Source organism: Panicum virgatum, chromosome 4K, assembly GCF_016808335.1.
Source record: "Panicum virgatum strain AP13 chromosome 4K, P.virgatum_v5, whole genome shotgun sequence".
Classification (NCBI taxonomy): Eukaryota; Viridiplantae; Streptophyta; class Magnoliopsida; order Poales; family Poaceae; genus Panicum; species Panicum virgatum.
This window is the reverse complement of record NC_053139.1, coordinates 14,769,778-14,910,999: the sequence shown is the minus strand read 5'-3', so window position 1 is coordinate 14,910,999 and position 141,222 is coordinate 14,769,778. Positions and strand designations below refer to the sequence as shown.

At 45.0% G+C, this 141,222-nt stretch overlaps 9 protein-coding genes and 5 pseudogenes across 13 annotated transcripts in view; 10 read left to right on the top strand and 4 right to left on the bottom strand.

The window, feature by feature from the left end:
* Window positions 1-655, bottom strand: part of LOC120703282 (glycine-rich RNA-binding protein 10-like) — a 969-nt gene extending 314 nt beyond the window's left edge. The window contains exons 1-2 of the mRNA XM_039987308.1: window positions 455-655; window positions 1-187 (exon numbers count right to left, since the gene is read on the bottom strand). The exon at window positions 1-187 is cut by the window's left edge and continues 314 nt beyond it. Of these exons, the coding sequence (XP_039843242.1) occupies window positions 1-187; window positions 455-563 (296 nt within the window). The 5' untranslated portion in view covers window positions 564-655. The remainder of the gene's footprint in view (window positions 188-454) is intronic.
* A 26,653-nt stretch (window positions 656-27,308) lies between these two features.
* LOC120703280 (BTB/POZ domain-containing protein At2g04740-like) lies at window positions 27,309-30,419 on the top strand. The gene is made up of 5 exons (XM_039987306.1): window positions 27,309-27,921; window positions 28,703-29,450; window positions 29,539-29,575; window positions 29,677-29,810; window positions 29,899-30,419. The coding sequence occupies exons 1-5, from the start codon at window positions 27,426-27,428 to the stop codon at window positions 30,239-30,241; spliced, it is 1,758 nt and encodes a 585-aa protein (XP_039843240.1). The 5' UTR covers window positions 27,309-27,425; the 3' UTR covers window positions 30,242-30,419.
* A 208-nt stretch (window positions 30,420-30,627) lies between these two features.
* Window positions 30,628-33,376, bottom strand: LOC120703281 (rho GDP-dissociation inhibitor 1-like). The gene is made up of 5 exons (XM_039987307.1): window positions 32,658-33,376; window positions 32,307-32,373; window positions 31,380-31,598; window positions 31,142-31,266; window positions 30,628-31,055 (listed from the first exon to the last, which is right to left on the bottom strand). Exons 1-5 carry the CDS (start codon window positions 32,931-32,933, stop codon window positions 30,978-30,980), a joined length of 765 nt encoding a protein of 254 aa, XP_039843241.1. The 5' UTR covers window positions 32,934-33,376; the 3' UTR covers window positions 30,628-30,977.
* A 5,093-nt stretch (window positions 33,377-38,469) lies between these two features.
* On the top strand, window positions 38,470-41,791 carry LOC120703279 (sodium/hydrogen exchanger 4-like). Of its 3 annotated transcripts, none has more exons than XR_005686858.1 (14): window positions 38,470-38,674; window positions 38,788-38,906; window positions 39,009-39,106; window positions 39,220-39,279; window positions 39,361-39,407; window positions 39,500-39,694; window positions 39,820-39,866; window positions 39,947-40,013; window positions 40,100-40,200; window positions 40,324-40,425; window positions 40,557-40,698; window positions 40,829-40,891; window positions 40,983-41,053; window positions 41,147-41,489. XR_005686858.1 is itself a non-coding variant. In XM_039987303.1 (14 exons), the coding sequence occupies exons 1-14, from the start codon at window positions 38,501-38,503 to the stop codon at window positions 41,429-41,431; spliced, it is 1,584 nt and encodes a 527-aa protein (XP_039843237.1). In that variant the 5' UTR covers window positions 38,470-38,500; the 3' UTR covers window positions 41,432-41,791. The 3 variants fall into 3 exon arrangements, 2 of the variants coding, with proteins under 2 accessions (XP_039843237.1, XP_039843238.1); XM_039987303.1 differs by having other exon boundaries at window positions 40,970-41,053; window positions 41,147-41,791; XM_039987304.1 differs by lacking the exon at window positions 40,983-41,053 and having other exon boundaries at window positions 41,147-41,791.
* Window positions 41,792-48,872: 7,081 nt separating this feature from the next.
* Window positions 48,873-50,078, top strand: LOC120701938 (annotated as a pseudogene).
* A 3,006-nt stretch (window positions 50,079-53,084) lies between these two features.
* Window positions 53,085-59,926, top strand: LOC120703278 (annotated as a pseudogene).
* Window positions 59,927-61,775: 1,849 nt separating this feature from the next.
* On the top strand, window positions 61,776-88,835 carry LOC120703275 (annotated as a pseudogene).
* LOC120703276 lies at window positions 73,692-75,242 on the bottom strand (annotated as a pseudogene).
* Window positions 88,836-89,332: 497 nt separating the features above from the next.
* Window positions 89,333-95,369, top strand: LOC120703274. The gene is made up of 18 exons (XM_039987302.1): window positions 89,333-89,705; window positions 89,799-89,968; window positions 90,280-90,387; window positions 90,473-90,544; window positions 90,659-90,806; window positions 91,493-91,575; window positions 92,136-92,191; window positions 92,404-92,531; window positions 92,619-92,709; window positions 92,806-92,871; window positions 92,968-93,190; window positions 93,389-93,490; window positions 93,624-93,709; window positions 93,810-93,932; window positions 94,317-94,386; window positions 94,480-94,571; window positions 94,703-94,807; window positions 94,899-95,369. The coding sequence occupies exons 1-18, from the start codon at window positions 89,380-89,382 to the stop codon at window positions 95,010-95,012; spliced, it is 2,163 nt and encodes a 720-aa protein (XP_039843236.1). The 5' UTR covers window positions 89,333-89,379; the 3' UTR covers window positions 95,013-95,369.
* A 1,580-nt stretch (window positions 95,370-96,949) lies between these two features.
* On the top strand, window positions 96,950-100,173 carry LOC120703273 (zinc finger protein ZOP1-like). The gene is made up of 5 exons (XM_039987301.1): window positions 96,950-97,138; window positions 97,814-98,014; window positions 98,264-98,345; window positions 99,196-99,291; window positions 99,400-100,173. Exons 1-5 carry the CDS (start codon window positions 97,130-97,132, stop codon window positions 99,750-99,752), a joined length of 741 nt encoding a protein of 246 aa, XP_039843235.1. The 5' UTR covers window positions 96,950-97,129; the 3' UTR covers window positions 99,753-100,173.
* Window positions 100,174-104,212: 4,039 nt separating this feature from the next.
* LOC120703272 lies at window positions 104,213-105,650 on the top strand. Its single transcript, XM_039987300.1, has 2 exons — window positions 104,213-104,459; window positions 104,639-105,650. Exons 1-2 carry the CDS (start codon window positions 104,233-104,235, stop codon window positions 105,402-105,404), a joined length of 993 nt encoding a protein of 330 aa, XP_039843234.1. The 5' UTR covers window positions 104,213-104,232; the 3' UTR covers window positions 105,405-105,650.
* LOC120703271 lies at window positions 104,459-115,203 on the top strand (annotated as a pseudogene). The gene is made up of 13 exons (XR_005686857.1): window positions 104,459-105,486; window positions 107,465-108,162; window positions 108,274-108,355; window positions 108,580-108,710; window positions 108,815-108,901; window positions 108,988-109,066; window positions 109,708-109,796; window positions 110,074-110,115; window positions 113,360-113,479; window positions 113,643-113,729; window positions 113,811-113,960; window positions 114,501-114,608; window positions 114,700-115,203. The product of XR_005686857.1 is annotated as a carboxyl-terminal-processing peptidase 3, chloroplastic-like (transcript).
* A 2,213-nt stretch (window positions 115,204-117,416) lies between these two features.
* On the top strand, window positions 117,417-123,861 carry LOC120703270 (E3 ubiquitin-protein ligase makorin-like). Of its 2 annotated transcripts, XR_005686856.1 has the most exons (8): window positions 117,417-117,552; window positions 119,492-119,579; window positions 119,677-120,494; window positions 120,754-120,823; window positions 122,614-122,702; window positions 122,771-122,834; window positions 123,100-123,228; window positions 123,361-123,858. XR_005686856.1 is itself a non-coding variant. In XM_039987299.1 (7 exons), the coding sequence occupies exons 1-6, from the start codon at window positions 117,536-117,538 to the stop codon at window positions 122,802-122,804; spliced, it is 1,116 nt and encodes a 371-aa protein (XP_039843233.1). In that variant the 5' UTR covers window positions 117,421-117,535; the 3' UTR covers window positions 122,805-122,834; window positions 123,361-123,861. The 2 variants fall into 2 exon arrangements, 1 of the variants encoding a protein (XP_039843233.1); XM_039987299.1 differs by lacking the exon at window positions 123,100-123,228 and having other exon boundaries at window positions 117,421-117,552; window positions 123,361-123,861.
* A 4,272-nt stretch (window positions 123,862-128,133) lies between these two features.
* On the bottom strand, window positions 128,134-133,673 carry LOC120703269 (4-hydroxybenzoate polyprenyltransferase, mitochondrial-like). The gene is made up of 9 exons (XM_039987297.1): window positions 133,028-133,673; window positions 130,676-130,811; window positions 130,400-130,521; window positions 129,547-129,616; window positions 129,307-129,456; window positions 129,086-129,221; window positions 128,887-128,983; window positions 128,672-128,752; window positions 128,134-128,469 (listed from the first exon to the last, which is right to left on the bottom strand). The coding sequence occupies exons 1-8, from the start codon at window positions 133,480-133,482 to the stop codon at window positions 128,686-128,688; spliced, it is 1,233 nt and encodes a 410-aa protein (XP_039843231.1). The 5' UTR covers window positions 133,483-133,673; the 3' UTR covers window positions 128,134-128,469; window positions 128,672-128,685.
* Window positions 133,674-141,222: the final 7,549 nt, after the last annotated feature.

Sequence of the window (141,222 nt, the reverse complement as noted above, 5' to 3'; positions counted from 1 at the left end):
CCACCGCCAAAGCCAGGGTAACCATACCCGCCACCATACCAACCACGCCCAGGAACATAGCCGCCATAGCCACCGCCGTACACTCCACCATATCCACCACCATACCCGCCGCCGTAATATCCGCGAGCCCCCTTCTCATCATTGAGTTCAGCCTCACCATTAATCTTCATGTTCTTTGCCTCAGATTCTGCAAGGAATATACTATGTTTTAGCTACCACTATTCATAATATACATTACTAGAACATCAAAGATGAATCCAACAAAAAATGTTAAAAATTCGATATGTTTATATAAGGATATCTTTTACAAACTTATCACTATTGTCCGTAAACAGTAAATCTTAATTTTCTATTCTAACATATCTCCTTCCTTCTAGATTTTAAATTTTGGGTGAAATTTATGTTGTGACCAGTTTTACTAGAATGTATCATAGATCTCACAGTCGATACAAACCCTTGTCCTCGATGAAGTGATTTCTAGCAGCAGCCACATCCTTGGTGACGAGGAGGAGGGAAGCCAGGACGACGCCAATCAGAAGCAGAGACTTGGAATCGGAAGCCATCCCTGGCCTTCAAGATGAGCACTTGATCTGTGTGGGATTATGATGAGAGTGCAGCACCGCTGCGATGCCCTACATATAGCAGCGGCGCCACTGCATGTACGCACGCACACGGCTGTGCCTTCCAATGGACTAGTAAATGCATGGGCGCGCGGCCACGCGTGGTTGGACGTCGATCGGGGTGGTTGGGGCAGATCGATCGAGCCTGGTAGCTAGCGTTCCTTGTCCGTGTTGTTCATCGTGCAGCTGGGGTTCAGGCTCAACTAAGAAAGTGGTTAGCAGAAGATATTGTTCTGTGTTCCTCTCAGGGGTCTACGGCTTTCACATTGAACATGAATGCTTCCATTCGTGCAGGAATTGATACGATCATGGAATGCACAATTTAGCACAGTACTGGAATGCTAAAAAAAACTAGACTTGGTCAATTGCTGAATTGTGCATTCCAGAGAGGCAGAGACTAACAAATTTCAGAAATGATAGAACTAACCACTCGATTTTATTGCTGAATTTTGTTAGTCTCTGGAGTTTGTGAGAGCAACTCCAAGAGCTTATGTAAACGGATTTGGTTAGGTAAAAAAAAGAAAAACCTACAAAAATTGGATCCAACAGCTTATGCAAACATCCCCATTAGATATCTGTTGACGCAAATCTCGGTCAACACACGAACGCACTAGATCGTGCGGCGCGAGAAAGAGTTTGATGCAGCTCTCTCTGCGTGGAGCGGTCAGACCGGTCTAAAGGACCGGTCAGACCGGTCGCCGGTGAGAATCGGCGACGGCCGACGAACGCGAACCCGGGAGGGACCCCGTCAGGGTAGGCGCACGTAGGGTTGTTCTAGGATCGGCAGGCCACCTAGAACGCCTTCAAACGTCGCGGAGACGAAGGAAGAACAGCAGAGGGGGTTGGAAAAGCTAGGGTTTGGAGAGAAGGATAAAAAGTAGAGTTTGTATTGATTTTGTTCGATTGTTCCTTTAATCGGCCGTGACCCTTTATATTTATAGGGTGGGGTAGACTTATCCTGCAAAAAATCCTGTTTACAGATCTAAATCTATAAAAATCTCTAGTTGTACTCGGACTCTACCTGGACCGGTCAGACCGGTCGGACCTACCGGTCAGACCGGTCGGCCCCTGCCGGTCAGACCGGTCGGCCCCTGCCGGACAGGCCACAGTGCCTTGACCGGTCAGACCGCTAGGTCATACCGGTCAGACCGGTTGGTGCCAATTTTGGCTGTCAACATATGCCCCCCTGTTTTTTAGTAAAGCTTGCTTACCAAAAAACATTCTTCTGAGCCAAAATTGTCTAAGGGCGATGATTAACACTACATCGGCCATGTTTTGCTCAAATCAATGTTGAAACAACTTGTTTGGGCCGCCACACCTTCTTCATTGTCGCTGACGTCTTCGGCACGGTCTCCACTTGTTGTCCCATTGCCTCCTTCTTGCGCATACGTTGCAGCCTTCGCTTCTGAGTATGAGACAAACCTGAGGGACACCACCTCGGCTGTAAATACTTTGAATCTTGCTCTTTGCTCTTCCCATTCTCTTTGCTGCAATCAACATCTTGCTTGACCGGATTATTGCTAGCAACAATCGGTCTTTGTAATAATGCATGATTTGGATACACAGGAGGATATTGAATATAATATGATTGCATATGCATCCTACTATAATCCATAGGTGTATAAAAGTAAGGATACCAACAATACCATGGAGCAATCGGTCCACTAGATGAAGTATAATTACTTTGACTCGATTGCTCTTGATGTCTTGACGATGATCCCTTATCCTTGACTTCGCTTTGTGGCCCCTTTTGTCTCTGAGCACTCCCTTCCTTCTCATATTTGGCCAAGAGTTCTTTAAAACTCGGCCTTGTCTTAATTGTGGAGGAGTTCCCAGATTTACTGGGCGCACCGGTCAGACCGGTCCCGTTACCGGTTAGACCGGTCAGACCGCCGCTGTGGCCGGTCAGACCGGTCGACTTGTTGTCGGCCTTCTTCTTGTCTTGCCCCCCGAGTGTTTTTGCACCTTGAGGGATCTTCTGTGTCAGCTTCTTTTCAGGTCTTTCATCACCAATAACTACATTCTTCCCCTTGGTTGATTCGGCTTGACTCGGCCGAACTAGCACTTTAGTATTATTCAATTCTAACATATGGACCGGGAAAGGAGTCTGATCAATTTGCATATTAGAAAGAACCAATCGTCCTTCATTAATGGCCAATTGAATTTGTCTACGTAACACATTGCAATCATTAGTAGCATGTGAAAAAGTATTATGAAACTTGCAATATGCTCGCCGCTTCAACTCTTCAGGCGGCGGTAAAGTATGTGACATCTTGACGTATCCAATCCTATATAACTCATCAAATATCCTTTCGCACTTGGATACATCAAAAGTAAATTTTTCATCTTGTCGATTTCTCTGAATCGGCTTAAGAGCAGAATAAGTAAATGGTTTAGCTTGAAATGACCAAGCAAACTCAGCAGCATACACATCATTAGATTCATCGTCCGAACAATTTGAATTGCATTCTAAAGTATGCACACTAGAACGATGATGTCTTTGAGACTCTTGAGGCTCTTTTCTTCGGCTTTCTATAGCTAAAGCTCTTTGATGCACCTGAGTAACGGTAAAGAAATCATAGCCCTCTAATCTTTCTTTAATATGAGAGCGCAAGCCATTAAAAGCCAAATCAGCTAAATCCTTTTCTGCAATATTCACACTAAAGCATCGGTTTTTTGTATCGCGGAATCGTCTTATATAATCATTGACAGATTCATCACGCGATTGTCTAACCGATGTTAAGTGAGACAATTTAAGCTCATCATGCCCACAGAAAAAGTGCTCATGGAACTTCTGCTCTAATTGTTCCCATGAGCCAATAGAATTAGGTGCCAAAGATGAAAACCATGAGAAAGCGGTTCCAGTTAGAGATAAAGAAAATAAACGCACTTTCAACTTGTTTATTGAACCAGCTTCTCCTAATTGGGCAAGATACTGACTAATATGCTCAAATGTACTCCTAGTATCTTCCCTACTGAATTTAACAAATTCAGGCAACCTAAAACCAGCAGGGTATGCAACCGAATCAAACGAAGTAGGATACGGCTTTTGGTATGTGCGGGTTTTGCTTCTAACATCCACTCCAAAACTTTCTCTAAGCAGATTAGCCAAATCATTCTTATAATCAGTAAGCATTTTATCAAAATTACTTGAAGAATTTGGCTGTGTGGATATAGATACTTCTCACTGGTTTGAAACAAACTGACCGGATGGACCGGTTGGTACGACCGGTCGAACCGGTTGGGGGAACCGGTCTGACCGGGCTGATATACCGGTCTGACCGGTCTCTGCCGGTTTTGCCAACGCTGCACATATCGGTCAAACATCTCGTCGGAGATAGGACCGGGGTGTGGCACTGAATTCCTGGAGATTTCTGGTGGTGTGTAGTGAACAATCTCGTTCGTTCGGCTAATATTGGCCGAACCAGGAATACTCATAATAGGATCAGTGTATGTGGGTGTAACAGTTTGACCACTGAAATAATTTATCGGCATCCCATATTGAGGTTGACTCGTAGGAGATGCTGACGATGGTTGAGGAACATAAAATTCAGAAGTAGAAACAGATGGAGGTTCATCGGCTGATTCTGGTTTCTTACCAGCCGATTCCCTTTCCTTAGAGCTAAGCCAATTAACCCAATAAACATCACGCTCAGCTAACAATTTCTGAATTTGTTCCATAGTAACACCAGAAGGTGGAGCAGTTGCAGCAGGTGTTACCTCAGTAGATGCATCCGAGGAGGTAGAAGTGAAGTCGACCTCTTTGATCTTGGTGACCTTGCCACCTCGACCGACCTTGATGCTCGCAAGCGCCGCTTGTAGATCTTCTTCATCACGCTTCTTCTTGCGCTCCTCCAGCAGCAAACGAACGTCCTCCGGAAGACGCTCATATGAAGGGATGATGTTCTCCTTGTCGATTTCTGTGTTAGAGCCCATCTTCTTGGAGTAGATTAGATCGGTTTTATTAACCAAGATCTTTCTTCCCCAGCGGAGTCGCCAAAAAGTATGTTGACGCAAATCTCGGTCAACACACGAACGCACTAGATCGTGCGGCGCGAGAAAGAGTTCGATGCAGCTCTCTCTGCGTGGAGCGGTCAGACCGGTCTAAAGGACCGGTCAGACCGGTCGCCGGTGAGAATCGGCAACGGCCGACGAACGCGAACCCGGGAGGGACCCCGTCAGGGTAGGCGCACGTAGGGTTGTTCTAGGATCGGCAGGCCACCTAGAACGCCTTCAAACGTCGCGGAGACGAAGGAAGAACAGCAGAGGGGGTTGGAAAAGCTAGGGTTTGGAGAGAAGGATAAAAAGTAGAGTTTGTATTGATTTTGTTCGATTGCTCCTTTAATCGGCCGTGACCCTTTATATTTATAGGGTGGGGTAGACTTATCCCGCAAGAAATCCTGTTTACAGATCTAAATCTATAAAAATCTCTAGTTGTACTCGGACTCTACCTGGACCGGTCAGACCGGTCGGCCCCTGCCGGATAGGCCACAGTGCCTTGACCGGTCAGACCGCTAGGTCATATCGGTCAGACCGGTTGGTGCCAATTTTGGCTGTCAACACTATCCCACCAGCCATTCCCAATCTCCCAAAAGGCAAAAATACATCACCTGTGCCGTTCAGTATCCGCCTCGCGCCTCGCCCCTCGGCCCTCGGCCCGAGCTCCTCTCCGACGTCTCCACGAGCTTCGACATTGGCGGCGGCGGCCGAATCGGCGGTAAAGGCAGCTGAATCAGCGGCGTCGATGACCGATTCGGCCGCGGCAGCGGCCGATTCGAGGCTGCGCAGCTCCTCCCGGCGTGGACCTCTGGCACGAGCTCCCCCTTGGCGCCGAGATCCATAGCTCCACGCGCCTAGCTCAGAAGCCGAGCTCCTCGGCGAGACTTGTGCTCAACAACCTGCCCCCCGCACTTCCGGATGGCACTAGCCCCACCTCCATCTGCCGGCCCCGCCACCTGCCTCGCCCCACCCGGCGGCGGAGCTCGCACCCACGGCGGCGCGGCGCGCGCGCGGCGGAGGGCTCGCGGCGGCGGCGGAGGGAGATGGGGCGGCCGGCGGTGGAGGCAGATGAGGTGGCTAGCAGCGGCGGAGGCAGATGGGGCTGTCGGTGGTGGGACCATGGGAGGAGGCGGATGGAGCGGGAGGAGGGAGAAGAGTGGAAGCAGCAGATGACATTGTGGGTCTACTTGTCAGTGAGTTGGAGAGAGATGAGGAGAGAGGAGAGTTAGATATGAAGAGAAAAAATTTCACCAGTATGTTGGTTCCCCACCCCTTGCAAACATAAATGGTTTGCTAAATGACTAGCTAAATTGAAGTTTAGCTATTGTGATTTGGAGAAGCTCTTGGAGATGCTCCAAGATTTCTGCAACAAGTGATGAATATATACAACTAAAAGGAATCATTCACACGGACTATACTTGAAGAATCCTGTTGTCAGACTGTGAACAGGGTACTAGAGGCACGGTTGCAGGCTTTGAATCTTGCGTCTGACGCGGCTGTAAAGATTCATCCAGAGTTTAGTTAGGTATGCAATACTGACACTACAACGGTCCATCTTTTTTATAATTGAATTGCTTGTACTCCTAACTAGAGATAGCTTACTGAATTAATCTGACAAGCATGCACACAATATGATATCCACCACTTCATTAGCTGACCTCTTAATTAGCTCATGCCACTCTCTCAACTTCCCAGCTGCCTCCACATAAATCCACTCTTCTCTATAAATATGGTCCAACTTAAGATTGTTTGGCTTAGGACAAAACCAACCTTATTTTGGGATAGAGGGGAGGGAAAAAACATACTAAAACTTATAGAGAAAGGATTATCCTTAGCTCCCGTTCGCTACCTATTCAAGATTCAAAAATACCCCGCAATGATAAGGTAGGTATTACTAAACCAGCAGTTAAACCCCATTCACAATGATCCAGCAGCAATAATAAGGTATCGCTGCTAGTTTTTTATTTGAAAAGCAATTTGTGTCATAAACCGGTGAAGATAATAGCTGTTGTATCACCACCAGTTTGTGTCCTGAACAAGCAGTGTTAATAGTAACATTGTCGGTACGCTTGACACATGTGTTCTACAATGATACATCTTAAAATACAAGTTATTATAGGAATTATATAAGGAGAAAATTCCTTAATTGAGACTGGTAAAATTACTTATCCTTCTCTGGCCTTCAAAAATTAAATCTTGCCTATTTGACACTAGGTTCAAATTTGATTCTCAATTTGACACTACCGTCCTGCCTTAGGGCATAGCCGGCTATCCTGCATGGCCAGCGGCCCATCTCTCCAGCCAAGAATGGATTGGGAGCACTGGAGCACATTGGTTGTAATACCCAAATTTAAATTTGTGATTTTGAATTCAAAATAAATTTATTCAAGTGATGTTTGTGTAAAAAGAAAAAAACTTTCTCCTTTCAGCCCAGCCCACTTCCTTCTCCCTCCCTCTCTTCTTCCCTGCGTGGCTCAGACAGCCCAAATCACCGGCCAACTCCACCCTCCTTCCCTTTCCCTCACCTAAGGGTGGACCCCACCTGTCATCACATACCTCCTGCCCTCTCGCATCTCCCCATGCCGAGCGCCGCCGGCCGCTCAACTCCTGCTCAACCCGTCTCTCTCATTCACTCCACGCCATCAAAGCTCAGTGGAGAGCCACCACACCCCCTCACCCCCCCCCCCTTCCTTTCTCCTCCCCTTTCCGGTAATGGCCGCGTGCCATCAGTGGCCATCATGGCCGGACACCTCTCGCCGCACTGCCCCTTCCCCTGCTAACGGCCGCTCCGCTACTCTTACTTGGCCAGCCGCACTCGAGCCCCGCCGCACCTCCTTTCCTCGCCCTAGCTCTTGCTCTGTCCGCCGCCTCTGCTCAGGGCCGCCAAGCTCGGCCGCGCCGTCGATCCGCCACTTCGCCGCCTCCCCTTCGACTCCGACCGCCGCCGAAGCTTCACCGCACGGTGGGAATCCTCGCCGAACATTTTCCCCTCTTTTTGTCACCCCCTCACGTCCGGAATTGCTTGCCGGAGCAAGCACCGGCATAACAAGCCGCTCGCCTCCATGGCGCATACCTCTCCGGCCACTGCACCGCCTCGTCGACATTTCCTTCGCGTTCACCGATGACTCCTCTCCATCCTCAGCTTCCCCGCGCGCGAGGCCGAGCTCTGGATGCCATCCGCCCCTCGCTGATGTGGAGCTCCTCCGCCACTCCAAACCGCTGCCCCAAGGCCCTCACCTAGTTCACCGATGCCTCCTCTACCTCCCCGGCCCTTCTGCGCCGCAAACCGAGCCCGAACGGCCTTTTTCATCCAACTTCGGCGGTCTCGCCGCCGTCCGCCACCGCTCGTCGTCGTCTGCGCCGCCACCGAGCCACCAGCGATTCGCAGCCCAGCTGCCACATCCCCTGAGCCGCGCCGCAGCTGAGCCGAGCCGAGCGGAGCCCACCCCGAGCCGCGTCTGTTCGCGAGCCGCCGAGCCAACCAGAGCCACTCAGAGCAGTTGGATCAAGATCCAATGGATTCAATCCATCCTAACCTGAGTCAAAACCCCAACATACCAGTCAACCCTTGGCCATTTTGCAAAAGAGCCCCTGAGTTTTCAAGAAATCAACCCTTTGTTCATAAGTAATTAGTTTTAGGTCCTGTTTTTTTTGTATAGGCCCTTGTCTGTTTTGGTTTTTATACCCGCTGTCCTTGGACCCTATTTTTACACTCTGGACCCTATGTTTTTATGTTTAATTAGGTTTTAGCCCCTAATTTCTTTAGAGTTAATCTCTGAAACCTTGTTCTAGCCATATCTTTCACGTTCTAACTCCGATTTTATCTATTCTCACGCTCACGCGATCCTTGCAACATGCTCTACATGTTTTCAGCTTACTTAATTCTGTTTACTATTTTTATATTGTTTCTTATTTGTTTTGTGTCGTTCGAGGGAGAGCAAGAACAAGTATACGAGGAAGAGAACCAGCAATTTGATGAGGAAGGCAAGTGGACTTCCGCCTCTACATGTTCCATTTTGATCCCTACAATAGCATGATGAAACAATTTACTTTATTGTTATATGCATAAAATTGATGGGAATCCTATTAAGGACTTTACCTAGTCTTGGAACACCGGGTTTAATATCTTGTTGGGTGGAAATGCTTAGTTCTTTACCTTTGGATGGTTACGTTATAATCTTTGGAAAATGTTAAACATGATTTTTTTTTCATATCATGGTTAATTTGCAAGATCACTTTGTTTAAATGGAACATGGAGAACCACCCAAGAAAACCGTACAACCACAATGTCACATGTGTAACATCCTGTAATTTTTACGAAATGTTATATACAAAATTGTGAATTTTCAAAAACTTTTTGTGTGCTTGTGATAATATCTAGAAATAATGTAAGGTTGATCTCTCCTTCCATATAAAATTCCTAGTAAATAAAAAACAAATCAAATACAAGGTTGATAGTTATGTTAAAGTGATTGATTTGGAGTTAATTGAATCTTTTTAAATCTGCCTTGTTTAAATTTTGGTTTGAATGGCCGGAGCGGCCCGTACCGCACGGCCCGCTGGCCCACGTCGCGGCCTAGCACCCCGTGCCAGCCCAGTGCACCGCTCCCCTCCACCCTAAGCCGTTGCCAATCCGGGCCCGTGCGTCAGCCGCACACTGTGCGCCTTTCTCCACACCCTTGCCTCGCCCTTCTCTGCTTTTTTTGCCGCCGTCGCGCCAAAGCTGCCCTGCCTGCGCTTCCACCTGCCCCCGCGTGCATGCCGCCCTGCTCCACGACAAGGGAGTAAAACCACCCTGCGCACGCCCCAAGAACCCTAGACCCCGCGTGGGAGAACACCGGATGCTTGCCATGTCACCCTGCACCCCACTGTCCCATCCATGCCGTCGAACCTCTGCGTTCGTGCCCCAATTGACCCGGCCGCCACGAACCCTAGCCACCCTCAATGCTTTTACCTTCCGCCGCCGTCGCTGAGGAACAGAGGAGAGGAGGGGCGCTCGGAGTTGGGAGAGAAGAAAAGGAGGGGAGCAGGATCTCGATGCTGTCGTCGCATCTGGAAGCAAGGAGGACCGAGGAGTTCACCGCCGCCGCGCCAAGGGAGCCGTGGAGGATGAGGACGCCACCACGTGATCGAGCCACCCTGAGCTGACGTTGTACGCCTACACCAAGGCCCCCGCGTGGCATGGCATGGCGTCGGGCCTTCTCTACACCGCCTCGCCACCGCTCCGCGCCCTTCTCCCTCAAGCATGCTGGTACGCCCAAATGCTGCCGCACCCTCTATTTTTCCCCTTCTGATGACTGAATGCCTTGCGCCGACCCTCGCCATTGGTGTGTCGTGGCCTCGCCACCACCACGCTAAGCGCGTCCTGGCCCAAACCAGAGCCAAAGGCCCTACCCTTGGGCACCCTTGACCGAGTCGGCTGCAAGGCTAAGCCGCAGCCGCGCACCTGACCCTGCCACCGCCGCGTTCACCCAAACCTACAACACTGCGGTCTTGGCAAGCCAAGCGCACCCGTGCGTGTGCCGCTGTCGCTGCCGTGGCCTTGTCCATGCTGTGCCTCGCTAGCCGGCCAAGCCGTGGCCGTGCCTCGCACAGCGGCTGTGCGAGCACGCCGTGTCGCCATGAGCCCAAGCTAGCCTCGTCCATGCCCGGCCCCTCCTTGTCACTATCCCAAACCACCGCGGGCGCATGCGCACGAGCCACCGCAAAGCCACGCCTTGGACCTCGCCGCGCCCCCACCGAGCTCCGTTGTCACCGCCGTCCTCGCCGTCATGTACACCGCTACCCTTTTGCCACACAGACCCGCCTTGACTGTGCCACATAGCCTTCACCGCCGTGATCCTGAGCCCGATCTCGCCTTGCCGCCGTCCAAGCCATTCCGACCAGCCCCGCCGTCGTCATCGCCGCCGCACCATCCCTGGGATGCCAGTGGCCATGTGCCTAGTCTCGCCCTCGCCTTGCCTTGACCTAGCTGCGCATAAACACAAAACGCCGCCACAGCAATGTCGCGTGCACAGCTCACCCAGGTCCCCTGGACCTTTCGTTGAACAGCCTGGGGCGTTGAACACACCCACCTGGCACCCACGCACACACACGGTCGCACACGTGAGCTCCACATTAGGTCGGAGCCTTGCCGCACCGGATCCGCCCTCTCAGTGACAGGCGGCCCCCGCTCGTCAGTAAGGAGGGGGGAAAACCTACTCGCAGGCCCCACCTCTAAGAGAGAGTGAGAGGGGGGAAGGAGCCAATGGACCGTGGACCTTGCTTCCGGCCCGACAAGCTAGAGCTGACCCGAGCCGTCCTGCAAAGAGGAGCCGACCTGTGGAGCTGAGCCCAAGCCGATCTGCTGAGCCGACCTGAGCCGGCCGGAACAAACGGGCCGAGTCGGCCGGAACAAATGAGCCGGAACAAACGGGCCGAGTCGAGCCGAGCTGGGAACTTTCGGCCCGGTAACCTGAGCCACCCGTACCCTTTTTCTTTTTCCTTTTAACCCAGCTGACACATGGGTCCCACGCGTCAGCCTATGGGTGAGGCTGACATGTGGGGCCACTAACCCGTGGACCCCGCTAACAAGGCGTTGACCGTTGACTGGTCAATGTTGACCTGTCAATGCTGACATCAGTGTTGACCATGCTGATGTCAGCAAAGGCTGCCACATGTCAGCCTGTTTGTTTTTTTAAAATGATTTATTAATTTTAGAAATAGATTTAAGCTTCAAAAATTCATAATAAATTAACCAGAGCTCCGAAAATTATGAAACCAGTTTCATAATTTTTCTAAAATCATGATCTACCCAATAGAATAGTTTTTGTTGTGATTTAGATCTTATTTGGATATATTTGTGCACCTTTGCACTTTGGCCCCTATAATAATATGTAATTATGATGAGGCCCCTAGCAAGGAGGAGCTGATCGACGCCCTGGACGCCCAGAGAACCCAGGAGGATGTCTTGGACTATGAGAAGACCCCGGAGATCTAGGACGACTATGACAATTCGCCAGGTTCAGGCCCATCTATGAATTGAATACCTATTAGGAATTGCTTGCTAGATCTGCTATTGCTTTATTATTTGAATGAGATGAACCTGCATAGCCATTTGTGTGCCTTAATTCCTTGATCTCCTATTATAAACCATGTTGAATGGTTGATATGCTTGAATGTGTATGTGTGGGATATCTGTGATTGATAGTCTTGGCGTGAGTGAAGATCCACCATATATCAGGAGTTGGTGATTAGGGCTTTTAGTAGGGGACGAGTGACTGACTGGGGATGAGCGTTTGGGCACATCCTAAGGAGCACCTATGGTGGGTGCAGGGTTTAGGAGAGGCATTCCCGTTGTGGGTGCCTATGGAGAGGCGATACCTGTTATGGGTGCTTTTGGCGGACATCTGCGGAGAACTGTGCAAGTAGATGCTTGCCCCGGCATATAAGAGATCGGTTGGGGTAACTATGATTAGTGGAACTTTGTCAATGTGCACACCACTTATCCACTATGCGGGTGGATTCGATCCGAGGCTAGTAAGTGTGGTACCAAAGCCTGTAGGCGGATGTAGTATCAGTGTAGGGGAAGCAAGTGTTGACCTGGCGTTCCCCGACTAGAGGGATTCGTTTGGATCCTATTCTAGGTGGCTTCACAGTCCCAGGGCGACCTCTTGCGAGAGGACGTGCCCAAACCCGGGAAAGCAGGATGGTACCATGGCTGCTAGTTCTTGTTCTCAGTAGACCGGTGCCTTAGAGTCAGACGGAGTTGCTGCCGGTTGGCTTTGTAGTGAGTGGGTTCAGGTGTAAAACCCCTGCAGGGTGAAATCTATACGTATAGCCATGTACTCGTTCATGTACATCCCTACTCTTCTGTTACTTCCATTCGTTAGTGTTACTTGATATTTCTACCTCCCTCTAGTCTACTTTCCTGCTCGGATAACAGTTGAGGTGCGAGGAGAGGGAGTTCTCGCAATGACTTGGATGGGTATCAGGGACTTGGGTGAGTCTCGGAGGTGTGAGTTGACCGGGAGTTCGGGATGCCGGAATGGCCTGCGTTAGGAAATCTGGCTGATGCTATACTTTGTTGATGCTACGCATAGAAAACCCTAGCTTTATCCGTTGGCTATTTCTTATACTATAATGCGTCCACTTAAAGCTTGCATACGGATGGTGACGTAAAACTATCTCATCCTTGGGGATAGTTGGTAGATGCAGGATTTGACTCGAAGATCGACGATGAAAATGATGGAAGGACTAAGGACGACTCATGCTTCGCTCAAGTTTGCCTATGGAAGAAGGACATCAAGATGGAGGATGCCCCAGAAGTCTGGCTACCGCATCCGTGTTCTGTTTGTTTCCTTTTAGCCCAATAGGCTTATACCAGATTTTCGTACTACAATCCGCTGGATTATGTAATAATTAAACCTTTGTTGTGCTTTATTCCAAAGTATGACCTGTGATATGTAATTGAAATGAGTTTTGTATGTGATAGCTACTGATCCGGGACTATCACTAGAATACAGGGAGTCGGGTCAACATGGCTCTAACCTTAACCGATTAATTAGGCGTGTAGTTAACTAGTAGTCTTACTGAATAGGCAAGGAGGGGGTCGGTGTTGGGGTATAGCCCGGTCCTCTTGGGGTAGTAGCCTTTACTAAGGTACCGAAACTCTAGTGGGCTATCTAGTTGTCCTCATGTCTTTGTAAAGGCTTCGTACTGGACCCCTCACCACTTACCAAACGAAGTGTTTAAGGGCCCTGCAAACCCGGGCGATGCAGGGGAACACGATTTGTGGTGAAAGTGTATAACCTCTGCAAAGTGTAAAACTGCTATAATAGCCGTGCTCACGGTCAAGAGCTGCTTGGACCCTCCCATGATAATTGAACTTGAAGAATAATTAACTTGTGGTTCTTGGTTTTAAAAGGTTGGATCCTTTATGCTTATGCTTAAGTGGGTTGGTATATACCCAGATAATAGGCACTTGCTAATAAAATTTGGCCAACTAAAATGCTAACTGCAATAAACCATAGTCTTTCCTTGATGGCCTTGCATTTTCTCCCACTTGCTGAGTACCAACCATAAGAGTACTCACCCTTGCCTAATTGTTGTTTAGAAGAGAACAATGAAGTGGAATACTACAGTATCTTTGAGGAGTTCTAGGCGCGTTGACCAGTCAAGTTCTTATGGGGGTTTTTGAAGCTTTGTTGAAGATCACGTTTAGGCTATTCGGTGAAACGTTTAAGACCTTCGTGTCTATTTATCAGAGTGTGTAACAAAGTACTTATTTCTCTTTTGTTTACGTTGTTGAACATTATCTTTGATATATTTACTAATGATGTCCTTCATATGTGTGTAAACTTGATCCTGGTGCACATATGAGAAATATCTGGTTACTTTTGAAATCAGGTGTGACATTGGTGAGACAAAACGAACAGGTGAAAATCAGTCTTGCGCTGCGAGTTTTAAAAGGGGTAAAATGGTCTCTTTTACACTCGACCTAACACAAAGATGACTAAAAATAGATGATAGTGTCAAATTGGAAACAAAATTCGAACCTGGCGTCAAATAGGGGAGTTTTAAGTTTTGAGAGCCAAGAGAGGAATAAGTAATCTTAAGAAATTTTCTGTTTTATGAGTGGCGGACGCTCGGTATGGCTAAGTATGGCACTCGTCGTACCTTGATTTTTCCTTGAGTCGTCCCCTAATATTCATCTTCGTGATTCTCCATGTCAGCCGCCATGGATTGCTCCATTTGAAGCTACGAGAGCTGCTGAGGAAGAGATCATAGAAAAAGAAATGTCACAACTATTGGTATTTTGAACGTCATGAACAAAATCCGCAAGCACACGGATATCACTGTAGCTTTCACTCAGAAAAATTCCGGGGTATCGTATCCACAGAGGAATGTGAGTACACTATCTACGGTTTAGGTTCATCCAAGGATACACACGAGTAGGATCAAAAGGATAGTGAAGTTTTCCTAAGGTTCAGAACCTAAGATAAGAAAATTTCTAGCTTCGCCGTTTACCTCAGGCTATCAGTTTCCCCTAGATAAAACCAAAGTGCTTTGAAAATAAGACTACTATTATACCCGAACATGGAGGGTACTAGGGTTCTAACAGGGTTGTCACCACATGTACGCTACCTCTACAAACCGTGGGGTGATACAACAATTAAGTGGTAAAGTCTAGCCTAGACATCATGTCTACGCTATACCGTACTAACAATAGTCTTGGCCAAGAATATCGGTCTCTATCAGGAGTCTTAAGCTAGGGTCATTCACTACTCTACTGAACACTCAATTCCATAAACAGTAGAAACTAGAACTAGAACTTAAACTCTATTTTTGAAAAACATAAGAAATAAAGCACGAACACTTACTATGACTGATAAGCATCCGTTGAGGTACAAGAAGAGAAGAGTGCCGACAAATCCGGCACTTCCCTGACTCCTCCTCACTCCCTCCCTATTTTCCTACACTCATAGGCTGCCTAGAGCACCTAGAACAACTAATAAAATGTTAAACATCACGGACATTTGATTCTATAGGATAAATAATAGAAATGAATATCGCAAACAAATGAATCAATATCACCGAACAATTCAATCTACAAAAGCCAACAAATGATTAGATAATGCGAACAAATTAGTTAAATGTAAAAGTAATCAATAAAACCTATATAGTTAGTCCACACTAGATATTTCTCTCAACATGCAAGTTGTCCACCTCAGCAATGCATTACTACATGCAATTAAAACCCACTAGCATTTTGTTATCCACATCAATATGTCATGCAATCAACTAATATTTAATTATAATAGTTTATTCGTTTATGAAGTAATTAGAATATATATATATATAATTACTTCATTGAGCCATGTCAATATGTGCATCACTATTGAGATCCATAAGGATTAATTACTATTTCTCTATTCTCTCAATCAGCCACATCACCTTCGTTACTGTAACCATCCAATCAACTTCCTGCACGTCCTATATCCATGAAATGCATGTTGTATTTGTTTCTTTCTTCCCTATCCAAAGAATAACTCAAAAATCTATTATTTTTCATCCAAGAGATTTCTCATATGGCTTTCAACATAATATCTACAAATGCACCATTTATACGAGTTTTCTTTTATTAAAAAATCTATCATTTTTTTTGTTTTCTTAGAAAACTCAATCTAAGTTCTTATTTGTCTTACTACATGCTCTCCGTAGTTTTTTATTTAAAGAATTATTGTATCTTTTATCATAGTTTATCGAAAAGCTCTCTCAAATCCCGCAACAACGCGCGGGGAATCATCTAGTTTTACATAAAATCAAATGCATCTTCATCGTAAGAAATAATTCTTATAAGGATATACACATGTGTTAAACATAGGAAAAATAATAATATTAAAATTAATAATAATAATAATAAATATAGTATTATATAAGAAATATAAAAAATATAAAAAATCAAGAGCTGTAGCTATTCTAGAAAAAATAAAAAAATAAAATCAACTACGTCTAATTCAACTGACACCCAAAAATGTTGAACAAAAAATAAGCAAAACAGTCTATAACAGCCCACCACGGCCTGAATCGTCTTCAATCTGGGCCGAAATCTCGTACAAATTTGGGCTGAAACAACTACATGGACCGAAGTGGGCTGATGTGGCGTCTTCCACCATGTGTGGGCGACAAATGGCTATCTATCGTGCGCGTGACATATAGCCTTTGGCGGGATGGTTCAGGTCTGGGTTTGTTAGGGGGTAGGGTTCAAATTTAAATTCCACACATCTTCAAGTGATCAAAATAAATCCTAATCGAGTTCAAATAAAAAAGGTAGAGCCAAATAAATCGAAATAACTCCAAATGTATTCACACTAACATCTAATTTCCTTAATTCAAATCACACTTTTGAATTATGAAAGACCGGACAGGCGACCAGAGGGGGTGAATGGGAGTCTATAAAAATTCTCCAAGAGAATAAGGCCTATATCCCGAATTCAACCGACGCATCTCTCTTTTAATCGCCAAGGTGACACAAGTCAACACGTAACAAGTTCACCCTAGGAACGGTTAGCAAAAGCTCGATGCAAAACGGAAGCAAGTGAAAGGGAATTCACTCGAGCAAGATACAACACAAAGCGGAAGAAATGATTTACCAATGTCAAAAAAAACTTTTCCAAATAGACTTGCAAAAGAGCTTTCTTCACTAAGCATGTAATGATTCAATAATAATTAGCACAACTCAACACAACCTAAAGCAAAACTTATTCAAAAGGCTGATCATGAGTCTAACTAAAAAGATTAGAACTGATCACCACAAAAGAGTCCTCTTAGCTAAACATGCAAAGACTAATAAAAAGAGCTAATTAACAAAGGAAAAAGTCCATTTTTGACCATCCAACTCTGACCTCGGTTTGGTTTTGGCCATCGAACTCCAAAATCGGGTATTTTTAGCCATCCAACTATCAAAACCGTTCAAATTTGACCATCGGGCTGTTCTGGTGGGTGGTTTTAATTATTTTATTTATAATTAAGTCCTTAGATCTTAAAATGATTATTATTTTTTGCCCGTACCTCCGATTTAGGTCATTCCTGCGGTCACGCGTTTGTAATGGTGAGCTTTATCTTTTAAAATATTATTTATACTATTTTATTACTATTTGTTATGTTATTCTTATATTATTGTGTAAAAACAACAATATAAGAAAAGTAAAACAAACAATTACAAAATAATATAAATAATATTTTAAAAGATAAAGCTCATCGTTACGAACACATGACCATAAGAATCACTTAAATTGGAGATATGAGAAAAAATAGTAATTATTTTAAGATCCAAGGACTATTTTAGTAATCATTTTAAGATCCAATGACTAAACTGTAAATAAAATAGTCCTTGGATCTTAAAATGATTACTATTTTTTCTCGTATCTCCGATTTAAGTGATTCTTGTGGTCATGCCTTCGTAATGATTAGCTTTATCTTTTAAAATATTATTTATATTATTTTGTAACTGTTATTGTACTTTTTTTATACTGTTGTTTTTGCACAACAATATAAGATTAATATAAAAAATAGTGATAAAATAGTATGAAGAACATTTTAAAAATATAGCTCACTATTACAAAAGCTAACTAAACTTGCAAAAGACTAACAAGAATTAGCAAGAGCATATGTACTGATTAACACAAGCTAATTAATTAGTCTAATCATGTGAGCATGAATTAAATAGCTTGAGCAAAAAAAATGCAAACCGAGACTTGAAAGAACATGCTGCTGTGCCTGGTCGGCTTGGTGCTGCTGCTCCTCTTGGGCCACCAGCACAGCAGCTGCCTGGTTGCCGGCCACTGGGTGGCTGCACCGAGCTGCCCTGGGACGCGTGGTTGCTGCCTCCTGGGCTGCTCGCCCCCGCCTTGGGCTGGTGCGCCCCGAGTGCGCCAATTTTATCCATTTTTCACAAGATTATTTCTTCTTCATCTTTCAGTATTTGAGATTCGTGCAAATAAATACAACCCTTGATCGATATCTCCTCAAGTTTTTCTCTCCCCGCCGCCATGGCCGCCCTCGCCGTGCCCCGCGCCACCTGCCGCGCGCTGCGGCCCCCTGCCGCCGCCTGCCTCTGCGTGCCGCGCGGGGCCCGCCGCTTCCTGATGCGTGCCGCGCATGGCCGCTGCCTACTGCATGCTGCTTGCCGCTACCCACATCAAAGCATGCTGCCAGCTGCTGCGCAGCCGCGCCGTCGCCTGCATCGCGCGCCGCCGCTCGCCGGAGAAAGTTTGCCCAGTCACCATTCAACATTTTATTTATACAATTTCAACATTTTTATTGTCAAATGTTGAACTGATTTAATAAAATATTGAATTAATCATATCAAAATGTTGAATATGGTTGCAAAATTTTACACAAAGTAATTGGGCCAAATGGGCTTTAAAGATATATGATTTATCTATCTTCCACAAGATAAATAGAAGCCCCCCAAGTGTGCCTGGACCGGGCCTCCTGCCCGACGTCCCTACCTGGGCCGTGTCGTGCCTCGCTAGGCCTCGGCCCGGCCTGGTCCCGCTTCAGAGCACGAGCGCTAGCAGCTGATGCTGCTGCTGCCCTCCGCCGCCGGCGTTGCAGGTGCTGCGCCCGCAGCACGCCGTCGCACGGGCTCGCCGCCGCGCAGGCGCTGCAGTGCGCTGCCGCAATCCACGCCGCACACTAGCACTCACCACGCGCGCTCGAGCGCGCTGTCCCCCGAAAATTCCTGCATAGGAACAAAGGGAGAACAGGGAAAAAAAGAGGAAGAACACGCCCGAAAAATCAAATCCAAATTACTCGATCAAAACTCTATGGATTCAAACCAAACTTGAACCGTAGATGCACGAGGTCTAACAGATCCAACAAGAATTTCAAGAAAAGATGGAGTAAAACTTGTTAATCGAAAATCGCACAAAAAATGCTCCGAAAAAGTGAAAAAGAAAAATGCACGGAATTGATAGGATGAACACCTGATTCAACTCAAATCAAAAGCCCAGAGGGCACGAAGATGAAAGGGCCTCCTTTCCCATGAAAATCTCCGACAAACGCTAATCCGACAATAAAAAAATAAGAGAAAACGAACATTAGAGTGTCAAGAGCACCCTCCAACTAGCCATGCCCAACAATATAAGGTCCCGACGAAAGATGAAAATACCACTATGCTATTAACTACTATACACACCCACACAGGGGCAAAACAGACCAGATTTTTGTAGAAGCCACGGATGCCCACGCCGCCTTCACAATTTCGCTTCGATTGGACGCAAGCTTCACGATGGCGCCACGTGCTCTCCGCTCGAACTTCGACGCGCCACCGCTTGCTCGAGCGCTGCGCGAGTCTGTAGCACACGACGCCGTGTGCCCGCACGTGCCTCCGTGGGCCGCGGACCCTCTCCTCGTCAGGTGGTTTGAATCGATCTGCAGACTCAAGAACAGAAGAAAGGAGCAAAGGGGAAGAACAAAAAAGAACACTCAAACACGAATTACTCCCTCAAAAATCGACGAAACAAGATGAAACTTCATCCATAGATGCGCAACCAAAGGTCCTAACAGATCTATGAAGAAGCTCCCAAAAAGACTAAGAATTCATCGTGAATTGAATGAAAAACTGAAAGCCCCTTGAAGAACACGTTCTTGACGAAATCTCAAAATCCGGACCGAATTCGCGAGCAATTCGCGAGGTAATTAAACCAAAATTGCTCCTAACGATCCTAGCAATAAAATCTCTTAAGAAATCACAACCAAATCGATGAATAAGAGTACTATTCAAATTCAAATATCAAATTAGAGTCCAAATCACAGCCAAATCAACGGATAAAAAATCGCCCAAAAACTGCCCGAAAATACCGAAAAAGTCAAACTCGGGGATGCACGGATTGAACTCGAATTTGATTTTTGAATGCCTTCACGAGGTCTGGTTACAAGCTACTCCTAAACAAACTCTAAGCTAGGATGGCGAAAAGCTCACATCAAAGAGCTCTCATCTCTCCCACTCTCAAACCCTACAAATCTCTCTCACAAAAAAATAAGAGGCCTCCACCAAATGAGAAGCAAGAGGTATGCCTAAATCATACTTAAGTGGATCTAACTATAGCAGTACCATAACATTTTTTTGAAATTCATAGTTTTGACTTTCTAACATTTTGGAAAAATCTAGAATGTTAGAGGGTTGGTCCGACTCGCATCCCGGTTGAACTCGCATACGTCATGGACTAAGACCCACCTTTTGATAATACGAGACGGACCAAATCAAAAAATTAGGTTGAAACCTTTCTTGTTTTAGAAATAGGTATAGATAGATATAGATTAATAATAATAGTGTTTTTCTTTAAAAATATTTTCTATAGAAGTACTCTTCAAATCAGAAATCTCATTTCCGAACAGCCGCGACTGGCTTTAATGCGTTCAATCTCAATAGGAAAGAAATGAGTCTTTTACCTGTGTGCCATTATAAAAGATTGAAATGACCTATATGCCATCAAAAATTTTAGAAAGTTCCTCCGTACCCTAGGTTGAACTTCCTTTCCCCTGTATTCCACTTCCGTCAGTTTTCTCTCTAACAGCACTTAACTTGCAGCGGAAATGACGATTTTGCCCCTGGTAGTAGAATACTTTTTATGGTTTTATTCCAGTGCCACTGCACATTCTCACAGGTTGTATGTGGGAGTACTCTTGTATGTATGCACATAAAAATTCTACCCTCATCACAATATGAAAATATAATATTGCAAGATAGCCAAAAAAAATTGAACAATTGAGACAACCACAATAAGTATTTAGTTAAACAGAATCGACCATAAAAGAGGTCCAAATATATCATCGATGTGCATAGTCAGCTTGATTACAAAGTCAAGTTTGCACACAAAAGATGGTCTCATTGACCTAATTACTAATATAAACAAAGATTGGTCATGTAGACTTCAAGTAGTACAAAAGCATGGCATACAGATGCAAACTCATCAAAGATCTAGTCTTTTCTTGCTTCTACTTCCAATAGCCGGGCTAGAAGGGGAACTAGGGACCTTGCTGCGGGGTTGCCATGGCTGGACTAGCCTTGTGTGGAGTTAATTTTTTTAATGGCCCTTTTCTTCTTGTGCTGCTGCTGACTTGTGCTCTTGTCATTCAAGTGCTGCTCACTTGATCCACAAGGATATGTAATCGCCAAAAGATCTAGATGACTTGAACCTGTTGCAGACCCACTGATAGAGAAACATTAGTAAACCTATTGAAGTAGTAAAAAGATAGAACAGGAAATTAGCTTCTCTCACAGAGGGGTCACTAGCCTACTCTTTTGTTTCTTCACAACAGTTCATGAGGATGAGCATGATTTGTTCTTTCTTTTTTTATAGTTCCACAATAGATAGAACTGGAAAGACCATCCTTTGTGCAGGTGCTACAAGCACAACACTGGTCTCAGTATTAGCTGGTGGTACCTTCTTTTTCTTCTTTTTAGATGGACCAATGCAAGACAAATATATTAGCAACTAGTAATGCAGCAAACATGTAAAAATAGTTACAAACTTTAGCTTCAATGTTATCTTTCAACAAGCAATGTGGCTATGTTGTTTGGGCCACCATCCTTACAACACACCAATGATGTCTATCCTGTTGACATATTGGACATCGTTGCCTTCCTTTAGCTCCTTTGCTGCCACCCTCTACTGCTGTTGTGTATCTATTTTGCCTCCTCCTACCAGTTGTTAACTTCAACAATGAAGGATACATGAAGAAACCATGTTCTAATTTGGGTCACATGGACTTTTTTTGGTATAGAAGGGATTTCACCATCATAGATCCCGTCGGGCCCGAGGCGGGCAGCACCCACGCACGCTCCACCTAGCCCGGTCGGGCCCCGAAGCGGGCTCTTCGTGCACCGAGACCCGCAACGGCTCCCGTGCAGGCTCCCCGCGCGAGGCTCCCGTGCGAGCCCCCCACATGAGCCTCCCCGCGTCGCTCGCCCCCTGGCGCGAGCACTCCTGCGCTGACCAGTCCAAGACATACACGTCACAACTCAAAATCACAATGCAATGCAATGCAATGCCATGTCTCCTGCATTCATACCCAACAAGGTACAAAGCTGCATCGTTATACCCAATAAACGATGATGTGCCGGTACGGTGGGAACCATAGGTTCGCGACATAACTCCATATGCCAATGCAATTAATGAAATGCAAAGCAAATGCCATATAAAAAAGGTAAACCTCATATATCTCCATAAGCATCTCTCTTGATAGAGAATAAAAACTATTCTATTCCACTACCAGAAGTATCATCAGACCAAGATAAAGAATTATAGATTTTTCATCGAATCTATAGAGAAGATATAACATACTAATTAAATAAGGTCAAATTGATCATATTGTATTAATTGGGATTCTAAATTTTAATGTAGAGGTAAAATAAATAACAAGTTAAAGCGTGTAACCACCACTGCTACGATTATTTGCCTCAAATGAACGGATAATCGCTTTAGGCGCGATCCAAGGCACTACCAACTGTTTGGACAAATCAAGATCAGATAACAACACATACCAATGAGCTTTTCGATAAGTAAAGCGCTCCTACAATCTCTCCCAAACCACCACCCAACCCAAACCACAAAATAGGCCATAAGCCACTACAACACTGCTGCATCACTTTTTTGTATCTTTTAATCTACAAAAGATATGATAGCAAAAAAAAATATTATTATAATATACAGAGAAGGTACAAAAACTTCTATGGAGGAACCTTATTTTTATTATAGTTCTAAGATGGTCAAAAACTCGTGGCTCGGTAGCTCGCTCGACTCGGCTCAGTAGTGGCTCGGCTCGGCTCGGCTCGGCTCGTAGGAAAATATAAACAAGCCAAACCAAAGTTTTGGCTCGGTCTTTTATCGAGCTGGCTCGAGCCGGCTCGCGAGCCGAAACGAGCCCAGACTCAAATCTAAAGCCGGCCCACGGCCCAGCTTCGATTCACTCGATGAAACCCTAAACTACTCCGGCTCTCCCACTCCCTTCCCCAGTTCCCCTGCGCGGCGGCTGCCCCTGCTCCAAATCCAATCGCGGATTCGCGATCCCGTCGCCTCCCCCGACCTCGCCCCGGCCCCCGTTGCCTCGCCCATCCGGATCCGGCCGTCCCTGGCTGCCCGGCCCGCCCCTCCGAGGCTCCGACGCGACGAGTCGACGACCCGCCTCCAGGCTGCAGCGATTGGATCAGCGCCTACGCGCCTCGCGGGTCGCGGCCAGCGCCTGCGCGCCTCGCGACTGCGCGGCCTGCGCCCTCGCGCCTCGCGCCTCGCGGCAGGTCGCGGCCGGGGGTCGGCGCATCTGCGCCCTCGCGGCCTCGCCCCTCACCAAGACGGCAGCAGGACCTGCTTAGCGCGACGAGCCGGCGACAGCACCTCTAGCTGAGGCCCCCTCTCCCCGCAGCTATGGAGGAAGACCCTGGACACGTTCCTGTTGCGCCACCACTGCCGCGAAGCTCTGATCACGATCCAAGCGCATGAGAACTCGGATCCAAGTGCCGAGGGTGATTCCGGGCAACCATGACCACCCATCCTCTGCTGCAACTCCTTCAGCAACCCCTTCTGGTGCTGGATCTGTATCTGTAGATAAGGTATTTGTTCTTTCTGTGCATCTAGTGTTCTATTGCTAGTTTTGATTGATATGTTATTGTGCAAGTTTTGCTCGATATAATAGAGGTTAGCACGACTTTTTCTGTATGCAGTGCAGTAGTGCATACGGTTCGATATAATAGAGTTAGCACGACTGGAGAAAAAGGCAACTAAGAAATTAATTAGATACATTGTTTGGCTGGTGGTGACCATGCTTAGTGTCAGCATCGCTAATACAGGAAATGCTTGGTAGATAATATTAGAAGACGTGATTACCATGGGTATTAATGGTAGCATGAGATGGAACCAATGCAAATGGCAACAACTTGATAGCCGACCGCACCAATATCTACAGGTGGCATGCCACTTCTCTGCGCAAAAGTAGTATAAGGATTAAATTTGTTAGCACAATAAGTAACCTAAAAGAGAAGCGTAAGAAAATGGCATACTCATTTGGTTTTAGTAGGATTACCTTTGCAGCCACTAGAGTCTTTGATAAGTGATCTTAGAAATACAGTGAAGCTTTTTAAGAGGTCTCCAGCCCGTATGTACAAGTTTGTGCAAGATTGCAACCAATATGCTATCAAAGTAGGAAAAGGGTTGACTCTTGATGTGAAAACAAGGTGGAGTTCAACATACAAAATGCTAGATTGTTGCAATGTGTATAAGGATGCATTTGGTTACTATTGTGAAGTAGATAACACATATGTGTGGAAACCTTCACAATCTCAATGGGAATTGTATGACAAAATTAGACCAATATTGAAAACAATGGCAGGAGCAACAACTGCATTTTCAGCATCTACTTATCCCACTGCCAATGTATTTTATCCATATATAATTCAAGCAAAGATTGCATTGAAAGAGGCACAACAGTCAGGTGATGGATATGTGATGAGTATGGCTGATGCAATGTTGGATAAATTTGATAAGTATTGGGAGGAAACAAATAATGTCATGATTATTGCTACAATTCTTGATCCTAGGTTCAAAATGAGGTACATTAGATGGTGCTTTGCTAAAATTTATGGCAGCTTAAGGTTTCAAAGAGAGATAGAGGACATTGATAAGGAGTTGGAAAGGTTGTACAAGAAGTATGAGACTATATATCGCCGCAAGTTGGGTGAAAGTGAAACTACCCCAAGCAATGCTCAATCATCCTCTACTACAAAAGATACTAGCAGCTCATTGACATCTATTATTCCAAGTGGATTCCGAACCTTTCTAGAATCTAGTGCTACAGAAAGTTCAAAATCAGAGTTACTTATCTATCTAGATGAACCAAATGTCTCCGTTGAAGAGAAGAACTTCAACTTACTCAATTATTGGAAGGTCAACACTCATAGATTTCTTGTGGTGGCTAGTATGTCAAAGATGTTCTTGGCTGTCCCTGCTAGTAGTGTGTCATCAGAGTCTACTTTCAGCACTGGAGGAAGAATTCTTGATGACTATAGGAGATCTTTAAAACCATCAACAGTTCAAGCATTAGTTTGTGCTTCTAGTTGGATACAGGGTTCTCAGAGTTCTCCTATTATTTTGGTATGTGTTGTTTATCTTCAACTAATTTTATTTACTGTTAATTTATTCTATATGATACTAATATTGGAATGTGTTTTTAAGGGAGAAGGTGATGATGGTGACATTGAGTCTGTGGAGTTTCCAAAATGCGTAGTCGCAAGCAACTAGACAACTAGTAACTTGGTATTGCCATGTATTAGTACGTAGTACACTTATGCTGCCATGATATTTCCATTATGTGCTGCTCATTACCTTACATTTGGAATTGTACATTTCTGAAAATAATTGTTGAACTCTTTTAATATTAATTGCAGACTATTTTTTGCCAATGGAGTCATGGGGAGATGGAGAGATGGAGAGAAGTGGACACTCGATGACCTGATCACCTGAATAGGAGACCTTATTAGACCTTATTATTTTGTTGGCTGTTCCTGTTAAATTTTGTTTGTGTCAACTCCTGAACTCCTATGTTGGATTGTTGGCTGCCTAGGCACCTGCCTGGACCTGTTTCAGTGGCTCGACCTGAACAATGGGTCATTCAGAACTCCATTTGGACTTGCTGTTAAAGTGTTAAGTGTTAATCTGTTATGCACTTATGCTCATATGTATTGGCTATGTGTTGTATGTGTGCTGCCGTGCTTGGCACTTGATTTTTGGCTGGTTTGTTTAATGTTCATTGGATACTTGTAATTTATATTGTTGCATCTGAATCATATTCATGCATGCATACATCAGCTCTATTGGATGGCAGTTCTATTGTTGCAAAATTCTCTGCTGGTGGCTCTACACTTTGGCTCAGCTAGCTGGCAGTTTTTCTTTTCGAGCTGGCTCACAAGCCAAACGAGCTGGCTCGAGCTGCTAAACGAGCCGAGCCAAGCCTAACTTTCAGCTCGGTCTGGTAATGAGCCGAGCCGAGCCAGCTCGTTACCATAACGAGCCAGCTCGAGCTGAGCCGAGCCGAGCCAAGCCGGCTCGATAGCCAGCCTTAGAGTGGAGTACCAAATCTGTCTACAAAAATCCATATCTCCTAAACCTGTTGTCCAAATATTTTCAAATTTTGACATCATGTACATCTTTGGGCAATCTACAACTCTGCTATTATGGGTTCCCATGAATTCCATTGTTAAGGTCAGGTAACACACGTCTGAACAGATAATGTCCAAATCTAGACATTCAGAAACAACGCCCAAACAATATTCAATAACTGATGATATACTCCACCAAAATATGTGAAATTTTTACAACAGCTAGATCTCATAAACCTCTACAACTTTTGTATAATCCACCTTCAGAGAAAAAATTGTGTAGGTTGCCAAAACTACAAGGACAGCAACACTACCCGAGTTATAGGACAACAACCTCAAATCGACCTTCAGACCATGTCCCCCTCCCCCCACCCACCCACCCACCACACACACACTAATCCACTAGCCCCCATGATCAAGAACCATCTAAAACATCAATTAGAAGGGCTAAAATGGATTTACCTCACCTTGGTCATTCCTCAAACCTAGGGCAGTGGGATTAGGGTGGGGAAGAGCAAGTCTACTCCAGAGATGCACCACATCCTGATCCTCTCCTCCTCTTCAATCTATTTTTCTCCTTTTCTCTTGCTTATTGCTGTTGTGGGGAGGTTCTAGAGAGGGAGAGGATACTATGGAAAGATAGAGAGATGTTTAGGGAGAGGAGCTCGAAAAGGAGAGCCCTAGGTATAAGGGAGAGGGTTTCGACTTGTGTCAAGAGGTAGGCTGATTGGATGGTATCTGGTCCAATTTGGCTTGGCCCTCTACTAAAGTTTCTTTCTTCAAAATATTATGATATTATAATTTGCTTTCAACCGGTGGAGAATGGAGGTGAACCAGAGAAGAATGAAGCTGAATGCGAGAGGAGCAATAGTCATTTTAGCGTCAGTTGGTAGCTACTCAAATTAATGGGACAGGTAAAAGAAAATTTAATTTAAAATATAGAAAAAAATTGACACAAAAAATATAGAAAAATTTTATAAAATTTCAATGATACGTATATCATTTCAATCCTTTACGATGGCAATGGTAAAGGACTCGAAATCTGTCCTCCGGCGCCGGCCCTCCCGTGTCCCGTCCGCAGATATTTTGCGCGCACCAGGTTCCGCTGGCTCTTCCCCTACCGTCCCTCATCGCCGCCGGCCGCCGCGCCGCCAATTCCGACAGCCATGGACTCGGATCCTGACGTCGAGCTCCGTGGCCTCGACATCGACGTCGAACTCGATCCGGAGGACCTCCAGCCGTCGGTGCCCCTCAAGAAGGTCCCCGGCGGCGACCTCTTCGAGGCGGCGCGGGCGGGGGACTGCGACCGCCTCGCCCTCCTCCTCGAGGCCGGCGCCAATGTCAACGCGCGCGACCGCTGGGACTCCGTCGCGCTCTACTACGCCTGCCTCGCGGGCCACGCCGAGGCCGCGCGGATGCTGCTCGAGGCCGGCGCCGTCTGCGCCGAGCGCACCTTCGACGGCGACCGCTGCCACTACGCCGCGCTCAACCTGCGCCTCCGCTGGCTGCTCAAGTCGTTCGAGGCCAGGCCGCCGCCGCTCGCGCCGCTGCCGGCCGCGCTCCGGGCGACGTTCCTCGCCTGCCCCGCCAACCGCGCCGCCTTCCTCGAGATGCTCCAGGGGAGCGCCGGCGCCGAAGCTGCCGCCCTCGCCGCGGCCGCCGGTGAGTGTTGTTTGCTCACGTTTCATTGATTCCTTGTCCTTGCAATATATTGATGTCAAGTGGACTGATTGTATTGGTAATTGGCTCATTATTCCGTGGATCATAGCAAGGATTAAATTTTTGTGAGGTTCTTATTGCAAGCCTTGATCTCGTTTCTATGCCAATGCCACTAAGATTATTGTCAATGGAGACCATCTTTGGTTTTAATTAGTATGCTTGCCTGCTGAAATGGAGCATGTGCAATTAGTTCATGTTGCTGTATGCGAAGGCTAATTTGATATATTGTTGTGTATTTTTTTCTGAAATAACGGATCCAGCATAGTGGAGATAAGTCTGGAAGTGACTTTGCTTGCTCGTTCTTGGGCTATATTGATCACAAGTAGAAAGATTTGAATTTATGGTGCAGTTCAGAATTTGGGATTTGGGGGTTCTTCAAATAGGATTTCCAATTTGGGCACCACTCCACTTGTAATAATTGTAAGGGTACTTAGTAACTTTAAATTTGACTTGTTAGCTGTCCATTTCATGTATGTGTCAATGCCAATCTAAGATTACTATGAGTAGAGATTATCTGATTTCTGAAGAAAAAAAATCTGAATCATGTGTGCTTTGCCTATTGAAGTGCATAATGCATAATCAATTCATCTAGCTATATGCAAAATGCCAGTAAAAGGTAATACCTGCTTCAGTTGTTTCATGCAGTACAATGTGCAAAATGTTGAATGCTCACTTTGTTTTATTACATATAGAAGATGTGTTAACATATATACTGAATATGCAGGATTTGGGCCAAAGGATGATCCATCAAGTGCTTGCCTTTTCCCTCCTGATATTACATTCTACGTGGATGGTAAACCTGTTGAAGCTCACCACATCATCCTTTGTGCTCGATCTCCTTTCTTTGAAAAGAAGTTCAAGACAGACTGGAAAGACAGGAAGGAAGTGAGATTTTCTAACCAAAAGTTGTATTATGGTGCCTTATACAGCCTCATCCATTTCTTCTATTCTGATAGACTCGAGGTAGCTGTGGACGACATGGAAAATTTGGCGCGGGCGTGCAAAGTTTGCAAGTGTGAGGAGTTGCAAAAGATTTTGGATAATGAAGTTGCGCATCAGAAGTATGCAGAGTACAAGTCAGCGAGAGAATTAGATTTGGACAATTCACAGAAACGATTCATTTTACAAGCGCAGTCCTTGCCTGAGGAAGATCGCCTTCCATCAGCATTGCAGCGTATTCTGCAGTCTTGTCTAGCTAACTCAAGAGAAGAAGGCTATGATAGCGAGGAATCAAATGAAATGCCCAAAAACATGGAGGAGGATCTTGCTGATCTTTATATAAAAGTAGGTGACAAGGTTTTCCATTGTCATCAGGTGATTTTGGCCTCAAGGTCAGAGTACTTCAGAGCCAGGCTAGCTCGAACTGTTGATTTTCTTGAAGGTAACTGTGGATTTCAAGCAGCTCAGAACCTTCTACTTCTTGAGGAGCATGACTTGAGTGCAGAAGCATTTGAAAAGATGCTGGAATACATGTATGATCTGATTATAGTTTGCATGCTTCACCACTATTTTTGTTGTTATTGCTATTTTCTAGCTTACTTAATCCTGTGTTACTTTTAGGTATACTGATAAGCTAGAGCATTTGGATCCTGATCAGGTAAGATATACAAAAATTGAGTTTATTACCTCTCATTGTAATAAATGCCAATATAGTTGCCCCCTTTTTTGGTTAACAAAATTCAAGTACAACTATTGCAGGCTGAAGAACTATTTGATGTTGCATCAAGATACTTGTTGTTTCCCCTTAAGCGGGTCGTAGCTGATATGCTGTTGCCACATCTTGAACATGCTTCACTGGCAGAATTGTGCCGCTGGCTGATGCTTTCAGACATGTATGTGTGCACACTATTCTCGATGCTAGTTGTCGTGCATAGATTATTTAGTGTGTTACTCAATGTCAGATTTTGCTCCTGAACACAGATATGGTGTCATGAAAATAAGGGAGTACATCTTGGATATTATCGCCTGCAACTTCGAGATGTTCGCAGCCACTCGGGAGTTCCGGGCCTTGCTCTTGACACTCCCACCACCATCCGGAGACGACTCATTGCGGACAACTCGTCCCAGTGCACCTGGGAGTGCAGGAAATACTGACCAAGGCAACATTCTTGATGATTTGCGTGAGAAGTGGCTAGAAGCAGAGGGAGCTGAGCTTGATGAGAGGGATGAGAGTGCAGCTCTGTTTGATAAGCGGCTGGAGATGCTTATGCTTGTTGCGGAGAAAGAAGCTGTTGATGAAGAGCTTGAGTTCAGTGAGGACTAGTGGCTTGTGTAGCTGTTGATGAAGACGCTCTGTTTTGTAGTCTTTACAGGAGACGTTTAGGTTTTGTGCGTTACCCCGTACAAGTTTATCTTTTGTTGTATGAACATCAAACAGATCAGTTGTGAACGAAATTTAATATCTAGAGAGCAAACGTAGTATCAACAATTACCTTGTCTTAGTATTGTTGCATATAATCTGAAGTCTGAAACAGGTCCTAGATTATACTAGAATTTTAGCATCTGGTTACATGCAGTCTAAAAATTGAAGTTCATTGCTTTGTTGCCCAAGTCCTGCACGTGAACCATCTTCTTGAAATTCCTTTTTGTCATCTGTTGGAGAATAATAGAAAGTTGTTTCTTCTTGGTCATAAGATGAAAAATCCATAATGGTGAGTAAAGTTGTTTTCCTATTTCAGTTTGATGTGAATTAATTGGATGAACCAGGGCCTATCTTGTAGTTCGAGATGTATGAAAACCGTCAAACTGTTTCTAGAAGAAAATGGCTACAACAGTACAGCTTCTGCGACAAAACATCCAAGGCGCACTACCCAGAACTGAAAGAACCGAACAGAAGCTACCAGCTGACTAGCAGAGCTGTAATCGAACACACATCAGAGTTTGTCATCAAGTTATTAAGCCATGGCAACAGCTTGGGACCTCGAGAAGACGAGAACCAAAGCTTGTACCCCCAATAAAAGCAGATCAATCAGTCAGGGATTGAAAAAGCACGCTGCTCATCAGCTTGACGGCCAATCCCGTCGGATGTCAAAGGTGTAGTTCATCTCCAGGTAGCACTTGCGATCGTCGTCGAGAAACTGAAGTAGAAAAAAGAAAAAATTATGGTTCATTGACATCCGAATCATGCAGCTGAAGTGAACAATGTTGCAGGAAGGTTGTTTACTTTTGTTCTTGCAGAGTATGATCCCCGGGCAAAGATCCCCGACGGGGTGGTCTCCTCGGGCGTCAGGTAGGTGTAGGGCTCGGTCTGGGGGCTGAAGGTGCCCAGCATCTCCTTGGTGCTGTCCACTGTGCAAGAAGCAATTTCATTAGAACATGTCAACAAACCCAACAATCCATGGTGCATCCATGGTGGGAAAAAATGCAGCGCCTAGAGGACTAGCAGGAGGGTGTGCAGTTACCCCTGATGCCGGTCTTCCAGACGGTGTTGGTGTAGCGGAGGCCGGAGACGATGTTGCCGGCGACGGCGAAGGTGAACTTGAGCCTGTATGCGCTGCCCTCCTTGAGCGTGAACCAGGGCTCCTTGCTCTTGGGCTCCGGCGGCAGCGGCAGCACCATGTCCGGCCGGCCGGGGGACAGGATGGACAGGCCCGTGATCTTCACGTCCGGCTCCAGCGTCTCTGCAGTTTGGTTGGTGCCAAACCATGAGGTCAATTTGGAACGGGAATTTGCCCAAATGTTTGCAAGTTCAGGCAGGATGGAATCATGAACAGTTTCTGACTTCTGAGGGTGGATATGAGAAGTGCTCTGTTAGGAGAAAGACACACTGTATGATCAATTATGCTGCGTGCTCTCGTCCTCCACGGTTGGGGGAGACACTGTATCATTGTCCTTCACAGCTTTTGAGGACACTGCCATTGACCACTACACCAACGGAGTAGGAGCATCATAGAGATAAACTAAAGCACAGCATGAGATACCTAGGCAGCAGGCCATGGATGCATGCAAGAAAGATGCCGCAGCAAAGTGCCGACCGGTGGCATTTGTGCAACCTTTCCTGGCTGCTAGGACTCGTCTTGTTTGTTCCCCGGCTGCTAGGACTCGTCTTGTTTCCTTTCCTAAACTTTTTAGGAAAAAAGTGGATACTGGTGAGAACGAAGGTCAAGGGTCGTGATACAAGAAACACAGAGACAGATGAGGGCCGCCAGAAGCCAACGGGCGCGTACTCACGCACGGCACGGTGCAAATTCAAGTCGCGAACTGACGTGCATCCTGTGCGCTACGGCGGTCTACGGATGATGACGCTTCACGCAACAAACACAAACGAGCAGACAAAAAAAGTGGTTTGAATCGACAGCTTGGGGCTGAAAAGCTGCTACTGTTTTTACCTCCGACGGAGCTCAAATCCACGCTGCCCAGGAGCTGCTCCTTCCATCGCCTCAGGCTCTCGTCGTCCTGCCCGTCAGCAACGAAAACAAAAACAGCAGCAGCAGCAGCTTAGCGAGCGGTTAATAAGAACGGTAATTGAGCAGCAGCGACCAGAAACAGAGGAATCAAGAGGAGGAGAAATGGTAACTGCTAAAGCATTCACTGCTGCCAAAAAAGGTAATTAAGCATTGGCCTCAAATGGAGTAAGAAACTACTAAAGCTGAGCAGGAGCGGATTAGGAAACTGCAGGTAAGGATCAAGACGCGAGCTGCAGCTGCTGAGCAATCGAGGCGTTTCGTCCTCGCGCTCACCTTGTCCTTGTCGAGCTGCTCCCTGATGCTGACCCTGGGGCCGAGCTCGACGCCGTCCTTGGCCTCCGCCGCCGCCTCCTCGTCGTCGTCGTCCTCCTCCGTCTCCTCCTCGGTGGCGGTGCTGGCGCACAGCGACGCCTCTCTGAGCTTCCGGTCCACCGCGGCGGCGGCGGAGCTGCACCCCTCCCTCCCCTGCGGCGGAAGCCGCGGCTGCTCCACCTCCTCCTCGGGCTTGGCGGGGCAAGAAGAGGCTGCGCTCACGGCGGCCGACGACATCGCGCCGAGAGCAGCGGCGGTGGATTTCGCTCTGACGAGCTGCCGCGAATGAATCGCAGAGAGAGAGAGAGAGAAGGGCGCAAAGGATCCAAAAAGAGAAGGCCTGTCCGTGTCTGGTCGGGAGCGCAGGAATGGAGGTGGCCAGGGGGCTGCAGGAGGGAGGAGGGAGAAGAAGACTACTAGAAGAGAATGGCCTGGAAGGAAGCAGGTGGCCGGGGAACGTGACGGCCACTAATGGAATTCCAGCACTGCCGTTTCAGGAGCCGGGACCGGGTTGTTAAAGCAGCTTGTCGAGCAGCGAGTCACGCTCAGGCGGAGGGGTTCCTTCCTGCCATTTGCAAGATGCGGAGCTCACTCCCCGTTCTTGACGCTAACGCGATGAAGGAGATTCGAGCACGAAGCCGCGCAGGGGAAAGACGCCACGCATGGGTGCTCCGTGCGATCATGATGGCTGGCTGGCTGCTTGTATAAACTTAACTCCTACTCATGTGCATTATTAGTGCTTGATTTCATTTTCATAGAGGGAAAGAAAGAAAAAGGAGCGAAATGACAAAACGCATAAGGTTGTGTGACGCGTTGGGTAAACGAGCGTGAAACAAGCACTCGCAAAGTACCCCCTCCGATTAAAAATTTAGATCGTTTCAACTTTTCTTTTTTCAAAATAAAAGCTAAGAGCACTGCCGTATCATCATTTAAGAAGAAGTTAAGGAAAACAAGACCAAACCGCACAACACCTCCGTTAATTAATTAGAAAAAACTGAGCATAAACCCCACACAGAGTGGTTGCAAATCTAGCTATTTTGGAAGTTCATCCTTCCCGAACGTAGCATATAACTTTCAGTTGTACTACGCTCTTCAAGTGTGCTTCTACCCCCTACTCCTCCTTACCATGGCAAGTTCTTGGGAAATAACTCCGATGGAGAAAAAAAAAAGGAAGGGGTACGAGGCCCTCCTGGCCCAACCCTAAACACTTTAAGATCCTTTTTCAAACCCGCTATGCTCCCATTTCGTGTCAAGAGATAGATAAATAGATGCATCCCATTGCACTGATTGAGAGCGCTCGTAGTGACTTGGGGGGGGGGGAGTCAAAGATCAAGAAATGGCTTATTTATATGAACTAACAGTAAGAACTTTTCATACTGGTAGAGTATGCACAGGGGGTACTGCCGACCTTGTACAATCCTTCTCGAATGGAAAAATCCAATTAAATGAGGATTTGTTTCACCCCGCATGTACCCGTCGTGGACAAGCTGCTTTTCTATGCTATATAGACTTGCATGTAACTATTCAGAGTCAGGATATTCTACATAGTGTGAATATTCCGTTAAAAAGCTTGATCAATATGTAGAATCCAAACAAATAATTGCAGAAATTCATGCTAGAACGTCCACTTTGCATTTTTAAGAAAATATACAAAATCATATTTGTTCCGAATCTAACGGTAAGCACCGCAACAAAAGATGAGCTAACTGACTAAACTAGGCCTATTGTGGGTGGAAGGCGCGCAGATTGACCCTCACAGCCACCAAAATTATAAATATGGATCTCCAAAGCAACATTTTCAAGAAGAGCACAACGTACATGGCGCCGTCGCTGCCCGTTCGACGAATCGGAAGCAGGTTTTCACCTGGAGAACTCATATTTATAGATTTTGATATTCATCTAGATATATATTATATATCAAAGTACATAGCAAATACTATGAACTAAAAAAATAGAAGTTAATAGAAATCCAGCAATCTCTACCGGGTTTATTTTTCAAAAAAAAAAGAGAAATGGCCTGCCATGCACAGCAGTACCTGACGTGGGACGGTAAGGATTAAAAGGGCGCTTGGTGCCAATTGAAGTTGAAGGAGGCTTCTTTGACATTGAATGTCTTCACGGGCAGAGCGCCGCATGCTTGGTGTCGTTGGTAGCTGTTGCTGCTGTAGCCATCTGAATTCCATCCCTCAAAAGAAAAGAGCCATTCTGAGCATCTGAAACTCAAATACTACTACTACTATTGCTATTGCTATTGCTATTGCTATTGCCTACGTCTTGCGTTCCAGTCAACTAGTGCTTTTGCTGAGGTCTTCCACTCAAAAATAATAGACGAGGCGGTGGTCCAGTTTTCTAGAATGGACGACCTGTATGTATATCTGCTTCTCAACCACTGAGCCACCCATCTCCGATCCATACAACAAACGGTAGAATACAACCGGAAGGCCGGAAGACAAGTATTTTTCATCTCCATAGTCAAAAGGCTACATGTGGGTTCATCAACTGGTTCTACTCCCTCCATTCTAAATTATAAGTCATTTCAAGAATTTTGAAGAGTCAAACCATCTTAAAGTTTGACCAAAATTATAGAGAAAAATATAAAGATTTATGACATCAAATAGGTGCACTATATATGAAAATATAGCTAACAAAAAATCTAATGATACTTAATTGATATCATAAATGTTATTATTTTATCGTATAAATTTGGTCAAATTTGAAAAACTTTGACTCTCCAAGATTCTTGGAATGACTTATAATTTAGAATAGATGGAGTACATAATCTTTTGTGCCGGGGCTGGGAGCTATTCGACTTATTTCTTTTCTTTTCCTCAAACAACTACACGGTGCTCCAACTAGCTTTAATTTCTTGGGAGGGAGAGAAGAAAGGGGTTGCTAAACAAAAGCCAGTAATCAAGTCGAGTTTTTTTTTCTGTGCCACTTCACGCTGATGCTGAAAACACTTGATCACATCATGCAAGGTCAGCATCGTTACGCGCCAAGTGCATGTGGGACCAATTTGTCACAACCACCTACTTCCACATTCGTTTCCTCCCCCCCACGGCCATGTCACTCAACCGGCATGAAATACTTTTTATTAAATCAACATCGATGCCCGCATCGCCTTCCTTCCCTGGCAACACTGGCGGGGGCATCTATTCGTTGCTGCCAACGATTGGAATTCATCCAATCGCAGCAACCGAGCACCCCTGCCTTCCTCCGCCTACCTCAGCTCTGGCGTAGCCTCCGACGCCGTCCTCCACCGCTAATCACCTCTTATCTGAGCTTCCCTGCCCCCGATCCGTAGCCCACCGGATGTCAAGCCGGCCGGGGGCGCCCCGGCTGCCGCCACCCGCAACCCGCCCCCGCCATCTATCATCTCTTCCCATGCCCCTCTTCTAAGGCCTCCGGTGACCATCGGCCCCCCGGCAGCTCGACCCTCCTGAAGTCCGGCCGCCGGAGCTCACCGGGGAAGATGCACAGTGCATGTGCGACGTGGCGAGCTCTACTCGCATCGCATATGCGATGAATAGATTTTTCGACATTGACAGCTAGCATCTCTGTTGGTGCCTTCCAAGACCCACCCATCCTCTCCATGGCCGCGCTGCCACCAGACCTGACTGTCGAAAGCACGTGCAGTGGCAAGGACGGTGGCGGTGAGGCAATTCGTTTCTTTCTTCTATCTCGTACCAATTTTTCTGCATGCAGGTGGGACTGCCCGAGCTGGCCTGCTCCAGCGCGTTGGCGGGGACATATCTGATGCAGCCGCAGCCAGATCTACCTCCTCCCACTACGGATCTAAGGCAGTGAGACCTGCTTCATGTGCGCCGGCGACAAGTTATTGCATGCACGGTTGTTGTAGGGCCACCATCGCCAAGCCCTAGCAGGGTTTTTTTTACGCGGAAGCCCTAGTAGGGTTGGCGTCGTGTGCTAGTGCAGCTTGAGGTGTACACAGTGGTGAATCTAGCGCGCACACGTAGAGGGGGCTCATCTCCCATTTGTTCTTCTTCTTCCTCAACCCTTTCTCTTCATTCTTTCATCCAAAAAATGGATGGGGCTTAGGGGGTATCCATTTCTCTTCATTCTTTCATCCAAAAAATGGATGGGGGCTTAGGGGGTATCCATTTATCTTAGGGAGGTAGGGGGGCTTGATCCCCCCTCGGGATCCGCCCCTGGGTGTACACCACCGCCTCGGCCACCGGGTGCGCCCTCCGATGCGGCACGGCTGCCATTTTTTTAATCCGCATTTGAAGTTGAGTTTGAGAACTCATGTATTTTTTAATTATATGTATCAACCGATTGAATATAGACGCCGGTTATTTTTTATTAAAAATATTAACTACAAAATGACTTGCTCGAGTGATATTGTCAACCGACCTGTGCAATGGGATGATGAACCGATGCATCGGTCTTCACCCACGTTGTGGATTGTCCTAGAGCAACACAATAATCTATCCCACGGGGGGCTTAATTTCTATGGATTCTTCTGAGACATAATGTTCTAGGTTTTTCACTAGGAAGACATATTGTGCTTGTATCAAAAATCAATTATCCAAAGAGCCGGAACACCAAATAGTCCCATGCTCTCAATGCAAGAATCAAACTCTTGAAAACCACATCCAGAAACAAATTGAGGAAAGGCCACAACCAAAAAAAAAAGATGGCACCTCTAAAAAGAGGTTTAAATGTTATAAGAAAATATTTTCTTTCACAGGAAAATATAGGCCTAACACCCCCTTCATCAAACCTTCAGATCTAGCAACTGGAATATATACCTTCAGATCTAGCAAGTGGAATATATGTCCGCTGAGATCCAATTATAAATACCTAATGGCTTAGACAGGATGCATGTAACTTTTAGGAGAATTTTTTTGAATGATTGAAAAAAATAAGAGCCGTACATTTGATAGAATCGAATGGTGATCAAGGTAGAAAGTACCTAGACTAAAGTACCCGGTGGTACAAAAATGTAGAACTAAAGAGAAATTTTATAATGATTGAAAAAAATAGGAGCCGTCTATCTGATTAAATCCTATGGTGCCGAAAGTAGGAAGTATCCAGAAGTACCTAGGATAAAGTACCTGGTACTTCCAAAATGTGGGACCAAGTACCGAAAATAGTGGGACCAAGTACTAATTTAATTTAATTTAATTTCCGTAGATCAACGGTCAGAAAAAAATTCAAGGGAATAAGTACCTGAAAGTACCTTTGGTACTTTACAATCATTATAAAAGAGCTCAAAATTAAATACCAAAAACTGGAACCGAATACTAATTTAATTTAATTTTATAAATATGATCAACTGCTAGAAAAAATTTTAAGATAAAATTATTTGAAAGTATCCATTGAAACTTTACAATTGTTATAAGAAAACTATATACTTATCGATAACTCTATTTTTTTACAATACATTCTACTATAAATGGTGTTCAAATCTGCCTCTCGAAGAGTACGGGAGGCTAAACGGCATGAAACTTGTGAAAAGCAAAAGATGAACTAAAAAAAATAAACAACCAAAATCCGCTTTAAACTTTTTGGAGCCCAAAAATTTTTGACGGCCCAAACATGCGGGCCCGGGAGGGTGTACCAACACATCAGCGGCGGCAGGATTCCTCGCACACACGTGTCTCCTGGGATCCAGCACCACGCAGGCACGGCCCCTCGACGCGCCCCCGCGTGCCGCCGTGACGTGCACCGCCGTTTCCGAGGCCGCCCCCCGCTACGCGCCAAAATCCTCCGTCACGCGGCGGCAGCAAAAGCAGGGAGGCGAGCAGAGGGCATGGCCGAGACGCAGGGAGATAGAATCGATGTCGGCGGCGGCGTGGGGGGAGGCGCTGGCGGCGGTGGGCGGGACGGCGGGGAGCAGCACCACGGTGGTGTCCATCTGCGTGTTCACGGCGGTGCTGTGCCTGTGCCTCGTCGCCGGCCACCTCCTCGAGGAGAACAAGTGGGTCAACGAGTCCATCACCGCGCTCATCATCGTACGCCCGACCAATTCATCACTCAGTACTATTAATTCAGTCTTTTATTTTTTGGTCAACAACTATTCTGTAGTTACTATTACTTGCATGATTTTACTCCTTTTTTTTGGCAGGGGTGCCTCATTGGAGCGATCATATTTCTGCTCACCAAAGGGAAGCAATCGCACATCCTGAGGTTCGATGAGCAGCTCTTCTTCATCTACGTGCTTCCACCCATAATCTTCAATGCCGGGTATGCGTGTTTCTGCTGCTGCGGCATCATAATGGTTGCCTGATTGAGGGTCTGAACTTTCTGACAAATCTGGTGATGTGGACATGGTTTCTGTCTGCACAGGTTTCAGGTCAAGAAGAAGCAGTTCTTCCACAACTTCATGACCATCATGTCTTTCGGGGTATTCGGTGTTTTCATTTCGGTTGCAATAGTTTCCGCAGGTAGGTTTGGCGATTCTCAAGCTTCTTCTGCATATAGGTCACATTTTCGTTCAGAGCATATGGCTACTAAAAATTTTCGGCCCCATCGAATAAATTGTACTTATTGTTATCAGGCTGCTACTGGCTCTTCCCGAAAGTTGGATTTGGAGAACTTGACGCATCAGATTATCTAGGTTTGCCTTCCCTTATTTGTATTGTTTCTAACTTTCCTCGTCCTCGCTTGTAATTAGTACTGAACCCATTGACAATTGCAGCTTTGGGAGCCATATTCTCTTCAACAGATACCGTGTGCACATTGCAGGTCTGCTACATGCCGCATTCTGAATTGCCACATCTTCCTAGTACTTGTTCAGCTTCTTCCATCTGTTTTTCATATATGGAGCCCAAACACAGGTCATAAACCAAGATGAGACACCAAGGTTGTACAGCCTGGTGTTTGGAGAAGGAGTCGTCAATGATGCAACAGCAGTTGTTCTTTTCAATGCTATAAAGAATCTCAATATCAGTCAGCTCAAAGGCGGGGTTGTGCTAAAAGTCATATCTGATTTTCTCTATCTGTTCGCAACCAGCACTATCCTTGGAATCTCAGTGAGGACACGTTTTCTTCCATATCTGAATTGTTCTCTGTATTCAGTAGTCGCATAGAATTTTAATTTTAAGAATTAAACATTCCATTTCTTTTGACACCCTTAACTTATACCGTAATTTATCAGATCGGTCTATCGACTGCTTATATTCTCAAAGCTCTGTATTTGGGTAGGTGAGTAAGTTCTTAGAAATAGACTCGGTTTGTGTTCACCTTCTGTTCTTTATCTTTGAAATTCTTCCCTTAATTTTCAGGCATTCAACTGACCGAGAGGTAGCGCTGATGGCTCTCATGGCTTATTTATCATATATGCTGGCAGAGGTAAGATTATCCAATTAATACTACTAGCACCACAATAATTTCTTCCACGATTTATCTGAAGCTGATGTATGCATCCGACTTGACAGTTGCTAGACCTGAGTGGGATTTTGACTGTGTTCTTTTGCGGCATTGTCATGTCCCATTATGCATGGCACAATGTGACAGCGAACTCAAGAATCACAACAAAGTGAGAATACACTGCTTCTAAATTTATCAGAAATTGGTAACATTATTTGAGGTCAATATTTCCAGTTACTAGGAAAGCTTAAGTTGTTATGTAATATTTATTGGGTGATGGCTGGAAATGCAGGCATATATTTGCAACATTATCATTCATCGCTGAGACATTCATCTTTCTTTATGTTGGTATGGATGCCCTTGACATTGATAAGTGGAAGACATCAAAGGCAAGGTGAGCAACACAGATCACATGTCTCTGGCTTTTCCGTATCTTCTGCTGTCCTGAAGTAGCTTCTATTTATTATTTTGTATTAAGTTATCTAAAATCATATCTCAGTGACATGGTTTTGTAATTGTTTTCAGTTTTAAGACATCCATCAGTATCTTTGGTATCATCATCCTGTTTGTGTTACTTGGACGGGCTGCATTTGTTTTCCCTATATCCATTTTGTCAAATAACATGAGTGGAAGTTCTGAGAGAACGCCAATCACGTTCAAGCACCAGGTAGCATCTACACCAACAATTTTAAATTTTTCATTCCTTCAGTAGTTTTAGACTGAAATGCATATCTCAACATTCTCTATTAGACCATCATTTAAATGACACTTGAAATTCTTTACTAATTATGTCAAAGGTTGTCATTTGGTGGGCTGGGCTCATGAGAGGCGCTGTTTCGATTGCACTAGCATATAATCAGGTGCCACTTTTCTTCTATGTAATTACATCATGTATAATTCCTTGGAATGATTGATTTGTCAAACTTGCATTGTTGCAGTTCACGTTTTCAGGGGTAACATCAGATCCAGTTCATGCCACCATCATCACCAGCACAATCATTGTAGTATTTTTCACCACTCTGGTCCGTATCCCACTGAATCCAACACTACATGAATTCATATATAAGTTCATAGTCAAGACTTCAGAAAGCATCAGCATGTCCCCTTGATTTCAGGTATTTGGCTTCCTGACTAGGCCTCTCATAACTGCCATGCTCCCGCGTCACTCGAGGGCGCTGTCCAGAGGCCATAGCACTGGCAGTAACTCCCCAAAGGATGACTTCACCATGCCATTTTTCTCAACTGATGAGGACGCATCTGGCAGTGGTATCGTCTTGGAGCAAGCCAAGAGAAGCATATCTATGCTGCTAGAGAGGCCTGTCCACACGGTCCACATCTACTGGAGGAAGTTCGATGACAAGTTCATGAGGCCAATCTTCGGTGGACCGCAGTCACACTGACTGTGCATGAAGCAGAGCCAGATGCTGCCATATACATCTGGGGTTCTGAAATCAAGCGCAGATAAAGAAGGTGCGTCTATGGTGGCGATTCCCTGTTTAGTTTCACAATGCCAAATGCAGAAGGCAAAGCTTTTGGCTCGCAGCCCTGAGACTGAACCTGAAATAGAAATGTCTGGCATTAGGAAGCTGTCATATAAAACAGCTACTGTGTTTGGCAGGCTGACTCTGCTGAAAATAGTTTCTCTGAATTTTGCCTGCCTAGTTTGCTCATGGCACTGTAAAGTTTTATGACAGAATGGTTCCGAGCAACTTAAGTGCCCTCTTTATTCGGAATCAACAAACCGTCTTGTTTTCAGATTAGAGCTATAAACATCTATCAGAACCTGTAAAAACAAATAAAACAACCAAACGCAACTTGTCGTCATCTCTCATTCTCAGTAATTGATAACAACCGCCCAACTGCCCTTGGCCCGTGTTCGAACCCGTGCTACAGCAGAATTTTTCTATATTGGAACAAATGTTTTTAATGTGGACCTATATTTCTCTTCCTGCGCCAGATCAAGTTGGATCCACCTAAGCGAGATTTACAACAATTTTATTTAGGGCCTAACTTTGAAACAGGCACAGGCCTTATTATCATCGGGCTCCACCATGAAATGTGGCCACGATGTGGACACGCAGGACCGGGCAAGCAACACGTGGGAGCATGATTACCTATTGTACCCACTGCACGGGATCTCTGGAACCCACCTAATAGGACGCGCATTAACACATGTACCCACCGCACGGGACCTCTGGAACCCACCTAATAGGACGCGCAGTAACACATGTTAGCCACATCGGCCGGCTAGGCACGCACTCTACACGTGGACGGCCGAGTCCCACCTATCCAGCGGACCCCATGTTGACATATTTGATCTGCATTCTTGACACGTTGGTCGTCAGATCTGATTTAGCACACGTGGCTACCAGGTAAACATGTTGGACCAGTCATTTTGCGTCTAGAAATACTTTGAAAATATATCTATTTTGATTCTGGAAACATTATTGTATCGATTTACAATTTAGTCAACAAAAACACCTAACCATTTTCTATTGATTTATATTAATAACAGAAATCATACTTATAAGTTATAAGTTACTGTGCCTCGGGGGCGGAGCCGGAGGCCCTAGTATAGCAAGGTTTGGCACACAAATATCTGTAAGACCCTGTTTGGTTCTGACAGCTTTTTTTAACCCATGTCTCATTAAAAAGAATCTTACTATTTAAAAGTATAAAATAATATTTTTTTATAATTTTTTTTGACAAATAGGTGCTAATTCGTGAGACGAATTTAATGAGTCTAATTAATTCACGATTTACTACAGTGATGCTACTGTAACAATTCGCTAATTATGGATTAGTATACCTCATTAAATTCGTTTCGCAGTTTAACCCCGAGGTTCTGCAATTAGTATTTAATACTTCTAAATACTGAGATTCTCTTTGACGTGACATGGTCTAAAATCTAGCCCCTGAATCCAAACAACTCCTAAACTCTTTCCTGTCACCCTGATTAATGCACTTCCGACCTCAACGACAACACAAATGCAAGGAAGAAGACGCGCCATGGCCTCACTGACCCACCTAGCCACTTCTTCGGCTCTGCCCCTCCCACTCTTGCATCCTGAATCAGCCCGCGACGCGAATCGTCGCAACCAAAACGAGGACTCCCACGTGACGCGAATTGCAATGAGCGCAAGCAGCAGGCAAGCCGCACTCAAGCGCAGCGTCGCAATAGCCGGTCGCCAGTGTGGACGACCAACCATGCATCTAGGTTCAGTTGTCCAAGAGAACCTGTAGCAATGGAGTGAGTTGGGTAGCGATTAAGAATTCAGGACATTAGGTTAAACCTAAAGGGGTGCTGTGTACAAAATGAAGATTGATATGCAGGGAGAGGAAACTTGCAATTTTTTAGATACCAATTTGATCCAAAATTATTTGCACTTGCTTTCTTATATATGCTTTGGTGAATTGGCCGTGCTGGACTACATACAGATTTGAGGATTTTTGATCTATCGAGCCTGCCATACCTTAATTTTATTTTGTCCTCCGCCACTGCTGTGACTCTGCTCCAACGCCAAGTGTAGTGGAAGAAAATTATGCCAACGCCAAAGGCGGGCTCTTAGCCAGCTTATGAAAATTTTTAGTGGATGAACAGTGCTAAAAGTGAAAAGCTATCATATATTCAAGATTGGCCCTGTTTGGAGGAGTTGTTGGGAGCGTTTGCTTCTCCAGAAAGCTCTAAAAGTCAAAAGCTTGTCCAAATAGGGTCTGCTACTCCCAGGCTCATTTTACACTAGCCATAGAAAAGCTCCTCTCCCGCAGCTTCCCGAGCTTCTGCGGGGCAAACCATTCTTTCATCCTTTCCTCATCTTTTCTCCTCCACGCAGACCGAAGGCGCTCCTGCCCCGCCGACCGCGCCCAAGCCCCTTTGCCGGAGCTCCACCGCGCCACCATCTCCAGCATATAGCCGCTGCTCGGGACCGGAGACAGCAGGGCCAACCTCTGCGGCCGTGGCTCGAGGGCGAGCTCCCCTGGGCGGAGAGCGAGGGAAAGGCTGAGCTCTGCGGCTGCAGCTTTGGGCCGGTGGGGGGTGGGGGGGCGAGCTCCCCTGAATGGCGCGTCCGAAGCTCGAGGACGGCGGGGGCAAGCTCCCCTAGGCGGCGCAGCCGGGCCTCGACGGTGGCGAGGGCGAGCTCCCCTAGGCGATGCGGTTGGGGCTCGGCGGGGGCAGGGGCGAGCTCCCCTGGGTGGCACGGCCGGAGCTCCCTCCCCTGGCGGCCATGCCGCCCAGAGCTCCTTCCCTTGATGATTGCGCCGCCCTGAGCTCCATGGCAGACAACACGCACAAGCACATTTTGATAAGCTTCCCAAACAGACATGATTAGCTTCTTCGAAAAGTAGCTTTTTAGGGAAGCAAGTGTAGTTTTTTCAAGTAGAGCTTTTGGAGAGAAGCTTAAGCTCCCCCAAACACGACCATAGTCTCGTACACGAACTTCGAGATCAAAAGAGGATTTACATGTGGGGCCATTCATATTATAAGTTCCTTCCTTCATCTGAAAATGTAAGGCATTTTGGCTTTTCTAAGCCAAACTATTTTAAGTTTGATCAAGTTTATAGAAAAAATAATAATTTTTTAAATGTCAAATGAGAATAATTAGATTTATTATGAAATATATTTTCATAATTTACTTATGTGATGTGTTAGATGCTAATATTTTTCTCTATAAATTTGGTCAAACTTAGACTACTTTGACTTAGGACAAAACAAAATGATTTATATTTCAGAATGAAAGGAGTATGTGCTAAGAGCTAGATTATTGGAAGTGTTGTCTTTTAGAGTGCTTAGAGCTGGCTACTAGCTCGCACCTCTGGAGGAGGTCTGAGAGTCTTGTATGAGACAGAGATAAAAACACTACGATGTCAGATCAAGCAAATGTTTGACTTCTACTCCATTGCGTTAATGGTTTTTCCGAAGAAAACACAGGCGCACTTGGAGTTTGTCTTGGTTGCATAATCAAATTAACTACTCTTCCCATTTAAAATTTCTATCTCCTCCGGTCAACTAAAATATCCATTCAATATTCAGACTCTGCCGCTGCTGCCACTGTTTGATTATTTCCAACTAGTAGCAAACACTAGTGGTTTTATATTTTCGGGAAAGCTATATCCTACCTGGGTATTTTCTCCCTCTCTCACACTCGATTTTTTTTTGCTTCTTCTTCCTCATCGCCTTCTTCTCCATCTCCGTCTAGCTTCGGAGCCGGGGGGGGGGGGGCTTCGGGTTCGGGGTTGGGGGTGGGGTCCGGCGGGATTCTCCATTGCCGGACCTAGAGGAAAGGTCAGGGGAGGCAGGCCGGCCCGGCGGAGGTTGCGGGCGCCGGGGCGGTGAAGTGTCCCCTCATAAGAGAAGACTTAAATGTGATACACACATCAGTCCCAGGAGGCTGATGACACATTTATTACATCAGATGGTTCATCACCGTACAACTCTATGCGGTAATGGGCAGAGGAGCGCCACTATCGCGAGGATTACAACCCACACTCACACAACGATATTAATTATAAAAAGAGGGTCATCAGAGTCTTGCGCCGTGCGGTATCTCCTGCGGGTGATCCTTATCCACAGGCAAGGCTGGGTGCAGGACGGTACCCTACTTAACGTCTTCTGGAACAAAGTCTCGATCTTCCTCTGAAAAATTAAGAAATAGGGTGAGTACAAACGTACTCAGCAAGTCCAACCACACCCACGGAGGGGGTATAAACATAATATAATGCACAGGGTAAATCAAGGATAAGGCTAGGGTTTAATTTGCGGAAAGCAAATTTTTATGCAGGGGTTCATTTGAAAGAAATGATTTTTCAAAGTAAGTTCTCTTTGTACCGAATAACCCATAATGTTGGCCCACACAGGACCCAAATTTTAAGCTGCTACCGGACTCCTCATCCGCCGTAGCACACGGCACAACTGCCGGACTCGATCCCAAAACAACTCACGCCAACCCATCCCAAAGTGAACACTAGTTATGTGACCACACCGTAACTCGCCCAGTACCGTGGGCACGGCTATTCGAATAGATTATTAACTCTGCAGAGGTGTGCAACTTTACCCACAAGCGGGGTACCGCAACTCGATCACCTTAGTGTCGGTGCAGATCCCAACAAAGCCATTACCCACCTTAGCTAGACCTGACTAGCCATCACGGGATCCACCAAGGGGTCATTGACCTATCACAGAGGTTTTAACCAGGGCATAAGTCACACAGAGCTAATCCCTTCTCCTTGATCACCCGTTGCTCTAAGCTCTCCTGATGGCTATCAGACTAACTAGTGGGGTTTATGCTAAGCAGTTGCCCATTAAACGGTCGAGTGGTTTGCACGATAGTGGAGTTAGGTGAGACGACACACCAACTCGGTCCTTAGTTGTGACAAGATGGATATCTCCCTTCCTTGCCCTGCCACACAGGCACGAGCACACCAATCGGCAAATCACACAGAAATGCCATCCATCCCGTCTAAACTTATCTTTCGAAAATTCCACTTTTATCCCTTCCCACACACACCTTTTCTTTATAAAACAAGTTGTATTGTGTATAAGATCCTAAGCGTTCTAGCAGCGCTTAACGTTCAAACAAAACACATTTAGACATTAATCTAGGTGGTCAAGGAATGGGTATAACAAATCAAGGGGTGGCTATCCAACCATGTTTTCAGCAGACAAAACATATGCATTTTTGTAAAACAGGCCAATAGGTTGTGTTTATAAAAACTTCGACAAAACATGCATCAAAGGGCGGGATTGAACTTGCCGTCTTCAAATCCTTCCGGGGATTCCTGATCGAAGTGCTGTCCTTCGGGCTCGGGGTCGCAAAACTGGTCCTCGTTCGCTTGCTCGTAGTACTGCTCGTCTACGGGCTCTCCTTCGTTCACACCGTGATCTATGACGCATTCAAACAAGCACATAATCAAGAAAAAGAAGTAAAAACTTTATCGTTGAGCTCGAATCAGAAACAATATGGAGATAGGAGTAATATTTTAGGGCGGTTTCCTAATGGCATGGCCAAAACTAGGTTATGAGAGGCGTGGTAAAGTTTTAGGTCGATCCGAGATTGTTTGGCGCATGAAATGATAGGTTATATAAAGGTTTAGGGATTAAATAAGGAGTCAGTGACTTATTTGTAATTAGTGAAAGGACTTGATTAGAATTTCGGGGAAGGTTTGGGTTACTCTGGAAAAGGGTAGGGTTTAATTTACAAATAAGTTTATATAGTGGGGGTTTTCTTTGTAAATATTATAAAGGGTAGGGCTTAATTAGCAAAAGGGCTAAAGGGGTGGAGGGGTTTTTAAATAAAAACGACAAAGGACAAGGGGGTATGGGCATATTTGCCCTGTCTTCTTCCTCCCCTCGCACTGAGAAACAGGGGAGGGGGTGGCACACGCCGGCGGTGGCCCTGGGCCGGCGGCCTGGGCCCGGGAGCGGCTCTGGAGTGAGGGAAAAGAGAGAGGGAGGAGGGAGGGTCCGATCCCCGGCCGCGGCTCGGCCAGAGGCGGCCCGAGGTGGCCTAGCCACGACGGCCGGCGGCAGCGGGCGGCGGGTGGCGCTGGGCCGGCGCCCTAGGCTCGATGGTGCTTCGGGAGGAGGCAGAAAAGAGAGAGGAGGAGGTGGGGGTCCTATTCCCCTACCTAGCTCAGGCCGGGGTGGAGCAGGGAGGTGGGGCGACGGGAGTGGGCGGCGGTGGCCACGGCGGCTCTCGGTGGCGGCGCTGCGGGCAGTGGGAGGGCACTGGTGGTGGCGGCCGGAGTCGTGGGGGTGAGAGCGACACCGAGATCTCCTTTAGGCAGGGAGAGGCAGTGGCGAGGCGGGGGAGAGGAGGAGTGGGTGGTGGCGGCCGGCGAGCGGCACGGCGAGCCTTAATGGCGTTCGGCCGCGTTCGCTCGTCGCGGAGCGGCGCACGGGCGGCGAGGCGGCGCAAGGGTGATGGGACGCGAGTGGCAGCAGTGGCGAGCAGGCCAGCGGCACTGTGGTTGATGGCGGGCGGCGCGGCGAGCAGTGTCGCCCGTGGGCGTGCACAGGGGCAGTGCACGTGGGCGGGGCTGGGAGCAGAGGCCGGCGTCGAGCCGCAAGCGGCGAGCGGCATGGCGGGCGGCGCGCGTCGTGTGGCGCGTGCGTGCGTGCGTGGAGCGCGTGGGCGAGCGGCCGCGGCGTGGTGTGGCATCGCGTCGCGGCTTGGCGAACCGAGCACCGTGTGCGGGCGCGTGCGCACGGGCGGCCAGGGGCGGCGCAGCGAGCTGGCCGCTCTGCAGTGCGCGGGAGAGGGGAGGGGGAGCCGGGCCGGGCTGCGCGTGCGGGTGCGCAGCGTGTGGGTGAGGCGGCGCACGGGCGGCCGAGGCGTGGCATGACGTCGCAGAGCGGGGCGCGGCCGGGGTGGCCGGCGGGCTGAGCAGCGCTTGGGGAAGGAGAGAGGGAAGGAAGGAGAGAGAGGGAGAGAAAAAGAAAATAGGAAAAAGAAAAGGGGAAGGAAAGAAGAGGGGGGGAGAGATCGTGTGCGCGCTAGCGAAATCCGCGGCGGCGATCGTGGCTGGTCGGCCACGCGCGCATTGTCGGGCGACACACAGCGCGTCGCGCGGAGTGGGAAAAAGAAGATGGGACGACAACCAAATTCAGGTGTCGGGACGGCGAAAATCGCCGGGAAGGGTTTCGAAAAAAATTAGGAGCCTCGGACGGAAGAGATGTCCTGAGCCCAACGACAGAAATTAATTTTGAAAATAATTTAGCGAGTGGTTTATCTGGTAAATTTTCCGGGATGTCACAGGCGGCGAGGCCGGCGGCGCCCCCACCGCCGACCGGGCGGTGGAGGAGGCCGGTTGGGCCAGGCTGGGGCGGGGGCGGCGACGGCCATGGCCATCGCCTTCTTCTCCATCTCCGTCGAGCTTCGGAGCCGGGGGCTTCGGGTTCGGGGTTGGGGTGGGTCCGGTGGGATTCTCCATTGCCGGACCTAGAGGAAAGGTCAGGGGAGGCAGGCCGGCCCTGCGGAGGTTGCGGACGCCAGGGCGGCGATGCCGGCGGCGGGGTCGCCGCCGGGCGGGCGGTGGAGGAGGCCGGTTGGGCCAGGCTGGGGCGGGGGCGACGACAGCCATGGCGGCGGCGGGAGGGGTAGGAGGAGGTCGCCGCGGGCGCAGTAGGGTCTCGGCGAGACCCTACCGCGCCGTGGCGGGGAGGCGGACCGTCTGGGCGGTGGCGGGGAGGAGCAAAAGTTGCGGAAGCTTTTTAGCTGGAGGTTGATAAAATACTCGAGATATAGATAACCCCTACATTTTTTATCCGATTACCGACGAGAACGAGCACAAGTGTTACATAAAATTCACTCTAAATTTCATATCCCAAAAGATGCCTTCTCCCCCAACGCTGAATCCGGCAAGGTGTACTCGAAACCACGGCGCTCATGACGGAGGAGATCCCCGAGGCCGTTGACGACTTCCGGCGCGCGGCGCGGAACGCCATCGCGGCCGGGTTTGACGGCGTGGAGATCCACGCCGACCGCACCGACGAGTACGGCGGCGGCCTCGAGAACCGGTGCCGCTTCGCGGTGGAGGTCGCCGGCGCCGTCGCCGGCGAGGTGGGCGCGAGCTGCGTCGGCATGAGGTTGTCACCGTTCACAGAGCTGATGTAATGCGTGGACTCCGACCCCGTGGCGCTCGGAAGCTACATGGTGCGGCAGCTCAACAAGCACGAGGGCTTCCTCTACTGCCACATGGTCGAGCCCCGGCTGTCCTACAATGGCATGTTTGCTGCCGATGATGACCGGTGGATTCCACACGGGTTGTTGCCGTTTCGGAAGATCTTCCACGGAACGTTCATCGCCGCTGGGGCTTATGACCTGGAGGAAGGCAACGAGGTAGGGGCCAGTGGCTAGTGGCTACACAGATCTCGTGGCTTACGGGAGGCTCTTTTTGGCTAACCCAGATCTGCCTAAAAGATTCGAGCTAGGTGCACCATTGAACAAGTATGACCGTTCCACCTTCTACACACAAGATCCTATCATTGGCTACACGGACTACCCATTCCTTGAGGATGATCATAATGAGTCAGCAGCTCATGCATAGTCATGCAGTTCAAGTACGTTTTAAAAAAAAACGAAAATAATTTGCATGATTCATGCAAGGCATATGGTTTATTTGTACTCAGGATTTTGTAGTATATACTTCCTCCATTCCAAATTGTAGGTCGTTTGACTTTTTTGACCTCAAATTTGACCACTCTTATTCAAAAAAATTATACAAACATAGTCAAATGTAAGTTATTATTGAAGAACTTGTATTGATAAAGTAAGGTACAACAAAAGAAGTGATATTTCGTATAAATTTTTGAATAAGATGACTCATCAAACTTAAGGTTGAAAAAGTCAAAATACCTATAATTTGGAACGAATGGAGTACTCTGTTTACTTCACTCTTTGCTATAGCTTGTGTAGAGAAAGAATGTATTGTCCGAGCTATTATATTAATAACAGAAATCATACTAAGAAGTGACTGTGACTGCTCCAACAAAGTGTAGTAGACAAAAAAAATCCAGTTTACACCCTCAAACTATTATAAAAGTCCAATTTGCAACTTTCAACTACAAAACATAATAAAAGAGACACTACAATTGTCAAAACAGGACAAATTTGACCTTTGGGCAGGTTTTCATTTAAAAAAATTGAAAATATTTAAGTTTAAACTAAAGAATCTATAAGGAATTTATTTTTATATTAAAAATATTTAAGTCTGTTTTACAGCTTTGAACTATCACAAAAGTCTAACTTTCAACCTCCAACTTTTATGTCTATTATTTTTGAATAACCAATATTCAAATAGAGCAACAATAGATAGGTTATATTTTTTTGAAAAATTTGTTAATAGTTTCAATTTTTTATTTAAAATGAATTAATTTTGATTTTTTTTTAAATTTAACTAGAATTTGTTTATTTTTTAAATGTAAAAGCACCTTGGAAAGAGGGTTCACCTTACCGTTTGCACCGTAGATTTTACCGTTTTTACTGTAGCGGTAACCGTTTTTTTTAACTTTTGTATTTTTAAATTTTGAATCGGAAAACACCGGTTATCGCTACCGGTAAGTGTTGCCGCCAAGTAGCGGTAACGGTAAAAATCACTGGTAACCGGCGATTTACTGCCGGTAAGGTGAACCCTGCTTGGAAACCACCCAAAGGGTCAAATTTGCCCGGTTTCAACAGTTGGTGGTCTATGTTATCCGGTTTTGTAGTTAAAAGTTAAAAATCAGACTTGTGCAATAGTTCGAGGGTGTAAACCAGACTTTCCCTTTTTCTAAATATGTAATCCATCTATTTGGCACTCTACCTATCATTATTTGGATCCAATTTTTTCGTGTTACTAGTATTAGTTTGCTTGTATTTATGCCAATTATTTTTAATAAATAAGATTAAAATAGAGTAACAACAAAAGCTTACATTTTATAAAAAAATTAGTACTAAGTTTATATTTCTTGGCTCTAAAATGAATTATTTTTAATTTGTAAGATCTAACCAGAATTTGTAATTTTTTTAGTAAATCCAAACTATCTTTAAAACTATCCAAAGAGACAGATTTATCCAATTTTGATAGTTGGATGGTCTATATTATTCGATTTTATAGGTTAAAGTTGAAAATCAGATTTCTGTGATAGTTTCAACGTGTAAATTGGTTTTTTAGAAAAGAAAATGCCAACGCTAAAGGGCTACGAGTCTTTTTTTTTAGGATAAGGGGCTACGAGTCTTGGTATCAGATGGATAGATAAAAAACACTACGATGTCAGATCAAGCAAATGTTTGACTTCTACTCCATTGCATTAGTGGTTTTTTTCGAAGAAAATACAGGCGCACTTTGAGTATGTCTTGGTTGCATACAGTGGCGGAGGACAGATGAGAATTTAGGTATGGCACAGTTAGACTAATGAAGTCAATTGCTACAGTATAGTGCTTATGCTAATGCTAAAAGAATTCACACCAACGTTGAACATGTATTGTCCTCAAAATTTGAGGTATGGCGGCAGCCATACCCTGCCCTACCGAGCGCTCCGCCACTGGTTGCATAACCAAACTACCTGTCAGGCTGACTTCAACAGAGAGGGCATAAGCATTTTTGCCTCTCCGATCGTCACTGTTCACGTGAGGAAACTCCTCCAACAGAGAAGGCAAACGTGGAAGGTAGATTGTCTTGCATCGCCTCTCTCCTTGAACGCATCCGCAGGGGCGCCTCGGGGTCCCAACCACCCCGCCTTCACGCCGCGGCTCGGAACGGAAGGAGGAGCCACCGTCCACCGTCCCCACCACCATGGCCGCCCCGTCCGCCGCTGCTAGACCTCCGCGGGCAAAGGACCCGCGCTCGAGGCTGCCGCGGAGCTCGACCGGTGGCGCGCAGATCCGAGCCCGAGCTCGGCCATGGCCTCCGCCGCGCGCGGATCCAGCGCCGTGCGGGCCTCCGCCAAGACAGAGAGGGGGAGGAGGGGAGGGAGGGCGCGGAGGTGGCTGTCGCGCCATGGCCTTCACGCGGCGGAGGGAGCAGCAGAGGCCGTCGGGGAGGAGGGGCGCGGTGGCGGAGGGAGAGAGGAGCGAGGGAGGCCGGAGGCCCCCTGGAGCTCCCCGCCCGCGGCGGGATGGGGCGCAGGCCGCGTGCGGGATGGGGAGGAGGGGGCGGCGGCGAGCTCCAGGGGGAGGGAGCAGAGGAGGTGCGGCGCGGGGGAGGGGCGGAGAGGTAGATTTTTTGCTTGAGCTGTTGGAGATCAGTTTTTTAGCAACCGTGATGCAATTCCTGTGCGCGAGGCAAACCCACTTATGCCTCTCTCATTTTGCATTGGCTTGTGGGAGTCAGCCTCACCATTGAAAATTTCTCTCTCCTCTAGCCAGCTAAAATATCTATTCAATATTCAGACCATGCTGCTGCACACTGTTTGATTATTTCCAACCTGTAGCAATTACTGAGTGGTTTTATATTTTTTATCCGATTACCGATGAGAACGAGCACAAGTGCTTCATAAAATTCACTCGAATTTCGTCTCCCAAAAGATGCCTTCTGCCTGTTCAATATTTGGAGCAGTGTGTGTCTGTGTGAGGGAGCAGTTGACTCACTGACTGCCGCCGCTCTGCCGCACACTCGCCACGCCACTCTGAGAGGCTCCTACTCTCGTCCTCTCCCCCAACCCGCCGGCCGCCGCCGCCCGCGCGATCGCGACGCGACGGCAGCGATGCATCCCCACGCCGCGGGCGGCGCCGGGAAGGCGACCGCGCCGTACGGGTCCTGGGAGTCGCCGATCAGCGCCGCCGCCGTCTCCGCCGCCGGGAGGACCGCCGAGGGGCTCGCCGTCGCCGGCGACGGCCGGCTCGTCTGGGTCGAGACGCGCCCCGAGGAAGGAGGGTGCGCCCAGCCACCCGCTCCCCGTTTCCACGGCGACCGCTCCGAGATTTTAGAACTCAGCGTTGTGCTTTTCCCATTTCGTCGCCAGGCGCGCGGTCCTCGTGAAGGAACCGGCGGAGCCAGGCGGCAAGGCTCGGGATGTGACGCCGCAGGGGTTCGCGGTGCGCTCCCTCGCGCAGGAGTACGGCGGTGGCGCATTCGCCGTGCAAGGGGACGTTGTTGTCTTCTCTAACTACAGCGACCAGCGTCTGTACAAGCAAACAATCGGAGGTAAGGAGCTGAACCTACGTTTAACGGAGACCATTTTCCTTCTTGATACTCTAACCATTACTCCCATCGTACTTCGAAGCTTTGTCTTGTACTCTTGTCACCGTTGGCCACCTAATTCCGAATATACATGCCACTCTGTCACCCCGAGCGTCAAACCCAGAATGCGGTCTGCATCTGTCTGTATTATGCATCAGTGAACGCTTGTGCCCTTGATTCATGTGTTATGAGAATGCTGAAGGGAGGCTGAAGGCAAAACATGATGCGTGTTTGGTGTACAAGCCAGGCAACGTCTACCATCTGCATTTGTGGAGGCACTAACTAAACTTGCCCAGGCAATTATACAAAAAGTTCTCTTTATAAGCTTTCTTCCGCTGTTAACCTGAGAAGCATCGTGTTGGGATCTTTATGTATTAGCGAAATTGTACACACAATGGTTGAATCTCCATGCTTTTGGGGATTCAAATGAACATTCATAAAATAGAACTGTCTGGCTTTGGTACTTTTTTCATGAACTGTTGTCTAATTTGATTTGAAAAGTTTGATTTTACGAACCTGTTTGGTTTGAAGTCATGACTTCAAATAAAGGGGTGTCACTGTATTCTCCAAAGTCCGAGCTCATGTCTTAACAAATCGTAATCTTAATCTTTCAAGACCATTTCCTTGTTGGTTTCAGATAACTCGCCACTACCGTTGACACCAGATTATGCCGGATCAGTAGTACGCTATGCTGATGGTGTCTTTGATCCTCACTTCCATCGTTTTATAACTATAATGGAAGGTGACTTTTCCTATTTCATGTATCATGTCAAAATGCTTCTTTGCTTACAGTTATTAGTTAATATTTAAAAAAATGACTTTTACTGCAGATCATCGCCACAGTAGCTCAAATCCCATCACTACAATTGCTGCTGTAAGAATAAGTGGTCCAGATATCAAAGGTAAAGAACCCTTATGTTACCTAGTGCTGTAATCTGTTCCTAAGATCTTTAGGCTTATTTCTAAACTTTACATCTTTCTTTGCATCAGAACCTACTATGCTTGTCAATGGCAATGACTTCTATGCCTTCCCACGTGTTGATCCAACTAAGAAACGTATGGCATGGATCGAGTGGAGTAACCCGAACATGTCATGGGATAAATCACAACTGTGGGTTGGATATTTCGATGAGAAAGGGTAATATATCATTCTTTTTTTAGGTCAAATTACTCCCCTCAAGTATAGCCAAAGTCCATATAACCACCAGAACTATTTTTCAGTTCAATTTACTCCCAAAACTATGTTAATTGGTTCAATTTAACCCTTAATAAGATTTGTCCCTTTTTTTCTCCAAGCTCAAGTGGAGTTTTAAATTTAAACTCTACAGGGTGACACTGGACATCATAAATTATTTAAAAAAAATATTTAATGATTTTTTGTACGCTTTTGTATCCCAAGTATTAATTTATTATTAGACATCCTAGGTTATCAAAATAATTGAGAAAAATTCATATTGTACTTTTTTAACATATGTTGTGATGTTCCCTATCACCTCGCAAATTTTTAACTCAAATCTCTACTTGAGTGTAGTGAAACAAAAAAGACAAATCTTGTTAAGGGGTAAACTGGACCAGTTGATCTAGTTGTGGGAGTAAATTGAACCAAAAAGTAGTTTAGGGGGTCATGCATACTTTGGTCATCTTTGAGGGAAGTAATTTGGACTTTTTCCCATATCATTGCATCTTTGTGTTTTCACTTCTTTTTAATGGAAGAAAGATATTTTCTACACATATATACTTGTAACTCCAACAGCTACTGGGGTCCTTTTTTTCATTAACTGAAAGGTATCACTAGATCTTGAGCATGAAGTCTTTTATGCCTACTAGTAACATATACTGAGGATTTGTCTATATTTCCTATCACCGTCACTCTAGAGTTGTAATTGGGCCAGAGGAAAGAATTATCTTTTATACTTTATGTAATCTAGCTATTGTCTCGGTACATGGGCTATTGTAACATCATATGTATTTGGCTTTGGATCTGATGATCAGTTCTACAGGTTATTCATCTGTTCCACTACAATTTTATTTTTTATAAAAGTGATTAATGTTAGAGTTGCTTGTTGCCTCAAGTATGCATGAAGGTTTCAGGACCCTCTCCCAAGATTTACAAATTTATTGCAGTGCTTATTATGTGTAGTGAGGTACAAAAACGAATCTGTGTTGCTGGTGGAGACCCAACACTAGTAGAATCTCCTACTGAACCCAAGTGGTCTTCAAAAGGTATATGCAATTAGATCCTGATTTTTTCCCTTAGTTTTACATGCATTGTAATTGTTATAATTCAAGGACACGAATAGGAAATTTTCTGCATGTTAAAATTATTCACTAGGTTTTTGGTTTCACTAGAATAAATGCAAACTATATTTTAAAATCTCACTTAATTTAACCAACTTTTTTCTAGGGGAGCTGTTCTTCATAACCGATCGACGGAGTGGGTTTTGGAATATTTATAAATGGGTATAATTTTCTATGGCACCTATATTTGTTTCTATTGAGTTGCCTATTGATCTGATTGCACTCCTGGGTTGGCAAATGTGTATCTTTCTGTATTGCCGTGGGGCACATCAGTCTATTTCCCTGCAACAACCATACTGGGTGTTCTATATGTACCACTTGTACCAACTTTTTCACAGTGATTCCTTTATATAAGAAATAGCAATGTGTATCTTTCACAGGAACAGTTGTTATTTTTGGCAATTCCATGTAGCCAGCAGTTGTTATTTGTGTTGATAGCCTACTCTCTCTAATAAGGAGGGAGCTAACAAAAACAATATTATGAACTCAAATTGTCATTTTTGACAATTATCCTCTCTTTTTTTTGTCTCGTATCTATAACGAATCAACGGGACGTTAACTTGATGCTCTGGCTCCAAGAAATTGAAACTGTTCAACAGCAAGTTAGACCTGTCCATGACAGTTAATGGCTCAACACCTTCAGCTAGTTTACACCAAAAACTTGATCATTACATTAACAAAGCAAACAACAGAATTGTTTATGCCACTATTCCTGTTATCAAATTTATGTGCTGATTTGTATATGACAGGATGAGCAGAGCAATGTGGTAACAACACTGTATTCACTCGATGCTGAATTTTCCAAGCCCATGTGGATTTTTGGTGTCAGCTCCTATGATTTCCTTGGAAAAGACGACTCAAGTTACAAAATCATTTGCTGTTACAGGTTTTCACATTTTCTGATAGTTGGACTTTATGCATTTCAGAAGAATCAGCATACTTTCTTTTTAATCCAGGCAGAATGGAAAGTCATACGTTGGTGTGCTTGACCATGATTCAGATTCTTTTTCAAACATTGACATCCCCTTCTCTTCTGTAAATAACATTGTAAGTACAGTATCTGATGAGTTACCTTAATAACTAATTGAAGTGTGATAATTCATCATTTTGTAGGATTAGGTACTTAATGCTCAAACTTATTAATGTGATTATGCTGATCTTAAAGCTTGCTGCTTTGCTAGGTGTCTGGAGGTGGATCCTTCTACATCGAAGGTGCATCTGCTAGTCTTCCAGTATCGATAGCAAAGGTTCACGTAACTGCTTAATTTATGGTTCTCTCATATCCTCTTGTCAGCTATTAACATTAAATCCTGCATTGTACATTTTAGCTTTATCCTTTGTTTTCCCACCAGGTGACACTTGATGAAAAGAGAACTATGGCAACTGATTTCTCTATAGTTTGGTCCTCCTCAGAGGATGTTGCAAAATTTAAATCCTACTTCAGCTTTCCTGAATTTGTGGAGTTTCCAACTGTAATCCCTGGTCAGCATGCATATGCTTATTTCTATGCTCCATATAATGATATATTCCAAGGTTCATCAGACGAAAAGCCTCCGCTACTGGTCAGGACCCATGGTATTCAATTATATCGTTTCTTGCCCTTTTGTATTGGAGTTATTCTAAATGTCATCATGTTCGCAGCTTCGTGTTAGGTACTTAGTTTGTTTGAAAAAAAAATGTTGGATTTCACATACAAATTGTCTGTCAGTATATAACGGTTACAAATATTTGCTCATTACTTCAGTTTTTTCCTTTATTTGAGCAAAGTGTCTGTTAATTCAGTCTTTTCTTTTACATAAGCTGCCAGTGCACTCTGATGATAAAGGTGCATAGCATGGTCCAAACTAACTTGATTTACCAACTCCATGAATTAAGGATAGTAAATTAATCTTTTGCTTCAATTTCTTGGCAAAGCATCAGAGTAAAAAAAAAATTCTTAGCATTATTGTAATTTCTTTTTACCTCTTAATGTTTAGGTGGACCTACAGATGAAGCACGGGGTCCTGGATCTTACTGTGCAGTACTGGACAAGCCGAGGATGGGCATTTGTTGATGTTAACTATGGGGGAAGCTCAGGTCTTTGGCCCTTTTTTTTTGTCTCGACTTATATATCTAATAAAGAACTCCATGTTATTTGTACTTCCAGATCTGAAGCATTTATTATTCAATGTTGAATGTACATCCTCTTATTTAGAAGCACCTTAATCTGTTTGTAATCAAAGAATTTGGTGTTGATAGTTATTGATGTTCCTTCACTTTCTTGAAGGCTATGGGAGAGAATTCCGAGAGAGGCTTTTAGGGCAATGGGGTGTTGTTGATGTAAATGATTGCTGCAGTTGTGCTGCATTCCTGGTATGGCTTGTTCGAACTGACAAGCCCAATTTGTTAAATTTTGTAGAGGCTGTACTCAGCATTTGCAGTGGCTACTAAGAATATATGTTGAACATGCTTATACCGTGGTGATTATTAAGGTGGAAACCGGAAGAGTGGATGGACAACGGCTTTGTGTAACAGGAGAGTCTGCTGGTGGATTCACAACTTTAGCTTGTCTTGCTTTCCGACAGACCTTCAAGGCTGGTTCATCTTTATTTGGGGCAAGTTTTGATTCTCATAAGTTTTTCTTTCTTTTGGTTTGAGCTTTTATTTTTTGATAATATTTGGGTTGAGCTTAATACCAGCTGAGAGCTTATACATGCGGGCTATGCTATGTTTACAAGCAGATAGCTGACTTAGCTTCATTGAGGGCAGGAATGCACAAGTTTGAAGCATACTATATTGATAACCTTGTGGGTAAGAACTTTGCACTCGCCTATACTGGAAACTGAATATCCATTTTTCTTGGTTTCTATTAACAGCATTACTGTTCCTCCAACTTTCAGGGAATAAACAAGCTTACTTCGAGAGATCGCCAATAAACTTTGTTGACAAATTTTCATGTCCAGTTATTTTATTTCAAGGATTGGAAGATACAGTAAGGCTACAAGCTTACAAGACCTGAACTTACATAGTGGAGATTTGCTAACCTAAGTCGAGTTTCAGAACATGCTTGCAAATACCTAACTATATTAATAACATTTATGGAATGTGTTGGTTATGCCTCAATGCAGATAGAGATGAACATTAACATCCACTTAATGCAGCATCTAGATATGAACAAATTCCAAACTGTCAATCAGAATCTGCTAGAAATAACTTGCCAGTTTGCCTGTCTTCTCCATTCTTACCACGTCCATTCAGCTACTGTTTTCAGTATCTTACTTTCCTTTCAATCTTTCACCTATATGATCTTCAGGTCGTATCACCAGATCAGGCAACGAAAATATACAAGGCGATAAAGGACAAAGGTCTTCCAGTTGCTTTGGTTGAGTATGAAGGGGAACAACACGGTTTCCGCAAGGTCTATGATTACTCTCTACCCACCACACCTTCTATGTCACATCGAGTCTGAGCAGTAAAACACTGAGGTGGTCGACAGAATTGAGTATTTAGTTTACTGTGAAACACTATCTGCGGTTGTTCTCTATAAAGTCAAACTTTTAAATTATTAGGATAAACTCAAATTTTACCGTGCATAAGAGATAGCTCATACCTCACATGTATTCCTTGGAACAGGCTGAGAACATCAAATTCACCCTGGAGCAGGAGATGCTGTTCTTCGCAAGATTAGTGGGGAAATTCAAGGTGGCTGATGACATTACTCCAATCAAGATTGAAAACTTTGACTAGCCCTTGTTGTAAACGTTTTTTTATGGCAGCAATCTGCATTTTGTTTACCCACCATCAACTGCTGAACTAGTCAGCTTTTAGATGAAACTCTGCAGCCTGCAATTCCTACATGTTCTTCGACTGAACCGAACGTTTAGGCTGAGTCTACGAGACCATGACTATGGGCAATAAGCCAATGATGGAACAATCTTTCGTTAGCTATTTCTTGATGATGTTGGTCTGTCTTCATACCCCTCCACTTAAGATGAAAACGGACGGACAAAATCTCGTCCCGTCCTGGCAGTATTTCTATATTTATTCCGTCTGTTTCCGTATTCGTACGGAAATGGGATGGGAAGAGAGAAGGGGTGTATCCCGCTCATATTTGTGGGATTCCGTTTTTAGCTGGGATGATCCCGTATTTATATAGTAAAAATTTAATTGGCGCACAATATATTCTTTCTTGTTTCTCAACATCAATCGGTGTACTTCACGATTTAATCATAGGAAACATGAAACATTGATCATATTTTTAGCAAAATAGCTTGCGCAAAAGAGTGTATAGTGTTATATTCAAGGAAAAAGTCAATTTTTGACCATCCAATTCTAGCCTCAATCCAAAACCGGATATCTTTGGCCATCCAAATATCAAAACTGTTCAAATTTGACCATCGGGTTGTTTTGGTGGGTGGTTTTAATTTTTTTATTTACAATTAAGTTCTTAGATCTTAAAATGATTATTACTTTTTGCCCGTACCTCCGATTTAGGTCATTCGTGCAGTCACGCATTCATAACGGTGAGCTTTATCTTTTAAAATATTCTTCATACTATTTTATCACTATTTGTTATATTATTCTTATATTATTGTGTAAAAACAACAATATAAGAAAAATAAAATAAACAATTATAAAAAAATTTTAAATGACAAAGCTCATCGTTACGAATGTATGACCACAAGAATCACTTAAATCAGAGATACGAGAAAAAATAGTAATCATTTTAAGATCCGAGGACTATTTTATTTATAGTTTAGTCCTTGGATCTTAAAATGATTACTATTTTTTTCTCGTATCTTCAATTTAAGTGATTCTTGTGGTCATGTGTTCGTAACAATGATCTTTATCTTTTAAAATGTTGTTCATATTATTTTGTAGTTGTTTGTTTTACTTTTCTTATATTGTTGTTTTTACACAACAATATAAGAATAACATAACAAATAGTGATAAAATAGTATAAAAAATATTTTAAAAGATAAAGCTCACCATTACAAACGCGTGACCACAGGAATGACCTAAATCGGAGGTACGGGCAAAAAGTAATAATCAATAGTGATTAAATAATAATGTATTCCAGTAAATTTTCCGGTTCCTGCCCGTTTCCGTAACCCGTATATCTTTTTTCGCTCCCGTTCCCGGCTATTCCACCCAATTCCCGTTTTCTGTAATAAAATAGAGAAATAGAAATGGTTAAGGGGTTTTCCGGTCCTTTTCCCCGTCCGTTTTCATCTCTACCGCTCCGACAAACCAAACAACAGGGCCTCTCTATAAAGCGCACATTTATTTTCGCAAAAAAAGAAAAAATCCCCGCACGTTTATTGTCCTAGCTGATTCATGGGACGGGGGGCTTCTCTATGAGAGGAAAGGTCATGCAGTAAACTTTAATTTCCTCGCGTTCAGCCTCATCCGACAGCTTCGCTCTCCTGGTGATTTTGTTACTTCGTGCAGTGTGCACGAGGCGATTGGGCCGCCTTGTTCATGGCCTTGGGGTGGTGCTCGAGTTGGAATTGATCGATGCTTTGGCTGCATGAAGATTGGATAATGTTCGGCCGTGGTCTCGATGGCCTTGCTTCCGTCCGCGGGCTCGAGTAGGCACACGGAGGTTCAGACATGCCCGGCGGCGAACATGGCGAGACTCTTCCAACAGCTCTAACCGGTGGTGGGACGCGGCCGGCGACCAGTACACCGTGAGCGCCGTCCGCCGTGGAGACGAAACGGAAATGGAAAATCGGAGACGCAGGGTTGAGTATTTTAAGACTCGCTTGACTTGACCAGTGAGCACACTGGCTTCCGCCGCTCCGCCGCGCAATCTCTCTCCTCATCCGCGCTCGCGACAGCCTTCCCCCGCCGCCGCCGCTTGCAACCTGGACGCGGCGATGCGACCCCAGGCTTCCGGCCCCGCCGAGAAGGCGACCGCGCCGTACGGGTCCTGGGAGTCGCCGATCACCGCCGCCACCGTCTCTGCCGCCGGGAGAACCGTCGAGGGGCTCGCCGTCGCCGGCGACGGCCGCCTCGTCTGGGTCGAGAAGCGCCCGGACGAAGGAGGGTACGTGAAACCATCCACACACACACTCCCTCCTTTTTCTTTCTCTTTTACCACGACGAAATCTTAGAACGCGTCGTGATTTTCCGTCAGGACCTCGGTTCTCGTGAGGGAGGCGGCGGGAGGTAAAGCTCTAGATGTGACGCCGCAGGGATTCGCTGTGCGGACTCTTGCCTAGAGTACGGCGGTGGATCTGGGGCGTTCGCCGTGCAAGGGGACGCTGTCGTCTTCTCCAACTACAGCGACCAGCGTCTCTACACGCAAACCATTGGAGGTACGGAGTTCCAGCTTATAGCTATTGCCACGGACTACTCGCTTCTATAGCTAACATAGAGGCATGCTGCTTTTTTTTTTCTCTCTGTTTTTTTTTTAACTGAAGCATGTTGCTGAAATTGAATGAAGGTCAAGTTGTAAGTTCTCTGTTACATTGTCTGTGCACACTTCAATCGGAATCATTGCAGCTCATGTACAAAGTACAATATTTCGGGGGTGCCCTGGCACTCGATCTGGCACTGGGATCTCTGGATTGATGGTCCAGTACACTCGATCTGGCACTGGGTCCAGTACACTCGATATTGCGTGAACTCAGTTGTGCAACATTACTTAAAATGCTGCATTTATATCAACAAATGCAAGTACCCCTAAGCATTTAACACTTAAATAGTTGTAAGTTATCTGTTGACACAAAAATCAACACACTAAAATCTGAGGGCAAGTGTTCGCCGAGTCACGGAAAGTCAACCAAACGTGCCAGTCAATTTGACCTGAAATTGACAAGGGAGAAAACAAAGTCAAATTCGAGAGCGTATCGGCTGGGATTCCGAATATCTCTCAGATGGGCGTATCGGCAAGCTTTGCCGATACTATAGACGACAAAAAAAATATTAAATGTAAGCGCGTAGTAAATGAGCATATCGGCAGGATCAGCCGATACACTAAACGACAAAACCGGCTTTGAACAGCCGATTGTGTATGTATGACAAGATCTAAGCTACGAATGTGTAACTCAGATGATGTGAAGCTAAAAACAGATCTAAACCGGCTCTTTAGATAACAAAAGTGTTACTCCAAAACCTAAAACCGATCTAGTATGTTTTTAGATGTGATAATGGCCAAAAAACATAGGAAAACCTACAAATCTAGCCGATATCGATAATTGATGAATAAATCTAGACGAGACGACAGCGATGCGCCCGAAAGTCAAAGTCTAGATAAACTCGATAACTTTTGAATAGATTTGAATGAAACCACAGCGATGCGCCCGGTAGCTAAAGCTCAAATATACTCGGTAAAACGAAAACTTACCAGCAAATCAAGTCCCTCGAATGTGAAGTGTCCTTGATCAACTTAAAAGAACTCGTCGAAAAAAGACGAAGTCCCCGAAAAAGTGCAAAGGAATTGTAAAGTTTGTTGTATTGGATGTGTATCAAATTTTTTCGGTCCCTTACAACCGATATATATAGCCTAGCGCTATCAAATCCTAGCCGATCACGGCAAACATTACTTGACTTAAAAGAAAATACCAACTAAAGATAAACTATTCTAAATACTACAACCGAATCATCAAGATTCTCGCAGAGTCTGAATCCTCTCCTTCTTCCTTGACTTTATCGGCAACTCTCCATCGGCCGGATACCAGAGCTAGCGAATCAGCATCTTCAAAGCATATTCCTCTAGCCAATCGGACGGACTCCATCGGCCGATTCCAACCCTGTGCATCTTTTGGTTTATTCCAAATCGGCCACCTTCCCTTCACAAAAATCACCTTCCTTGACACGTGTTAAAAAACTGTGTCAACACATGCCTCCCAGTTTCGGAGTAATTTATTTTGTTCCGAAATTACTCCAACCAGCATTCAAAGCCATTCTTCGTACCCTGTGCACACGGCTTGCCCCATACAACCGGGTAAAACTCTTCTTTGCCCCCGGCCTTTCGCCTTCCATCTGCGCGAACCCAATGCGCCAATTCACCTTCAGTTTTTTCACCTACCCAGACTGGGCCATAAATATTACCCCTTGGCTCTGCATCGGCAACAAGTCTCCATTAGCTACAGCACCTTCTTCCTTCTTCCTTCAGCAAAAACCCTAGGTCTTCCTGTAGCAATGGCGGGTTCCAAGCGCACCGATGAGGGCTCCTCTGATATTCTGCCGGCGATCCGCCGCCGCGTGGAGTAAGCCCTGTTCTCCCATCATCGGAGTGCCACGTTTTTGTTCAACTTTCGATCTCCAATTTCTCTGCTTCTTTTCTGTGCAGTGACGATGCTTCTTCTGGTTCCTCCAACTCGGAGGGACCCCCCTTTCCTGGTGTTCCCGAGAGCACCAAGGAGTACATTCGCCAGCTCCTTCGCGAGAAGGACGAAACTCGGGAGAATTACTCCCAGGAGACCATCAGGTCTCAGCGTCTTGCCTCCGAATTGGAGGCGGCACAAGCCGACCGGGCCATTGTCCGGGCCCAACTTACAGCCGCCGACTCCAGGGTCGCCTGTAAGTCACTCCTCCTAAAGCATTGCTTTCCCTTGCTTCACCGATCTCTTTTCTAGCCCTTTACTTTAGTTCTGGAGTCGCAGGTCCAAGCCCTCTATGCTGCCGCCGCCACCGCGACCGAATCGGTGAACGCTCGTGCAATACCGTCGCCGCCCGCTTAGAGGACATCCCCAACCGCGTCCGGGAGGTTGCCGAACATGGAGTCCGCCGCGGTGCCGTTGTAGCCCTCGCCACAGCTCAGCTCGAGTCCGGCCACGACTTCCTGCAAATCGAACCAGTCCACTTCCCGCTGGGCAGCGAAGACTGGTGGGCCTTCGAGGAGCTTTCCGACGACATGGAGATGGCAGCCGCCGCCATCTCCGAAGATGTCAGCATAGAGGCGGTCATCGGCAATGTCTTTGCCGATATTTAGATTTCTAGGAGTAGCATCTTCCTAGAAACAATCTTTTGCTGTATCGGCCAGATCCTCAGACCGGCCCCTTTGTAAATAGTATTATTAATGAAGTATTTCTCTTTTCCTGCCAATTCCAATTGCAATTTCCAAATTGACGTTGCAAAAAAACAACTCTGACCCGAATTTGAACAATCTGGATTGTGTAGATTTTTTGCACTAAGGGTGACACATATCGTGTCGGCCATAACAATCCAACCGATAATTCAATTAATCGGCTATTCATCCACCCAAACACTAGGGTAATACTTCTTCAAATATTTTCCGTTAAGAGCTCTAGAATACTCTTCCCCTTCAAGTGTCTCTAAAATGTAAGCATTGTCAGGAACACATCTGTTTACCCTGAACGGTCCTTCCCACTTTGGTGACTATTTGCCGAATTTTGAACTCTTTGTTCCTATCGGCAGTATCAACTTCCAAACCAATTCCCCTTGCTCAAAGGTTTTGGCTTTTACTTTTTTATCATACCATCGGCTAACTCTGGCTTTATTTGCCTCAATATTTATAAGAGCCTTCAGCCGATGGCCAGCCAAATCCTCTAATTCATCTTTCATCAGAGCAGAATATTCATCGGCTGTCAATTGATTCTGAGACGTGACACGCCGTGAACCAAGTTTCAACTCCCATGGGAGAACAGCTTCATGTCCGTATACCAAATGATATGGAGACACCTTTGTAGCGCCATGACAAGCCATTCTGTATGCCCATAAAGCTTCATGGAGCACAGTATGCCACTTTCTAGAATATTCATCAATCTTTCTCTTGCTCAATTTGATGACCCCTTTATTAGATGCTTCTGTCTGACCGTTAGCTTGGGCATAATATGGAGAAGAATTCAGCAATTTAATCCCTATTCCAGTAGCAAATTCTTCAAATTCATCTGACGTAAACATAGTACCCTGATCGGTCGTAATGGTCTGTGGAATACGAAACCGATAGATAATATGTTCTTTAACGAATTCAATCATCTCTTTTGATGTAACATTTTTCAGAGGAATTGCTTCAACCCACTTGGTGAAATAATCAGTGGCCACCAAGATAAACTTATGATTTTTACTAGATGGAGGATATATCTGGCCGATCAAATCAATTTCCCATCCTCTAAACGGCCACGGCTTGATTATGGGATTCATGGCTGACGCAGGAACTCTTTGCACGCTCCCAAACTTCTGACATTCTTGGCAACCTCTGTAATATGTGAAGCAATCTTCCAGCATCATTGGCCAAAAATATCCGTTCCTCCTGATCACCCATTTCATCTTATAGGCCGATTGATGGGATCCACAGTGTGACATCCCAGAAAATTCACCGAAATAAATTAGTCGCTAAAAATAATTTTCAAAATCTTTTTCATTGTTGAGCTTAATCATTCCTAAATCTTTTTCCGTCCGAACTCCCAATGTCCCGAAATTTTCCCGGTGATCCGCTGTCCCGACAACGGTACCAATCCCTGTCCCATCTCTCTTTTTCTCGTTCCGCGTGCACGTCATCGACCGGCCGAGCGTCGCAGTGCGCGCGTGGCCGACCGCCGCCGCGAATCGCGCCGGCAGCTCTCTATTTCCCTCTCTCCCTTTTCTTTTCTTTTCTTTTCCTTTTTCCTTTTTCTCTTTAATTTTTCTCCTCCTTCCCTTTTCTTCCTTCTCCCTCCTCCTCTTTCCTCCCACGCGCGGCACGAGCAGGGCCGCTCGGCGCCGGCCATCGCCCCACCAACGCCCCCCCTCTGCCTACCCTCTAGCCCCCCCACCACTTGCGCTGCCTGCTCGCCGTCCATCACCTGCACCGCCGTACCCCCTTGCCGCCTCGACGCCCGCGCAGCACAGCGCCGCCGGCCGCTCAACGCCGAGCAGAGCACCACCGGCCACGCCCCCCAGCGCCGCACCTCCCCTAGGCCGCCTTCCCAGCTACGCGCCACAGCCCACCCATCGCGTCGCCTACGCGCCGTCACCTCCGCGCCACTGAGCCGCCCCCACCGCCATTAATGGCCGCGCTAAGGTGCCCCGCCGGCCACCGCGACCCCCTCTCCTCGATGCCTCACCCCGCCTATAAATAGGGGCTCCGCGTTGCCCTCGACCTCCACGGCCACCGCTGCCCCCCAGCCCCCCTCCTCTGCTCCCCAAGCGCCGCCGCCACGAGCCCCTGCGCCGGCTGCCGCCTGCTCCATTGGACGCGCCTCCACGTGCGACCACGGCCCGAGGTGAGGCCGGGATCGAGTTCCCCGCGGCCCCCTCCTCCTTTTGCCCTTCTCCGTGACTGCCACCACGCCCCAGGCCGCCGGGAATCGGGCCGCCGGCGCCCCTGTCCTCCCCTCCTCTGTTCCCGTCGAGAGGTAGAAGAAGGAGAGGGAAAATTGCCCAAAAACCCCCTCCCTTCCTCTCTATTCCTTTAAGAACCCCCCCCCTCTTATGTTCTTTTCCAAACCCCCCTCTCTATTCCTTCACTAACTGCAGATTTATCTGTGATTTCCACCATGTTGAAGCTTTCGGTCCCACCGGGTGTGCCAAAAGATGTGTTGACGCAAAAAACAACACACTAGAATTCGAGGGCAAGTGTTCACCGAGTCACGGAAAGTCAACCAAGCGTGCCAGTCAATTTGACCTGAAATTGACAAGTGAGAAACAAAGTCAAATTCGAGAGCGTATCGGCTGGGATTCCGAATATCTCTCAGATGGGCGTATCGGCAAGCTTTGCCGATACTATAGGTGACAAAAAGATATTAAATGCAAGCGCATAGTAAACGAGCGTATCGGCAGGATCAGCCGATACACTAAACGACAAAACTGGCTTTTGCCGATCGTGTATGTATGACAAGATTTAAGCTACAAATGTGTAACTCAGATGATATGAAACTAAAAACAGATCTAAACCGACTCTTGAGATAACAAAAGTGTTACTTCAAAACCTAAAGGTGATCTAGTATGTTTTTAGATGTGATAATGGCCAAAAAGCATAGGAAAATCTACAAATCTTGCCGATATCGATAATTGGTGAATAAATCTAGACGAAACGACAGCGATGCGCCCGGAAGTCAAAACCTAGATAAACTCGATAACTTTTGAATAGATTTGAACGAAGCCACAGCGATGCGCCCGGCAGCTAAAGCTCAAATATACTCGGTAAAACGAAAACTCACCAGCAAATCAAGTCGCTCGAATGTGAGGCGTCCTTGATCAACTTGAAAGAACTCGTCGAAAAAAGAAGAGAAAAGGCGAAGTCGCCGAAAAAGTGCAAAGAAATTGTAAAGTTTGTTGTATTGGATGTGTATCAAGTTTTTCTGGTCCCTTAAAACTGATATATATAGCCTAGCGCTATCAAATCCTAGCCGATCACGGCAAACATTACTTGACTTAAAAGAAAAGACCAACTAAAGATAAACTACTCTAAATACTACAACCGAATCATCAAGATTCTCGCAGAGTCCGGATCCTCTCCTCCTTCCTTGACTTCATCGGCAACTCTCCATCGGCCGGATACCAGAGCTAGCGGATCAGCATCTTCAAAGCATATTCCTCTGGCCCATCGGACGGACTCCATCAGCCGATTCCAACCCTGTGCATCTTTTGGTTTCTTCCAAATCGGCCACCTTCCCTTCACAAAAATCACATTCCTTGACACATGTTAAAAAATGATGTCAACATTATCTATCAAAATATTTCACTTGTCGGGTTACCTGTTTCAGATATCTCACCACTACCGCTGACGCCAGATTATGCCGGGTCAGAAGTCCGCTATGCAGATGGTGTCTTTGATCCTCACTTCCATCGTCATGTAACTATAATGGAAGGTGATTAAAAGCTATTTCATTGACCATGTCAATATTGCCTACCTACAGAATTCCACTTGGTCTTAATGACAATCCAATTTGACTGTAGATCATCGCAACAATAGCTCAGTTCCCGTCACAACCATTGCTGCTGTAAAAATAAGCGATCGAGATTTTAATGGTAATGAGCCCTTTCGTTTATGTACCTAGTGTTGTAAGTTGTGCTTAAGTTCTTTTGGATTATTTGTGAAAAAAGTTTCCCATTTCTGCCTCAGAACCAACCATACTGGTCAGTGGCAATGACTTTTATGCCTTCCCACGCATTGATCCATCTGGGAAACGTATGGCATGGATTGAATGGAGTGACCCGAACATGTCATGGGATAAATCACAACTATGGGTTGGATATTTCTCTGAAAAAGGGTAATGTCTTACTTCCATGCTTTTTGTTTTGCAGTTCTTGCTGAAAGAAATAAATGTTCTACTCTACAGGCTTAGGAATTTTAGGTTCTTTGTCATTGTATATTTGTGAATGAGCTTGAAGTCATTCGTACCAACTTGCAACATCTGCAGCACAAGCCCACATTTTATATCACTATATACATACTTTTAGGGGAACCACTCTATACTTACAGATAATTCAAAGCAAGTGCTGATCTGTGTGAGATTGTATTTAAATATTTTAAGTTTGCTATGAATCAATTGGGAACATAGGTCGTTTGTGTTAGGAATGGAGGAGGAGAAGAGACTGAACTGTTAGATTGTATTGCAATAGTCCCAAAGGGGTATATATATACATGAGAGCACCCAAACCCTAGACACTAGGAGATTACAATACTACCCTTGACTATTATACTCTAACACCCCCTCTCAAATGCAAAGTGAATGCAATGACGTTGCTTTTGGAGAGTTGATACTAAGCACTAGACTCAATAAAAAGAAATTAATACATCCAAAGTCCGAAATCAAAGATGTCGTCGAAGCGTGCAACTTTTGAACTTGTCGATGTAGAAAAGGATCGCCTCCACAAGAGGGTATCGCCTTCACAACCGTACTTCAGCGAATAGCCCGAGTCTTCACAAACCAGTACGTCGACTCTTCAACATGAACCTTGCTTTGGAGATTCTGAACTTGACAATAACTTGAGATGTGTCAAACCAGCCAAACGGAGAGGAGAATGAGAGATCACTGCTGCAAGACGGCAAGCAGGAGGATGTGTGATGACGACGACGAATAAACGGCCATTAATTATGACGTGGAGCAAAACGGCTCCGAAAGGGGCCAAGAGGACAAAGGTCGCATCAACAACTGATGAAGATGATTAGCTAAATCGACGGGATTCAACTAACCATAAAATAAAAAGATATTGGCTGATCTGACAATGAAATTGGTGGACACGCACGGCTTTGACAAACTGGAGAAATATATGTGGACTTGGATTGAGACTGACTTGGATACATATATGAGCAGCAACAGACAGATAGAACGATGCAAACAGCAGGGCTAAGATACTAAGCAGGCAGCAGCAAGGCATCAGCAAAAGGGAACTATGGATGGATCGACAGTGATGCAATGGAATTTAGGAAATTGGCCTCAAGACTATAAGCGGCAAACTTGCAAATGGAGTAGAAGCAATTGGCCAACACAACATGGATAGCAGCAACATCAGCAGACGAACACCAGGCGCAAACAGAAATCAAACCTCCCCTGCATGCCGACAGGCGGTGGTCAGAGCAAACTGCGACGGGCGGCACCACGGACGGGCAGAGATGAGGGCCACGAGCAGCCGACGGTGACGGGCAGGGGCTGCTGCGACAGGCAGGCGGGGCAGAGGAGAGCCGCGACAGGCGGATCCGCGAGCGGAGACGAGGCAGAGGCGGAAGTGGAGGTGGAGCAGAGCCGCGACGGTGGCCGCGGACGGAGCGGACGGCGGCTGACGGCAGCGACGGGCTGCGGGCGGCGGTGGAGATCCGCGCGAACAGCGCGGATGGGGGCGTGATGGCGCGGACGGGAGAGGATGGCGCGGACGGGCGCGGATGGATGGCAGAGGGCCGGCGGACAGGGGTCGCGCGAGCGCAGACGGCGCGTGGGCGGCGCGCGGACGGGCGAACGGACGGGCTGCTGCTGCTATGCCGCGGAGGAGGGCCGGCGACGACTGGGCCTTCTCGATCTACGGCCGGGAAAGCCAAATTGAGGCCCGGCGGCGCTCGATCTGCACCCGAGGATGACGAATCGAGGGCCGGACGGGCGGATTGTGGAGATCCGAACGGCTGCTGCTGCTGCGACTCAACTACTAAAAAAAAGAGAGAATGGGTTTGGGGCAACTGGAGGAGATGCTGCCGCCCCCAGGAGCAAGACGAAGCTCCCGGGGCAGCGCAGCGGGGCGACGAGGGTGGCGGACCGGATCGAACTAAAGCTCTGTTACCATGTTAGGAATGGAGGAGAAGAGACTGAACTGTTAGATTGTATTGCAATAGTCCCAAAGGAGTATATATATACATGAGAGCACCCAAATCCTAGACACTAGGAGATTACAATACTACCCTTGACTATTATACTCTAACAGTTTGTTGCAATTCCTTTTTTTTGGTGAACAAAACAGACAGAGCCTGAGTTGCTTGCACCCAGGCTTGAACACAGGTACTTGCAGATCCATGTAAGGACCTCCCTAAAGGGTTCTGTACACTCCCCTCTCTTAAGGCATAGTAGGGACTTCTTCTCTGCGCGGTCAATGTTGTTTTAACAAAAAAAAAACATTGCTTGAGTTGCTTGTGCTTTTGAGTATGCATGAACGCAACATAGATTTTCTTCCAAGTTTTACATACTTTGTGTCATTTATTATCTTCAGAGAAGTGCAAAACCGAATTTGCATTGCTGGTGAAGGCCCAACATTGGTAGAATCTCCTACTGAACCCAAGTGGTCGCCAAAAGGTATTTGCATACAGAATTTGATCTTAGTTTCATATGTGTTCTGAATGTAATGTTTAATGCTTTTTCTTGTACTTGTTTCTGCATGAATAGTTGTCTTTCTAAATGTCAAAATTATTCAGTAGGTGTTAAATCACTAAAAGTCTTGGTTAATTTAATCAAAATTTTTGCTTTAGGGGAGCTGTTCTTCATAACAGATCGGCAAAGTGGATTTTGGAATATCTATAAATGGGTATAATTTTCTCTGACACTCGTACTATTTTCTACTCAGTTACTGATCTGTTTGTGTTCCTACATTGGTAGGCTATGTTATTAGAGCATGGAATGGGGGCATACTGTCCATGATGACCGTCTTATAACTAATCTTTTCTATATGTATTTCTTCCACCTATTTGGTCAGTGTCTAATTTTCCCATTTTTAACAAATTATAACCTTTTACATAATATGTGCTTTTCCACAGAAAAAATTACAATAAACCACTTGTATATTGAGTTATTTTGTCAACTCCATCATGTATGTCAGTAGTAACACTTCCATTGATAGCCTAATGGTCTAATACTAAGATACTGTCAGTGTTGTAACTGAATATATATAATTATATAAGTTTCCAAACTTTTCCCCAGGAAAAATCGTTTTTTTCTTGTTATTGGTACAGGATGAGCAGAGCAATGTGGTAATACAATTGTATGCTTTGGATGCTGAATTCTCAAAACCAATGTGGGTTTTTGGTACCAGCTCCTATGCTTTACTTGGAAAAGATGACTCAAGTCTCAAAATCATTTGCTGTTACAGGTTTTCATATTTCTGGTGGTTGTTATATTTGTAGGTGTACCATTATTTTTGTATATATTTCAGAAGAGTAAACATGCTTGTTGTTTCCAGACAAAATGGAAGATCATATGTTGGGGTGGTTGACCCTGGTTCGGGATCCTTTTCAGCACTTGACATTCCCTTCTCTTCTGTAACTAACATAGTAAGTACAAAAATCTGATGAGCTACCTCAAGAACTAGTTGAAGACCTACTGTGTGATAATATATCATACAGCTAGATTATGTTTTTACTCCTTGAGTTTGTTATCATACCAAGCTTTAATTCAAATCCTGATAATTTTCCAGGTTTCAGGAGATGAATGCTTCTATATTGAGGGTGCATCTGCTAATCTTCCAGTATCAATAGCAAAGGTTTGCTATCTTAATTTACTGGTTGTCTCATGCCAAGTATTGGAACTGAAATTCTGCGCCATTCATTCTCTTGTTTTTTTTGCCAGGTAACTCTGGATGAAAAGAGAACAATGACTACTGATTTCTCTCTAATTTGGTCCTCCTCAGATGATGTAACAAAATATAAATCCTATTTTAGCTTGCCTGAATTTATCGAGTTTCCTTCTGTAATTCCCGGACAGCATGCATATGCTTATTTCTATGCTCCATATAATCATATGCTTATTTCTATGCTCCATATAATCATAGTTTCCTAGGCCCATCAGATGAAAAGCCTCCATTATTGCTCAGGACTCATGGTACAGTTCTTGTCGTTTTCTTTAAGATTCCAAAAGTTCATTAAGGGCTGTTTACTGTATTAGTTTGTGTTTGCTGAACATTTTCATTGGCTATATTATAGCAGAACTTTTCAGAAAATGATGTTTAATTTCATTTCATATTTTCTAGTATAATTTGAACAAGAAGTGTCTGTGTTCTTCTATCTATCTACACATAATGTAAATGCTCTGATGAAATTATGATGATAGAAAATCATTCAATGGTCCTAACTGACTTGATTTACCACTTACCAAATTTCAAGGGTGGTGAAATAAATCTTTGAGCATCACTGTAATCCTTTTTACATCACTGCAATTATTTAGGTGGACCTACAGAAGAAGCACGTGGAGTTCTGGATCTTAATGTGCAGTACTGGACGAGCAGAGGATGGGCACTTGTTGATGTTTACTATGGGGGACAGCGGCGGAGCCAGGAAATAAAAATAGGGGGGGCTGAAGTTTAAAGGAAATTTTTTTAGAACCTTAACATACCCTATCAACAATATATTAGTCTAATATCATGAGCACTAACCAGTTAATCTTGAGCAGAAAGACAAATCTGGTTTTTTATCCATACCAAACTATGAAACTATGAAACCAAAAGATGATGTGATCTCCATTACAGCACTACTCCATTATGCTTCTTCATTAGCAGCAACCTGCAGAAAGCAAAATAAAATTAGTGACAAGGTAAATAATATCTTCACAAAACTATGAAATTAGAAGAGATTTAAGCATACCACTATATTCTTTTGAGTCAGTAGCATACGACGTTTTTTCATGGCTTCAAACCGTTGTATGATTTTTTCATTAGTGATGCTTCTAAATATTTCCTTCTCGACATAGCATATCATCAAATCATTGAGCCATTCATCTCCCATTTTGTTGCGCAAATCTGTCTTTATAAGAGACATAGCTGAAAAGACCCTCTCAACTGAAGCAGTTGCCACCGGAAGTATCAGTGTTAGTTCAATGAGCCGATAAACCAATGGATAAGATGTATTCATTTTGGTCTTGACCATAATTTCAGCAACCTTTGAAAGTTCTGTGCATCCAAGAAATTCTTTGTTGTTTCTAACACGGACGTGGAATTCTTTAAGTTCACTTGGTAACAACAAAATATGGCCGACATCGAAATATTCAGCATATATTTCAGCTAGTCTCACTAATTTATCCACATCAAAGCTAGAGAAGGAGTTCCTTGGGTTAAGTGCGGCCATGCACACTAACAACTATGAACTAACCTCACTAAATCGATGATTCATCTCTGTCAAAATGGCATCGATGGCCGCAAGAAAAATCTCAACATGGTAGAAATGCATATTTGTTACCTTTTGCCTTCTACGTGCAGATGTCCCTCTAGCATTGACTTCCTTATCCATATTTGGCACTTTAATCTGATTTTTATCACAGAAGGACTTCACTCTTTTGAATAAAGGCTCCCATCCATTATCTCTTGTATCCTGCAAGCGTTCTTTCACACCCATGATCAAATGCATTGCTTCAACAATATCTTGATCATTTCTTTGCAAAGCACGTGACAGATTATCTGTAATGCTCAATAACTCTATCATCAAATGCAGGATGAACACAAAATCAAAGGTTTCCATTTTACCAATTAAACCAAAGGCACCACCATTACATGTTGGTTTAATGGAATCTTTCTTCACAATCTCAAGCACCTCCAAGATAGCCTCCCACATTACCAAAATACGAAGTAATGTTTTAAGATGCGAGCCCCATCTAGTATCTCCAGGCCTAGCAAGACTACTTTCTTGGTTCAAACCTCTTCCAGTGGCAATCTCACAATTCTCTACCTTTTCTAACAATTTATCATGATGTTTTGCGAGCAATACATCCTTTCTCATATATGATGCACCCACCGTATTGACTATCAAAGGAACATAGTTAAAAAAATATGCAATAGCTGGAGTTGAAGTTGAAACAACGACAACCACTAATTGCAATTGATGGGCAAAGCAATGCACATAGAAGGCATATGGATTTTCATCACGAATCAATTTCTGGACACCATTAAATTCACCTCTCATATTGGAAGCACCATCATAACCCTACCCACGAAGCTTAGAGATGCTTAACTTGTGGCTAGAAATCATGCTGAGCAAAGCTTCTTTCATTTAGTCTTGAAACTCTACTCTGGGCATTTTTTGTTGTCTTGTGTTATCATTAGTCCCTAGAGGAGTACTACTGCTACTGCTTGAAAAATAGGTGAGCAGTGTCCTCTTCGACATCTTGCAATTCTAGGCATTATTGATAATGAATGGATTAATAATTGAACGATTGAATCATTGACATACATATAAAAAAATAGATGCAGCAGGCGTAAATGTCAGACTCCATTTAGGCATTTACCTTTCTTGAATTTCTTCAAAGGATCCCAGCTTTGGCTAATTGGCTTGGCTGAATGGCTGTGCAGCCTGCTGCACGCCTGCTGCAGGCCTGCAGGACCCACGCGGCCACGCCACTGCACCTGCTGCACACAGCACGCCTGCTGCAGCCTGCAAGGCTCCGCCGGCAAGCCGCGCAGCTGCGCATGCCAGAGCGCAAGGCGCTCGGCGCCCCAGCCCCCAGGCTCAGCGGCTATGCTCCTCGGCCGCACGGCCCACGCGCACACGCGGCCGCGCCTTGCGCTCGCTCGCGCCGTGCACCTGCTTCCGCGCCGGCGCCGCAGCGTTCCGCGCCGCCGCTCACCCCTCCGCGACGAGCCTGCAGAGGTAGAGCTAGGGATTTGGCCGGTCGATTGGGGAATGGAATTTCCGTGTGAATGGAGAGGGAATGGATGGCCGGTTGATCGGGTGGGCTCTCGGTGCTGGAATTGGGCTTCAACAATTTGGGCCAAAACTAAAAATGGGTGGGCCTTTTGCTTTGGCTGGCCCAACAACGGAGATGGTGGTCGTCTTCAACCTTGAGCCCCCCATTCCTCAGCCATGTCATCTAAAATTTGGAGGGGGGCTGAGGGGGGATCCATGGATCCCCAAGGCACTAGGGGGGCTCGAGCCCCCCAGCACCCCCCTAAATCCGCCACTGATGGGGGAAGCTCTGGTATTTGGTTCATTCTAGGCTCAACTAACTGACTGACAAAGAGCCATGCATTCTTCTTACTTGCAAACTGATGCATTAATTATTCAAAATTGTTGGTGTACATTGAGCCCATGTATAGAGGCCCATCTAGAGGCCCATGTATAGGAACTATATATCCCACCCTTCTAGGGTTTGGAGGAATACATCTCATTATTCTGGACGTGGTGTGGCTGCGCCTCGACAGCATCGCCATGTCCTGGATCTTTGGGACCATCTCCCTAGATCTTCAGGACCCACGGCGACACCGCGCGACAGGCCTGGGTGGCGCTCGAGGGGCAGTTCATCGGCAACGCCGAGTTCCGCACCCTCCAGCTCGACGCCACCTTCCGCACCTTCGAGCAAGGGGACCTCTCCGTTGGTGAGTTCTGCCGGAGGATGAAGGCCATGGCCGATGCTCTTCACAACCTCGGGTGTCCGGTGTTCGATCGGGTCTTGGTGCTCAATGTCCTGCGGGGTCTGAGCAGCACCTATGACCACCTGAAGACCTGGATCATCCGCCAGAGGCCCTTCCCCTCCTTCCTGCAGGTCCGGGACGACCTCGCCCTCGAGGAGATCACCAGGGGTCTCGCTCCCCGATCGTCCTCGCCCACCCCCACCGCGCTCATCGCTGCTCCACCGGCCTCCTCCGCCGCTCCTGCCACCTCCCTCCTTGGTGCTGCTCCCGCTGGGCAGACCGGAGGTGCGGGGGGGGGGGGCGTGGACGTCATCGGTGGGGGGGGGGGGACGGGGTGGTGGTGGCACTGGTGGCCCTGCTTCTGGGGGTTTCGGTGCCGGTGGGGGCCGTCGGGGCACGCCGACTCCGGTTCCCGCTCCCGCTCCTACCCCTGCCCCTGGAGGTACGCCCTGGCCATTCTTCAGCAACCCATGGTCAGGGCACATCTCGATATGGCCGTTCCAGGGTCTGGGAGGGGGGCCTCGTCCTCAGCTCCAGCCAGCGGCCATGTTCACCGGTGCTGCTCCCTTCTTCGCGCCATCCTGGAGCCTGCCCGCTCAGCCCAGCCAGCAGCCGACCTGGCCTGGGGGGTGGGACCAGGCCGCTCTGGCGCAGTCCTTCAGCACCATGGGACTGACGCTGCCGGTCAGCACCGAGTGGATCGCCAACTCGGGTGCCTCCTTCCACACCACCCCTGATGCCGGTATCCTCTCTTCTGTCCGACTCCCACACGCCTCTTGTCCTTCTTCCATCATGGTTGGTGATGGGTCTTGCCTTCCTGTCACTGCCGTGGGTTCTGCTCCTGGTTCTTTTCGCATTCCTAATGTCCTTGTTGCTCCTCATATGGTTCACAACCTTCTTTCCATTCGCCAGTTCCTAATGTCCATTGAATTTGACTCTTCTGGTCTTACTGTGAAGGATTCGGCTTCCCGGCGTCCGCTCCTCCGATGTGACAGCTCGGGGCCCCTTTACACTCTTCGGCTTCCTGCTTCCGCTGCTCCGCCTTCGACTTCTTCTCCGTCTGCTGCTTTTGCCGTGACGCCTTCTTCCACCACCTGGCACCGCCGGCTTGGTCACCCCGGCCGCGATGTTTTGGCTCAGCTCAGTCGTAGTACCGATGTTCCATGTACTAGGGCTCTTGCTGAGCACCTCTGTCATACGTGCCAATTAGGTCATCATGTTAGACTTCCTTTTTCCTCTTCTTCTTCGCATGCTGCGCATGCTTTTGATCTTGTTCACTGTGACCTGTGGACATCTCCTATACTCAGCATGTCTAGCTATAAATACTATATGGTCGTGGTTGATGATTTTTCTCATTACTCTTGGACTTTTTCTTTGCGCGCCAAGTCTGAGACCTTCACCACCCTCCTCCACTTCTTTGCCTGGGTGTCCACTCAGTTCGGCCTCATCATTAAGGCCGTCCAGTGTGACAACGGGCGTGAGTTTGATAACTCCACCTCCCGTTCCTTCTTCCTCTCTCGGGGTGTTCAGCTGCGTATGTCTTGTCCGTATACCTCTCCTCAGAACGGCAAGGCTGAGCGGATGATTCGCACGACGAACAACATCGTGCGCACCCTTCTGATCCAGGCCTTTCTGCCCCCGCGCTTCTGGGCTAAGATCCTCCACACCGCTACCTACTTGCTCAACTGTCTTCCGTCCACTGCTTCTCCTGCTCCCACTCCACACCATGCTCTTTTCGGTACCCCTCCTCGCTACGACCACCTTCGGGTCTTTGGGTGTGCGTGTTACCCTAACACCTCCGCCACCGCTTCTCACAAGCTGGCGCCCCGATCGACTCGTTGTGTGTTCCTTGGTTACTCTCCTGATCACAAGGGGTACCGATGCTTTGACCTCACCTCTCATCGCGTTCTGATCTCCCGACACGTCGTCTTTGATGAGTCGGATATCCCCTACTCCACCTCCTCCACATCTTCTCCTAACCCCGAGTTGGATTCACTATTTTCGACTGACCCGGTAGTTCAGCCACCGTTACCTGTCTGTCCTTTCCCTACAGGTTTTCCCGGTACACCGGCATCGCTTCCGGTGATCTCTACTGCGCCGAGCGCGGCCTCGGTGCCCTCGGTCGCGCCACGCGCGGCCCCGGTGCCTTCCCCTGCACCTGCGCGGTACGCTCAGCCGGTGCAGGTGTACCGGCGTCGTTCGGTGCCGACACCGGCGCCGCCTCTAGCTCTGGAAGCTCCTGCATCGCCGCTGCCGCCGCCGCCTCCACCGGCTCCCTCTCGAGCCGAGCCGGCGGTGTACCACCCGCCAGTTATCCATCGGGATCCTCGGCATATCCATCTCATGGTGACTCGGCGGATGGCGTCTCAGGCAGCGACTCTCTCCTCCACCGAGGGGGAGCCGCGGGTCTCTCTGGTACCCTCCTCTGTCCACGACGCCTTGGCGGATCCTCACTGGCGTCGCGCGATGGAAGAGGAGTACGCGGCTCTTCTTACCAACCAGACGTGGGACCTCGTGCCGCGTCCGTCTGGTTGCAATGTGGTGACTGGCAAGTGGATCTGGACGCATAAGCGTCGGACTGATGGCACACTGGAGCGCTACAAGGCTCGCTAGGTTCTCACGGGGTTCTCCCAGCGGCCTGGTGTGGACTATGATGAGACCTTCGGTCCAGTGGTTAAGCATGCTACTGTGCGCACGGTTCTCTCGCTTGCGCTGTCTCGCTCTTGGCCTATGCATCAGCTGGATGTGAAGAATGCGTTTCTTCATGGCACTTTGTCAGAGACAGTTTACTGCTCTCAGCCAGCGGGATTTGTGGACTCCAGTCATCTGCCGGCTCAACAAGTCTCTCTATGGTCTGAAGTAGGCTCCTCGGGCTTGGTATTCTCGGTTCGCCACGTTCTTGCTGACATTGGGGTTCACCGAGGCCAACTTTGACACATCTCTCTTTATCTACCGCCGTGGGGATGAGACTGCCTATCTGCTGCTCTATGTCGATGACATTGTGCTCACAGCCTCTAGTCAGCAGTTGCTTCGGCGTGTCATATCCTCTCTGCAGCAGGAGTTTGCTATGAAGGATCTTGGTCAGCTCCACCACTTCTTGGGCGTCACTGTTGAGCCTCGCCCGTCTGGCCTTCTCCTTCACTAGCGGCAGTATGCACTCGATATTCTGGAGCGGGCTGGGATGACTGGTTGCAAGTCCTGCTCCACTCCTGTCGACACTCAGACGAAGCTGTCTGCTGATCTGGGTGATCCTGTGGCTGATACTACTGCCTACCAAAGTCTGGCCGGTGCCTTGCAGTACCTCACCTTCACTAGGTCGTACCTCACCTACGTTGTTCAGCAGGTGTGTCTCCATATGCATGATCCCCGGGAGTCACACCTTGCTGCGCTAAAGCGTCTCCTCCGCTACGTCCGTGGCACTGTGGACCTCGGCCTGGTGCTTCATCGTTCGTCCTCTGCTGAGCTGGTTGTCTACACCGACGCTGACTGGGCTGGCTGTCCAGACACTCGCCGCTCCACTTCCGGCTACGCCGTCTTCCTAGGCGGCAACCTGGCCTCCTGGTCGTCCAAGCGGCAGCCGGTTGTCTCCCGCTCCAGTGCCGAGGCGGAGTACCGTGCTATCGCTAACGGCGTGGCGGAGGCGTCCTGGCTACGACAGCTCTTGGCGGAGCTTCGCAGCCCGCTTGCCAAGTGCCCGCTCGTCTACTGCGACAACGTCAGCGCCATGTATCTCTCCACCAACCCCGTTCAGCATCAGCGGACGAAGCATGTGGAGATCGACTTGCACTTCGTGCGTGACAGGGTCGCCATCGGCGATGTTTGGGTACTCCATGTCCCGACCACCTCCCAGTTTGTCGACATCTTCTCCAAGGGACTACCCTCATCGACCTTCTCGGAGTTTCGCTCCAGCCTCAAAGTAGCAGGTGGCTAGTTGTGGCTGCGGGGGGTATTTGCCCTTTGTACTTTTTTTCTTGTCGAACACCGCTGCGACGGTAGTTCAGACTGCGGGGGGTGTTAGCTTTCTTGTTGTCCAGTCTTGAACACCGCTGCGCCGGTAGTTCAGATTGCGGGGGAGTGTTGGTGTATATTGAGCCCATGTATAGAGGCCCATCTAGAGGCCCATGTACAGAAACTATATATCCCACCCTTCTAGGGTTTGGAGGAATACATCTCATTATTCTCTCCTACAAAAATGATGCATTTCCATCATGAGCTAACACAGGATTTACATCCTCTTATTTACAAGCACCTTATTCTATTTTCTATTAAATATTTTGGTTGCTGAAGATAGTCCATTTTCTTGGTGTTTCTTCTCTTTCATGAAGGCTATGGGAGAGAATATCGAGAGAGGCTTTTAGGGCAATGGGGTGTTGTTGATGTAAATGATTGCTGCAGTTGTGCTACATTCCTGGTATGACTTGTTTGGACTGACAAACCCTTTTAGTAATTTATGCGGAAAAGAGGCTGTAATCTTCATTTATGTGGGCACTAATAAAATATGAACGCATGTGCTTACATGGTTATACTGTGTGGATTGTTAAGGTGGAAACTGGAAGAGTAGATGGGCAACGGCTTTGTATAACTGGAGAATCTGCTGGAGGATTCACAACTTTAGCTTGTCTTGCTTTTAGGCAGACATTCAAGGCTGGTTGTTCTTTATACGGGGCAAGTTTCCATTGTCATTTTCTCTCGTTTGACTCTGCTTAATCCAACTATACTTATTAATGTCGGGTTATGTCTCTGTTTATAAGCAGATTGCTGACTTGACTTCATTGAGGGCAGGTTCGCACAAGTTCGAGGCATGCTACAGTGACAACCTTGTTGGTAGGGAATTTTGCACTCATCTATATTTGAAAGTGGTATCCAAATTCTTTTCATGGCTGTATTGACAACATCTCTTTGCCTTCAATATTCCAGGGAACAAACAGGCTTACTTTGAGAGAGCACCAATAAACTTTGTGTTAGTATTGATCTCCACTGGGCCAGTCCAACGACTGGGCCAACCTTGACTCGCGTCCTGATCGGGGACGCCCAGCCCAATATGAGGCTGGTGGGCCCCCGTCGCGCAGCTCTATAAAGTGGAGGTGGGATTAGAGGCTCATATCACGTGGTTCGCTGCCGCTACTGTTTCCCACCTCCAAACCCTAGCCGATCTACGGGAGAGGCTGCCAGCGGCGGGAAGTCCACCGATGCCACCGTCCTCGCCACAGCGAGGACGTCGCCGCCATCAGCGCCACCGCGAGCCCGTCGTCCCGGCGCCATGCTGTCAACGCCCTCGACTTCGAACCCCTCCGGTTCGTCCACGACTCCGCCGCCGGCGTTCTGGACATCGCCGTCGGGTTCGTCTTCGATCATCGATGGTATGTTCTTCAAGAACCAGAGAATACTCCCACTGATCTACTCCTAGGCGATCTAAAGAATCTAACAGTGGTATCAGTTGCCTACTCTAGTGAGTAGATCTAGATCGGGTAAAGAAAAAGAAAGAATTTTCGATTCCCCGGATCAGAGAAAGGAAGGCGAGGAAGGGGATTCTACCTAGAACTCACCTCACCGCGGCCACCACCACTGCCGGTGTTGCCTTGACGCCGTGTGGCAAAGAAAAGCCGAGCCACCGGGAGAGGACATCACGCCACCACGCGTGCCTCACCCGCGGAATCGGGGCTCAGGGCACCGTCGCCCAGTCCGCTCGACGGCGGCGTGCTCAGCCAAGGGCGAGCACGCGCGCCGGCGAGGGGACCGGCGGCGGCGCCACCATCTCCCGCCACGGACGCCATGGGCGGACCTTAGTCCTTGCTCGATGCGAGGCTAGGGAAGAAAAGGAAAGGGGAACGAAGCAAGTGAGCCAAGGGCTCAAGGTCCCGCGGCCATGGCGCGGCGGCCGGACCGGGCAGCGCAGGGGCCGGAGGCCGCCACCTCCTTCCCCGGCCATCCATGGCCGCTGCTGTTTCGCGTGGAAAAGGAAAGGGGAGCGAAAGAATAAGGCCCGGGGTCGCCGGCCGTTCACAGCGGCGCACCGAGCAGCAGGCGGGTGCGTGCGCGCCGGCCATGGTGGCCCGGTGGCCACCGCCGCCCCTGCTCGGACTGGTAGAAAGAACGGAAACGGAGAAAGGAAGAAATGTACAAGGCTTGCGCGCAGCCATGGCATGGCCATGGCGCGGTGGCTGGACTGGGCGGCGCGGCGGCGAGGGGCCGGCGGCGGCGCCGCCGGACGCGAGAGGGAGAAACGGGAGGGAGGCAATTGGTCTAGGGTTTTCCAGGGAGAGGCAGCCGGCGCCGGGTTTTGACCCGGCGAAATCAACGGAGAGCCGTCGGATCCGATCCGACGGCCAGGATCGGCCGCGGGCGGCTGGCGGGCTGTTTTCAGCCCAGGAGCAGCAGCGCGCTGGGCCGATTCGGCGGCCCGGTCTTCGGTTTTCGGGCTGTAGGCCCAGGCCGCCGCGCATAGAAGGGCCGCGGGCCGTTTTTCCCGCTGGGCCAAAGAACAGTATGGAGAAGTTTTAAGTTTTTTCTATTTTCAGAAGCATTTCAAAATGTCTTGATTAGTGTTAATCTCTATTCAAAATTTACATCAATGTATATTTTGTTTAGAGATCATAATAAGTGAAGTAATGATTCTGAATATAGATTTAAAAGGTTTATCCTCTATTTAAATTGGAACCAACGGGAAAATTTAAATAGAGGAGTCGAAAGATATTTGTTTGAAGTTGAATTATAGTATTGTTATTTTCCGACCAACGTTGATAATAACAATATTATGATTCTATTATGAGTTTAAAGTTCAAGGTTATTTTGACAAATTTTGCATCAATGTGATCAGTTTTTCAGAGAAAAGAGAAAGACAAAGAATTGCTTCTGAAAAGAAAGAAAAGCTCAGATAAGTTTTTCCCTGTGGGAAAAAGGCGTTTTTTAAGTTTAAGGTTAAGAAAAGCTTCCGCTGTTGTAAGTCAAAGAAAGATTGTTTTGACACCATTTTGCCATTGTAAGTGTCAAGTTGAGCATTAGTTTGCTCTTAAAAGAAAAGAAATTTAAAGTTTATTATGATGTTGTCATTTTCTGACCAAAGTTGATGATGGCAATATTATAATTTTTATTCTAGTCATGTGTTCTATTTCTGCCCAACGGTGATATAGAATTGAAAGTAAAGGAAAGTTGTATGTTTTAATTTTGACCAACGTTAAATTGAGACATACAATTCTTCCCAAGTAGAGAGAAATTAACAGACAAAAGTTAATTCTGATCAACGCTACAGATAAAGCTTTGAGGTTACTCAGCTTGAGGTTAAGAAAGAAAAGTGCTTGTTCCATTATGACTTTTAGTTGATATGGAAAAGAGATGCAACTGTTTTCGAAAAGGTTTTGGTTTATCTCACTAAAGTTTTGCGAATATTGTAATTCGTTAAATTTTCTGATTAAATTGGAACCAACGAGAAGATTTAATCAGAAAAGAAAGTATATGTGCATGTTTTAGTCATTGTGACCAAAAAATTTTATCTCTATAAAGTGTTATCTTGTCCTTCAACAGTAAAGATAATTGTTGAAATGAGTTTGACGCACGTTCAATTTGACCAACATTGAATTAAACATGCGTTGCAAATGCCTTTGAAGTTTTATACCGCATGTCGGAAAAGTTTTTGTCACTTATATCCTGCATGACAGGAAAAGTTGTGATGGATCATGTGCTACTTGAGTATCACATAAAAGTAAAGAAGTCTGGGGGAGCTTTTAAAGTTATCCCAACAATTCTCATGCACTGTTATAGTGGCATGTTGGATAGTGACTTGAAAAGAATCGAAGGACAAAAAGGAAGTTGTATGCGAATCAAGATTGCAAGCATGACTTGAAAAAGTATAGCAAAATGCAGAACTTGATGAGTTCTTGAAAGTGCAACAAATCAAGAACTCTGAGGAGCTCTTGAAAAGGAACGAGGAAATGGTACTCCCATTATTTTGTATGACTTGGTCATATGAATAAAGTTCTAGTAATGAAATGCTCCTCGTTCACAAGTGTTAAAAATTGTTTCGAAATTATGGCAGCAAAGTTTGTGCCATATTTCGAGGGGGAGAAAGATTAGAAAGACAAGAAAGATTAAAATTTAGAGAGAATTTCCCCGCAAAGTTAAATGTGATGCATTTTAAAAGCAAAGATGATCTATTAAAGTGAGTATGACCAACCAAAAAGAGAGTACAACGGTCATAATGTTGATATCCCAACCATAAAAATAAGAAAGTTGAGCCTCAAAACATCCAAAAGAAAAGGTGGTGCTTAAAGCAAGGTGGTGCTTAAAGCACCCTTCTCAAAACATCCGAAAGAAAAGGTGGTGCTTAAAGCAAGGTGGTGCTTAAAGCACCCTTTGAGGCTTGTAAAGAACAAACCCAAACAAAAGCTCGAAGATATTCCATCTTTACAATAGATGGGATAATCTGGGGGAGTAAGTATGCAAAGAACTAAGGCTTGAAGAGAAGTGAGACTGTATGTTCACTCCTATGATTCAAGCACTACAATTGTATCATCATATGTTGAGGTGTTGATTGAATGACAGAAATTGAGATGTCTCATTCATCGAGGAGGCAAGAAGCCATAAAAGATGTCATAAGACCTAGAAGTTTCAAATTTATTTTGGAACATAAAATAAGTTCCTAATAGAGCCAAGACAGTAGGCTATAATGGGTCTACAAGATTAAATGTGACTTCAGAGGGAACATGGAAAGTCGCTAAGTACGACTTGTGGCAAAAAGATTTATGCAAAGACAAAGGATAAGTTCTAATGAGACATTTTTTGTACAATCTCATGAAAGAATTCTTTTAGAATCGTGGAGACATTGGTGCATACTACTTTTAGAATTGCATCAAATGGATGTTGGTGAAATATCTTCCAAAGAAGATTTGTACGAGAAAGTGTATATACATGACATAGCCAAATGGTTTTGTTGTGGAAAGAAAAGAACATCCGAATACCATCTGATGAAATCAGAATAGTGGTATCTAAAGTTTTATGAGAACAAAGAAAGTTTTGGGTTTTAATTAAAGGTCAAGACGACAAATTGCAAATATGCAAAGTTTGAAGATGGGAAATTATTTTCCTACAAAGTTTAAAGAAGGTTATTATGACCTCTAGTTTTGATAAAAATAATCTCGGTGAAAAATCATTCGCTCTAGAAATGAAAATTCACTGGGATAAAAGTAAAGGGGGTATTAAGGATTAACGCAGAGAGCATACTTAGAAAATAGTTCTGAAAGATATAAAGTATGTATGCGAGTAAGCCTACGCCTGTCCTATTGTCAAGGGTAATAGTTTTGGAATTTTCAGAATTCCAGGAACCGTTATATGATCGATCAAAAGAAAAAAAAAAGGGTTCCATGTGCTTTAGCTGTTGGAAGCAAAATTAGTGCTCAAAAGAATTTACCCTGACATAGTGCAAGTATCCGGGACATTTTGGCAGAAGTCCAGTCCAGCAATAGATCACTGGAATGGAGTTATAGAATATTTTGCAATTTTGCAAAGTATTGTCAGCCTCGTACTGAGTAAGAAAGGAACATGTGCTCTCAAAAGGTTGTGAGCAAAAGGAATTAAGTTTTGGCGAGTTGTTTAGTGAAGCCCACAGTAGTAGCTAACACTCGCGCTTGGAGTTTTATTGTGGAAAAGCTCTTAAGCAAAATAGTTGTGATACCGTGGGTCGTGTACCCAAAGTTTAGCATGATATGAGGCGACAGGACAGGCAAAATGGTTAAGAAAACCATTACCCGGAATTGATAATGGTAGACAACAGCAATATACCATTCGAATGTTTTCACTCCTATGGCAACATGTCAAGTGTGCTGCCAAACACATTGACAATGGGTCATATGTTGCAAAGGAGAAAATCCAGAATCATATGAAATCATGGAGCACCAAAGTATCAAGCAAGTGCTTGCGGATCCGCTTACCAAAAGGCCTACCGCCCAAGTCGACATGGGTTTTACAGGAAGCCTACGATTTCTGGATTACTAAAGGGCCCAAAGAAAGGTTAAGGTCTTATTTCAATACAGTAAGGTACATTGTGGCTGTTAAGTCTGACGGTAACTAATAACTGTCATGATGAGGCACGCTCTATGTACTGATCTGCAATGAGATGAGGCCAATAGCAAAGTAACTAAAGAGAAAGTAAAGAGTTAAGTTCAAATTGAGAAATTTTAAAGTATAAAGGTGAGATCAAGGGGGAGAATGTTAGTATTGATCTCCACTGGGCCAGTCCAACGACTGGGCCAACCTTGACTCGCGTCCTGATCGGGGACGCCCAGCCCAATATGAGGCTGGTGGGCCCCCGTCGCGCAGCTCTATAAAGTGGAGGTGGGATTAGAGGCTCATATCACGTGGTTCGCTGCCGCTACTGTTTCCCACCTCCAAACCCTAGCCGATCTACGGGAGAGGCTGCCAGCGGCGGGAAGTCCACCGATGCCACCGTCCTCGCCACAGCGAGGACGTCGCCGCCATCAGCGCCACCGCGAGCCCGTCGTCCCGGCGCCATGCTGTCAACGCCCTCGACTTCGAACCCCTCCGGTTCGTCCACGACTCCGCCGCCGGCGTTCTGGACATCGCCGTCGGGTTCGTCTTCGATCATCGATGGTATGTTCTTCAAGAACCAGAGAATACTCCCACTGATCTACTCCTAGGCGATCTAAAGAATCTAACACTTTGTTGACAAATTTGCGTGCCCATTGATTTTGTTTCATGGATTGGAAGACACAGTAAGGATACCATACCTGAACTCACATGATTGATTGAGGATATGCTACCCAAAGTTGAATTTCATAATATTCCTGAAGATCCCTAAATATTTAAGATAATTTGTGTAGTTTTTTTATATTTACTATTCATCAGGGGTATGGAAAGTAACACATATACTTAACACAACAACATCTATCTAGTGATGAATCTAATCAAATTATTAGTCACTAATATGCCTGTGTGGTGCCACAGTCAAAAGCTCCGTATGGGTCGCGGTTGATTTTTTCCAGTGAAGGGTTTTCTTCGACACAGATTTTTGTCGTGTTTTCATATTCTCATTGTATTTGAGTCCATTTAGGCTAAAATATAGTGCTATTGTTGGATTCTAATTATATACGCTTCGGGTCCACTGTCAGTGATGTTGTTGGACCAAACCAAAAATTCTGGTGGAAACGTAGGGTACTTTAGAAATAGATAAAGCTTGATGCGGGAATAAACAAAGTGCTCATGATAATTACCAGTGTGTCTTCTTCTCCATTGTTACCATGCAAGTGTTTAAGCTATTTGATTTTGATTCTGGTCTCTTTACCAACTTCAATTATCTCCAGGTTGTACCACCAGATCAGACAGCGAAAATATACAAGGCCATAAAGGACAAAGGCCTTCCCGTTGCACTAGTTGAGTATGAAGGGGAACCACATGGTTTTCGCAAGGTCTAACGATTACTCTTTTGCTTTCGTAGCTTCTAAATCCTTATACACCACACCTATGCGTCACATTATTATGGGCAGTAAAATACTGAGGTTTTGTACTGGCTTTGCTATTTAGTGCTCCATCCATTTCAAATTATAGCTCATTTTAGTTTTTCTAGATACATAGCTTTTGCAGCATGTATCTATACATAGCATTTAGATTAGCATTTTAGATTTTCTATAAAAGCTCACTATCTGCTGTTATTCTCTATCAATTTAAGTATTTAAATTTCTTCTTAATATATTGCGCGTTTGAGAAAAAAATTAAGTATTTAAATTAGGGAGCAGGACAAACTTGAATTTGCACATTGCAACTGCAGATAGCTCATACCTGAATTGCATTCCTTGGAGCAGGCTGAGAACATCAAATTCACCTTGGAGCAGGAGATGTTCTTTGCAAGATTAGTGGGGAAGTTCAAGGTGGCTGATGACATAACTCCTGTCAAGATCGGAAACTTTGATTAGTCCCCTTGCGAACGCTTTTAAACGGCAGCAATATGTGTACTATTTAACCATCAACTGCTCCACTTCAAGGCAGCTTGTGGAGCAGGATGTCCTTCCTAGCTGTGTTCTAGTCTGTACTTTCGAGCAATAATGGAAGCAAGCTTTAATTTGCTTAGCTTTTCCATGATGTTGACCTGTTAATTTTCATGTTCCATGATTTGTTGGCATGCGAAGAGATGGGCATTACTATTTGGACCGTGGTTTAGTTTTTTTAGGGATCACCGTGTTTTTTATAACATGAGTTGGCTATGATTCATATACTGCTTGGGATGCAATTTCCTTCAAAGAATTTGTTGTAAATACTACAAATCCTCTGGAGTTGCTTTTAGACTTTTTCTTCTATTCCAAAGAGACCAGTACCCCTGCCTCAGTGCCTGCTCCCTTTTAGCTAATTGCTCTGCAATTCTGGTGTAGGTTACCGAGTCTGGAAATTTTGTGATAGCTTGATACTCGTAGTTGTAGCACATAAGAAATGTGGTTTGTCTCCTAGTCTCTAGATTGTTGCACAAGTCACAAAAAAAAAGTCCAATATTATCATTAGAAGTCCCCGAAGCATATCAGCAAACAGTGAGCCGTTCGAAATGAAAAAAAAATACAAGAATTTTACGTGAAATGGTTCATTTTATGCTGGAATTGAGAAAAAATCAACATGCTTGCGTCCACAGATAACGCTGGCTGAGCTTGCAGTCCTGCAGCCCCAGAGAGAAACCCCGCAAAAACCTTTATAAAACAGAAGCCGCGCCCCGCGAATGGCGACACGCCTCGCCACCATCTTCTCGCCTGCGCGCAGCCCAGCTTCCGCCCCGGCCCACCTACTCCACCGCGCCCTCCCCCGATTCCGCCACCGGCGAGCCTGCCCCTCGCCGCCCCGCATGTCCTCCTCCTCGGCAGCGTCCCCCGCGCCACCCTCCACGGCGGCGGCCGGCGGCGACAAGCCCGCGGCGGCGCCGTACGGGTCCTGGAGGTCGCCCATCACCGCGGACGTCGTCTCTGGCGCCGAGAGGCGCCTCGGAGGGATCGCCCTTGCTGGGGATGGACGCCTCCTCTGGATCGAGGGCCGCCCCGAGGAGAAAGGGTAACTGACATCCGCCTCCGAGTTTGTAGTTCTCAATTAGTCTGTTTTTGAACTAATACTTTTCAAATAATAGCTAACTAAATCTGTATTCAGGCGTATGGTTATTGTAAAGGAGGAGGATAGGCCTGTGGATGTCATACCTCAGGAATTTGCAGCACGCACCCTGGCTCAAGAATATGGAGGTGGTGCATTTGCAGTTGACAAAAGTGTTGTTGTGTTTTCTAATTACAAGGATCAACGTCTATACAAGCAAACAATTGGAAGTAAGTATCAAGTAGGGTGCTATTCTCTTATTATCGAGGCTTGCTTAAACTAATATTAATCAGTTGGTGTTCATTAAAATTATAGACAAATTGTAAGGATGTGGTGTTTAATCTCATTATTTCTCTAAACTATTCTGGTTTATGCTGTACATTTACATGCTAGCACATACTACTACGTTTGTTTTTAATACTTGGTACCTTTGCCCAAATCATGCGTATCAAGCTTTTCATATTTTTAGAAAATATGCAATGAGAAGTATGGTTATGAATTTCATAGTACTTAATCACACATGATTATTTAACCTTGTCAGTTGCTGGTCCACCTGTGCCTCTTACACCTGATTATGGTGCGCCGGATGTCAGCTATGCTGATGGTGTATTTGATCCTCACTTTGGCCGTTATGTTACTGTGGTGGAAGGTACTTGAGTACTTGGCCTATGATTTTATTTCAGTACATATGTAGTTACACTACAAACTACTAACATACTCACATCTTCTGATAGACCGTCGGAAAAGTAGCTTGAACCCCACCACAATGATTGCTGCTATAAACTTGAGCGGTGGTGATGTTTGTGGTAAGATATCCCAAGAATGTTATAACCAAACAGTGCCAAGTTAGATCAATGCTTGCTTTTGATTTGTATCCTCTTTCCTTCACATGAGTAGCTTACATATCTTCTGTATTGAAGAACCAAAGGAGCTGATCGGTGGCAATGATTTCTATGCTTTTCCTCGCATTGATCAAAACAAAAGGCGGATGGCATGGATTGAATGGAGTCATCCAAATATGCCCTGGGATAAATCAGAACTTTGGGTTGGCCACTTCTCTGAGAGCGGGTAAATGTCATTATCTTCTGAACAACATCTTAGAACAAGCCTTTTGTTGCATTCAGGTATTTCATGAATAAAAATCTACTTAGTCTGCACCAAATTATTAACTGCACAGGCAATGTATATCGATAATGCTATCTCATGAATATTCAAGCTTTATCATGACAGCTTCTACCCTTGAAGGACCCTTTCATTATTAATTATCTAAAAGACGTGTCATCACATTGTAGTTAACATAACAAATTTCTAGAATAGTAGTACAAAAACCAGATACAAGGATATATCTAGTGCTGCCTTGCTACCAAACACAGTAGCACCTACCAGTGCATGATAAATTTCTGGGTGAATTTTTCATGCACCAGTGTAGGTGCTGCCGTGTTTGGCAGCACAGTAGCACCATAATGGGCGGTAGCACTGGATATATGTCCTCAACCAGATTTCTCATCTTTTTTTCCTTGTTATAGTTGGACTTCATTTATGTTTTATTTTTAATAAATTGATGAAGTATCTAGACTTGAAAATTCCATAGGCATACACTAAATTTCTAAAACCAGATTATATGGGCTGTTATTGTGAACTTACATCATGGTACTGTTATTCTTTTGGAAAGCTCTGAATATGTTCATGTAGAAGAATTCCCCTTCAAGACTATTGCTGAATTAGTCCCATATGTTTGCTTTGGGTGTTTGCAGAGACTTGGCCAAACGGGTCTGTGTTGCTGGTGGCAACCCACTGGTGGTTGAATCTCCTACCGAACCTAAGTGGTCTCCCAAAGGTACCATATTCCTGCTATATTTGTAATTTGTATAGACTCTTGATGTTTTTTTAAAAAAAAATGCTACTTATGTGCAATCGGTTGAGTGATGATAACATCAGCTTAATATCTTTTGTTCTTTTTATTTTTGGGAAGAGACATTGAACTTTATATTCTGAAGCTTTCATATCTCTTATCTATCATACTCTTTATTCTCATAACTTCAACCATTTGTGGTATCAGAAATCGGAACTAATTATGTTCTATTGAGATTTCATGAAACTTTTTCTGTTAGTTTACATTATGTGACATTCAGCATTTTCTTGAGCTTTCTTTGCTCCAAAAACTTTCCCCTTTTCTGTGAAAAATGGAAAGTAAGGTGCTTTTTTATTAACCAGCTGAATGTATTGTTGTTTGATGGGTCCTTTTTGTCCGCAGTTAACACTACCTAGTACTATTGATTTTTTTTCCTATTGAAACCTGATAAGTAATAAGAATATATTATCTTGCACAGTATTGTAGCTGCTGGCCACTGTAATCTCTCTCATACCATACTTCATCTAATTCATTCAAACGTGCAGGAGAACTGTTTTTTGTAACTGACAGAGGGAGTGAATTTTGGAACATTTATAAGTGGGTAAGTAAAAACTTTTTTGACCGTATGGTATAGCTTTATTTTGGATGATTGAGATTGTTGTTGTTAGTAATAATTAATAAATTCTGAGTTCATAATCCATGTGACTCATGAACGAGCTAAATTAATACAATTGTTATGTTCCCTTTTTCTGTAAGAGTTCATCATCTGAACTGTATTTGCCATATGATTTCTCCACATTACCTTGACAATAGGTTGAACAAACCAATGAGATTGTTCCAATGTATGCACTAGATGCTGAATTCACAAGACCATTATGGGTTTTTGGCATCAGCTCTTACGATTTTCTTGGAAACAGCAACCACATCATTTTCAGTTACAGGTATTGATAGTAGCGTAAGTTTGTTTATCCCGTTATCACTTTTGTTTGGGAGATGTACTCAACCATCGAAATAATTATGCCACGCAGGCAGCAAGGAAGGTCATATCTTGGTGTGCTTGATTGTGATTCACATTCTGTTTCATTGCTCGACATCCCTTTCTCTGATTTATCTAATGTGGTATGTATCAAGATCTTGAATACCAGTTTGAAAATTTTAGTATATTTGTTTGTTCTGTGATCTATATATTGGCTTGTTACTTGCTCGATCTGGCAGGTTGCTGGAGATGATTACTTTTATATCGAAGGTGCTTCTGCAAGTATTCCACTGTCAATTGCAAAGGTTTATCAGACCTCAAATGCATATTTTTGGTTATTTGTTGCTGATGTGCATTTTTTTTTTGTCTTGAATGCCAATCGATGCATTTTTTTTCCTCAGGTGACATTGAATGAGAGCAAAATAAAAGTAATCAATTTTTCAATAGTCTGGTCCTCCTCGCCAGATGTATTGCAATATAAACCTTTCTTCAGCAAACCTGAAACTGTTGAGTTCCCTACATCCATACCTGGTCAGAAGGCCTATGCCTATTTCTACCCACCTTCAAATCCCAATTTCCAAGGTTTGCCAGATGAGAAACCTCCTTTGCTTGTCAAAACACATGGTAAGTGGTTTATTCACACATTTGGATGTTTCAAAATAATTATTCACTTTGATCCCTCCAAAGAATTATGCTGGTCTTTCCGTTTTATCTTTAGGTAACTGAAACTGAAAGAAGTGATTCTCATAAGTAGGTTATTGATTTCTTTCTTTTCAGACGAAAACCACTGAATGCTTTGACACTCTTAACAATAATTTTCAGGAGGACCAACAGCTGAAACGCGTGCGGTTCTGGACCTCAGTGTCCAATATTGGACAAGTAGAGGGTGGGCATATGTTGATGTTAACTATGGAGGAAGCACTGGTTTGTCCTTAACTTCCACTGTTTAGGTTAAGCCCTAAGTTTGTTTGTTACGGGACTGCATAGCTAAGTTCAAGTCATTTTAATAACTATATCTGTACCAAATATTAAAACGTACTGAAATATCAAACTGAAGGTTATGGAAGAGAGTATCGGGAGAGACTATTGGAAAAATGGGGTATTGTCGATGTTGATGACTGTTGCAGTTGTGCAAGATTCCTGGTACATCCTTTGAGGAATGGTTATAACGTTAAATTAAAATTTTAACTTTTAAGCAATGATAACAGTGGACCCCAATGCTTTATTGTTCTTTTCTGTTAAGGTGGAGAGTGGCAAAGTTGATGGGCAACGCCTTTGTATTACTGGTAGATCAGCAGGTGGATACACTACTCTAGCTGCACTTGCATTCAGAGACACATTCAAGGCTGGAGCTTCTTTGTATGGTGTAAGTTCTAGCTTTGTAGAATTCTACTGTTTCTTTTTTGTTTGCAATACATATAAACCAAACCATTCAGACCTTAATCCGTTTGTCTAAGTATTTGTTAACCAGCTGCATTTACGAGCTTGTCTCCTGCACACCTTTTTAGTTATATAGCTTGATTGATGGAGTTAAGAATATATCAAATTAGACGTACTTTCTGAAGGTGCTAGGGCAATAATGCATGCTTATGCCTGATAATTCACATTAGTAATATGATAAAAAAATATTCAGCTGGCTTGGTGATTTTTTTTTTTTGCTTTTGTTTGCTCTAGTTGTAATTTTGGTTTTTGTTTGTGCTGATGTAATAATAAGAACTAACTGTTGTCATGTTACCAAATTTATGATTAGATTGGTGACTTGACTTTGTTGAGAGTGGAGACACACAAATTTGAGTCCCATTATATTGACAACCTTGTAGGTAAGAAAGGGTATTGTCATTTCTTTAGGAATATAATAAGTTTAACCCAATTCCTTGGTGAGGTTTATAGTTAACATGGTCCCGTTCCTTCAGGAAATGAAAAGGCTTACTATGAGAGATCACCAATTAACTTTGTGGATCAGTTTACATGTCCGGTGATTTTGTTTCAAGGGTTGGAGGATAAGGTATGTGCTGAACATCAACTGTAATAGATATCATACTGCATTATTTGGTGATATATCGGTGTCTCTATAATATGACTTGGTTCCATGATAAGAGTGTAGCAAAATTTACCGTCCCTGTTAATGGTTTCCAGGTCGTGCCACCAGATCAGGCACAAAAAATCTACAAGGCCTTAAAAGAGAAAGGTTTGCCTGTTGCTTTGGTGGAATATGAGGGGGAGCAGCACGGGTTCCGCAAGGTTGTACGAAAACTGGTTACTTCTACACCTTCAGTCCAGTTGATCTTACACGGTTAACATGGCTTGCAACTTCTTTCACAATTTTGAACAGGCCGAGAACATCAAGTTCACCTTGGAGCAGCAGATGGTGTTTTTTGCACGGCTAATTGGGAAATTTGAGGTGGCAGATGAAATAACTCCGATCAAGATTGAAAACTTCGACTGATTGCTTCGAGAAGCACTTCTAGCAGAAATTGACCTCTCCTTAGAGCATTATCTTTTGTAGGTGAAACGGCTTCTGCCTCTCTAGTTTTGCCGATGTTCTATAGAGGCTCTACGTACTCATGTTAGTCATTCAGGTCAAATACTTTCACTGTGTACTTGTACCTTACAGTGCCGTGTACATATAGCCATTTTCTGTTACCAAGATATTTAAGTCAGGCTGATAGCGTTGTGTAGCGTACGAGCTTCTTGAAGCTCGAGCAACGCCGAGCAAGTTGGCTGCTTGGATAGTAGAAATGGGCTCTGGACGCTTGTATGTTGGAAGTCTAAATAAACTCAAATATCACTGGTTAAATGGTTTCGTTTTTTTCTTTCAAATTAGGATATACTTCATCCCAACTGGGGTTTTTGGGCCAGGGGCCGTTGGGCTTGGGCAAGTCCGAAGCCTCAAAAGGCAAAGCTCATGTCTGAAGCCAAACGTGGTTGTAGTGGTAAACCCAGCTGGATGGCATAATGCACCCGCCTAAGTCTTGAGGGTGAATGAACTCGGGGGTAGTTAGGATTAGTCCGATCTAGATCAAGAACACGATGAACACATAAGGTTTAGAGTGGTTCGGGCCGTCGGAGCGTAATACCCTACATCCAATGTGTGTTGTATTGCCTGTGCTCACAAGAGATTACTCGAGAGTGGTTCTAACTGGTGAGCTGAGAGTGTGAGGGAGAGAGTGTGCGTCCACTTGTCCTCAGACTAGCGTGTGCTCCCCTTTCATAGTCAAAGAAAGAGGCACGTACATAGCCGTTGGGACCCCGACAGGTGGGCCCAACGTGGATGTATTCAAATAACGTAGCGACTAGTGCTATTATGGTGCTACGCCTGAGGGGGATCTTATTCCGGGATTTCGCTGCCTCGTCCGCATGGATGTACTGACCGGCGCAGATCCTCTGACCAGCGTGGTTTTGCCCTGTCATGTTGGTGCGGCGCTTGCAGCTAGCCGGGTAGGCTATGCCACGCATGCTGCTCATGCCGCGTAGCTTGCGGCGTAGGTGGCATGATGGAAAGGGCCGTGCCGTCGTATCCATTTAATGCGACAGACTAACGTACGCCGCGTGCGCGACGCCTGCGGCTACACTGTGCACCTTGGTAATATGCGACCAATAGTGGAGTCTGGCAAAGGCTGTCCCGTGCTCTGTGGCGGCAGAGCACGCCTCAGCCTCCCGCATTAAATGCGGTGGGTGGGCGAGTCTTCCGGCGGAAGACTTGCGCCTGCGCCCGCGCTAGCGGTAGTGGGGCACGTGGCAGCTCCGGACCCCTCCTGGGCGGAGTGCTGGCGCTTGCGCTTAGGGGTCCGGAAGACACGTGGAGGTCCGTGCCTCTAGCAGCTGGTGCTGAGCATCCCTCCTCGGGGGACACGTGGCGACACCGGACCCTTCCCCGAGCAGGGGGCGGGTCCGGGGCCCTTCGTCTGGTGAGGTGGAGCCCGTACAGCAGGGGTCCGGCTGCTCAGCTCCTTGGCGCGCAGTTGCGGATAACTACACGAGTCCTGCCTTCCTGCAGTATGAGTAGGTATCCCTGCTACAGGGTACCGATAGTGGTCAACCAAAGTAAGACTGGCTTAGATGCACCGTGTAAAATTTTTTAAAGGAATATTTTCATATTTGAAGTATTAAATATAGACTAATTATAAAACTAATACAGAACTCGTCTATAAACTACGAGATGAATCTAATGAACCTAATTAATCCGTTATTAACATAGCAATTTAGTGTCTAATCACGGTCTAATTAAGTTCATTAGATTCGTCTTTTAATTTATAAATAAACTGTGCAATTAATTTTTTATTTCGTCTAAATTATTTAGTTCTCCATATAAATGTCACAACATTTTTTTAAAATTTTGAATTTTAGAGTAAGGCCAAGAAAGAAAACTCTGAAGCCGACACCCTGAACTCGGCTCTTGACTCTTGAGGCAGGATACTCCCCGTACCCCGAACGCGCCGCCGGCCGCCTCCACCAGACGCGCCCTCCACCCCAAATCCGCACCTTGCTCGGCTGCGCCGGCGATCTACTGCCGCCAGAGGCGAAGCTCCGTTTCCCGTTCGCGCCGGTCCCCTGCCCGCCGCCATGACGGAGGTACTCCCCCTCCCCCCGCGCTTCGAAATTTTCAGGACCGCGTCCAATCCCTCGTGAGCCCCGATTTGGGCGATTTGCGAAATCGCGGTGTTATTTGAGCTCGTTAGCGATCTTCGTAGCCACATGGGAAGAACGTTTTCTGCTGGGCTGAGTGCTAGCTTGGACCCCGCGGGGTCTTGCTTTCTGTCCCGTGGGTGGATTAGGGTTAGCTGCACGTGCTTGCGCTTGTGGATGCTTGGCACTATCCAATGTCAAGTGTGGCTTCACGAGGCAGGACTGCGGAGATGACGGATGTCTGGTGTAGTGGTGTTATTGGGTTTTGGTGGTTGGAGGAATTACTGATTAGGGTTCAATTGTTTTTGTAGATGCTTGCCATTGCTCAGTCATTTGTCCACAGCTGTGATTCTCTTTGTAGTGAACTTAGATGTATACAAGGCTATGGGAGTGCCACTGTGTCATGCCAAAGTTATTTAGTCTCATTCTAAGTTCATGATAATATGAGCATAAATAATGTTTACCATTTGTAAAAGAATAGAAGGTGCTTTTTGGCCCTTTCAAAATGGTGTCTGTAATCAGCTGCTGACTGTTATTCGTTAAATTCTTGCTACTGAAAGCATCCAATTGTGCAAATTAGCTTTGGGAATAATAACTAGTCTTTTATCTGCCCTGTTTCAGTACTGGGTGAGCCAGGGAAACAAATGGTGTGACTTCTGCAAGATTTTTATAGCCAATAATCCCTTTAGCATCAGAACACATGAACTTGGTAAGCGTCACAAGGACAATGTCACCAAAAGATTATCAACGATGCAAAAGGAGAGTGAAGCAAAGGACAAGGAACAGCAGCAAGCTGCCCGAGCCCTTCAGCAGATAGAAGCAGTAAGTCCTCAGATTCAAAAAAAAAAAGTTCTGTTATAATTTTATCTAATATTCATCGGTGATATACTGATTGGTATACATATGATTTTCTCATAAACTAGAATGCTTTTTACACGGAAAATCTTACTGCATCAATACAGCATGAGGCCATTGCTTTTTGGAATGCCTTGGGCTTTTTCGCTGTTGCCTTGCAATTGGTTGATAGACTATGGAATCATATCCGATTATGTTCAACTTTTTTCGCTGCAGAAAGCTAAAAAGAGCTATCAGAAGGATTTGGAGAATAGCCAGAGGAATGTGGATGGAGACACTTCTGCAGCACCTGGAGATGGTTGTGTATGGTTTTCCTGTTTCTGTATATAACAATAATTCAGTATATTCTTTAGTATGCTAGTTCAATGCGTCCTTTACATTCTTTAGATCCACATCTAGCATCATCACCTTCTTCATGTAGCTTAATATGTTGTGGACCTAGTTCCGATCCAGCTCACACCACCAAACTTACATTGTTGAACCAAGAAGTAGCCTGATAAGTGGCCATGTGACTGTTAGTTTATAAAGGCCGCTTGTTTGATGTAGATCTTACACAATTAAATCGACAATTGAAACACTTATTTCTTCTAGCCCAGAAGTATATCCATGTTTTCCTAGTTCCTACTCTATGTTGTTCTTGCTTATACACAATTAAATCGACCATTCAAACATTTATTTCTTCTAGCTCCGGAAATATATCTTTGCTTTCCTACTTCCTGTTGTTCTTGCAAGGTTTATCCTTGCTGGTGAAGAAGGCACAAAATGCTTCTGTCAGCCCACAAATTTATTGTTGTGTTGTCAACTGTTTTACGACGTCGTTTCAATTATGTCAAAGATGTTTCATGATTGTGCCTCAGTTGTTGTTTTAACAATTTTTTCATAAATGAACTGGCCTGTGTATGAATTCACGTTATGTACCAACGTAGCAGATAAGCTGGCTAGAGATCATTGCCTAGATATGCTGACTTGATCACTGAATACTAATGTGTGTCTGACAGTACAGAACCCATCGGAACCTTTTAGACTATACTTCCAAGTCCCAAGTGATATGAACTACAAGGCATTCTTTGCATAGACTGATTATACTGTTGTCTACGTCAATGTCCTCTTTCTGTTTGGTAATGTTTCCTTAAATCTGGTATGTGCAGGATGGGTATTCGACTCAACATCAGGATATTATCATGACAAATCTACTGGACTTTACTACGATTCAAACTCCGGCTTCTATTATTCAGATGGTTTAGGTGATTTCATCAAGCATGCACCTGTATCTGGACAATTGGTTCCATCCAGTCTTTCTCCAAGCTGTTTTTTCCCACTTATATTGATGTTTATTATTTTGAAATGGGCAGGGAAATGGGTTACTCAAGAAGAGGCGTACAAATCTGTGCAAACTTCCAAAACAGATGTTGGTCAATCCTCAACTTCACAAACAAAAGCTCCTCCTGCTGCGGAAACGGCTGGTCCGGCTATAAAAGGAGGTCCAGCTCCAGGCCGGGTTGTCACAAAGCCACTGAACCCGATGAGACCTATCAAGGGCACTCCTGCTCCGTCAGGCGTTGCTGCTAACAAGAGGAAGAGGGAGGACAAAAAGCCTAAGTTGATCTCCAAGGAGGAGGAAGCGGCTCTCAAAGCCCGGGAAGCAGCCAGGAAGAGAGTAGAGGATAGGGAGAAGCCACTGATGGGATTATACAGAACTTACTGACTTACTGAGGCACCTGCCATCCTTCCTAGACTGTTCTCCCCGCATGGGCCAAACGATTGCACTATCTGATGTTGTGAGAAATATTGGCAAATGGTGTCATGAGAGAGAGCGGGCATGGTTTCAGTCTTTCAGAGAAGCTACTCGACTGCAATTTGCGTCAACCATGTGTGCCTGTCTGCCCTGTACAATGCCTAAGCGGTTCTTGAGTGAGCCAAGTTCCCTTCTGCAGATGTAAAAGAGTATGTTCAACACACATTATTTTTCGCGATTGGAGTGTGGCATATTGCTCCGAACGAGACACGGTGCTGGCTCTTTTCGTGAGACATAGTGATGGCCGCGTTTTCAGGATGGCCAATACTAGTGTGTTGTGCCCATCTAAAAGGAATTTGTATGTTATAGGCGCTTCAGATTTGAAGCAGCATGCGCCGAGTTGGCCATATGGCTGCACGAAAGGTGTCCCCTTTCATTGGTGAATGGTGATCACCGAGGGTATTGTGGAGTGGACAGTAGTCAGCACAGCTCTGGTTTAGTATTTGGAGTTGTCGTTCAGTTTTATGTGCTTGGTGTCTTATTTTACTCCGGAAAACAGGAAAAGGCATAATTTGTGTCATACGGTCATGCTACGGTAGCGCCGACACGACGTGGGGAGGGAAATTGCTCTGCCCGTGGGGAGGAAAGACGCCGTGGGTGATACGCTTAACAGTCGTGTACCGTCAGCGCGCACCTTACATTACCACCCGTTGACACCGACCACGGTGAAAGCACCGAGATGCCTCCACCCGTCACGCTTCCCAGCCAGTCTCGGCTCGGTCCTTCAGCAGCTCTGCTTAGCTTAGCTACCGGCCGGAGCGAACGACCTGAACCTGCCGGTCCTGCCGTAGTGCCGTGCCGGACCGGGAGGTCACCTCACCTCACCCGCGAGGCCGCGGCTCCGCCACGCCCAAAGTCCAGCTCCGCCCTCCGCTGGCCAAGCCGCCACGTACGCGCCGCTGTGGGCGGCTCCGCGTCCAGGCGTCTGGTCGGAGAGGTGTAACACCCCGGTGTTAATAATGTGCTTAATTAGTTAATCATGGGCATAAGCTTGTCATTAGCGCTAATCAAGTTTGCATAGTAAACATCAACTTAGCTGTGTTCGACCGTATTTTTCTTCATGATCCGAGTCTCAAATCAAGTTTCTCCCAAAATCAAAGTTGTAGACCTTCTCTTCCTCTACAACTTCTATTTTGGCCAAATTTCAAGTTTCAATATGAAAATTTGAGTTTTGGATGGTCAAAGTCGGGTCAATTTCATTTGAACGCCACACCTGCTCCCTACTGTGCTCGTACCGCCGCCCATCCGACGACCGGCACAGCGCCAGCGACCTCCACGAGTCGCGCGCCGGCGAACCTCGCCGTCCGCGCGGGCGCTCCCTTATCCGTTCCACGTTCCAGCGCCCAAGCATTGCCCCCACCCCTCCTCCTTCCTCGAGCTCGCGCCGAGCAGAGCCGCCGCCGGCGTCCGCGCCGGCCATCCCCACCGCCCCGCCTCGATTCCTCGCGCCCCAAGCCGCTCCACCTCGCCATCCACCCACGCCGCACCTCCCCGAGCCCGACTGAGCCTCTTCTTGGCCGAATCGGCCTTGCGCCGCCACGGCCACCATTGCAGCTCCGCGCCGAGCCCCGCCCCGCCTGTCGATCCATCCGACCCATCCAACCTGGGCTCTCTTCCTCGCCATCCAACCTGCAAAACGGACTCGTGGTGAGCTCCTCAACCCATCCGACCCCTTTCCCCTTCGATTCCGGCACCGCCACCGCCGGGACGCAGCCGCGCCGCAGTGGCCGTCGTGCAGTGCCACTAGCGCCCGTCGCAGGCCGCCCCTGCGCGAGCTCAAGCGCAGCTACCACGCGCACCGGCACCCGCTACCCGCGCCGCCCGCAAGCCTGCGTCGCCCAGCCGCCCATGGCGTGCAGGGCAGGGGGCTGGGCTGGGCTGGGCTGGGCCTCCCACTGACATATGGGGCCAGCTGTCAGCCCCTGTTTAGGGTTTAGGATTTTTCCAAAATTAGTTATTTTCAGCTGAAACTTTGTAAATGCATAACAAATCACAGAAAAATGCTAAAAATGAAAACTAAATTTTGTTAGCTTAGTTAGATCTAGATCTGCAGAGGAAAAATACTCATGCTTGTGAAATGGTAGTTTAGACCATGCTAAATTTTATTGTGTGTGTAAGCTAGTTTATTTTGTATCTGTTGTTCTGTTTGTCTAAAAATCATGAAATTTTTGTAGTAGCCTACTCTTTGCATGTGTATTTCACTGAAAAATTTTATATGTAGAATCTATGTGCATGTTTGTGGATCTGTCATTGTTCATTTTATGTTCCTAAGGCTAAAATAAATAGAGCCGAGTCGCCAACATGGCCTGCACCCACCACCTCCCGTCCGCCGTCCCTCCCCGCCATGGCCTGCAAGTCCGGTGATCTCCTGGTGCCCTCCGATCATGGGATCCTCCTCGGATCTCGTGGACCGGCTGGATTTCAACATCGGCTTGGGTTTTCAGGAGAAAATTCGGCAACGTTTCCGCACCCCGGTACATCATCCCTCCCCTTCTGCAGATGGATCTTTTCTCCTCCTGGTCACTTTTCGACGTTTCCTCTTCCGTCTTACGGAAGATTCAGTCTCTTTGGCCTTGCAATCGTGTTTGGGTGGTCGTGCTGCTGATTTTCATGTGAAATTCCTGAGCAACAATCACTTTCGCTTCTCGGTTTTCTCAAAAGATGTGGGTTTTCAAGTCTATAAATTGAGATGTGTTATCACCGACACGTTTGATGCCTACTTTCATCTCTGGCACAATGGTACCCCTAATTGGGAAAAGGAGAAACGTGCCTGGGAATTGGAGAGGAAAAAAAGTGGACCAAAGTACTATCCAAATCAGCCAAAAGGGCACTCAAGAAAACAGAACCCCCTCTCAAGCGTGTGCGCTTTGCAGAGAAACTGGTTCAGTCACCAAAGAAAGTTGTGCCCTCTTCTTCCTTTGATTTGGCCTTTGGTTCTCATGTGGTTCAAGTTGATCCTTCTCAGATCAATGCACATCCCACTGGTGCCCCCCATACTCCCATTTTTCGAAGTCCACAGCGTGTTCTTCGCTTTTCGGATGAACACCCACGTGGCAATTTCTCTGGAGAACGCGATTCCCGTGATCGGACTTTCACTGTGCCGCGCCTTTCGCGGGCGAGATTTGGGGACACTTCGAATTTGAATTTGGCCCGGCATACCCGGCCCTGCTCCCATTGCCTCAGTACGGGGCATATTCGAAGGGACTGCTCTTCCAGAATCAGATGCAACCTTTGCTTCCTTCCAGCCCGGTCATTTAAGCAGGTCCTGCTACTGGGGCCCAAAACCAATCTGGAAAGGCAAAAGTCTATTTTACCTCCTCCAACTATCACCAAAGTTTGGTTTTCCTCCTACAACTATAAAACCGGGTATTTCACCTCCCTTAACCTTTCAAACCGTCCATTTTACCTCCCTCGAGCGGTTTTGAAGGCTGTTTGCTACAGTAACCGTAGTTTTGTCTTTTTCTTTTTTAAAAAAATTTCAGTTGAATCTTTGAAAAATCATAGTAAATCACAAAAAAATCATAAAATAGAAAATCCAATTTTGTTGGACTCCACATGAGTAGATATACACAGTGAATATATTATATGGTATACTTTAGTACTATTTTTTACTGTAACTTTAGATATATATTTTTCTGTAATTAATTTATAGCTACAGTTTTCGTCGTCCCATTATGGTGAAATTTTTATGGTGAGCTAATCATTATATGATTGAGCTGTATTAAAAATTTTATGATTATTAGATCATGTTTGACTGATCTATAGATTTATCTATATAAACTAGATAAATCTATAGAAAAATCTAGACGAATCTATAGATAAATCTATAACTCAGTCATACATGATCTAATAATCATAAAATTTTTACTATAGCTCCATCATATAATGATTAGCCCACCATAAAAATTTCACCATAATGGGACGACGAAAACTGTAGCTATAAATTAATTACAGAAAAGTATATATCTAAAGTTACAGTAAAAAAATTGTACTAAAGTATACCATATAATATATTCACTGCGTATATCTACTCATGTGGAGTTCAACAAAATTGGATTTTCTATTTTATGATTTTTTTTGATTTACTATGATTTTTCAAAGATTCAACTGAATTTTTTTTAAAAAAGAAAAAGACAAAACTACGGTTACTGTAGCAAACAGCCTTCAAAACCGCTCGAGGGAGGTAAAATGGACGGTTTGAAAAGTTGAGGGAGGTGAAATACCCGGTTTTATAGTTGTAGGAGGAAAACCAAACTTTGGTGATAGTTGGAGGAGGTAAAATAGACTTTTGCCATCTGGAAATGGGTTCCCAAAGCCCGTTTGACATCCACAGAACCCAAAATCCAGTGGAGGCCCAAAGTCCCTATGGAAGTTAATCCTTTGGAAGAAAATGTGGAGAAAGATTTCCCTTTTTCACAGGGCCTTGATTATCGCGCCGACCCCCTGGTCCCTTTGTCTCCGCAAACTGTGCCACAGAAAAATCCCCAAACCATCTCGAGTTCGTCGTCAAGAAAACCCCACATCTGCATCCACCGCCGCCACACCCACCGCCGAACCCTCAACAGACGAAGCCATGGCAAACTTCCCTGTTAACCCCCAAGCCTTCCTGGTTGCCGGTTTAGCTGTTGAACATGGCTGGCATCGCCCGGCCAGGGGGCGGATGGCGCTTGGAGGGGAACCAACAAGAGAGCATGAAGATTATGCGATCGTCTCCATCAACCCGATGCCACAGGAGGTTGGTGCACTCAGACCCACGCTCAACGTGGTGTGTAACTTTTTGGAACAAGAGCACAGAGTTCGTGTTATTGCTCCCATCTTTCCCCTCTCGGTTTGGGTCTGATTAGACTGAGAACTGTGGCTCAAAGAGATCAACTGGTCAGAGATTCCCCGTTGCATCTAGGTCAAAATCATGTGGTTACAGTGGTTAAGCATGACGAGGGTTTCAATGCTAGATCCTGCAATTACGCTAGAGTTTGCTGGTTGATGTTCTTGGCTTTCCCCTTAGATTTTCAGAAAGATCTCTTCATAAGGGCTGCAGTGGCTCCCTATGGTCGACTGTTGGAATGGTACAGAGATGAAAATAAATCAAGAATTTTAGTGCAAGTTCTGCTACTGAGTCCAAATAGAGTGCCGAGGAGCTTGATTGTTTCAAGGGGAACCATGTTAGGTGGTGTAGGGCGTTCTTGGGCAGTACCTGTATACATTCTGAATGGAAATTTCCCAGATGCCTTTCCTGCTGAGGAGGATCCTGTTCCTTTCGACGGTGAGGCCCATCCAGAGCACCCTCCAGTTGTTCTTGGCCCCAATGTGCAAGAACCCAACTGGAAAAATGAACATAATGGTGCAGCCCCAGACATCGATGTCTTTGGTGGTAATCCACACCCCCAACCACTTCCAATTCAGGAAAATGAGGCAAATGTCAATGCTCAAGGTGCCAATTTCCCCAACCAGCCTGCTGCTGTCAATGAACAGGAACCCGATGATATCCATGATGACCAAGACGCAACTTGTCGTCATCTCTCATTCTCTCTTCATTTTACTACTGCGTCTGTGTTTCCCTGAATTTCCGTGTGTAGGAACCACCGGAGCCGAACTTCTTGCCGATGCAGCAGCTGGTCACTTGGTTTGGTCCGCCATCACCACGGTAATTGAAACTGAAAACCGCTGCTGCTATAGTGATCGGCCTGTTCTTAGCATACTAATTTCCTCTCTTCGAGCAGAGCTTTGCAGTGAACCAGAGGATCTCCATGAGTTTCCGAATAAATCTTTCCCAATAATTAAGTAATTGTTGTGTTCCAATATTTTTTCCATAGGTATATTGGAGGAGTTGCTTTTGCAGTTTTTTTAAATAATCTCATCCAATTCAACTACTAGATTTATTGGTTTGAAGAGGATACATTATTGGTTTATCCTAATAAGTATTGGAAAAATGAAAAAGTAAAGAGGATCTACTAGAGCGTGTTTTTACCAACTCTTATATCTAACTCTAAGTAAAGAATTAGGAATGAGGATCTGTTGGAGATGCTCGAAGACAACTAGAAGAAGAAGAACGACATAACTATTGTTATAGGTGAAGCTCGGCATGCATTTGATTTTCATGATCAACTAAAAGAGATGATATATCTAAGTGCACCCTCCAACGAAATTTATATGCTAGCCGTGTATTTAGCTCTTGTTCTTAACTTATGTTACTTTAAAAGTTCTCATTCTCCTTTTAGGGTAGATCAATTTTGGCATAGGCTTGAAATCTTGTTTGAATTTTGTACCTTTTCAGTTTGGTAGCTGTCTCCAAAGAAAAAAAAACATACTTGTGAATCTGTTTTTGCTGAGGAACCTCTACCGTGCCCTCCATAGCCCCTCTGCTGCCTTCACATCTCGATGTCTATGACTGTAGATAACGAATTTGCATCATGTGAGGATGGAGTCGATCACCGAGAGCTTGTGATTGGGCCTTGTTTAGTTTGCGATTTTTTTTTGATTTTGGTACTGTAGCACTTTCATTGTTATTTGATAATTAATATCCAATCATGGACTAATTAGTCTTAAAAAATTTGTCTCGCCATTTACAGCTAAACCGTGTAATTTGTTATTTTTTCCAACTGCATTTAATGCTCCATGCATATGTCCGAACATTCGATGTGATGATTACTATAGAAATTTTTTTGAGAACTAAACATGGCCGCAAATATTTTATTAAAATTCTAATTTGAAAATTTTTTCTCCATTTTTGGAACTTATTTTGCTCAAAACATTTTCTTCCTAACTTTCCTTCATAGTTTTGTTTGCTAGAGTTTTAGTCTTTTATATATAAAAAATTCACATATAAAAAATTCAAAAAAGTTTCTCTCAAGTGAATGTGAATGTACTGTAGGTCCCTAAACTATGACATCATCCTCATATAGGTCCACGAACTCTCAAAGTAAGTGTATCCTTCAACTAAAATTTAGAGTTGTTATTCCAAGTTGAGACTAGGTTTATGATTGGATATCAAGTGAACTTAGAGCTAACTAGTATTTGAAAAGTTGAAGGACCTCGTTTATCACTTTTGAAAGTACACAGACTTATATGTGAATGCGTGAATGGTTTATGAACATATGGTGCATTTTGCTTCTTTTTCTCCCAAATTGTTCTCAAAACGTTTTTATCAAATGTTAACTGTTTTTTATTTTCCCCGTTGAAAAACATAATCAAAACTCTTTGATGAACACGCGCGCCACCACACCACCAGATGAAATATATTTTCGATGTGCTAACAAGCACAAAGCTGATTGAAACAAAAACAAATAGTTTTCGAAATCATCTCAATGTGCATAACGATTACCATTCAGAGCCCTCTGTTTCAAAATAAATGCAAATATAGAGTTCAAAATTTGTCCTAAAAGAATACTAACTTTGATCAAACTACCACAAAAAACAAGGCAATTTTCAAAATATTCTTATAAAAGACAACTAACATCTTATCCATTCATCACAAAAGACAAAAGGTATTTTGATAATTTTACGCATAATATTAGTTTGTGTGCTCAGTCTTAGAATTATATTTATTTTGAAACGGAAGAAAGTATGCTTAAAAAAAGTTCTCACGGAATTTTTCGAGATTCACATGCACTTTTTTCACGCAGCAATATTCCTGATCCATCAGTTCGGGTGGACCACCAGCAGCGATCAGGAGAGTGGCAAACAGAATCTGTCGCGCGCACCACCACCCAAACGCCGGACCCGCCGCCCGGGAGATACGTGTGCGAGCCTGAGCCCGCGACGTGGACGCGCCGGGAAATCCCTCCACACGGATCTCTTCCCGTCCACCAGCCCGGCCGCTGCCACTTCAGCCGAGGACGGCACAGCCAGAGAGATTCCCGTGGCCGTCTCCGGCCGGTGTCCACTTGTACAGCTGCATCCCGCGCGCTCCCGGCCGAGAGGAGCTAGCTCGCCCAGTCGTTGCCGCCGGCGTCGTCGCGTCGCGTCCATGGAAATGGCGGTGGAGTGCTCCCTCGCCGCCACACTCGCCCCGCGCCCGCTGCCCGGCCGGGTCCGGAAGGCCCCGCCGCGGCCGGCCGTTCTTGCGGGGAGGGCGAGGCTCCGGGTGCGGTCGACGGCGAGGCGAGAGCACCCTCCGCCGCCGGCGCCGGCGGCACTCCGGGGCGCTTCTGGGACGGGGCACGGCTGCCGGGCAGTGGGGCAGGCGGCGGCGGGGCTCGCTGCCGCGGCCGTGGTGTCGCTGACCGGGTTCGCCGGTGACGTGCCCACGCTGCTGCCGCCGACGCCGCCGGCTCGGGCCGAGTCGCTCACCGTCGCGTTCCCCGTCGCAAAGGCGCGCGAGGTGGGTCGGGCTCCCGAGTTCCTCCAGTGCCGATGGACGGCGGCGGCTGAGAGTTTTTCCAGGAAAGAAGGGATTTTTTATGGTGATTTCGTTTGTTTGGGTTGTTGACAGGTGAACCGGGTGCAGAGGACGCTGGTGGAGGCGTGGGGTCTGATCCGTGAGACCTTCGTTGATCCCACCTTCAACCATCAAGGTATACCCCCAATTTTGAGAAATGGTGCTGCTTGAGTGGTTTTTAATTGATACTTTTCGTAGAAGTGAAGTGAAATTGCAAGTGCTTGGTTGGCACAGTAATTATGCCGAGTCTGCATTACGAACAATGAAAAGGCAGAATGAATAGTTCTTGGAAATCACTGTTTGGAGACAAAAGAAGTAAGACGAGTTATTTTCAGTGTACTTATTTTGCTGACTGTGTAGATTGGGATCAGAAACTGCAGCAAACCATGGTAGAAATGTTTCCACTGGAATCGGCTGACGCGGCCTACAGTAAAATCAGTGGGATGCTTTCCACGCTTGGCGACCCATTTACAAGAATCATCAGTCCGATGGTATGCATGGAATGAAACTGTCAAATGTCAACAACAGCGACTATCTGACCTGCACAAACCTGATGTGAGTTGTGCCAACTCGTTGCCTGGTTGTTCATATGTAGGAGTATCAGAGTTTCAGGATAGGAAGCGATGGAAATGTGCAAGGGGTTGGGGTGTTCATAAACAGGGAGCCAAGCTCTGGACGCTTGGTAAGTTTGTCTTTGTTTGTTCATCCTCTTATAAAGAGAACATAATAAGGTAGTATTCCAATTTCTAAATCCCAGATCTGTTTCAGCTTGTTATGGACTGCATTCAGGGAGGGCCAGCAGATCGAGCAGGCATACATGAAGGTGATGAGCTAGTTGAGATAGATGGTAGTTTACTTTTTTGAGTTTTTCTACTGTTAATCTGTTCTAGTGATTACATAAAGGCACGCTTCATTACTATGTATAAATACAGTTTTTCTTTGGCAATTGGCATGCTTATAGTTGTAGTGTTGGTATGTGTTATAGTACATATCCATGAAACATTTATTTTGACTTAAGCATTATCTTTTTGTCAGCATTGAATTATGACGAGTGTAAAAGAATGAACCTTAATACTATGAGAAAAGAGAATTCATTACATGACCGTATGCATTGGATGATCTTAATACTATGAGAAAAGAGAAATCATTCCATGACCCTATGCATTGGATGATGCAAGAGGTCAGAAAAATTGTCCTTTATCTAAATTCTAACACAGATGAGAAATCATTACAGGTGATGGAATGATAGATAATTAGCTTTATTGTCAAGATACTTTTGTTGGTTAACAACTGTCACAGATGACATAAATTGTTACTAATTTTTTGATATGGATCGCTTGATACAATTAAGAGCCAAATTTGAGATTGATGCTATATCGACTATGCATTATCTATTCTTTCCCTGCCATTGTGCAACCAAGTTGTTATAAAACTAGGCTTCATGCTCAGGAGGTTTAAAATTGATGGTGATATTTCCTGATTCTGTAGGGAAGAGTGTTTCTGGATTGGATGGAGAGGCTGCAGCTCAGAGGCTTAGAGGCCGTGTAGGAACAACAGTGAAAGTGAAACTATTAGATGTATTTCCTTATCTTGATCTTCATTTTTTTAATTATTCTTACTTTTCATTAATTCTCTTTTCTGGGTATAAAGCATACTTTAAATACTAATAATAGAATGCCCATTATTTTGATCTAGCACTGTAAAATAGTGTATTCTCACCTAAACTCTCTAACATGCTGGGCTTCTTTCATCATCTCCCATATTCCTTTTATGCACTTGTCAAGTTAGGCGTGGAAGCTTCTTTCCATGTCTTAGTGTATTTGTTTTCTGACTGATGCATAATCGTGTCTCCAGGGAACTGAAAATGATAGGGGTGGCAGGAGTAGGCAAAAAGAGGTAATGCCTAACTTACTGTCTGAACAACTTAAAAGCCTAAGCAGATTTTTACGTGTGTGTTTTGAAATGTGTGATCTACTTCAATTCTATCAGAGATGTGCATTGTGCCTATGGAGCTAACCAAAGTCATTTGCAAATCTGTTGAAATTGCATTGGCCACAAGAGAACTATTTTCCTACTAAGACCGATTGGCACTTGAATGGCGCGCTACATCTACGCCCGGGTGTAGTGAAAAATGAGCAAGGGTCTTCGCACTTCCCTCGACGGGTGCGAAGGGTAAGGAAGCTAGCCGAGCCAACTAGGATTCGTATAGGTAGCTGGAACGTAGGGTCCCTAACGGGTAAGTTGCGAGAGCTAATTGATGCAGTAATTAGGAGGCATGTAAATATTCTATGTGTTTAGGAGACTAAATGGAAGGGCCAGAAGGCGAAGGAGGTTGAGGATATTGGCTTCAAGCTTTGGTACACGGGAGCAACTCCGGGTAGGAATAGTGTAGGCATCTTGATTGATAGGAGCATTAAGGATGGAGTCGTAGAGGTTAGAAGTCAAGGCGACCGGATTATCCTAATCCGGTTGGTAGTTGGAGATTCAGTTTTGAATGTGATCAGTGCCTATGCCCCTCAGGTAGGCCTTAGTGAGAGCACCAAGATGCAGTTCTGTGAAGATCTAGATAGCATGGTTAGTACCGTGCCTACCAGCGAGAAACTCTTCATAGGAGGAGATCTCAACGGCCATGTGGATGCGACTAATGTAGGGTTCGAATGAGTGCACGGGGGTTTTGGGTATGGTAGCAGGAGTCAAGAGGGGGAGGATGTGTTGAACTTCGCGTTAGCCTACGACTTGTTGATAGCGAATACCGTGTTTAAGAAGAGGGAATCCCATCTTGTGACGTTTCGTAGTGGACAACACTAGAGCCAGATCGACTTTATCCTTGCTAGGAGGGAGGATAGACGTGATTGCTTAGATTGTAAGGTGATACCTGGGGAGTGTGTTGTCCCTCAACACAAGCTTGTGGTGGCGGACTTTCGTCTTCGGGTACGTGTCCACCGGGACAAACATGCCAAGATTGCGAGAACAAAGTGGTGGAAGCTTAGAGGAGAAGCGGCACAACCGTTTAAGGAAATGATGCTAGGTGAGGGGGCTTGGGAAGAAGGAGAAGACGCAGATGACATGTGGCTAAAGATGGCAACATGTGTTCGGAAGGTGGCCTCAGAGGTGTTTGGCGTGAGTAGGGGAGGTAAACAGGAGGGGAAAGACACCTGGTGGTGGAACGACGAGGTGCAAAGGGCTATTAAGGAGAAGAATGAGTGTTTCAAGCGCCTCCACCTTGACAAGAGTGCAGCCAACATCGAGGGCTATAAATTAGCGAAGAGGGTTGCAAAGCGAGCTGTGAGTGTAGCAAAGGGTAAGGCGTATGATGATCTATATCAGCGGCTAGGCACGAAAGAAGGGGAGAAGGACATTTATAGGATGGCTAGGATCCGCGAGCGGAAGACAAGGGACATCAACCAAATCAAATGCATTAAGGATGGGACAGATCGACTGCTAGTGAAGGATGAGGAGATCATGGATAGATGGAAAGAGTACTTCGATAAGTTATTTAATGGGGAGAGTGAGGGCCATACCCTTGAGTTAGATGACTCTTTTGACGATACCAACAGATGTTTTGTGAGGAGAATTCAGGAGGTAGAGATCGGGGAGGTTTTGAAGAGAATGAAGGGAGGTAAAGCGATGGGCTCTGATGATATCCCCATTGAGGTGTGGAGATGTCTAGGAGATAGAGTAATAGTATGGTTAACTAAGCTTTTTAATTTCATTTTTCGGTCAAACAAGATGCCGGAAGAATGGAGAAGTATATTAGTACCTGTCTTCAAAAACAAGAGCGATGTTCAAAGTTGTACTAACTACCGTGGGATTAAGCTGATGAGCCATACGATGAAACTTTGAGAGAGGGTTATCGAGCATCGCCTAAGAAGAGTGACAAGTGTGACCCAAAACCAATTTGGGTTCATGCTTGGAAAGTCAACCATGGAGGCGATTTTCTTAATACGACAATTGATGAAGAGATATAGGGAGCAGAAGAAGGGCTTGCACATGGTCTTCATTGACCTTGAGAAGGCATATGGCAAAGTACCGAGAAATGTCATGTGGTGGGCCTTGGAGAAGTACAAAGTCTCAACTAAGTACATTACCCTCATTAAAGATATGTATAAGGATGCGACGACGTTTGTCCGGACATGTGATGGCAACACCACTGACTTTTCTATTAACATAGGCCTATACCAGGGGTCAACATTGAGCCCTTATTTATTTGCTTTAGTGATGGATGAGGTCACAAGGGATATACAAGGTGAGATCCCTTGGTGTATGCTCTTTGCTGATGATGTGGTGCTAGTTGACGAGAGTAGGGCGGGAGTTAATAGGAAGTTAGAGCTGTGGAGACGCACGTTAGAGTCGAAAGGGTTCAGACTTAATAGGACCAAGACCGAGTACATGATGTGCGATTTCAGCGCGACTAGGCATGAGAGGGGAGACGTTAGTCTAGATGGGCAAGTGGTGGTCCAGAATTTAGGATCGGTGCTACAAAAGGATGGCGACATTGATGAAGATGTTAGGCATAGAATTTCAGCTGGCTGGTTGAAATGGCGGCAAGCTTCTGGCATCCTTTGTGACAAGAGGGTGCCACAAAAGCTAAAAGGCAAATTCTATAGGACAACAATTCGTCCGGCGATGTTATACGGTGCTGAATGTTGGCCTACAAAAAGGCGACATGTCCAACAACTGAGTGTAGCAGAGATGCGGATGTTGCAGTGGTTTTGCGGGCACACAAGGAGGGATAGAGTCCGGAACGAAGTTATTCGGGATAGGATCGGGGTGCCACCAATTGAGGAGAAACTTACCCAGCATCGGCTGAGATGGTTTAGACATGTCCAACGAAGACCTCCTGAGGCGCCGGTGCGTAATGGGGTTCTTGAGCGGGTCGATAATGTAAAGAGGGGTAGAGGTAGACCTAAACTGACGTGGGATGAGCCGGTTAAAAGAAACCTTAAGGATTGGAATATCTCTAAAGAGATAGCTTTGGATAGGAGCGCTTGGAGACTAGCTATCAATATGCCTGAACCTTGAACTTATTTCTTTCAGGTTTCATCTCTAGCCTACCCCAACTTTTGGGAAAAAAGGCTATGTTGTTGTTTGTACTGATTGGGTGTTTCCTAATCCCTTCTGCTACCTTTTCTTTCCAAAGGTCCAGCTGTCTCGTGAAATCATCAACCTTTCACCTCTATCAACTACAATTATCTCTCATAGGTCGGACGATGGCCATGAGTGCAAGACTGGATATGTTAGACTAGCTGCCTTTTCTCAGGTAAATACTATTGTTCAACGATAAAAAGGAGTTTGGAAAACCTCTGAACTTGTTTTATTGTAAACCTAATATGTTCTTCTTTTGTTTTTCAGTTATATCCTCAAATGCTTCCTGTATGACATTTTTAGACCATTCATATGATGCCCTTTTCTTTTTAAATCAGACTGCTGCAGCTGAAATGGAAAATGCCGTGAAAAGGATGGAGGATGAGGGCGTCGAGTCATATATTCTAGACCTGCGGAGTAACCCAGTCAGTCTATTTTCATCACAATTGCTCTTCAGAAGTTCAACAGTTAAATTTTTCTTATATTAATCTTGCTGTTTTCAATAGGGTGGATTAGTAAAAGCTGGTCTCGATGTGGCTCAAATTTGGTTGGATGGAGATGAAACTCTCGTCAACACTATTGATCGCGAGGGAAATGTGCTACCAATAAATATGGTCCAAGGGCATTCATTAACACATGACCCTCTTGTAGTGCTTGTGAGTTCTACATTCACTGCACCTTGGACTGTTTTTCTTTTCTGTTCTACATCAGCAGATTTTGCCAAGAAGAACCAATACACTGCCATGCTAACCATGGATTTAATTAGTTAACCTTTGGAAGGGTGATCTTACAGTTCACATTCTTTAATTGCTCTGGGTTTCTTATTAAAACATCACTGTACCAAGCCTATTTCTCTCTCTTGGCAAAATTATCCTTGAATCTTTTTTAATAAAATCGGACCTAGAAATTAAAATATGATTTTTGGTTCAAGATGAGATATAGTAACTTATGTTGTTTACATTTTTCCAAAATCATAATCTGTTTGCCCGTGGACTTTCTGTGAGTTGTTTGACATCGTTATTTTTTCTCAAGGACGAAACACAACAGTACAGATATTTTTCATTCCATACTGGAATGTTAGACTGCATTTGTTTCTGTGATGACTTCCATTTGTTAAATAGGTGGAAGTATTTGCTCTGATTTACTTTTTTTTTGTGAAGATGCTCTGATTTACTTGACCTGGTCTTTGTTCATAGGTTAATTAAGGAAGTGCAAGTGCAAGTGAAATCTTGGCAGGAGCATTACATGACAATGGGCGAGCTATTCTGGTGGGCCACAGAACCTTTGGTAAAGGAAAAATTCAGGCAAGCCCAACTTCACAATACACTTATGCTCAATTTTTTATTGTAAAATGCTTGAATTTGGTATGCTTCACAATCGTGTACTATTGCGCAGAGTGTCACTGAGTTGGATGATGGCTCTGCTCTGTTTATCACGGTTGCGAAGTATCTCTCTCCAGCGTTGCATGAAATCGATCAAGTAGGAATCCAGCCTGACATACAATGCAGCCCTGATATACTATCCTTGCCGAGAGCACCTACACTAAGAGAAAACAGCGAAGCGACAAGATTGGAGATGGATTCATGTATCATGGTGGCAGAGCATGCATTGGAAATTGAGCAAATGAAAGGTTCTGCTTCGTAGATGTTCAGCTTATAGGCTCTGTATATTCTTGTATTCTACTGTAGATTGTATAGCTGATAGTATAGACTGATGAAGTGCTGTAACGATATGTGTATAGGCTGACTGATCCTCACATGTTTGATTTTAGGCATCATCAATTAGGCGGTTTATGGGAATGTACATGAGTTGACCTTGTCATATGCCTGTGTTGCATTGATTCTCAACATGTATCATCAGAAATTCAGAATTATAGCATGTAAATTTTGTAATTGGGTCTGTTGATTATTGTGTAATGTTTAATGTTCATAAGCATCTAATAATTCCAATTGGAGTCTAGAACGACCTTTGGAGGTTTGTCCGTAAGGCATAATGTCCACTATGATAGGTAGATTAAGACCAACAAAGTTTCTTGGCCATTTCGAAACATGAGACTAGGAGAACGAAGGAATTTGAATGGAATGTATGAATAATGTGCAAACTAGAATGAGTAGTGTGGGTTTGATTAAAATTCAATGGTTCGCATGCATACACTATAAAAGGATAGAATCCAGGCAGTTGTAGCATAGCATGCTCAATTTCCTCATTAATCACATGCGCAAAAAATACGAAGCAATGCCAAATTCAACTAAAGCTCGATGGCCAATCGAACCTTGATCGGGAGTCCTTACGAGTAAGCCACTAGCAACTCTAGAAACAACTATGCCAATTCCTAGATGCAGAAGATTACAAAAATGAAGAACTTGTTGATCTTTATATTTATTTTTTTTCAAAGTTTTGTGAACTCCATTGTTCCATCAGTGGCTTCATAAGGTTCCAATTTGAAGAGGCTATTCTTCAGTTCTAAAGGTCCATGGAACCATCAATGTTTTATAGGATTCAAACAATACATAATGTTTCTATAAAATGGCTCTCAAGATTTTATCTTCTTTTATACAATTTTAGTATAAATATTTTTATCAACTATGCACACAATAGTATGAGATGTAAGGACAAGCTAAGTTAAGCTTAATCAAAGAGTCTAAACAAGTCATCTTGCCATGCAACAAATTTGTTGATGTGGCATAACATTTAATGACATAAAATTTGTATTGAAACTAGCCTTATACGTGGGTCTCCTTATCTATAATAAATATTGCTATCGTGAAGTCATTCTGTCATGGTCTTCATAAAAGTTAAGGGTCTGTTTGGAATGTAGGAATGCAAAACATAGGAACAGGGAAAATGCAGAATCATGTGGAGTACAACTTGGAAAAGTATAGAATTTCAAAACACAGTAGGTGGTTTGGGTCATAGAAAAATATGAAATCTTCGCAAATGCTAATGAAACAAGATTCCAGCAATTCACTCTAATTAAACTAGGTTTGCATGCTAAGACATGAGAATAAATCCTTATATATTCCTTTCTCAAATCTCCGCCTTGTTTCTTCCTTTCTTTCTCCCACAATAATCACATCCCTTCTCATCCCCTTCTAATTATTCTTGTTTCTAAAGCTCCCACACGTGTTATTACTATTTAAATTGACGAGACTGCAAACTCAATGCACAGATTTATCGGCAATAAATCATGAATAACAGTAATATAGCTAGACCTACTCTCAAGTAGGGTGTTGGTGGAGAGTGTCTACGGAACGGGCGAACACTACAACAGTGAGAAAATGCACACAAATCGAGTAGAAAGTTTTCTCTCACTATTCAATGTGTCCTATCAATGTACATTCCAGGAGTGTTTATAGGCGGCATTTCGCCTTCCAAGTGTAAATACTACTCTAAGCCTTTACAACGGTCATATTCCCGAAGACTTTCTCTATTACAGTCGTGAGTGAGTGGATTACAGCTCAGATAGGCCCTGTTGCCTCACGCGGTCTTCTCCGCGACAATCAACCTCGTCGTACTCTCCGAAGACTTTCCTTCCTTCGCCGGTCAGCACGAGCACCTCACTGGTGCGTCCTCACGACATCTTCGGCCAAACGATCGAAGGTCTTCATATTCTTCGCTCGTCCTTCGTTTCAGCACGCGTGCCGCTTTGTCTTCGCGTGTCTTCGGCATCTAGTCCGAGGGTCAGCCGAAGACCATCATATTCTTCGCTCGTAATTAGCTTCAACGCACGTGTCGCTTGGTCTTCGCGTACTTTCGGCGTCCAGACCGAAGATGGTGTCCCCAACATAGAGCCATCTTGATGAAATGCTGTAGGAAATTTTCCTTTAGATTCTGTGGGATGCTTTTTTCCCTATCTTTTGCGAAGGAACAAAAGCCTTTCCTTAGGGACGAAAATCAGTTTTCCTCCGTTCTAAACAGCTAAACCAGAAAGCTTTCCTAAGAAATCTATTTATTTAATTTTCCCATGAAAATACTCCCTCCAAACAGTAGATCAACCTCGGCTCGGGATCGTCCAGCTTTAGGTGGCAGGCTCGCTCGAGCCGGCTCATCCCTCCCGGCTCCCGCTCAGGGCCTCATGTAGTCATGTTCATCTCCTCCCTGGCTCCCTCTGTTTCTTAAAGCTTTTCCCTTCTCTCGGACTCTCTCCTCCCTTGCTCTTCCTTCCCCGGCGGCGACGACTGGGCGAGCGGCGGCGCCATTCGTCCTGTCTTCTCCCTGCCCTTTGCCGGCGATGAGCGCATCCTCCAGGTATGCTTGTGCGCCCCTTCTCTTTCCTTCTGCTGTGCGAGACGGAGCACCCCAAACCCTAACAAAACTGTTTGCATTCGGATCTGAATCCAGTTACAATATATTACCTACTAACTTCGATTTCGTTCGCAAGAATAATCTGGTGTACATGTGTACACGCATGTTCTATGCTGGGTCCGCCCCTGCGCCCATTGGTCTGGGCTTTCTGCGCTGATGATTGCCTTAATGGGAAAGAAAGACACCTCTGTCTTTGTTTTAGCTTTCGATGCGATCATTTTTTTTGTTTGTGAATCAAGCACAGATGTTGATTTTGGGCGCTGATAGTTCCATACACCGCTTTACATTAATCATGGTGCACATGTTGTTTGTTTGGTTCTATAATTGACAAGCGACACGTGGGGGTGAGGTATGTTGGTCTCCCAATGATAACTGAGAATTTGGTTAGTATGGATGTATTCTAAACAAAACAATTTTGCAATTGTTTATGTATCTGATGAAACAATGGAAGTGCTCATTTTCTAAAAATCTTCTTACAGCAGTTAGCACGAGAAATAGCAGTAAAAACAAAATTATGTTGGAACCAACATTATGTTTGTATAAGTTGGACATTTTTGCTTTGATAATAATTTAATCCTGTGCCATGCATTGATACTCTGTATCTAGCTTGTAAAAATTTATTACTGTTATCCATAGAAAAGAATCGTAGGTAAATGAGGTGCTAGAGGCAGTGGCGGAGCTGGAAATGAACCGTAGGGGGGGCCATTTTGCCTAACTTTTGCCTAACCGTAGGGATTGCGGTAGCAGGAGTCCGATTGATCTCGTGGCTGGCTGCGGAGGCCGGCGAGCGGCAGAGAGACTGGCGGGCGGGGCGGCAGGGGCAAGGACTGAGGTGCCGACGAGGCGCGCGGCAATGCGGCGGCCGTCGCCTGGCACTGCGTGCACCAGCCTGGGAGCACACGAGATGGGCCTATATCTATGTGACTTTGTTGGGCCAAGGGGGGGCCACGGCCCACTTTTGCCAACGTACAGCTCCGCCAGTGGCTAGAGGAAAATATAGAATATTTCACCTTCTCAGTATTCGGTCATGACCAAAACTGGTGCATGACTGGAATTGGGAAATTGAAGGTGTTCGATTTAGGACTGTTTTGGTAAATCTAATTTGTATTGTTTTGAGGTCCAAGGGCAGTTATGAATTTACATAATGTTTCAACTCCACTAGCAAATGTAACACAATTTTGGTCGAAATTGTTTTGCACCCTCAAATCTGTGCACGAGTTGGCAAGAAAAGAATAGATGTGGCAAACATTGTAGTTGTCCAAATGGTAGCCAAATTTCAAAGACATGACCTAGTGTTGGTAAGGCTAGTCAGGGTGTGAACCAAACACATCTGTACATTCCTTCAGATTGCTCAAATTGTCTAAGTATGAATCCTTGATACAGACAGATTATTTTCTCAAATTTTTTAAGTATGAATCTGTTAGAGGAGTCAAGGGCCTATTGGGCCTTAGCCCATTAGGGTTAATTAGTCGCTTGCTTAGGGGTCAAATAAACATCTCTATATAAGGAGAGGAGATGTATCAATTTAATCAAGCAAGAGATTAGAAGGAACTCCCTTCCCTCTTGCCGGCCGTGGGCAAAGCCCCGCGGCCGGCGTTCCCAGCGCCCCCAACCCTAGCCGCCGCTCCCTCACCCTCGCAGCTGCCATCTCGTGAACAGTACCCGCGGGAACTGTAGCACTGCGGGTACTGTAGCGCGGCAGCAGCCGTCCCTTCTTCCTCCACAATCCTCTCAATCCCACCACGCACATAACAGAATCTTTGATAGACTTACATTTTTATTTTAATTACTTGATGATAAACAGTATTTTGACACTGGTCTCAGTAAAATTATTCTGCCAGAGATGAAACCAATATTTTTGATAATTTGCTCACTGTTCCAGGGTTCTTTGCAAGTTCTTCATGCATGGAGCTTGCTTGAAAGGAGAGTATTGTGAGTTCTCCCATGACTGGAAAGATCAAGCGAATAATGTAATGTATTGATAATTATTACATGCATTTTAGTCTTAAATTTGGAGTTACTGTGCACATCTGTTGGTGTTTTTTACTGTGATAGTTTCCTACTCAGGTTTGCACATTCTACCAGAAAGGTGCATGCTCATATGGTAGCCGTTGCAGATATGACCATGTCAAAGTTTCTCGTAACCCTACAGTGCCTCTGCCATCACCATCACCATCGTCAAGTACTGCAAGACTTGCATCTACTTCTCGTCAACTTTCAAGTTTCGGTCATCCTCCTCGCGCGGGACACCAAACAGATTCAAGCACTCAAAGAAATCAGATATCTGTGGATGTGCCAGCACATTCTGCCAGTAAGCCTGCATGGAGAAATGATTTTCAACATGTTGTTTCAGAGGATGGAATTGACTGGTCCTCTAACCAAACTTTGCAAAACCAGACATCATTGAAACATGCTGATCTTCCTATTTGTTCTTTTGCTGCTGCTGGCAATTGTCCTTATGGGGAAGGGTGCCCTCAAATGCATGGAGATCTTTGCAGTACCTGTGGAAAAATGTGCTTGCATCCTTATCGTCCTGATGAGAGGGAGGAGCATATCAAGTTATGTGAGAAAAACCACAAACGCCTTGAAGCTCTGAAACGCAGCCAAGAGATAGAATGCAGTGTCTGTTTGGACCATGTGCTATCAAAGCCTACTGCTGCTGAAAGAAAGTTTGGACTGTTATCTGAATGTGATCATCCTTTCTGTATTGCATGCATTAGAAATTGGCGTAGCAATTCTCCTGCATCTGGTATGGATGTGAATTCAGCACTAAGGGCATGTCCAATATGTCGCAAACTTTCGTACTATGTCATTCCAAGTGTTCTTTGGTACTTCTCCAAGGAAGAGAAGGAGGAGATCATTGAAAGCTACAAATCCAAGCTCAAGTAAGATTTATGTTTCCCATATGTAGTTAATTTTGTGAAACGCCCCTAATTTTATTTGTGTTGTATATTAAAATCAAAATTAGAATGTTTTGAATATTTCAAGCATTCACACCTTAACTCAGTTGAGTGAGTGATATTAGTAACATACTAGAAGATGTCATCAAACACATGTTTCACGAGAAGCAATTTATGGTGAATACTAGTTCATCTTATTACTTATCTAATTTCTTAGTATCTAATGTAGAATATAATGTTGCAGGTCTATAGATTGCAAGTACTTCGATTTTGGGACTGGCTCATGCCCCTTCGGTACAAGTTGTTTCTACAGGGTAAAGGATCTTTTACATGCTATGAATATGTGAATGCAGCTGATGTACTCTGAGATCTATAAACCAAATTTCTTTTTGGCTATCCGGATAGGACAAGGGAAATTTTAGTGCTTCAACCCCTTGAGATGCTCTCGTACTCCATCGAAAACACACAAAAGTACATAAAAAATTCAACAAAAAAAGTTGATGCATAGATGATGCAAGGATCTATGTTCATGCAAAATTTGGGATTGAACAAAATTCCGTGCAAGGAGAAACAAAAAAGATAAAATGGGCATATCAATTGGGTTGGGTGTACTATTCATATGGATCCATAGCCTGCACCTATTCATATGCCGATTTGTCTTTTTTTTCCCTTCCTTGCACAAAATTTGTGCAACCCCAAATTTTGCATGAACATAGATCATTGCATCATCTATGCATCCATTTTTTGGTTGAATTTTCGATGCACTTTTTGGTTGTTTTTTTTCTGGGTGGAATGTGGGAGCCACTTCAAGGGGGGTGAAGCACTGGAATTGCTCTCAGGAAGGTGTTTTAGAGCCCAGTACCAGCCTACCAGACAGATTCATTGCAACCTATGTGTGGTACCTGATCTAGTAATGATTATAACTCTATCTGGAACTGGTTCCCAACGTTCATGTTCACTTCGATTTCTGAACAGTTTTAATATTTTGTGATTTAAGTAGTACTGAGCTCAGATTATCGTCGAAGTCCTTCAACTAGCTGAGTCTTTCAATTTTCGTTTCTAGTGGTATACTGGTATGCATTGGTTCAGATGAATTTAGTCACCTCTACAGCATTTTTAGGAGTGGCTGAAATCACAATGACTTGTCCAAATAAAATGCATTACATATAGTATAGCTGCTTTAAGAAAGGTTTTTCAATATACATATATTGTATTACTCCCTCTCTTTTTATTTACATGTCGTATTAGGTTTGTCCTAAGTCAAACTTAGCAAACTTGACCAAATTTATAGAAAGAAACAATAACATTTACATTACCCAATTTGTTTCATTGAATTCACTATGAAATATATGTTGATAATGCATATGTTGGACAGTATAGTTGTTGCTATATTTTTCTGTAGACTTGATCAAGTTAGTCAAGTTTGACTTACAACAAACCTAATACGACATGTAAACGAAAATGGAGGGAGTATATCAGTGGATGGATCTGGCAACAGTGTGGCAAATTGTGGCTTAATTTATCTGTTCATCATCATCATCATTGTTTCTGTGAGATATTTGAGTTATATGACTTTTGCGTCATGATACTTCTCCATGATGTTAGTCTTAAAAATGGTTCAGGTTAAAAAAGTTCTCTTACATGGAGTGGTGAAAATTAGTTAGCGGATAAAGATTCATTTGTATGATACAATTCTTGAGTCTTGTTCAGTCGCAATATAGTGTGTGCTCACTGATAGATTTTCTGGATAGCTATTTTTAAGTTTTAAATCACCGGATAAGACATTTAGGCATTTAGCATTTGGCCTCCTGAAAAGGCTAATATCTGGCTAAATGGAGCCATAGCCACTAATAGCTGCTAAGTTGCACGTGGGAACAAATAGCTGCACTCTCCTCAATCTGCTATAGTCTCATATACCAGAGGCTATAGCCGGCTATTGGAAACTATTCTTAAGGTGCAGGAAACTTGAATTCTTATTTATTATTTCCCTGTTTGACTCACCTGGGTAATGTGTTATGGTAAACTTTAGATGTTACCTGCACATTAAAGGCTTTTAATTTTCATTCAACATTGAACTCACTCTTGTAGCCTGCATGTTTTGCAGCATGCCTATAGGGATGGACGCTTGGAAGAGGTCGTACTGCGGCATCTTGATGCTGATGATGGAAGTACAGTAATTGCAAAAAATATCAGGTATGTGTTCTCTATCAAGTTTCTTTGCCCTTAACTCACCCGTTCTCACCTTCATGTTTGTCTTACAGGCTATCAGATTTCCTCAGTCGGATGCATCTTTAGGGATTACCAGCTGTATATATATATATCAATGTAAGAAAATGGAACATCTATGATTAGCACCAGTCCGCATTATGATTTAGTTCTGGCCAAATAATCCAGTATGCAATACATGTCTTCAAATGCCATTTATTTTTCGATGTAGGGGTTTAGCAGTAGTCCTGTGTCCTGATACATCGTCTTGCACTTATTTTTTCTCTTCTCTCAATTTTTTCATTCATTTTATTTCAGTGTTTTATACTTACAAAAATCATTTCCTTCATCATTTGACCAAGTGAACTGAAACATTTGCAACCAGGCATTCTGGGATATCATTATCCACCAATTATTTGCAATATTCTGAAGAGCAGTTTAACTTGAGGCATCTTCGGAAACCACAGCTTTCTCTCCATTTAGTGGTGGTTGCTTTGTCGCCAGTTGAACAAAGGCAATCCTTGTGCACTAAAGATTTGATGTCCTTTTTTTTTCAAGGCCATGCATTAATTCACTTGCAAAATCTTTTTATCTTAGACACATGCCTGATAATGTGATATTGAAGTATTGAACACTCCCAATGCAGAAATTTTGAAGTTCTCTGCTGTCTGGCTAGATGCCTGGATGACCTCTTGAAAGAAGCACAGTTGACCCAAGGACGACGGGGAAACAGTCCCAGAAGAATTGTGCTGGAATGTCAAAGCAGAAGTAAAACAATTTATAGATTTCACTATATGCGCTTGAGTGCTGGTCTTCTGGGTTGCCAGTGATTCAGTAGAACATTTCCTGGCTGTCAGTAAAATGGCAGGTGTGTGTGTAAAATACTTCCCTTCTACCTTGGCGCTCATATTGTGTTGAGGAAGGGTTCAGCACCGTTGCACCAATCAGTCAACTGAGGCCATTTGGTTGTATTAGTTATTATACGGAAGGTCGACAAAACAGAAAATGAAACGCAGAATGGTCATTGTCCTACAGCGAATTCTCCTACAGCTGAGTCGAAGTGGTAATAGTGCTTAAATTTATGTGAAAATTAACGAATGACCACATGATGGTCACTATTCTGCAGTGGTTTTCAAGTGCAAAATACTCCAGTGAATTGTAGCCAAACTTTTGACAGTTTTGGCATGTAGTATCTGGAGCTCAGATGCTGTTTCTGATTTGTGACTGCATCCCTTCATGATCAAACAGCTCTCGATCGCTGCTATAATGGTTGATTCGTGTTGTGTTTTTCTTTTTGAACGCTTGATTTGTTTGTTGGCGCCCAACTCAAGCCATTTACTTGCTAGAGACGGGTAGACTAATAGGCCCCGTTTGGATGAGCTTTATAGAGGGGCTAAATTTTAGCTCTAGTTTTGTTAGACCAAACATGAGCTAATTAGGGCTAATGGACTCTTATCTACTCCCTACGTTCCAACTTGTCCACTTGTCGGTCATTTTAACAAGTCTAGATAAATATTATGTCTAGATATGTAGTAAAAATTATGTATTTAAATTTGCCAAAACGGCTAATAGTTTAGAATGAGGAAGTATCAATTGGCCCTTATTTGTGCTATTACCTCAGTAATTAGCTCATATTGATTCTAATTAGCATCCAAATAAAAGGGTTGAAGTTTTTTTTTTTGAGTTACAAAGGGTTGAAGTTTTAGGTCGTGATCTAAATGGGAGATTTAGATCATCTGCAGTCAGCCAGTCACCCACGATGACTGCACTCGGCAGTCACCGCATCTACACCATCCCTTCTCGATCTGAGTCTTTTACCTATATGCCCTCAAGAAAATTGGTGGTTATCTTTATGCCCCTAAAAATTCACTCATACTTGTATACCCTCGCGCGAAGTTTTTTAAAGGTATATAAGTAAAAAACTCTCGATCTGACGATGATCAACTCCCACCTGCCCAATCCTTCCACACACTGGGCCTCGGCCCAACACAAGCACGGCCTGCGGGATCGGAAGTGCTGCGGCCGCTCGTTTTTTTAGAGCGAATGCTCTCCTTTTTGCGCGGTGGCTCACGTTTTTGGTGCGATAGCGTCTCGCGAGGCGGCCATAGTCTCTCTCTCTCTCTCTCTAGGGCGCGAGGCGGCCATAGTCAGGTGCCCATGCTTGTTCTCTCTTGATCCAAAACGAGGTACACTAATCTGCAGTCCCATCTCTTCCTATTAAATATCCCTAAAAAAAATCTCTTCCTATTAAATCAGATTGCAAGGACATTCTAATTTGGTAACCTTCCACCTCCCTCATTAGATTGTGTTGGAATTGGTTGAAGGAAACATCAGATCGCTTGAAAAAAGGAAATCTGCGTCTGCATATTTGAGATGGAAAAAAATAGGTGTGTATCGGCCTAGTTTGTTACTTTCTTTACCATGAGATCAGACATATTTTAGTTGTTCAAACAGTCACCTCCTTTTTTTTAGTTTGCGGCGGATTGTCTGACTTCACGAAGGAAAGTCATCCATGACTTATGCCATCCATATTACCTATCCTACGGCTGCTAAAGGAACCAGATTTTTTTATGCAACAAACATTTCACTTCTCGTGAGAAATATTTCACTTAAGTATTCTGCACATAATCGTAATCTAAACTAGGTGATATTCCGCGCGTTGCTGCGGGAATTTTTTTAAACAAAAGTTAAAGTTTGAAAATAGAAATACTGAGATGATTGTATGACAACATTCATTTGCTAATGATATTATATATCAAAATTTGTTTATTTTGTTGAGAACGGCTCTTAAGTGATTGATCTTCCGTGTAGAAATTTTATAGCGTGCTACTTGCAAAGACTAATAAGTTGCATGCATGGATGCTATTAGTCATAGAAAATTGATGTTAGAAATAAATAAATGATCTTAGTGGATGGTGACGTGGCGTCTCATATAGTGGATTTCTGTATGGCATGTCTTTATAGCAATTAATGCTACTTAGTAGGTTGCACGCAAGATGGTTGGTATTCCATAACGGATAGTGAGGATGTAGTTTGTATCTAAGATCGAACGGCTGAAACAAAAAAAGTCACGTGGATGGCTTGCATGTCAAGAGAAATAGCAATTAATGAGTTGTAGTGGGGAGCTTTTTTATAAGATACTAGGTGATAACCCCGCGCGTTGCTGCGGGATTAAAAGAGTAGATTCTAATGAATTCTTAATCAATAATATTTTGTGAAAACCAAATCTAACACATAGAAAAATGAGCTATGGCTTCTCTGGTGGATTGAGTGGTGAAATGTCTAAATTGACTTTCCCTTTTTTTCTTTTTTCTTTTTTTATGCTTTTTCTACTTTTTCTTTCTCCTTTTCTTTTCCCTTTTTATTTTCTCTTCCTTTTCCTTTACTTTTTTTTTCATTTTTTAGATTTGAACTCCTTTTTTGGATATATTCTCGAAGCCACACTATGATTATCTATTTACCTTACCACACACGTTTATTTTTTTCAAAAACAAAAAAAATGAAAACTAAAAAAAAAAAGTTAACATGGGCTCCGCCGTAACCTTCTGGCCACCGCTAGTGGAGTCGCGCCGCACGTTGCCGGGGGCTTCATCCCAAACTGGCGGGCGGAGTTGGCACGCAGCACGCCCTCCTCCCTCCTCCCTCCTCGATCATCTGCCCTAGTATTCCAGCGCTAACTCGTGCTGCTGCGGCTCTCCTTGCTACGCTCCGATATCCTTCCTGTGGATCACTGCTGGTGACTGGTGAGGCGGCTAGGCTTACCTCCTGGAGCTCTGTGTTGGTGATTCGGCCTTGGCTCTTGATTGGAACGGACTTGTTGCTTGGTTTGTGTAGTGCTCGACTGTGATACGGGAATGGGAGAGGAGGGGCGAATCATGCAGTTTTGCTTGGATGGCGGGACCGGGGCAGCGAATGGCCGCGGTCGTGGAGCGCGGATGGTGGAGACTGGAGAGGCGGTACCGAGTCTGAGCGATGGCGGCGCATATCCGAGCAACGGTGATGAGCTGATCCGAGCGGTGGCAGCGGGATCCCTGACTTGGGCAGGGTTTTATAACTGATTGCGGCAAAACAAAAGAGTCTTTCAGTTTTACATAATTTATTGATGAAAGACCAAGAGACGGAAGAAACTTCCGTAACTCCCGTCATCATGCCACTGAAAACTCCATCCATCGTGCATGCAGCCCTATACTCATGCACACAGTCATAACACCCACATGCAAAGAGTAGAAGCTCTCCTTCCGCATGCAAATAGGAATAGAAACTCCCTTCATCATGCAGTGGCTGTAACTTACATATTTTAAGATTGGAAACTCCTCTATTATTAACTCTGGCTTGAGTGGCAAAACACCGCACATGTGTAGCATGCCTTGTGGTAGAATGAATGGCCAAGATGTAGTTGTGTACCTAGGATCGAACGGCCGAAACAAAAAGGGTGACGTGGCTTAACGTGGTTTCAGAGAAATCACAATTAATGATCCTAAGTGGGGGCATTCTTTATATGTTTTATAGATATAGATAACTAAAATATTCTTCACTAGGAACACTACTACATGAGATAGGTTTATACTAGCCAAAAAAGATTTCACAGCTAATCGATGTTTTGAAAATTCCAAACTTGTTGAGTTTTTGTCGATATATTATTAGTTGTGCGGCGGATTGTCTGACTTCACGAAGGAAAGTCATGACTTTCCCACTCCTTGATGCCATCCATTACCTATCCTACGGCTGCTAAAGGAACCAGATTTTTTTTATGCACAGTCAATAGTAATCAGTCCATGTAAGATCCGGTTTGGGAGTGAGATAAGAAATGATATTTAACAGAGATTTCATTATTGTAGATTTAAACAAACATTTCACTTCTCGTGAGAAATATTTCACTTAAGTATTCTGCACATAATCGTAATCTAAATAACTAAAATAATCTTCACTAGGAACACTACTACATGAGATAGCTTTATACTAGCCAAAAAAGATTTCACAGCTAATCGATGTTTTGAAAATTCCAAACTTGTTGAGATTTTGTCGATATATTATTAGTTGTACGAATTTATCTGATGTATTTGTGGCTTTTGGAAGAAGTTACGTTGGTTATTTGGATTATGCAATATATAGTTCAAAAATACTTAACTAGAAATACTTGTTTAATTATTTAATTATATTTAAGACACAATTCTTCAATTATGAAGTAAAATTTCTATATTACACGTCGCTTCTTGTCTGACTCTTCAACTGGATCTTATTTGAGCTAATAACTATAGCAAAGCTAATTGGTTGTGCATAAAAAATCTAATTCCTTTAGCAGCCGTAGGATAGGCGATGGATGGCATTGAGAAAGTCACGAGTGACTTTCCTTCATGAAGTCAGACAATCCATGCCGAGACGCCCTCATAAATATATTATTTGAAATGCATATTCTTTATTTTTTTGAAGTGAAACTGTGGGGGAGGTCCCCACAGAATTGCAATAAATCATATAACAAGTGAATCTTAATTGTTCAAGCCTGAATACACACAGAATCAAACTAGAATATAGTACAAAGTTGCTTATCTTCACATGGAATATGATTTATTCCAGTTGAACAATTTACATGCATTTCAAATATATTTATGGTCTTTGGCTTTCTCTGCGGGGAAGGTTACGTTTTCAGCATATCTGAGTTGTGGTAAAACTGTATATCCGCTTACAAGCTTATCACTCCACCTTAATTTCCCATTTAGTTCAGGAACTGGAGTACTTAGCAGTTTGATTAAATGATCTGTAAAATACAGAGGATAAAATGCAGGTTAGAAGAAAAATGTTTTTTTTTCTCAAAGAGATGCATTTACTATTTATATTAGTGAAGGAATTTGCACATACGCTCCTGCGTGCAAGACATTGCTGCAAAGTTGTTTTCAGTTTGAACAGAGCTACTACTAAACTTATTATACTGTGAAAAAAGAATTATTGACAATACATGCCTCCTTTTATCATTTTACAAGTATATTCCAGATAAAATCCCACCAAATAACAATGCTCCGAACCACTTATTAGATACGAACCTGCAAAGTAGGAATCGAAGGAGTAAGGTTCAAGTATTCCATATATAGTATTACCAAATAAGTACATATACCCAACAAAACATATACTTGCTCAATGTAACTAAACATCAAAGATTAGGTGTAAGGGTACATACTTCCTGTGGCAATCTGATTTGTTGGATAAGTCAACAGTTGAAACCTGCCATACTAAATGTCCAGCTGCAGCTGCCAGAAAAGGATAGTAGGGCCAGGCTGTTCCACACGATTAACATAAGGTAAGCATTCATTAATCTATTGTGAAACTGTAATGCTTTTACTAAATATCATGCAAAAAATGTGATGCTGAGCACAAACCAAGGTGAGCATTGTAGCCAGCGAGTGCTAAGCAGTTAATGCATGCAGCACCAAAGCCACTAAGCCAGTACTTGGTATTATCTCCAAATGTTACGGCTGTGCTCTTAACTCCTGCTTTGAAGTCATCCTTTCTGTCCTGCAATGCATCCATTTACAATAAACTCACAGAATGGTTTCCAATGAGAAAATTATAACTATGAAACGGCACAATCAATAAATACCTGATGTGCGTATATTGTGTCATATACCAGTATCCAACACATGCCAGCAAAATACATTGGAAGGAGGACTGCATAATCTAAGCTTTCTTTAATAGCAGCGGATCCTAAGAAAACGCCGCAGCTGACGGTGAAGCCAAGAAAGGCCTGAGGCTGATATAAGAGGGGATTAAATTAAAAAAGGGCAACTTATATGTGCAAGAATGCATTTAATCGAAGTCTCATTGTTTTTCATATACATACCCAAAGTATGAGCCTCTTCATCAGGGGATAGGAGAAAAACAGAACAAGCCAAGAAGCTCCCATAATAAGGCTACAGCAAGAAAATGTTAAACAATTACACAGGTGAATATTAGTGTATGTATTTTGTTATAAAAACAATTCATATATATATAATGCAAACAATACTAGAGATTATCATGGGAAATAAAGAATTAAGAGAAATATAAAGATAAACACTCATTTCTGACATGTAAATATTCTTTTCTATGTCGTTCCATGCATGTCATCCATCGATTTAAATTTTTTCCGTGAATCATGCCTTTCTTGAAACTGCATGTAGGGGTTCCATCCAGTCCATTATTTTCAGATCTAGATAAATTTTAGCCATATTCGATAATTCATCAAGTTTTAGTCAATTTTTGTAGAATTGTTTTAGCATCCCATTGTACTGATCATCTATGTCAAAAGTATTTATATTTGTTCATTTTCACCACATGTTTTTTAAAATGAATTAATATTGTAGATGCTTATTTTCAAAAAAATTGTATTTGATCATGTTTTCACCATAAAAGAATCTAGTTTCTTTTGTAAATTTGATATTTGATTATGTTCTAGTCAAATTTTTCTTCACCACTTACTGGCTTGCTACCATAGTAATAAGAATACCATTGGTTCGACCCATGCTTCATCCTAACGTATCATCTACTACTGTGGTATTCCATTTTTTCAGTGTTCAGTTTTTTCCTCTTTTAATTTTCCTTCTTCATACAATTAATCCAAATATTCAGGGCTTTGAATTATCAAAAAAATATTTTTATTGCGTCCGTGAATCAAAACCAAATATATTACAAAGTTGGATGTCTAACATACATACCTACGTTTATTCAGTTGGAGAAGAAAACCGAGCCATAGTAGAACCTGAAATACAAGGAAGTAAAATCCTTGAGCAGGGGTTAGAGCACCTGATGCAAGAGGCCTGCTTTTTGTCCGCTCAACCTACAAGAGAAACATACATATATGCTCGTTAGATGTCATGCATGCATTTGCCTAGGAAGATTAATTAAATGACTTCGACCAAGACATTGACAAGAACGGGACAAGAGAAAACAACCAACAACATCACTCCGAAAGTTTTAAAAAAGAAAGTCACCTTCTTATCGATGTCTCGATCGAGAAGATCGTTCACGGTGCAAGCAGCGCCCCTCAAGATAACCGAGCCAAAACCAAAGAGTGCCAGCATTTTCATGTCTGGGAGCTCCGCTTTGTTCGCTGCTAGTGCAATTGACCTGTAATAAAGCAAAGTATGCAGTCTCTCTTGGTCACAAAGTTGACACCAGAATAAAAATGCACACAAATTACTCTCTCAACAGGTGAACATATAGACAAGGGCCTTCATATTAGTTAATATCATGTTTTAAATTTGCTTTGGTGGCTGCTTCGTTAGCTAGAACCTTAATGAACCATGAGTACGAGTATTTTATGTCGTGTTAGTTATAACTTTCTAGCTTTATTTTGTGAACTACTGACCAGTTCAAAATTATATTTAGATGCATGCATTATTTGACTATTTAAGTCCAGTCTACTTTGATTCAACTCCACACCATCTCGAACATCCAAAAAAAAAACTCATTCATATCTGCATCTAGGGCTGGACCCAGAGCGCAAAAGTCACGAGATACCTTGGCTCGGCTATAAGCTCGGCTTGACTTGGCTCAGCCCGACTCGGTGGATTTTTTTAATGAGCCCAGCAGTTATTTTTTTCTCATTTATTTAACAAGCTGGCTCATGAGCTGCTCATGAGCCAATCAAGCTATAAAGTACGGTAAAAAGAAACTAACTATTCATTTTATCTTCACTTAGTGCACAACTCAAATAAGATTAAATTAATACAGTTCTTTACAAAATTAATTCAATATTGGCTTGTGACTAAAAACTTAGCATGTGCGTGCATTTTCTGATGGAATTTTGGGCTTGGCCTGTTATGAAATTCAGAAATTCCAAATAGATCTCAAAGGCTCGTACATATGACTATATGAGCATGAGGAAGTGCAAGCCTTTAGTCCCACCTTACTAGTGGAAGGTGAGTATGGCTAACTTAAATAGTGAAGCTATTCTTGTCTCTTCAAACTATGTGTGTGTGAGAGAAAGAAAGCTCCATATGGGCGCTTGCTCGCCTCACCGGGGAGAAGGGCGCGGGCGCGTGACGTCCGCCAATAAGTTTATGAGATATTAAGATTTCTGGGAAGCGCCTCGATCTAGTCATGTTTATGATTTATTTATTTCAAAATTTATTAATCATACAATTATCTAATTATTCAACATTTTCTAGATGAGAGATGGTCGATGGACTTAGAGTCCATTCTGCAAGTTGCAATGGAATCAAAGAGACAAAGACACTTGTACACAAAGAGGCTTTAGTCTCGGTCATAATGGAACTGAGGTCAAAGAGACAAAGACACTTGTACACAAAGAGGCTTTAGTCTCGAGTGGCAAGAAAGCTATATGTGTGAGGCAAGATGTCTGGGGTTCAAGTCGTAGGTGCAGAGTAAATTTCCTAGGTGTGGAACAAGAACTACGACACCAGAACTACGACCGAGACTAAAGCCTCTTTGTGTACAAGTGTCTTTGTCAGACATCTACACAACACAAGTGATTATAGTTGGGATACTTTCCTTTTGAAACAATCCGTAGAACCCCTTTTAGTCCGGATTGATAACACCAACCAGACTACATGGTGACCTTTTTAGTCCTGATTGCTGTGACCAATCGAGATTTTTAGTCCTGATAACAGGTACTAAAGATGGACCTTTAGTCCCGGTTGGAGCCACCAACCGGAAATAAAGGTCCCTTTCGGCCCCAGCTGTTGGACTTGAGACTAATGCCATCATTAGTCCTGGGCCCAACAACGACCGGGACAAATGTCAGAAACCGAAGACGTGTTCTATCGTAGTGAGAGTGCAGCCTTAGTCATCTTTTTGTTAAGAGACATGCATGCTGCTACCACAATGTTTATAGTCAAGCTCAAACTTTAATTTAGTCTCTAATACTGGCTCATAATTACTGAGGTGGTAATTCTAAATTTACATCTGGCTCTCGAGCAATCATTGAGTTGAGCCGAGCCAGAATTTTTAACTTGTTTTGTTATTAACATGCTAATAATCCAACAAGCTGTCTCGTTAAGTAAACAAGCCAGCAGACCAAATCGGGGTCCAGTCCATCTGCACCTACGTAATACACTCTAGCATATCTGACAAATAAAAAAAAAGGTGGATTATAATATGACAAGGGCATTATCCGCTCTGTTTTCATGGCTCTGCTATGATTTGGGTGCAGGGAATAGGGGTGATCATGGGACAAATGGCGCCTTGACTTTCTCTATCAGAACATAGTAATAAAGAATTATGACCAAGAAAGAACTTGGGGCACAAGAAGCAGTGCAGGTTTATATAGGTAGCTCTGAAGTCCAACAAATAGTAGTAGCTAGTGATCGATCGAGACATACCAGAAGCAGGGCCATGCGTAGAGCCAGATGGCGTCCGGCTTGTCGAGACGGGCAAGCAACGCATAGGGCCTCGCCGCCGCGGGGAGCCAGCGCTCTACCCACGACGCCGGCGAATGCTCCTGCTGCTGCCTTGGTGGAGACTCGGGCTCCTTTCCCACAGGAGGCTCTGGAGATGAGGCGGCCGACGACGACGCCGGCAGCGGATGCTGCGGCCTTGGTGGAGACTCGTCGAGCTCCTTCTGCACAGGAGGCTCTGTAGATGAGATGGCCGAAACGACGATCCCGTGCCCACGCGTGGCCTGAACCTCTCGTATCCTCGACGCCGGCACGCGGTGAAACTTGCTAAAATCCCTTGTGCTTCCGCACAAGGCTCGGGACTGCTTGACACTGCCACTAACAGGGAGGATTCTAGTGTGTTGCAGCAGGGAGGAGGAGGAGCCACAGTAGAAAGCCATGGATCAGAGGATTCTAGCTAGTAGCTAGGCTAGCTCTACTGCCACAGCCTTGAGCTCCAGACTGCTTGGGCAGCTATACGACCGTACGTCCTCGATCGATCGGAGCCTTAGCTTCGCTTGGACAAAAGGTTTGTTTTGGAAGAAGTGAGTGCGATCCGTTCCGATCACCATCATATATACCATCAGATCGTATCTGCTGTCTGATGGTATTGGTAGATAGATCTGGGTCGAATAAATAAATGGTTCGGCTGGCGCTGCACGTCGATCGAGTGCCGGGTCGCCGGCGATTTGTTTGACAAACCAAGTGGTCAGTAGCAGCCCCCACTCACGTCGTTGAAAAATATGTGCATGACCAAGTTCGTGGACGCTTCGTTCCCATCTCGTCGTCGTTTAGGAAGCGATTACAGATTGGTCAGATGTGATCGAATTCGCGTCATCAGCTACTTGTTCAACCTATTGCATTTCAGTACAGATCAGCGGCGGCCGGCTCGATCGTGTAGGGTCGGAGTACGCGCGTAGCAGATCATTCAGCAGATAGATGGCCTATAGCTAGCTCGTGTGACTTTTCCCCCCTCTACATAAGTATCTTCTCGTCTAGTGCCATACGTATTCGATCGGTTGACCGTGGCTTAGCCGGCGGGTGCTTGTTGATTCAGTCAACTTTTGCGCCAAATGGCGAATTGTTTTGAATGCTGTTTAGACCAACTCTACAATTGACTACCACATATGCAATTCGTACCGGGTACGGTCTATATTGCAAGCGGTGAGCTCGCTGCACAACTAGGAATCTACGGATGTATGATTTTCTACCATGGCCACACAAGAATTACCGACGGCCGGCCCCATGGCGAAAGAGAGATTCACTGCTCAAGAATGCCCGATAGGGGGTTGCCAACTGTATATGCTTGGTTACGGATATTTTCCGACCAACCGTAAGACCCGAGGGGTGGATATCAATTTGGATAGCTTTTCTTGGATATTCGGGTACCGGATATCGGATTTGGATATATATATATATATATATATATATATATATATATATATATATATATATATATATATATATATATATATATATATATATATATATATATATATATATATATATATATATATATATATATATAAAAGATGACCAATATCCGGTCTGATAATCCAGATAATCAATTTGGATAGTTGTATTATTCCAAATATATACAATAATAAAAATATTGTTTAATCTCTAAAAATTTATAATTAATTCATTTCTAATCAGAAAAATATAAAATCTGTTCTAAAATTTTTCTAAAAATATAATTTATCTATTGGTACTATATTGGAGTTGAATCTTATTTATTTCTAGTTTCAGAATTAAACTTGAACTCTGGCAATAATTCAACAATAAAATTATGGACTTATTCCATCTTTTCTAAAAAAACTCAATATCATATAATAATTCAAACTCTAGGTCTCTATCAATAATTTCTCTGCTTCTACATATTTAGTTTGTCAATATCATGCAATTGAGTGCCCAAAATGGTATGTAGTCTTTCGTTAATTTGGTTAATCAAGCACGATTTTAGTTTGAATCCGGCCTCCTTGAACAGATGAAATGATTTGAGTGCTTGTGAAGTATCATCGATCAATGTGATAAATTATAATATGGTGAGTTGAGTGTCTCCGATCTAAACTATATTGCAAGTTAGAATATCATGTAATCAAATCTCTCTCATCAACATAGTAAGTTAGAAATGTCAAGCAACTGTTTGTTAATTTTTTTTGTTAAGCATAATCTTGTTAAAATTTGGACTCGTAGGGTGAATGTGACAACAGGTGTGAAATGGGTAAATGTTGCCATGACTCGATATCGAAAGAAATATCTGTATCTGATATTAACCGCATCTGATTCACTCCGTATTCGATACACAACTATTCTTATTCGTAACTGAAGTAATCTGCATTCATATATGTATTCGAGTCTATCCGTATTTGAATCTAAATCTGATAGAAAATGTGAAAACAAATAGAATGTCAATAATATTTGTTCGTATTCGATCCGTTTACATCTCCAAGTCATGCGAATATCTGCATTCCTCTTTGCATTGCTAGCTAGCTGGTCTCTGATATTCCCCGTTGCCAACGGCGATCATTGCCAAGGTGCCAATGGATCTCGGCCGGGACATTATAAATCAATGCACCAAAAGGCGGCGATTATTCACCCCCTCCCCCTCTTAGGTTGGAGGACCCGATCATTTTCAGACTGACTGTTGAGTTAGATGTAAATGGAAAGATTTATAAAAAGTGGCATATTGCCCTCCTAGGGGGAGGCAACAATAGAGATGAAAATGACTTTATATCTACTTCTATATTTTTTAGGGAAAAGAATAAAAATGAGAAATTGAACCTACGTTGCATGGAATCATGGCCAAGTGATCTATCATGCATCACTCGAACTTGGACAAAATAAAAAAAAGTATCGTGATCTAACATTACAAAGACACAGCGTGTAAGAACTTGCAGCACAAGAAGGCGGCGCGCGCAGGTACGTAGCTGATGAAGTCCTACAAATAGCTAGTGGTCGACATACCAGAAGCAGGGCCATGACAAGAGCCAAATGGCGTCGGGCTTGTCGAGACGGGCAAGCAACGCATAGGGCCTCGCCGCCGCGGGGAGCCAGCGATCGACCCACGACGCCCGGCGAATGCTGCTGCCTTGGTATTGGTGGAGACTCGTCGAGCTCCTTTCGCGCAGGCTCTGGAGATGAGGCGACCGAGACGATCCCAAGTCCATGTGTGGCCACACTACCCTCACCACGTATCCTCGGCGCCGGCACGCGGTAAATCTTAGTAAAATCCCGTGTGTTTCCGTAGAAGGCTCCAACTGGGGTTGGCTACCAACCGGGACAAAATAGCTTACCTTTGGTCCCGGTTGGGAGCTCCAACCGCGACCAAAGGCCACTCGGACCATTGATTCCGGTTGGAGCCACCAATCGAGACAAATGTGTGGCCTTTGGTCCCGGATGGCGGCTCCAATCGGGACAAAAAGGCTCCTGTGCCCCCACACTGCCCGGCTAGTCGTTGGATCCGGAATTAAAGTACTCTTTGGTTCTGGACTCAAAAACGGCCGAGACAAATGGCCTGGACCAAAAGCCTATTTTGTAGTAGTGGCTATTTGACACTAGCAGTACTAACAGTAACAGGGACGATTCTAGGTTGTTGTAGCAGGTGGAGGGAGGTGCCACGGTAGAATGCCATGGATATATCAGGCTCAGGGTTGGCTCTAGGCTAGCGATCTACTGCATGCGACAGCCTTGAGCTCCAAACTTGGGCAGCTACCGAGCTAGCTTGTTGGTTGGACGAAGCTTGGTTTGTGTTGGAAGAAGGCATTCAATTCCGGGCGATCATCATCATATCATATATACATACTATCTGCTGTGGTCACCAGTACTTGATGATGTCTGTAATATTATTTTAATTTAAATGCATGGTCCGGCGGCTCATAGCCTCAAAGAAACACCACATGCAGGGGCCTTGCCATGCACGCATGCACGTCCGACGCAGCACTCCACATCACGGATTAGTTTCAGAAGTCGCCATCAGGATGGAGGACAATGGTGCACCACTTCCAAGAGCCTCATCGAACAACCAAGTCACCGCCGAAGGTCGACATCGCCTCATTGCTCCACCACTTGAAGGCTCCCGCCGCTATACTAGCAAGCCGAGGTAGTCGCTTGTGCTGTCTTCCGACGATGTGTACCACACCTGTGTAGCCCAGCGGAGCAAAGCCACCCGCCGTAGTCCGCTGTAAGTGAAGTCATCCCACGAAACTGATGCCACAAGCGCCGTCTACTGACGCTATCCCACACCGCACTAACGGTTACCAAGCAATACCAGCTATCGTGGTCCACTGCCTACAACCACAATGACAAAGTGCGACAACCCCTGGCCGCAATCAGAGTTGCGAATGCCACCACACGAGCTTAGCAAACCCCATGAAGTTCGCAAACCTGCACCGAGCCACTTTGCATTGCCACCGAAAGAGGCATCCCTTGAACCGTCACCGGCAATTGAGTTGGGTCTCAATAGATGTCGCCTCCAAGGAGGGGACGGCGCTAGTGACACTGCCATCGCTCGTCCAGAGAACTGGACAAGGTTTTCACTTAGAGACCCCGTGTCGTAAGAATGGAACTCCAAGATTACTCCCCCAACAAGGAGAACGACACCGTAGGGCGCCGCTGCCATCGCCACCAGCAAGGATATAGGCAAAGACTTTCGCCTGGAGCATCCCATCCACACCACAACATGTACCCCGCCTGGGACTCATAGGATGTCGGACCCAGTCCTGTGCCCACGGGACTGTGCACATCTTATAGTTCTGAGTAAAGAAGAAAGGAATTAGACTCCTCCTAAGACTCGTCTGTACTTCTACTAGGACTCTACTTGGTAATCCTCCTAGGACTACTACTTGTAAACCGACTAGTATCCCACCCTCTGGACTATATAAAGGAGGGCGGGGTACCTAGATCAGCAGAGGCTGAAGAGGCTCAGCAGAGCCCAACACACCATCGCAGGACGTAATATACCACACCACCACACATGGCTTAGGGTATTACGCTACTCCGGCGGCCCGAACCTGTCTAAATCTGTGTCTCGTGTTCCTTGTGTTTACCTTCAAGTTCCAGATTCGACGATCTGTCCCAAACAATCTCCTACCTGGGGCATCCCTAGGTAGGCCGACGGTTAAAACACCGACAGCTGGCGCCCACCGTGGGGCCGATCGTCGCGATTATTGGGCGAGCTTGAAGGACATTATCAGCAAAAACCAATCTACTCGACGCAAGAAAAAGATTAATCTGCTATTCGGCCGGAGATTCAGCGGGTTCCGACCTCCATCAACTCGACGTCGAACGAGTTCCGATCTGGATTAAAATAGCGGGTGTCGCAAGTCCTGATCTGATCCGATTAGGAGATGTGGCAGGGGACCTAATTCGGACTTGCTCTCGAAAGCTGCAGCACCACGAAGTCTATCTACAACGTGGAGTAGCACATGCATCGAGATGGAGACAGAGGCATACGAGGCGTACTACTTCAAAATCAAATTCAAGCAATTTTCACTACATGCACACGCAAGGTTACGAGGATGTCTAATTGGTGCACACATCAATGACGACTCCAAATACTACACGAAGGCTACTAGCAAGGATCAAGTGGCGACTACTTCGACTTCGCGAGCACGCTCGGCAACCTGCAACGACTACTTCGACTACTCGTTGACGCACCGTCGAGGACTTCAACTGCTCGCCGATGCATCATCGACCTCTTCGACTACTTGTCTTGACTAGGAAACTAATCGAGAACGGACTTCGCACCATCAAATACCAGTCGGAACCAACTCCGACTGGTCGGCTTCAATCAAGCTAAGCCACTTATACTTTTTTTGACTTGTTTTTCACAAGATTGACTGATTTTTTGGGGTACGCCTTTCGACCGAAGTTACGCCCCGGGGGTTGCACCATAATCGACTGCTTTGTGCGCAACACGCACTTTTGCCGACTAATTTGTCCGCAACCCGCAGTCTCATTGACTGCTTTATGCGCATTGCGCATTTGTCGCCTTGCCGACATCTTTTTTCGTTGTCTCCTCTCAATGGTTGCTAAAGTACTCGAGGAGCCCACGCCGTAATCCGTGAGACCTCGACTCTCCTATATGCGTATGTTTCCAAGAGTGCACGTGACAACGTCCCTGCACTATGGCCTACGGCTATTAGGGATTAGGTGCTCAAACGTTGACAAACTGCTCGGGAAATTATATGGCCTGGAAAGAGCAAGACATGGAAAATTTTTTACATGCATTATTCAATGCTGGGATTTTTTCTCGATCTTTTTCATGCATTTCACAATGCTGGGACTCGCACCCGACTCGATATCATGTATATCATTTTACAACATATTTCTATGTTTCTCATACAGGAGATTGGACCTAAAGCATGCTGCTGGGTGAGGCATGCTCCCGAGAGCTGCCTCGTCTAGCTATCTCTTCATCGGCACAGACAACCCGACATATTTTTCAGAAGCATATCCAGCTCTTAGGCTCGGGGGCTGGACACAAAAACTACTCGATGTGGTCTCTACGGCTTGCCTAGCTCCCAAGCTTGGGGGCTGGACTCGCAAAACTACTCGATGTCGCTTCATGTGAAGACTGGAGGCAAGAAAAATCCTACGCCATGACCCAACGACGTTTGGATCCTTAAGTTTCAAATCTCGAAATTTGGATTCAAGGCTCGGGGGTTGCGGGATACGTGTCATCGACGGCTTATTTTTCAAATTCTTGGAAGATAAAGACCAGAAGATTGAAGGCTGATTTGACCCTCAGCCTGATTCTGCGATTCAATCTATGGCTCGGGGGTTACTCCATATGGAGCGTGAGTTCATCGCGCACCATATAAAAGAAGATGATTCGGGGCTTGAGCACCTCATAGCCTCGATGCAGCCAAGGAAGTACTCGAAAGACTATTCGAAGCACTCGACGGAACATTGGAGAATTCTAGAAGCACTCGAAGTACTCGAAGACGCCTTCAGAAGTACTTGATGCCTGCGTTACTCGACTATGAAGAGCTCAGGGGCTTGTCGGACCCGGGCCCATGGGACTGTGCACATCGCATATAGTTCTGAGTAAAGAAGGAAGGAATTAGACTCCTCCTAGGACTCGTCTGTACTCCTACTAGGACTCTACTTGGTAATCCTCCTAGGACTCCTACTTGTAAACCGACTAGTATCCCACCCCCTGGACTATATAAAGGAGAGCGGGGTACCTAAATCAGCAGAGGCTGAAGAGGCTCAGCAGAGCCCAACACACCAGCGCAGGGCACAATATACCACACCACCACACAGGACGTAGGGTATTATGCTACTCCGGCGACCCGAACCTGTCTAAATCTGTGTCTTGTGTTCCTTGTGTTTACCTTCAAGTTCCAGATTCGGCGATCTATCCCAAACAATCTCCTACCTGAGGCATCCCTAGGTAGGCCGACGGTTAAAACACCGACATAGGACCATGACCATGGAAGGCCCTCCAGGGTGGCATTGGCGGTCGTGCCTCCCGGCATCTCACATAGACCGCCTTCCCGCCGCTGCCACCACACGCGCACCTCCCTACCACCACACGCGCATCCCCAATCCCTTGCCGGCCACCGCCATCTTCATGCAGGCCCACCACCATGCAGCCCCTCAGCGCCAGATGCCGTCGTGTAGCCTCGTCGCCCCGTCGCTCGCCGCTGCAGTGGCGCACCGAGGCCACTGCCTCGCGCAGGCTCCTTGCCCCGTGCTGAGGTTGCTGTCATGCGGTCCCTTCACCCCGCACCATGGTCACCCCGCACCATGGTCACAAGCGCACGCGCCCTCATGCCTCGCGCTGAGGCCACTCCTGCGGTCTCCGCTGCTTGTTGTCGTGTCGTGTCGCCCGTCGTTTGCTAGAGATGGTCGGGGGTGGCAGATTTCGCGGCGAGCAGGCCGGATCCCCTCCATCGTTGCTCCAATGCGCCACCCAGCCATGGATGCCTTGTGCCGTTCAGCCCCAGCGCACGACGCCCACACCAGCCAAATTGCCCTGTCGTCACCTTCATCGCTAGCCGTTGGGCTTCCAGAGGCCTGCTTGAGAGATGCGGAGGGAGAGAGGGAAGGCGGCGGCTTAAGGAGACACCCCCACCCACCCCACCCCACCCCTTCCCCTCCCCCAAGATTTAGTAACGTTTCTTCTTGAATTA

Excerpts from the sequence above, each read along its gene's own strand:
- LOC120703280 (XM_039987306.1), top strand. The coding sequence starts at position 27,426 with ATGGACTCGGATCCTGACGTCGAGCTCCGTGGCCTCGACATCGACGTC. Across the intron at positions 27,922-28,702 it reads CGCCCTCGCCGCGGCCGCCG|GATTTGGGCCAAAGGATGAT; the intron begins GTGAGTGTTGTT and ends CTGAATATGCAG. Across the intron at positions 29,576-29,676 it reads AGCATTTGGATCCTGATCAG|GCTGAAGAACTATTTGATGT; the intron begins GTAAGATATACA and ends CAACTATTGCAG.
- LOC120703281 (XM_039987307.1), bottom strand. The coding sequence starts at position 32,933 with ATGTCGTCGGCCGCCGTGAGCGCAGCCTCTTCTTGCCCCGCCAAGCCC. Across the intron at positions 32,374-32,657 it reads AGCAGCTCGACAAGGACAAG|GACGACGAGAGCCTGAGGCG; the intron begins GTGAGCGCGAGG and ends GCTGACGGGCAG. Across the intron at positions 31,599-32,306 it reads GGATTTGAGCTCCGTCGGAG|AGACGCTGGAGCCGGACGTG; the intron begins GTAAAAACAGTA and ends ACCAAACTGCAG.
- LOC120703279 (XM_039987303.1), top strand. The coding sequence starts at position 38,501 with ATGTCGGCGGCGGCGTGGGGGGAGGCGCTGGCGGCGGTGGGCGGGACG. Across the intron at positions 38,675-38,787 it reads CCATCACCGCGCTCATCATC|GGGTGCCTCATTGGAGCGAT; the intron begins GTACGCCCGACC and ends TTTTTTTGGCAG. Across the intron at positions 40,201-40,323 it reads AACTCAAGAATCACAACAAA|GCATATATTTGCAACATTAT; the intron begins GTGAGAATACAC and ends CTGGAAATGCAG.
- LOC120703274 (XM_039987302.1), top strand. The coding sequence starts at position 89,380 with ATGGCGACACGCCTCGCCACCATCTTCTCGCCTGCGCGCAGCCCAGCT. Across the intron at positions 92,710-92,805 it reads TCTCTGATTTATCTAATGTG|GTTGCTGGAGATGATTACTT; the intron begins GTATGTATCAAG and ends TCGATCTGGCAG. Across the intron at positions 93,933-94,316 it reads CTGGAGCTTCTTTGTATGGT|ATTGGTGACTTGACTTTGTT; the intron begins GTAAGTTCTAGC and ends ATTTATGATTAG.
- LOC120703273 (XM_039987301.1), top strand. Across the intron at positions 98,346-99,195 it reads TTCTGCAGCACCTGGAGATG|GATGGGTATTCGACTCAACA; the intron begins GTTGTGTATGGT and ends TGGTATGTGCAG. Across the intron at positions 99,292-99,399 it reads CTATTATTCAGATGGTTTAG|GGAAATGGGTTACTCAAGAA; the intron begins GTGATTTCATCA and ends TGAAATGGGCAG.
- LOC120703272 (XM_039987300.1), top strand. The coding sequence starts at position 104,233 with ATGTGGAGAAAGATTTCCCTTTTTCACAGGGCCTTGATTATCGCGCCG. Across the intron at positions 104,460-104,638 it reads CAAGCCTTCCTGGTTGCCGG|TTCGTGTTATTGCTCCCATC; the intron begins TTTAGCTGTTGA and ends AAGAGCACAGAG.
- LOC120703270 (XM_039987299.1), top strand. Across the intron at positions 120,495-120,753 it reads AGCTACAAATCCAAGCTCAA|GTCTATAGATTGCAAGTACT; the intron begins GTAAGATTTATG and ends ATAATGTTGCAG. Across the intron at positions 122,703-122,770 it reads GTAATTGCAAAAAATATCAG|GCTATCAGATTTCCTCAGTC; the intron begins GTATGTGTTCTC and ends TTTGTCTTACAG.
- LOC120703269 (XM_039987297.1), bottom strand. The coding sequence starts at position 133,482 with ATGGCTTTCTACTGTGGCTCCTCCTCCTCCCTGCTGCAACACACTAGA. Across the intron at positions 129,222-129,306 it reads ACACAATATACGCACATCAG|GACAGAAAGGATGACTTCAA; the intron begins GTATTTATTGAT and ends GATGCATTGCAG. Across the intron at positions 128,984-129,085 it reads TGGCTACAATGCTCACCTTG|CCTGGCCCTACTATCCTTTT; the intron begins GTTTGTGCTCAG and ends CGTGTGGAACAG.